The sequence below is a fragment of the Lotus japonicus genome, chromosome 3 (genome assembly GCF_012489685.1).
Source record: "Lotus japonicus ecotype B-129 chromosome 3, LjGifu_v1.2".
Classification (NCBI taxonomy): domain Eukaryota; kingdom Viridiplantae; phylum Streptophyta; class Magnoliopsida; order Fabales; family Fabaceae; genus Lotus; species Lotus japonicus.
This window is the reverse complement of record NC_080043.1, coordinates 24247605-24390394: the sequence shown is the minus strand read 5'-3', so window position 1 is coordinate 24390394 and position 142790 is coordinate 24247605. Positions and strand designations below refer to the sequence as shown.

General features: G+C 35.0%; 11 protein-coding genes and 3 long non-coding RNA genes across 36 annotated transcripts; 11 read left to right on the top strand and 3 right to left on the bottom strand.

The window, feature by feature from the left end:
• Positions 1-11653: 11653 nt before the first annotated feature.
• LOC130748805 (alcohol-forming fatty acyl-CoA reductase-like) lies at positions 11654-18846 on the top strand. Its single transcript, XM_057602048.1, has 10 exons — positions 11654-11846; positions 11950-12053; positions 12934-13136; positions 13863-13963; positions 14065-14257; positions 16916-17077; positions 17286-17367; positions 17466-17735; positions 18201-18328; positions 18423-18846. The coding sequence occupies exons 1-10, from the start codon at positions 11669-11671 to the stop codon at positions 18574-18576; spliced, it is 1575 nt and encodes a 524-aa protein (XP_057458031.1). The 5' UTR covers positions 11654-11668; the 3' UTR covers positions 18577-18846.
• Positions 18847-19032: 186 nt separating this feature from the next.
• On the bottom strand, positions 19033-21069 carry LOC130748806 (uncharacterized). Its single transcript, XR_009022780.1, has 3 exons — positions 20982-21069; positions 20799-20899; positions 19033-19823 (listed from the first exon to the last, which is right to left on the bottom strand). It is a non-coding gene; the product is annotated as an uncharacterized LOC130748806 (long non-coding RNA).
• A 16757-nt stretch (positions 21070-37826) lies between these two features.
• On the top strand, positions 37827-43480 carry LOC130748859 (fatty acyl-CoA reductase 3-like). Its single transcript, XM_057602102.1, has 10 exons — positions 37827-37997; positions 38097-38200; positions 38791-38993; positions 39111-39211; positions 40026-40218; positions 41570-41731; positions 41862-41943; positions 42045-42311; positions 42901-43028; positions 43121-43480. Exons 1-10 carry the CDS (start codon positions 37919-37921, stop codon positions 43275-43277), a joined length of 1476 nt encoding a protein of 491 aa, XP_057458085.1. The 5' UTR covers positions 37827-37918; the 3' UTR covers positions 43278-43480.
• A 3565-nt stretch (positions 43481-47045) lies between these two features.
• Positions 47046-52004, top strand: LOC130749137 (uncharacterized). Of its 2 annotated transcripts, none has more exons than XR_009022853.1 (3): positions 47046-47303; positions 47397-47668; positions 50127-52004. It is a non-coding gene; the product is annotated as an uncharacterized LOC130749137 (long non-coding RNA). The 2 variants fall into 2 exon arrangements; XR_009022852.1 differs by having other exon boundaries at positions 47387-47668.
• A 13743-nt stretch (positions 52005-65747) lies between these two features.
• On the top strand, positions 65748-67940 carry LOC130742510 (cytochrome P450 94C1-like). Its single transcript, XM_057594606.1, has one exon. The coding sequence runs from the start codon at positions 65896-65898 to the stop codon at positions 67402-67404; it is 1509 nt and encodes a 502-aa protein (XP_057450589.1). The 5' UTR covers positions 65748-65895; the 3' UTR covers positions 67405-67940.
• Positions 67941-74767: 6827 nt separating this feature from the next.
• LOC130749773 (uncharacterized) lies at positions 74768-79258 on the top strand. 9 transcript variants are annotated; one of them, XR_009023070.1, is made up of 12 exons: positions 74768-75173; positions 75260-75381; positions 75993-76325; positions 76412-76640; positions 76722-76788; positions 76903-76987; positions 77088-77177; positions 77262-77346; positions 77440-77577; positions 77664-77788; positions 77866-77938; positions 78036-79258. XR_009023070.1 is itself a non-coding variant. In XM_057603147.1 (7 exons), exons 3-7 carry the CDS (start codon positions 77293-77295, stop codon positions 78138-78140), a joined length of 495 nt encoding a protein of 164 aa, XP_057459130.1. In that variant the 5' UTR covers positions 76723-76987; positions 77088-77177; positions 77262-77292; the 3' UTR covers positions 78141-79258. The 9 variants fall into 9 exon arrangements, 1 of the variants encoding a protein (XP_057459130.1); XR_009023069.1 differs by having other exon boundaries at positions 75264-75381; positions 76722-76987; XR_009023073.1 differs by having other exon boundaries at positions 76452-76640; positions 76722-76987.
• Positions 76620-79646, bottom strand: LOC130749775 (uncharacterized). Its single transcript, XR_009023076.1, has 3 exons — positions 79570-79646; positions 79399-79486; positions 76620-76760 (listed from the first exon to the last, which is right to left on the bottom strand). It is a non-coding gene; the product is annotated as an uncharacterized LOC130749775 (long non-coding RNA).
• Positions 79647-82832: 3186 nt separating this feature from the next.
• Positions 82833-97393, top strand: LOC130748125 (histidine-containing phosphotransfer protein 1-like). Of its 11 annotated transcripts, none has more exons than XM_057601275.1 (13): positions 82833-83091; positions 83192-83298; positions 83405-83472; positions 84234-84305; positions 84425-84497; positions 85078-85248; positions 85820-85966; positions 89943-89994; positions 92735-92871; positions 92957-93025; positions 95691-95762; positions 96799-96871; positions 97099-97393. In XM_057601275.1, exons 7-13 carry the CDS (start codon positions 85857-85859, stop codon positions 97147-97149), a joined length of 564 nt encoding a protein of 187 aa, XP_057457258.1. In that variant the 5' UTR covers positions 82833-83091; positions 83192-83298; positions 83405-83472; positions 84234-84305; positions 84425-84497; positions 85078-85248; positions 85820-85856; the 3' UTR covers positions 97150-97393. The 11 variants fall into 11 exon arrangements, with proteins under 11 accessions (XP_057457258.1, XP_057457255.1, XP_057457260.1 ...); XM_057601272.1 differs by having other exon boundaries at positions 83192-83330; XM_057601277.1 differs by having other exon boundaries at positions 83174-83298.
• Positions 83032-84715, top strand: LOC130743806 (histidine-containing phosphotransfer protein 2-like). Its single transcript, XM_057596032.1, has 6 exons — positions 83032-83091; positions 83192-83281; positions 83405-83472; positions 84234-84305; positions 84425-84497; positions 84653-84715. The coding sequence occupies exons 1-6, from the start codon at positions 83032-83034 to the stop codon at positions 84713-84715; spliced, it is 426 nt and encodes a 141-aa protein (XP_057452015.1).
• An 804-nt stretch (positions 97394-98197) lies between the features above and the next one.
• LOC130748128 (uncharacterized) lies at positions 98198-111375 on the top strand. The gene is made up of 9 exons (XM_057601284.1): positions 98198-98959; positions 100345-100416; positions 100602-100666; positions 105528-105623; positions 106798-106937; positions 107023-107091; positions 109373-109444; positions 110826-110898; positions 111128-111375. Exons 4-9 carry the CDS (start codon positions 105558-105560, stop codon positions 111176-111178), a joined length of 471 nt encoding a protein of 156 aa, XP_057457267.1. The 5' UTR covers positions 98198-98959; positions 100345-100416; positions 100602-100666; positions 105528-105557; the 3' UTR covers positions 111179-111375.
• A 1627-nt stretch (positions 111376-113002) lies between these two features.
• On the top strand, positions 113003-117203 carry LOC130748628 (flagellar radial spoke protein 5). Of its 3 annotated transcripts, none has more exons than XM_057601860.1 (9): positions 113003-113330; positions 114786-114870; positions 115048-115164; positions 115442-115506; positions 115604-115692; positions 115776-115855; positions 116052-116163; positions 116582-116701; positions 116821-117203. In XM_057601860.1, exons 1-9 carry the CDS (start codon positions 113039-113041, stop codon positions 117004-117006), a joined length of 1146 nt encoding a protein of 381 aa, XP_057457843.1. In that variant the 5' UTR covers positions 113003-113038; the 3' UTR covers positions 117007-117203. The 3 variants fall into 3 exon arrangements, with proteins under 3 accessions (XP_057457843.1, XP_057457842.1, XP_057457844.1); XM_057601859.1 differs by lacking the exon at positions 113003-113330 and adding an exon at positions 113989-114345; XM_057601861.1 differs by lacking the exon at positions 113003-113330 and adding an exon at positions 113992-114345 and having other exon boundaries at positions 114786-114862.
• A 2070-nt stretch (positions 117204-119273) lies between these two features.
• LOC130749750 (60S acidic ribosomal protein P2B) lies at positions 119274-120763 on the top strand. Its single transcript, XM_057603123.1, has 4 exons — positions 119274-119431; positions 119536-119625; positions 120192-120415; positions 120506-120763. The coding sequence occupies exons 2-4, from the start codon at positions 119538-119540 to the stop codon at positions 120530-120532; spliced, it is 339 nt and encodes a 112-aa protein (XP_057459106.1). The 5' UTR covers positions 119274-119431; positions 119536-119537; the 3' UTR covers positions 120533-120763.
• A 2606-nt stretch (positions 120764-123369) lies between these two features.
• Positions 123370-130117, bottom strand: LOC130748188 (peptidyl-prolyl cis-trans isomerase CYP71). Of its 2 annotated transcripts, XM_057601352.1 has the most exons (13): positions 129877-130117; positions 129665-129750; positions 128900-128988; positions 128392-128631; positions 128140-128261; positions 127611-127686; positions 127375-127482; positions 127120-127296; positions 126740-126957; positions 125607-125739; positions 125063-125286; positions 124776-124929; positions 123370-124127 (listed from the first exon to the last, which is right to left on the bottom strand). In XM_057601352.1, exons 1-13 carry the CDS (start codon positions 130011-130013, stop codon positions 124041-124043), a joined length of 1851 nt encoding a protein of 616 aa, XP_057457335.1. In that variant the 5' UTR covers positions 130014-130117; the 3' UTR covers positions 123370-124040. The 2 variants fall into 2 exon arrangements, with proteins under 2 accessions (XP_057457335.1, XP_057457336.1); XM_057601353.1 differs by lacking the exons at positions 129665-129750; positions 129877-130117 and having other exon boundaries at positions 128392-128639.
• Positions 130118-133468: 3351 nt separating this feature from the next.
• Positions 133469-134723, top strand: LOC130743805 (NAC domain-containing protein 83-like). The gene is made up of 3 exons (XM_057596031.1): positions 133469-133649; positions 133968-134227; positions 134559-134723. Exons 1-3 carry the CDS (start codon positions 133469-133471, stop codon positions 134721-134723), a joined length of 606 nt encoding a protein of 201 aa, XP_057452014.1.
• The last annotated feature ends 8067 nt before the right edge of the window (positions 134724-142790 follow it).

Genomic DNA, 142790 nt, shown 5'->3' with positions numbered 1-142790 from the left:
GCGGTTTTCTCAATTGCATCCAATATACATTAATTGGTGGGGGCGAATGGAACCTAAAGGTTAGTGCGTATGCACGCTTTGAGTCTTCAAGTGCTTCCGTCATCAACATCTTCATCAATCCAAGTGTTGCAGCAGCTCCCCAACTAATTATTTACCAACAAAAATTTCAGTGATCAATTTTGAATCACCCCTATAAGTGAGTGACTAAAAAATATTTTACCCATATTTAAGTATAATTTTCTCTATGATAAAAATGTACTAATTTAATTTTTAAAAAAATCATGTACTAATTTGAAAACATATCATTTAATTATGTTGTTTCAAGAGAAAATATATCACGAAAGATCTTCGACCAATATCAAAATTGTATATGGACTAAATCAATTAACCATGTGATCTTGTTGGCTCTGAATACCGTCTGTCGTTTAAGCACTTAACAGTCTCTCATTTGTTAGAAATATAACCATTTATATGATATAACCTAATAACTTAAACTATTATGTCTCCTTTACTTAACACTATTAACAGTAAAAAAACTAGCAATTGAAATTTTAATTTAAAGAAGATGTAAACCGACGAAAAGCTTTTATAAGGACTAAAAGTAAGAAAATGAGTACATTATATGAGTAACAAACATATTTAACTAAGCATATTATAATAAACTTTAAAAGACAGTATTTTCACTATTTTGTACCCAAAAAAAGACAGTATTCAAAAAGAATCCTTAAAGAATTGCGAGGTGTCATTTGGTTGTTGTTTATGTTATCTCTTAAGTGTATGGTTGAAGATTTAAATTTTAACCATGAGAATGAAACACATTTGATGTCCATTGCAAAAATTTCAGAAAAGATGGACAAAACATTCTTTTACAAAAATTACTTAAAAAAATGTATGAAAAGTTTCATAACTCAATATTAAATATTTGAGAAGTCATATATTAATATTCGTGTACCAATGTACTTTAGAAAATAACACGCTTAAGGGATAAATCACCTACCTATATATATTTTTTCTTTCACCTACCTATATATATATATATATATATATATAGAAGACAAGTTTGATATCCCTAGCTAATAATTTCTTTTTGTGCGTTTTTATTTTTGACCTTCCTGTGCAGGCTACAACCCTATAGTAAACATCTATCGTTGTCCGAATTAATCCAATTAACTTGCTCAACCAGCTTCTTATCACCTACCCCTTTTAAAGGCACATGGATCAGGGATTTTATTTGGAGACAACACGAAAGCCAGGGTATTAACTTCTTCCAAAATATTTTATAAATAAAATACCTTAAATTTTCATTTATTGGTGATCAGAACAAAAATACTGTCGTGTGTTCAAACTCATTTCACTAAAAGGGTAAAAGAAGTTTTTGTCCTAAACATTTATTTCAGGCTTAAACAAAAAGGTACAACACCAAATTAAAATTAGTTATTATTAGCAGTACCTGACTTCTTCTAACAATCTTTTTCAAGATCATTTGCTTCTACAAAAATCTCTTCTCACAAGAGGAATAATAGAAAATTCTAAGCACAGAAACTATAAAGTATTGAATAAGATTTGACTCTGCGATATAGTTTGAGTTCTAGATCTAGAGAGAGTTTGATAAAAGTTTGACTCTTAGGAATTTCTCTCAGACGATGTTGAGACTTTTTTTTGTAGCTTGATTGATGAAGATTTCTTATTCAGAAGAGAGTTGATGCGTTGATTGAAAATATTATTCTTTCTTATGAAAATCTTCAAGTTCTTCTTTTATACTTCAAGTGCTTCTAGGGTTTGTTGATAGCCGTTGATTCTTTCTTCTGAAAATATTCTTGCTCTTATGAATTCCTATAGTTTTCGAGGAAAAGCACCTCCAACAGGCTAGGGCCATCTACTATAGCTACCGGGCCTCCACTTCCATGGAATGGATGACGACTCCCCAGGGCTTCCACCTTACGGTCGAAGAAGACAAAAGGCCTTGCTATACCATCTCCAGCGATCCACCATTAGTAGGAACAGATGACAGAGGTAAGCAGGAAAGCTACAACACAATTCGTACAATCTATACCAAACAAAGGAATTGATAAAGTTCTCCTTTTATACTTCAAGTGCTTCCAGGGTTTGTTGATAGCCGTTGGAGCGTGTGGTGCATTTAAATTAAAGTTCTAGCTAGCTGTTAGATCAAACAATCTTTTCGTCAGGTGCATTAAATGTCTTGTACCTTTTAACTGAGACTTGTTGCAACAAAATGTATCTTGTCAGCCAGTAGGTAGCACTTTGAGCTTTGTTCCAGTCCTTTTGTGAGAGAAAAATAAAACTTGATTTTGATAACGTTGTACTTGTTTCCTTGGTCAGAGTGCTTTGTAGAGTATCACGTAATTCTTTGCACTTGACTTTCACTTCATGAATGTTAGAGATATTTTTCCAATTTGAAGATACTGCTCATTCTCTAGACATTGCTTCCATTGGTCAGCTTTGAGATAGACAATGAATGTCTTCACTGAGTGTAGTCTTCACTTGTGTAGACGCTTTGACGTATTTGATTGTTCTTTGTTTGTCTTGTGTGGATTGTCTTATAGCATTGTCTTGCAATTAATTACCAAACTGTGGAAGATGTGAGACATAAGTGTTATTTCTTTAAATGAAATTTTTAACCATTACACTTATACTCTTGAAATAGTTATCAATTAAAATATGATAAACAATGTATCTAGCGTTTGAACTTAACAGATAACGGTCAAGCTTATACCTAGAAAATTTGAAAATAAGTCCATCAACTTTAATTATTTAAACTTTGGTCCCCAAAGAACTTAGTATTTGCAAAAAAGGTCTTTTATAAAAAACCATAATTAGAAACTAGTCTTCAAACTTTCACTTATTTATAGATAGGTCTTTATACTTTCATTATTTGAAAGTAAGTCCCGAACTTCTCAAACTTGCAGTTTCAGTCCCTACTTAAAAATTAGGGTTTGATAACCCTAAGAAAAGCTTTCAAAACAAACCAACCCCCCAAAAACCATGAATTGGTCTCGGCCTTATGTACCTAAAATGGGTAAATCCTTATTTTTCAAAAGATCATCATGGGTTCGACCACCCTCCTTGGGCCTTAAACAAGATTTACTTCCAAAACTATGTAGCACCATGGGATATCCTCATCCCAAATCAAAATGGTAAAAATCTTTTAGATCAACACAAAATAAGATTCTTTTCTCAAGGATATCAACTTTTCATAGGAAAATATTTTCAATTAGAAAATCGTTACAAACAAGCTTTTCCAAAAAGAAAAGAAAAAGGATGAAGAAGATCACAGAAAGAAACTCTAAGGGAAAAAACCCTAGCCTGCCTTGTGCTTTGAAGCAAGAAAAGAAGAGAAAATTATTTTCTTCATTAAGAGAGAGAAAGAGACGTTGAGTATGTGAGGGAGAGAGATAAAATTTCCTAAACTATTTTTCTAATCACTAGAGAGCTCTATTTATAAAGGTAGTAGAAAAAAGAACAAAATGAATACCCTATTACCTCTATGTTATGAGCGCCCCCTCATCATCAAGAAGTAAATCTTATGTTTGATAAGCAATTGTTATTTATCTTAATCCTTAATTTAAAAGATTATGTATCTAGTTTAGAATATGAGCAAAAGTTTTAGAACTAAATATAAATTCAAATCCTCCATGATTATCTAATTAAATAATATTTGAATTTTTTTTTGTTACAGGAGGAAAAGTAACAAAAAAAACACCAAGGCTAGCTAGCAGAATCCAAATACAAAGAAGCTAGTGCAAAGGGAGGTGAATCCCTCCATGCGTGCCAAGGAGAATTATCCTTCACCGCTTGACGAGCCAGACAATCCGGAGCATTATTGTGATCACGAGGGACATATACAAATTGAACCCGTGTAAGACTGTGAATGAGAAACTTGATTCTTAAAATGACCTCCATATCCCAATATGTCAAAACATCATCATTTCGTTGTAGTACATTCACAGCTCTAAAACAATATGAGGCACACTCAACACGCAATAGCCCAAGACTAAGAGCGTGGTTCAAGCCTAATTCAATAGCTAAGAGCTCTGCGAAAAAAGCGCTCGCTCCCTCATAACTCGACGACATACCTGCTAGCCAACCACCATGCGAAGTATGCAACACTGCCCCACATCCCATACGGTGCAGCCCACCGGACCAGCTCCCATCCGACCCCAGATAAACATTAGCTGCAGCTGCCTCTGTAACTACATTTGTGGCTGACATGCTCCCTAGCTGCAGACCCGCAAGATTGTGGTATTTGTTCCAGTTTGCTACATCACCCAGAAGCAGCCGTAACACTTGGTTCATATGCCACCTCTGCCCTCCAAATATTCCGTTGTTACGCCAACGTCAAGACTACCACAGTAATACGATACCAAGGGTTCTATGTTCATGTTGCAGCAATTATGTAAACCAAGATTCGAACTCCCTATTGACAGCCAACGGCGGTAAAATCGACGCAAAGCGAGCCTACAGGCAGCGCGACTCTGGGCAGCAGCAGAAGAGATGATCGACGTCTTCAACATCAGCATCGCAGCGCGAGCACGCTGCACTTTGTGCCAGATGACAACGGTGACGTTTAGCATTAGTGGGCAAAGCACCTTTCGCAATCAGCCAAAGGAAATACCTTATTTTTTCCGGTACCTTAGTCTTCCAAATTCTCCTCCAAAGGCTATTATCTCCCAGGTCTGCTTCTGTCACTAGATCATATGTTGAGTGGTTGGTATAGGACCTATCAAGGCTCGCTGTCCACCGTATGGCATCTTGCTTCCCAACTCTCAAGGGCCCCTGAATGCGCATAATCTCTTCCATAATGTGTTGCGATAGTATAGTATATAAGCCAACAAAGTTCCATGCTCCATTCACCTTCAAGTCACTAACCTTGAGTAAGCTATCTGTGATGTGTACAAATGGTATGCGATTACATAATTTACCCGAACCCAATCAATCATCGAACCAAACTGATGACGTACCATCACCAAGCATCGGTCGGTAGCCATCCCTAACAAGCTCCATTGCTCTTGTTATTCCTTTCCAAACATAGGAGTCCCCATTCTTATAACAGCCAGTAAGAATGGTATTTCCCTTCAAATAACGATGAGAAAGGGCTTGGACCCAAGGCTTATGCGGTTTGGTAAGAAACTGTCCACCAATTTTCCCAATAAGGCTACATTATTGTTCCTAGCACCACGCAAACTCAATCTACCTTGCGCCTTTGGAAGTGTCACGTCATGCCAAGGAACTAAACTCCAGCCCCGATCATGCCTTCCTTTAGCCCATAAACAACTTCGGACCCTCTTATCAATAACCTCACAAGCTGATTGTGCAACCAAAGTGTTTGCATCGTATACACAAGAAGGGCAGACAACACTGATTTAGCTAGACATAACTTCCCAACTCTATTTAACAAACGTGTTTTCAACGAGGCTAATCTGGTGGTGACTTTATCCACGAGAGGAGCAAAGACCTCTTTGGTAACTCTCCCCTTCAAGAGAGGAATGCCAAGGTATTTGCCGAGACTACTTGCTCTTTGTATGCCCACTATAGCTGATAGAGCTTGTTGATCATGAGACCCTACCGGTTTTTAGCAACACATATGTGACTTCTCCAAGTTAACTCTCATCCCTGAGGTTTGACAAAAGTCCTTCAACACCGTAGCCATAACTTGTGCTTGCTTCTTATTAGCCTGGCCAAAGAGCAAAACATCATCTGCGAAAAAGAGGTGAGACACTCCAATGCCGCCTTTCGAAACCTGAATAGGAGACCAAGATCCATCATCAACTAATCTTTGTATCTGGATGGCAAGCCGCTCCATGCAGAGGACAAAGAGATAGGGAGATAAATGGTCCCCTTGCCGGAGGCCTCTTTGTGGGGAAAATGGGGTCAGCTTAGAACCATTCCACAAGACGGAAATAGAGGCAGATTGAACACCCCACATAATCAACTCCACAGTAGCCAGAGGGAAACCAAAATCTTACAAAGTGGCACGGAGAAACTCCCAACTAACCCTGTTATAAGCTTTCTCTAAATCAATCTTCAAAGCCATTAAGCCTCCCTTCCTTTTGTAAGTGTGAATCTAATAGATTTTTTTTTTGATCAGCCAAATAATTAAATTAGAGAAAGTACTAGGTGTACTTCAAACCAAGAGAAACAATCTAAATCTCTCTAATTAAAATTAAATCCAACACCATCTTATCTCTTAATTTAAAATAAAAAATAATCCTATTTATTTCAAATAATAACACCATTAAATCAACCAATCATAGTTATAAAACTCGGACCGGACCGGCTGGTTCGACCGGTTGAACCGAGAACCGGACCCCTTACCGGTCCGAGTCATTAATCAAATCGGTCAAGCAATCAAACCGGTATAAACCGGTTTGGACCGGCCGGTTCAGGGGATAAACCGGCGACTAGGCCGGTTTTTTGATGGATCAGTCAATCTTTTTTTTTTCTTCTGATTTTGCTTTTTTTTTGTCAAAACTGTTTTTAATGGTCAAACTGTAATTAAATTACATTCAATGTTAATTATTTGGTCAAATGATATTCAATTGAGAGTTATTTAAAGAAATTGTCATAACTAGGACTTGAACACAGGACCTAGAGGGAGGAAAGCTAATCTAAATTTCCACTACACCACTTTGCTTCTTGTTAGGAAGAATGCATATTATTTTATATATATGATATACTAAGGTTATATTTTAAATTATTATAGTTTTTTAATATAAACCGAGTCAAGCAATCGAACCAATGACCCAGTGGTTGAACCATTGACTCATTGACCCAGTGCCTCGATCGAGAAGATCACCGGTCCGAGTCTGATAACACTGCAACTAATATCTCAAATTGGAAAATCAAAGGCTTAATTGCACTTTTGCTCCCTGATCTTTCACCTTTGTGCGATTTACCTCCCTCATCTTTAAAATGAGCGAATTCCCTCCCTCTTCTATTAATATGTGCGATTTAGGCCCTTCCGTTAGTTAGCCGTCCAATTACTAACGGCGGTTGCTATTTTCACCCTCACTTTTACTAACCACACCCCCATATCAGAAATAAAAATAAAAAAATAATAAAATGGAGGTAAATCGCACAAAGGTGAAAGATCAGGGGGCAAAAGTGCAATTAAGCCAAAAAATAAAAAAATAAATTAAATAAATTAAATAAATTAAATAAAATTAATAGAAAATAAAATAAAACTGAAAAAAATATTTTTATAAAAATCAAAGAAAAAATAATAAAATAAATGAAATAAGTTAAATACAAATAATAGAAAATCAAAAAACATTTTTATAAAATAAAAAAAAAACTGAAAAAAATATTTTTATAAGAATCAAAGAAAAAAATGTTTTTATAGAATCAAAGAAAATAAAATATTTTTTTTAATTGAAGATAGAAATTTAAAAATAAAATAAAATAATAATTATTTTTAATTTAGTGTAGGTGGTGCAAATAGAAACAAATTCTTCTTTTATTTTATTTTTAAATTTCTATCTTCAATTAAAAAAAATATGTTATTTTCTTTGATTTTATAAAAACATTTTTTTCTTTGATTTTTATAAAAAAAATTCAGTTTTTTCTTTGATTTTATAAAAATATTTTTTCATTTTCTATTAATTGTATTTAACTTATTTAATTTATTTTATTATTTTTTCTTTGATTTTTATAAAAATATTTTTTCAGTTTTTTTTAATTTATAATTTTTTTTATTTTCTATTAATTTTATTTAATTTATTTCGTTTATTTTTTATTTTTTTATTTTTATTTCTGATAAGGGGGTGTGGTTAGTAAAAGGGGGGGTGAAAATAGCAACCACCGTTAGCAATTGGACGGCTAACTAACGGAAGGGCCTAAATCACACATATTAATAGAAGAGGGAGGGAATTCGCTCATTTTAAAGATGAGGGAGGTAAATCGCACAAAGATGAAAGATCAGGGAGCAAAAGTGCAATTAAGCCAAAATCAAACAAATTTCTCCCTCCATGAAGATGATGTGTGCGCCGCACACCGTCCACAAAATTTTGTCACGTTGCAGAATCTTGCCACGTCACTTATACTGTATGATAATCTGCCTATATATATACACACACAGTGGCAGATTAATTTGCCTGGAGTCTTTGTAAGTCATTTCGGTGGATGCTCAAAGCCTGCAGAGGTGCGTTCCCTTTTGCTGGACAGTGGCAGATTTCTTGTCTTCATTTGGCTAGAATTGAGAAATTGAGCAATTGAAGATTGTAAAACTGTCATAGGCAGAGTCGTTTTGCTGTTGTTTTCATTGTATTTTTTAGCTGGGTGTGAATTAGATAGTGGCTTATCACTTTTACTTGTGTTGGGCTTTCTCTAGTTCATTTGCCTTTTTTTCTCTTGTACATTGGTTGGAGCAGCAGCACCCCTTGTGCACCCATTTTTAGGGCTGCACATGGGTTGGGTTGGATGGATTTTGATCAAAATAAAATTTGAACTGATCAATATTGTCTGGGTTGGGCTGGGTTGGATTTCACGAATTTCTTCTTCGGACCCGATCCGAACCAACCCGACGAAGTTTGGATTGAGTTAGATGGATTTATTGGGTCACTATATTAAAATAATAATATATCTGAAATATAAAAAAATCTTGCAAATTTTTTTATAAATTCATAAAAAGTTATAAAAAATACTAAATATGTGATAATACTAAATATCATGAAAAAGACACAAAAAGTTATAGAAATAATACCACATAAATGACAAATAGCCAAATATCATGAAAACATAAAACTTCATTACCAAATGACATGAAACAATCTAATATAAATAGTATCTAAACAGTGAAAAACAACATTAAATGTAATGTCATGACACTTAGAACTTAGATGTCTCCAACATGCCAAATAGTTATATATAAACATGTAACAAATAACTACGAACAAATACTCTAAGTTCAAATATGACAAATAACTACAAATACTTAAGTCTCAAAGTTTCAAAAAGTCATCACTCCGACACTAGCACTCTAAGTATGAGTAAAATTATAAAAATTATTATTATATGTATGGATTCTAGGTTGGGTTGGATGAATTTGAACTGAATCCGAAATCCGATCCGAACTTGGTTGGGTTGTAGTAAAATCCATCCGACTAACCCGACTGCCCGATCCAACCCGCATTTTTTCTATTGGATTGGATTGGGTTGGGCGGGTTCATTGGATTTACCCGGCTCATGTTCACCCCTACCCATTTCATTATTAATACATATATCAATTTGCTGATAAAAAAAAAATCTCAGAATTCCACGCACATTATCATTATAATAATGAAAAAAACTAATAATATATTAATAAAAATGTCTCCGAATGATAGCTCAAGTGGTAAGAGCTTGAGACATAAGGGTTGTGAGAGATTAAAGGTGACGAGTTCGAACCCTGAGGAAGACTAATTTACTAACATCACTAACAACTAACATTTGCATATATATATATATATGTGTGTGTGTATTAATAAAAATATTTATAAAATAATCGTGTCTTACACTTTGATAAAAAAGTATATAAATACAAATGATTTTTTTTGAAAGCAAAATATATATGATATATATGAAGTGTTGAGAAACACCCCTCTCAACAAGGGTACATAACCTAACCAACATTATAGCCCGACAAAACCCAACTATTATAGCAGAAAAACCTCATAAATAACCTCTAAAAGCCCCAAACGCACAAGAGTGTGCTACAATACCTAGCAAAAACTCAAGTGACTAACCCCTTAAGATGGATCTCATCTAAAATCGAAAAACGGATACAGGTTCAACCGACAACAGGACCTGTGTAACCGCTCGATACCTGCCATCAGAGACCCAAACAATATGAACATACCAAAACCCCACCAGAAAGGACCACCACTGCTATAGAGTTGGGACAAGCAACGACCAACGGCCACAACAACCAGCAACGTATATGCCTCAACATTTTAAAGATAACAACCTAGCTTATTTTATATATATGATTACAGTTCTCTCTAAATTTTGGGAGTTCATACAAGAATTCTTAACTTTAGGTCCCAAAATATGTGGTGAATGAAGATTCTTTATTTTGTTTGACCAAGTTCTCTTATAAAAGCTCGCTTTGCCCCTTGAGTTGCTAGAGAGCTCTAGTGGTTTATTGTCGATTGAGGATGCTATTAAAGGTGTCAGGATTTTATTTTTAAGGTAAAGGTGTCATGATTAGCTAATTAATTTTGGAACAACATTGTATCGTTTTATGTCTAATCCTCTGATGCTTTGAGGGTTGATTTTAATTTAGGGATTTGAGTATTGATTTTGATTTTGATTTTGGGGTTTATTTTAATTATTAGGGTGCTGATTTAGAATTAAGGGAATTAGTTGGATTTAATTTGTATAAATTTTCTTAAGTTTTTTGAATTAAAAAAATTAAACTCCACACATAATATCCAATTAATCCAGTCATCAGTCCACATCAGCTCCGGGGTGCCAGTCATCAAGCTCGTTGGAGCTCCTCCTTCTGACAAGGACTAGACACAAACATGATGCAATCGTAGGGACCATAAACACAATATTTTTCGGGGAGGGACCAATCTCAAACAGCCTTACAAAGACAGGGACCAATTTGATGATTAACCTAGCGTTTTATATACCCATGTTTTCATGGAAATATTATAGGTAATATATTATGGAAATTTTCTAGAATTTTGCGGGGGGCCATGACCCCCCCTTTATATCACTTCATAATTCCGTCACTAAATACAAGAGGTACTGCAACTCTTAATACATAAAAAAAAAATGCATGAAAAGAAGAAAATTAGCAAAAGTGGCAGGATTAAGCAGCGCCACATAAAAATACAGCAGATAAAAAATAGGAAAAGAAAAACAACCCCTCCCCAACAAAAACCAATCTACATGAGAAAAACAGTCCTTGACAACATAAATGCTCGTTGATAATGCAAATTAGGTGATGAGTTAGAGGCAGAGCTATTTAATTTGTCCGTTTCCTTACTCTGAGTTGGTGGGTACTATATCGTGTCGATAGAGCAGTACCCACATCGTGTTAGGCAGTCGTATGACTAATGCTCTCAAGACTCGAAATTCTCATTAAGTAAGTAGTCTTCTTCCAACAAATCTTTTCCTCTATATGCTACTTAATGATTGAACCCTCGGTTAAATATTTAAATGTCTCAACTATCTATCAATTGAGCCGAGATGAAATATTGTCAAATGCTTCCATGGCAAGAAAGAATTTACGTTCACCTTTCTTTGATTTATGTGATTCATCATTTACAATATCAAAATATTGAAATGGGAGATAGTAATAACTATTAATTACTCATGTAACTAAGATGTCGTACACGAATTAAATTGTTCCAAATATAAAAAAACTTGTTACTCCAAAAATATTTCAAAGATTTTTTTTACATTGACGTTGATATTTGCAATGATCTTAATTAAGTTAGATATTCATGGACCAGTAACGAACTTTACTTCACTTTATAATTTTACGGTTGTTGTTTCTGACTCGTGTAGGGTACAGTGTTTAGTGTGCTAGTGGGGTGAGTTGAATCACACCCTGCATGAGATCGAGGACCAAAATTACAATCACCATTCACCAACTTCTTCTTATATGCACACCTCATATCATAATTGCTCCATATTGCTTTGCTTCTCTGGTTATATATATATGAAATGGCTGGCATTTCAATATCCCACACATATATACCACTGTGCTTGTTTTGTCACTAGTAGATTTCTTTCTTCTAATAATACTTTTTCTCCAATGGAGGAGGTTGGAAGTGTACTCCACTTTCTTCAGGACAAGACCATTCTTCTTATTGGAGCCACTGGCTTTATTGCCAAAAGTATATATTCTCTCTCTCTCAATCAAGATCTCTCTCTTCAAAGATATGCTTCTTTTGTGATATGTTGGTCATGTCTTTGCCTCTTTGGTTGTATATTTTTCAGTTTTTCTGGAGAAGGTATTGAGAGTTCAACCAAATGTTAAGAAGGTTTATCTTCTTTTAAGAGCCTCAGATGAAAAATCAGCCATTCGTCGCTTGGACAATGAGGTAAATGCACAAAATATATTAGAATTTAGGTTACAATTAACTCTACACTAACAACTAGCTTAGAGATAAAAATTGCTCTCTTATTTTGCCATCTCTTTATTCAAAATGTAATCTCTAAAATAATTATCTTATGCGGGCTGGGGAACTCACTTACTTCAATAGTAAGTTAGTAACTCCTATACAACTAATCAATTTACTAAATTATTGAAAATATGAATTTGGTAAATCCAACCATTGTGTGATAATAACACAATGGTTATGTTCATCAAAATTTGGTTAAATCAAACACTCACATGTATGTAATCTTATAATGGATCCTGTATATCAGTATATGTACGTATATATTGAGGAGGGATCAAATCAATACAATAATTTCAGCATTGTGCAGAAAAGCCAATTCAATTATGTGCATTTTCAATCTTTCGCTTTCTCATTAATCTGTTTGGTACGAAATTAAAGATATCATGGATAAAGAGGTAAACTACAGTTTTCTGCCATTTATCCCTTTATAAGAATGGAAGTTACACTTTTTGAAGGGATTTTCCACTCATTCACATAATTATCCTATGATATTTTTAAAGGAGTTACGAGGAGTTTTAGTGTCATTTTAAACTGCTTCAGGGGAAAATGATTTCAGATCATATTTCAGTCAGTAAATGACTTTTTAAGGTCTTGGCTTTTTGAGTCTTGTATGAAAAAAAAGTGAAAAACTACTATTTGCTTGTTGATTACTCTAAGTAGAAATATGGTTTCCTTCCATCATTTTCAAGCTTCTCCTAATCATTAATGAAATTAACACACACTTTAAATTTTTTCACTATATATATGTCAAATAATTAAGCTAGTGACTAATACATGCTTATATATTTTTGGAACTCAGATATTAGGGAAGGACTTGTTTAATCTGCTTAAGGAAAAATTGGGTGCAAATTTTAAGTCCTTTATTTCAGAAAAGTTAACTTTGGTGCCTGGGGACATTTCTTATGAAGACTTGGGTTTGAAGGATTCCATTCTAAGGGAAGAGATTTGCAAACAAACAGATGTTATCATTAATTTGGCCGCAACTACTAACTTTGATGAAAGGTAAGATATTTACGTATCATATACTATACTTTTTCTTTTAACTAATTTAACATTTTTTTTTTGAAAAGCCAAAATTTTATATTCAAGAAGCATAAGGGGTGCTTCAACCCCTCAAAGTTGTACAAGGAAAAGAGTTAACATCTAGGATTCCTTAAATTGAATTTATGTAGGACTACCAGATCTTAAAATACAAGTTCTACTGCAAACCCATCAAGAACATATGGTTACACAAACATAAAAGCATAAGAGACCATATCAGATATGTCATTGCTGTATGTATCCAAAATCACATAGTTTCTGTCCTCACCACTACCATCCCCAAGTTGAGCCTTATTGTTACTTTAGACAGCTCATTTTTAAGCAATATCCAGGGTCCATCTCCCATTCATAATATATAAGAGGCTTTGAAGCCTTTTGCTCTAGCCTTTAACCACCACCATGAGCGCATTTTAATCAGATCGATCAATCACATTCGTCACATTAAGATCTCCACCTCTAAAGAGAACTGAATTCCTTAACAGCCATATGCTCCAAACATATTCCATAATTATATTAAATTTGAGCTTTTATAGACCAACATATAAAATATTGTAACATATTTAAAACATGCCATTTAGCTGAGGTTATTTTAACCTCCGCCACAAAGTATGTCAGAAATTTGTCACGATATCTTGTATGCCATGAATCATTTTTGTTTAAATTTACTTTTCCCCCTTGAAAATTCAGGTATGATATAGCGCTGGGTCTAAATACCTTTGGAGCAAAGCATGTCATGAATTTCTCCAAGCTATGTATTAAACTCAAAGTTCTTGTCCATGTATCCACAGGTTAGTATATCAAATAATGCCAATGTCAATTCAAAAGTTTAAGACAAAATAGCATTAATTAGTCTCACATTAATAGTTGTTGTGTCCTTAATTAATTTCAGCTTACGTGTGTGGTGAGAGAGGTGGGCTCATACAAGAGACCCCATATCACTTTGGTGATTCACTGAATGGTGTGCCTGGATTAGACATCGATGTAGAAAAGAAAATAGTGTGTGACCAATTGGATGAGCTCAGAGAGCACGGAGCCACAGAGCAAGAAATTAAAGTGGCCATGAAGGACTTAGCTATTAAAAGGTTTGTGAATAATGAATTTTAATTCATTCACACCAATATTTCTCTTTTATATTCTTATTTTTTTCTTATATCATATTACATCACTTATCATATTTTTTATTGATCTTTTTTTTCATTTCTCTTTCTTGGTGTAAGTGTGATGAACATTATATTGTTTATTAATCTCGTCATAATGGGACCAGTTGAACTGACTGGGAATCGAGACGTTAGCTGGTTCGGTTCGGTTATATAACCGGCCTGATAGAGAACCGGTCCAAAATCAGTATGAATTGTTTATATAATATGGTTATGACTCTATGTATGAAGAGCCATCTTATCATAGATACACCATGTTCTTAAGATTGAATGTTAAAAATCTATATATTAATTAAAAAATTAATTTCTTTGTTTATTGAACATTAAAAGTCTTATCTCGTGCGTAATTTTCATTATATATAATTATACACACATATATATATAAATATATATATATATTATTATTTAATTATTACCGATTTGATCATAATCCGGCCATTGAATATTAAACCGGTATCCAACCACTTCAATAATTGGTCCAATTCTAAAAATGTTAAGTTAATTAGCTTCTACATTTAGCATCTATGCTTAAATACATGAGCTAAGATAAGATGGTTCATTTAAGGATCACAACTTAATTACAAAATCCAACAAACTTTCTTGCTTTTCAAACATAGAGTAGCTTTAATTAATTAGTGGACCAATAGTTAACTGGAAATACATTGTACATGTATTTTTAGCCTTGTGGAACAGTCATGGTGATGCCGATATTCTAGTTGAGCAACTTAATTCGTTGCGTCTCAAACACAACATTGCTTTAATTAATGGCCCACTAGAAACACATGCACTTAATTTTCTTCAGCAAGGTCCAGTTTCTTCCACACCAAGCTCCATTTTCTGTTGACGTCAAAGATAGTGTAAGTCAATATATAGGACCCGGCCACAAACAAGTTGGAACTCAAGTAAGTATAAGAGCGTGTATCGTTTTTCAGATTCGATTATTGTAAACCAAGAAAAATTTAGTTCACACGATAAAAGAGTTTTTCTATAAATTAATTTTAAATAAAAAATATATAGTAAATAATATGTACTTATGACGTTTGAAGAGAACTGAGAATGCCCACGTATGTGAAGTGAATTATAGTGTTTATGTGAGAACTTAGAACGACAATTATATAGTGTTGTCTCTGCTACTCTGTTCTTGATAAGCACCAACATGCAGGGTAGTATTTGTTTCATATGAGGATAGAAAGTGAAACATAAAGAAGAGTGCAATCTCCTAACTAGAGGCCATTGGTGCTTGTTTGTTCAAGCTCAAGATCAAGCCTTGATTGGCCAATAAAAGAAATTATTTATATTTACCAAGTTAGGTTAGATTTTAAAGCTTGGTTCAGGTAGCAAGTGTATTTATATGGATGGAAGCATAAGAAATATTCATTGATTAGTGAGGCCAAGCATCAACTTCGGAATTTAAATCAATACTGTTGAAAGTTGAAACATTAATGGCTCTATTTTATTTTGAGATATGTAAGTAAAGATTTTAAAACTAAAAAAGGAAATATAATTAATTAATACAGAAAAAATATAAAATTCGTCTTTGGTGTGGTGTGGTGCCTTTAAAGAACCCATGCCACCATAACATCTGAAAGGGAAGGGACAACAGCTTTTTCAAATGTAGTCCTAACCTGTAGGGCATCGGATAATTAATAATTTAAGAAACTAAATATATTTAACATTTTCTTTTTTAATCCAACTTGTAAAACACTCAAATAGAATCGACACCCTAATTTCCTATGTAACAAAAAAAAATAGTATCGACATACACTTAATGTTTCTCTCTCTATATCTTTTCATATTACTAAGTATGTCATATATTATATTCATCGTTTCTCTTTATTTCTCTTCATGTTTCTAATATCATATTGAAAGTTAATGTCTATGAACCATTTTCTCTTTCATGCATTGTTTGTTATAAAAGGAAATGGAAAGAGAGTTATGAGTGATAGAGAGATACATGAGAGAGGCAAAGTTATCGCGTTTGGCTTGTGAAGAGTATGGTGAGAGAGAAAAGTCATGAGTGTGTATGAGAACACTTTTTACAATCTCTTCTTTTTTTGAACGTACTTTTTACAATCTCTTCAATTTGAAGGAAATAGAGCGCTTTTTTCCTTTTTTTTCTATTTTGCCCTTCTAGGTGTGTCCAACCACCCCAACATATTTTTGACCTCTAGAAATATAGTAGTTTCTAGATAAAAATGTCTTCTGACAAAAAAAAAATGGCATCCTGCTTTCTCATCTTTTATCATATTAAACAACTTACAAAGTCTACTTTATTTTTCATATTTTTCTCTCGACTCATCTTTTCACTTCTCTCTTTCTCTTCTCAACTAAACAATATCTCAAAGTAGACAGACCAATTTTCTTGGAAAGGGATGAGAAGTTTGATGAGCAATCCTGAATTGAAACTGAAAGCAAAGCGCCTTAATAACATTTTTACAGTTACAATATATTATGACATACTCATCATCATATTTCTATTATTTATGTCTTTATTATATTATAGATCGTATTGTAGGAAAAGTTATAATTAATAAACTGAACAAACTTCTCATAATAATTGTGTTTCATAACACTTGTGACCAGGGCAAATGTGTATGGATGGCCTAACACATACGTATTTACAAAGGCAGTTGCAGAGATGCTTGTGGAACAACTAAAAGGAGACTTGCCAGTGGTTATTTTGCGTCCTACCATCGTTACAAGTACATTCAAAGAACCTTTCCCTGGTTGGTCTGAGGGTGTAAGGTAAATCAAAATTTCACTTTATGATGTATCAAATATTTAATCTGATAAATATATTACCAGCTAAGGAATAAAGAAATTTTCCTCTGTAACCAAAAAAAAAAGCTAAGGAATAAAGTTTCATGATTGTCTCAGAACCATTGATTTTACTTTATGAGGGTGTAAGGTAAATAAATTTCAGTTTATGATTTTACTTTTATGTTTGCTGCAGAACCATTGACAGTTTAGCTGTTAATTATGGAAAGGGAAAACTAACATGCTTCCTTGGAGATCTCAATGGAGTTGTCGATGTGGTGAGTTATACTAAATGAAATTGAAATCAATTGCTGTCTTATTCTGTTATCTCTATTTCTGATCTAATCTCAATACATGAATCAATTGTAACAAGCAGATACCAGCTGATATGGTGGTGAATGCAATGCTAGTGGCCATGGTAGCTCATGCAAATCAACCAAGTGATCAGGCCACATATCATGTGGGTTCCTCTGTTAGAAATCCAGTTACATACCATAATCTCCAAGACTATGGATTAAGATATTTCACAGCAAAACCATGGATCAACAAGGATGGATCGAGCGTAAAGGTTGGCAGAGTAAATGTATTAACAGACATGGCTAGCTTCCGGAGATACATGTTCATTCGCTACCTGCTTCCATTAAAGGTTCTTATTTAGTCACTAACCCCATCATCACCATCATTCAAAGTTTAATTTCCAAGAGATTAATGTTAGTTATATTGGTCCGGATTTGGATTCAATGCAGTCAAAGTTAAGGGAATCTGACATTCACACATTCAAGCATTTGGGTTGTAAGATTAGACGACTCTCATTTTGAATTACTATTCTATGTTACTTAGTACAATGTAAAATTTGACAATTATCATATCTTAATCGGACGACTCAAAATGCTTGAATGCGTGAATATGAGAACCTCCTTACCGCCGGGCCCACCTATGATGGGTTATTTAACTCTTAGGCTTAGCACTTTAACTATATGTGTCCTTAAGCCCTATAATCACGCAAGACTAGCTCATTCTTTTTAGTTTAGACTAGAGTATACACTGTCGATAACCGTCATAGACATTTTAATAATGAAAGTTTCTGATGACAACTTTTGCATCTAATTAGGGACTTAAGCTGGCCAACACAACATTTTGCCAGTACTTTAAGGGGACATATCTAGAGCTCAACAGGAAGATCCAGGTTGTGATGCGACTTGTGGAACTTTACAGGCCTTACTTGTTCTTCAGTGGCGTGTAAGTATAATTAGAAAAAATCTTCACCATGTTTTAATTAGTCAAATGTTAAAACGTGTATATTACTTATGAGAATGTGAATTATTGCACACAGATTTGATGATATGAACACAGAGAAGTTGCGGATTGCAGCAAGACAAGGTGAGACAGAGAAAGACTTGTTTTACTTCGACCCCAAAGATATTGATTGGGATGATTACTTCATGAACACTCATATCCCTGGTATCGTCAAGTACATTTTCAAGTGATGTGATGCTATCTACAGTCTACATTCCAAGTGATTTGCAACATTGGTAATTTAATTCAGTTCAAATATGTGGTGGAGGGAGTACATTACAGTGGTGGTGTTATTTATTGATCAAGGGCTGTGTACTAATAATTGGTATTAGCTTGCTAGCTACCATTTAAAGTTTGAAATGTTTAGTAGTGTATCAAATAGTATCATATGATATTGCCTTTTCTTTCAATTTATGTTTCTTTCAGCATGATTTGTAAGATCTCATCATGTGTTACGGTTCTAGTTCTTTCTAATCAAAGCAGATAATAAATGAATATTCCTAACGTTGTACACTAGATAATAGCAAAAACAGAACAGCAACTGTGCCCACATCAGAAATATGATACAAGTCAGCACTGCTAAACCATTTAAGGACCACTTAGGCAACATTTGCAGTCTAGAAAGCTCATAACAGACAAATTGTCACACCTCTTTTTATTCCTTATTGCAAAAATGAATATCCTTAAACTGATGAAAATGCACCATCCAGTTATTGACCAACTGAAAGATATTCCAAACCATCTAAAACAGAACATCCATATACTTGAGAAAAGAACACTCAAAGAAACTGTGTGCAACAGATTCCTCTTTTGCAAAGGATGTTGGACAGATATTATGAGTAAATGCTCAATTTTATCCCTAAAAGTTTAAGCATCGGACAAGTTAGTCAGTAGAAAAAAAGAAATACTCCCGTGTTCCCTAATTCTGTTAAATGTCGGTCAAATTAGTCTCTATGATCAGATAAAACGTCAGTCAAGTTAATCCTTGTAGGGACTAACTTGACCGACATTTGACACAACCACGGACACCGTGGGTATTTCCTTCTTCTAAGGAGTAACTTGTCTGACGCTTACAAAATTGAGCATTCACTCAATATTATCATCATGAGAATTGAGAAATAATGGCTCTCCTGGCCAAACTATGTGTTACATGGTATGCCCTGTAATAGCAAAAACAGAACAGCAACTGTACCCACATCAGAAATGTAATACAAGTCAGTACTGCTTAACCATTCAAGGACCACGATTTAGCAGTCAACAAAGCACATAACATACTATTCGTCACACCACTTTTTATTCCTTATTGCAAAAAATGAATACCCTTTAACTGATGAAAATACACCATTATTGTCCAGTGCTGAAGATATTCCAACCATTTTCTCCCAAACTGAACTCCACCATCTAGAGATTTAATGACTCCACAAAAAGCTTCTCTTCTCTGCCACAAAGTCAGAAACAACTCTTTATCCTTAGTCTTCGAAACTAAGATCTTATACCAGATACTTTTTTCACTTTCAATCTCCATCTACATTTTCCTAGTAATGCCAGGTTAAATGCTCTTAAATCTTTTATCACCTCCCTCCTTATCCCAACATACATTTTCCCATGATACCCAGTGGATTCTTTCCCATGCAGTGGTGATATTCAATAATGCTCATGCCTATTGTGTTGGAAATTATAATTTAAGTGTGAGTGAATAAAGCCCCAAATTTTTTAACATTGATTTAATTAAAGACAACATAAGTGCGAAAACTCATATTGATAGTGCCACCACTATTAGAATTTAGGAGGCGAACTCTACCCTAAAAGCTAGCTCAAGGGATGAGTATTGTCTTCCCATATATAAGGACCATATCTCTAGTAAATGTGGGACTTCTCAACACCCTCCCCCTCTACGCTCAGGGTGAACATCTAGAGCGTGAAATATGCAGAAATGAACATTTATGAGTGGCCCATATACGGGATGTCTCAACTAAACGGATTTATGATAGATTCTGATACTATATCGATTATCCCAAAAGCTTAAGTTGTTGGGTAAATGTCACATAAATGGTTTTATTAGTATTATTTCTAACACTTCCCTCAGGCAATAGACTGTTTGAGCTTGAAGCATGGACAATGTGCAAGCCCACCAACCATATGCTGAAATTCAACTTTTTATTAGGAGAAATTAAGGGCGAATATTATATCACACAACCAATTAATCCAAAAATTTAAGTAGTTGAATGAAGGTCACATAAGTAATTTTATATTATTATCTTTAATAACTATCATCACTAAACACTTATGCAACCCAAAATCAAGGGAAGGCACAATGCATCCTATCATACAAAGATGTTGCTATGTTAATGGTCAAAACGAAAAGAACTGCACTAAGAAAGTGAAAGAGAAAAGAGTTCATGAAAAAGGTTACCTAAACGCAAAATCCAAGTGCAATTAGGTAGCAGCCGCCATTGTAAAAGCACAAACACCTCCGAGTATGATATGATTATGAAGACCACTTGTTGCAGTTTTCTGAAAAATAAAAGCAAAATCGAAATCAAGTAGAGCCATTAATCAAAGAGAAAGGAAGAGAAGAATTGGTTATGAGTCACACCTTTATTTGTACAAGGAAAGCTCCTGAGCCTCTTGAACACGAGCGACCCCGGCAAGAGTCTCTTCTTGGGTTCGCGACTTCAGCCTTGTTTTTCAGAATGTGGGCTCGTTAGGTACGCCTTATTATACATAATATAAGCTTATACAATACATTATTGACTTATTCATGGTTTAGTGCTCACATTGTATTGTATAAGTTTATACATCAAACTCATTTTATACATTAAAGTGATGAACTATTTAATCTACCCTATAAATGATGGATAATGCATGATAAGAGTGTGATGTATAAACTACTTGAAAATATTTTCAACCACACAACCCTCCACCACCGCCGCTGCCACCACTTCCGTCATTACCGCCACCACTGCCACTGCCACCATCGTTGATGTCGTCTTCATTATCGCCACTACTACCACCATCGCCACTGCCACCACCACCACCAACCCTCCATCACCATTGCCGCTACACTACTGCCATTACCGCCACCTCCATTACCACCATCATTGATACCGTCATTGTTATAGCCACTATCACCACCACGACCCTCCATCATCGCTGCCACCACCACCTCCATCATCGTTGATATCGTCATCGTTATCGCCACTACCACCATTGTCGCCACCGTCGCTACCATTGTCACCATCGCCGCTACTACTACTACTACCATCATTACCGCCGCCACCACCACATACCACTACTACTATCGCGAACAAATTATACAATGTATAACCAAACGTTGTATAGTATTAAAATTTTATCAGGCCTAATAAAATCAGGTTTATACTATTTAAGTCTTATACTATACAACATACTAAATGAGAATATTTGAAAATAATAGAGATTTATTGGCGGTTTGAACACCCAGAAAATGACAAAACCACTTCCGAGTATTTATAAAATATATCTTAAATTTCTCTAAATGAAAAATTAAATATTTAAAAGTTATTTTCTTGAAAGGAATATTTAAAATTCAAAATTATCATTTATATTTATCATGGTAAAAATATTTATTTTTTTGGTAAAAGAGATAATAATCTCAAATAAAAAATATTTATAAGATATATTAAACTTTCTATAATTTTCTAAAAAATATATTAAAAAAATAATCTCAAATTTATCTAGATAAAAAAATGAAATAACTAAAATTCATATTTATATTTATATTTAATGATGGTAAAAATATCTCTAAGATATATTAAGTTGTCTAAAATTTTGAAGAAAATATAAATAAATAAAAATAAATTCAAATAAATATAGAAAATATATTTCTACATATCTTAAAAATAATTATTTAATAATTTTCTAGATGAAAAAAATAACTAAACTTTATACTTATAATTCACTATTCTATTATTATGGTATTTTTAAGATATATTAACATGTCAATGATTTTGAAGAAAAATAATTGTTTTATTCATAAAATATTTTTTTCATATTTTAAATGATTTTTCTCTAGTTATATTATCTTTAAAATCATAGTCATGTTAATACATTTTAGAAATATTTTTACCATAATAAATATAAATAACAAACAGAAAATGGAGGTGATTAATTTGGTTGTTCCGGTGGTTAAAGCTCTTGCAATCAAGCTCGGTTTGTCTCTCGCCTTGGAGTTATGATATATACACACATCTCCACTTCTTTTCCACCTTCATTTCTATCTATTTCTCTTTTCTCTATTGATCAAATCATTTATCACATCTTTACTTTCTCTCTCCTTTCTTCCTATCTCTCTCTTCCTCCACCTCTCCACACCTCATTTTTGAGGTGTGAAGATATAATTATTCCTCGCCTTGAGTTTAGGGTTTTTAGATGTGAAGGTGGGGTCGCATTGTGAAATGGTGGTGAAGGCAATTTTCGAGAAGGAGTGGCACAACTCTTATTTGGGTCTTGTTTTAGGTAGTATTGCCAATTCGACAAATGATTTTGTTTCGGTTTCTTTTTCTCATGTTCGTAGTGAGGCCAATTATGCGGCTCATTATTTGGATAAACACTTTTTGCCTCATGAAGATGAAGTTTTGGACGGCTAATTTTCCTCCTTGTGTTCTTGCTCATTTCCAGAAATTCTGCCGTGCAAATATTTTCTAATATACATTTTCAATTTACCGTAAAAAAACATAAAGTTTCATGATTTTATTATTTATCTAGAGATGTTTAAGATATTTTATAAATATTCTAAATACTTATAAAATAAGAAAATATTTATTATGTAGTAAGAAGATATATTTTTTGTTATTTTATTTATTATGTTTATTTAAGTAAATTAATCTTAGGAATATTTTGTTAGCACTGTTTGAATGATGTTAAAGGAGATGCGTGAAATGTATAATTTAGAGAAAAATGTAGCTGAATGTTAGGTGAATGTATATTACTCATATATAATTAGACGATCACTTGGTTCAATAGTAAGAGTTTGGCACATTATCCTATTTGTTGGGGTGTTTGAATCTTCAAGATTTGAGAGTTTTACATTGCCACATCAACAACTTACGTGACATGCCACACATGACTAATCAATATCAATATATATTAGAAAAGAAGAACTCATATCAGGTTGATTTAGTGACGTGTCGTTCTCACGTTAATTCTTAGTAACGTGTCATTCCCACGTTAATTCTCATAAAAAAATTCCACGTGTCATTCTCAGGTTATTTCTCATAAAAAAATATATTTTTAAATTTTAGATTTGATTAAGATTTAGGTTGTGTATTCCTTGATTTTATCTTTATTTATTTTTTATTTATTTATAGAGTATTAATTAATTTTTATGGTATTTTTTATTGAATTTTCGGATTTTTAATTAATTTAGGATTTTATGAGTTTTTATTGTGATTTGCAAGATTTTGATAGTTTTTATCTATATTTATTTAGTACATTTTTAAATTTTAGATTTGATTAGGATTTAGGTTGTTTATTTCATGATTTTATCTTAATTTATCTTATTATTGATTTAAGTTGTTTATTTCTTGGTTTTATCTGTTGGTCTTTTATTTTATTTTTAGAGTATTAATTAATTTTTATGGTATTTTATTGAATTTTCAGATTTTTATTTAATTCATGATTTTATGAGTTTTTATTGTGATTTGCTAGATTTTGGTAGTTTTTATCTATCTTTAGTTAGTATCTTTTTTAATTTTAGATTTGATTAGGATTAAGGTGATTTATTTCTTGATTTTTTGTTGGTGTTTTCAAGTATCTTAGACTTTAATTACGGTAACAAAATTAGAATATATTTTTAAGAAAAATACAATGAGAAATAAATTCTATGATTCTGTCTACTAAGTTAAGACACAACCCCAAGTCCTAATTCTAAAAGAAGGAATTATCTATCACTCTAATATAATCCTCATGAAACAGGAATGGTCAGTCAGCCAATTATACATATTCCTTCATTACCAAGATAACTGCACTAGATACTTATGTTTTATCTATGTCAGCCTGCTACATGATGGCACCATTGTAAACATGAGGGGGCAAAATGATAAACTACACATATTACACTGATTAAGGCCATGAGATGGTATGAGAAAAATGATAATTTGATTTAAACGAGTAAAGTATAATTTTTACTCATTTAACTTATGATTAAGAAAAAGTAACCAAAACATAATGCAATAAGGGGAAGACAAGTATGGTAACATATATAGAGAAGAAAAAGAAATAAGTAGACAATCACAAGATCTCTATGGCGCAAGCGACAGGGACGCATACCACACTTCAAGTCTTCAACCCCGCCCCCAAAATCCTTCTCAAGGACATGCCCTCCGCCCCTGAAACCAACGCTGATTTGGGTTTTCACAAGTCGCATAGGATCATCGACAGGGAAGATGATTACCGCCAGAGGAGGCTCAACAGCATAATCTCCTTCTCTGAAGAAGGACCTCTACCTCTCGCTTTCCCACAATCCATCTCAACGACGATGGCAAAGAGGTAACTTAATTTTTTTCCCCTTTATTTTTTGTGTCTGATGAAATGCTTAGTAGAAGGGAAACTGAAATTTTATTTTGGTGATGGTTTTCAAAAGATGAATGATATATCAATTCCAATCTGTTTCTCTGGCTTAACAAAATAAAATAGCAAGAGTAGTAAAGCATTTCAGCAAGAACCTGTGTTTTGGTTTTCTTTCATTTTTTAATCTTATCCCCATTAACCTTGACATGTCTTTGAGCCGTCAAAAAAATTTGGAAATAAGAAGAGAAAATGATATCACTTTTCAGAACCATAAATCTAAAAAAAAGGGAAAAAGTAATAAATGATGAGAATCCATACATCAAATTTTCCATCATAGATCGTAGCACCAACCTTAGCCATATCGTAAGTCTCAAAGGTAATCACACCGCTCTGCCATGGGATTAACCCTGTCATTACGAATACTTTCTTCAACCTACAAATCAAGGAGAAAAAATCACACATGTTATTTAACCCCTGAAAATGCATAGAAGCCAAAGATGTATAAGGACTCTGTTGAATCTCTGTTAAGATTTAGTTTATTATTAATCTAACAAAGAGATAAAAAAAAACTAAATATATCTAAACCTATCTCTATTTAAATAGATATTATCTCTATTTAAAAAAATTCAATAAAAATACCATCAAATTAATTAATACTCTAAAAATAAATCAAAAATAAATTAAGATAAAATCAAGAAAAAAACAACTTAAATCCTAATCAAATCTAAATTTTAAAAATGTACTTTTTTATGAGAATTAACCTGAGAATGACACGTTGAATTTTTTTATGAGAATTAACGTGAGAATGACACGTCACTAAGAATTAATGTCCCTAACTTTTTTTTAAAAGAGTGAGTTTGAAAGCTATAACTTAAGTTAATTTGTTAATATATTACCAAAAAAATAATAATAATAATAATAATAATAATAATAATAATAATAATAACATATGTGTGCGGGTATGAGCCGGTTGGGTACTATAGTGCCCATACCCGCACTCATACCCACTACTTTTTGCGGGTAATTATCTATACCCAACCTCATACCCACTTAGCGATTTTTTACCCTACCCATAGTGAGTATTTTTTGCGGGTACCATATGGGTCCGAGACCCTATGGGTCCGAGACCCATTGCCATCCCTACATTTAGATTTTGGCAAAGTTGAAGAGCTTCCTGTAATGACATTGAATTGTCTAAAGGTGGAGAGCATCGAGTTGCTACCCACGCAAGTATGGGGACGGGAACAGGTAATTTTTTAAAACGCAGGTATGAGGATGGTTCTATAGTACCCTACCATTGTCATCCCTACTTAGTTGGAATAAACACAATAATGTCATACTTTATGATTTATCTTACACAATCCTAATTTGTGCTACTATCACATTTATTTTTTTAAAGATTAATTTGTTGCTAATTCCTTATATCTATGATTTGTGTTATTGTCTTCATATTCACGAAGAATGTAAAACGAGTTCATGTTGATCTCAACTAGGTTTATAAGAGAAGTCTTTATGTCAACTTTGTTTAGCATTTCTGAGTCTTCTATTTCATCCATTGTTTAATATATTTTTAATAATCAAGGTATTAATTGACGTATCAAATACAATAGACGTATTACCCGTGCAACGCGCGGGTAAAAAAACACTAGTTATTGTTGATGTGCCAACGGCCCACGTATATCTCTGTTAGCCATGTCATCTTTTTTTTAAGTCAATTGCAACGACTATAATCACGTATTTATTTGTAATTAAGGACTAAAATGGTAGAGCCAAAGAATAGAAATGCAGGAGGTCCAAAACAAAAGCACACATTTTATAGGGACCTTGAAGATATTTAAGCCTAATTTCTTTGACTTTCAAAAAGTGAAACACAAGAAAAATGGCTTTACTTGCGGCGTTAACAATAGGAAATACACTCCATGTAAAATCAATGCCAACAAGATACTAATGAAGAGTATTTGGATTTCTCTTTGAAATTTGACAAAAATCAATAGATAGGCATTTGCTCAAATCACGGTTCTGTGCTTTTATATGCTAATAGAAGTGCTACAAATGCTGGCATCACTAGCATGGAAATACCAGTTATGATGGTAATTTGGATCATCATATACAAATTTGAAAAATATTTCTCTGAAGAAAAACAAACAAACATGTCACTAATTAATATGTTGTGTGCCATATGATGACTTCTTATTCTAGACTCTGGGTCTGCTACATGAAATCAAAATAGGTGAACAAGAAAATTCTAACAGTTTTTTTTTTTTTGGTCAATAAAATTCTAACAGTTTGAAGTGAAGAAAAGAATCCAATCAATCAAAGAGTGGTTGGAGTTTAATTGTCAACGATATATATGGCCCAATCCAGCTTACCTATTTTTTTGAAAGGCAATCCAGCTTACCTAGTTGGTTACTTTGTTTTATTTATTTTATCGTTGATGAAAGCGTTACGTTTTTATACAGGCCCATCAATGTCTTTTTCATTTGATTACTTCATCACTATAAACTATAAAGGGAATTGACCGAAAGAAAAAAAAAACTATAAAGGGAAAGCCTAGGTTAATTGAATCTGGGGCAATTGCCTCTCTCATAGAAAAAAGATTTGCCACATAATATTTAAATTATTATATTTATCTTCTCAATTTTCCTCCTGTAACTAAAAAAAAAACTTCTCAGAATTCTTATATTATCTTTTTCAATTTTTTTTCAGTAACAGATGCTTAAAGAAATAATAAAAAGAAAATGAAAACATGCCTATTGACGAAGGTACTCCGTCTTTAAGCGATCTGAGAGCAACACCGCATCAATGTTTAATGCGAACGTAGAAGTAGCACCCCATTTGGCCATGAAATCTGCATCGGCATTGAAATTCTGACAGCTTCAGGACAAATGTTCTACGCGATGTCTAAGACATCTTGTACAACATGTTGCAATTAACAGTGTTTAGATATGCAAGTTAAAGAGCAGAAATAGGAAAATAAACACAAGAGATTGGTAACCCATATCGGTGCAATATCACCGACGTCTGGAGGATTTTCATCCGAGAAAGATAATCCACTATTATAGAGAATCAAGTACACAAAAGGTCTTAGATGAACAGCCTCTGTTCACAGTCCTTCCTACTTATTCCTGCATGTGGTTATTACTTAGTTCTCCTCCTAAGTATGAGAGTCTCTCTCACTTTCTCACACAATCACTACCCCAATGATCAATCTCTTACAATCAAGAGTAAAGACAAATCTCAAGATCAAACACAAACACAAACTACTCTCAGCTAAAACACAAGAGCATAAAGCTGCTGAGAAAGACACAGTGTGAACTCACAATAACAAAACCTAATCACACAACACGAAGCACACCTAACAACTAGATTTAGGTTTTCATAAATAGCATTCATTCAGGCTTTGTCTTCGATGGGCTTGAACGAACAAAGAGTCTACAACACAAACAGGAAGTCAATCTTTTAAAATCTGCAACAAATCTTATCTCATAAGATTTGAACAAATGATAGAATAAACTTCAAATCAAATCCTTTGAAATCAATTTGATCACACTTGATATATTCCTTGAACGGCGCACAAAAGCTTCTTCAACAACCCTAACTTGTTAATCACGAAATTAATCCAAAGCTTCTAGAATAAATCATCCAAACACACAACAGGCTCACATGGACAAATGTCACAAACACGATGTTACAACATCTGGTCTCACATCTTGTCACTGACAAAACTATCTTAGCTAAAATGTAGATAACCATGATCAAAGGCACAACATGCATTCCCCTCCCTCAGCAAATGCTGTCAAGCTACCTCCCAATCTTGTCAAAGCAACCACTTAACCCGACTAATAATCGCAGCATAGCATGATAAAAGGAATGAGCTCTCGTCACAAGACCCAAAGCTAACAGCGAATCACTTATCAAATCCACACGCCAAAAACCCCGCTGCCAGCAGATCTCTAAGCCATGCATGTAGAATAGCAAGTAACTCAGCATGGAGACCATCCGAGATTCCAATGCACCCAACATATCCAACTATCCACATCCCCTCCTCAGAACGAACTGTTCCCCCAAAGCACGACATCCTCGGATTCTCGAAAGAACTCTCATCCGTGTTCAGAGCATCAAATCTCTCTTGCGGAAATCGTCACTGCACCCAACGAGGAGGGTGATCTTGGGTCACTCGCGGATACACCTTGGAAATCACATTCCAAAGAGCATGCACCTCCCTCACTACGCGGTGCACAACCTGCAACTCCCCCGCGAATACAAATCTGCAGGGTTGCTTCCACTCCACCCAAGCGGTGGCCAATACAACAACCAGCCCGAAACCATGAAAAGAAGCCAGCCAAGCCCCAAACTCCACCGACACAAAGAGTTGGAAAGGTAAATCTATCTTTTTTAATTAGTCATTTAAGCTACTTACTTTGTTACAGAGAAAATATAAAAAAATGACTTAAGTAAAAATTTAAATGGGTTTTATTTTTAGTAGAGCCATCACCTCTACCTTCTACCACCACCACTTCTACGATCACCTCCACCACAACCTTCCACCACCACCATTGTTGCCACCGCCACGACCACAACCTCCATTGTCATCACCACCACCACCACCTTCGTTACAACTACTACCGTCACCATCCAACCTCCACCACCATCACCTCCACCATAGTCGTCCACCACCACCATCGTTGACACCTCCACGACCACCGTCACCACCACCACCACCGCCTCCAGAACCACCACCAATGCCATTGCCGCCAACTCTTCCTTCATAATCCCCATTATCATCGCCTCCACCATAACCACCACTGCCACCACCAGTAACAACCACCGCCACCACGATCACTGCTAATAGGTAACACTGACCTCCAACACCAATGCTTCCTGACCCTCCACCATCATGTCGCTTCAACCACCCATTGTTGTGAATTTACTAACTAACAAATAACTTTTATATTAAAAGTAGCTTTTAAGTTATAAAAAAAACTGATAATCAACTTTTACTTTTTTCTAAAAGCTCTTATTTTTCACTTTTACTTAAAAGTAACATTTAAGACAAAAAAAAGTCGAGTCAAACACTACCTCATACTATAATCTATATTTTTTAAGGGTTGTCTAAATGATCCATGATAAAATTTGGGTTAAATAACTCATCCTCCAATCACATTGGAGATAAGTGATCGAGTTAGAATTTCTATATTTTATTTATTAATTTATTTATATAAAAACTAATTGGTCAATTGGATTGTGGGTCAATAAGACAGTAACCCACATGAGTCATTTAGACAACTTTGTTTAAATGACAACTCTTCTAGGTGACACTCTTTCAACTTTTGTCATACTTATTTGACTTTACTTGTTTTTCATACTTCAATTAGTAACATGATGATGTTATATATAAATTTATGCATATTATTTATTTTTAATAATCAGTAACAAATATTTTGAAACATTATTTTGTTTAAAAATATTTTAAATTTTGAAAATGATGATAGTAAATTAATGTAATTACAAAATCATTGATATGAATTTTATTATTATAGAAACTTAATAAATTTTGTGCAAAACTTTATCATTACAATTATTAAGTTTCCTAACATCATTCAATCTCATTTATAAATTAAGACAATTTCAAAGATTTCTTTAACCATTATTGTTAATTATTGAATCGAATACACATTTCAAACGATAGTGAAAATTGTTTGGAAACGATAAGTTAGATATTCAAAACTGAATATATAGTCTAAGATCAATATCAAATTATCAATATTATTTTATTGCTTATACTTTTTGTAAGCAATTACGTAATTTCTTACTTTAAAGCATTTTGAATTGTGTGTTCAATTTATCTTTTTATTATAAATTCGCATTTATCATATATCAGTTGTGTATGACATGGGTTCAATATTAATACAGTAAACAACTAAACTTATATTTTTTTCCCTAATACAAATCCTCATTTCCATAGAGATAGTCCGGTTCAAGACAAAAACATTAACATTTTGTGGGTCTAAATTCTCTAAACGGAATTTTTTCCATTCACAAAATTCAAAAGTTAAACAAACAGCAAATGGGGATCTTGACTTGGGGTAGGAAGTAATTAAAGTGAAACTAGATTGAAGCTTTGTGATAAATTATAGAAAGGGATAACCTCAGTATTTTGAGCAAATATTTGTCTTTGAAAAAATAAGGATAAACTATGTACTATTCCACGATAAAGGAGCTCTGTTTTCAGTGACATTATGCGCAAATAGTGAAATTAACACGCTTTCTTGAGTATCAAGTGATAAAAAACAATAATTAAATACCAACAGCAAACATGTATCCTCCCTACAAGAAAAAATAATTGATGTAGTTTGTTTTGAAACTTCCAGTCCCTACAGCAGCTACAAAAAATGATGAGTTTCTTGTCGATAATTTAATTATTTGGTGTACATTTGAAAATTATTTTATAATTAATTTTAAAGGCACTATAATCAATTTTGAGAAATAAAAACTCACGTAAGAAGTTTTTTTCATTTTAGACCAGGTCGTCAGCACCGATAATAGTGGTTAATCTCTTCATTATGGATGCTCATACTATGCGATAAATTAGAGTTGTACATCGATTAAATTCAGGTTAAAATAGTCAATTTTGCTAGCTGAAAAACAACAAAACATGAAATCTGCCAATGGCTAATCAATGGTTACAGGTTATTCGGGTTCAATTTGTACGAGTTACGACTATTTTCACGTAGTATACAGGTTAATCAACAAGAAAATTCAAAAAAAGGAGAATTGTTAGAATATAATATTAAACCATTAATGTGACCTTTAACCAATAACTTAAGCTTTTGGGATAAATGGTTGCTTGACATGGTATCAAAACCTCTATGGCTGAGAAGTTTAGAGTTTGATCCTTGCTCCCTCACTTTCTAATTAAAGAGTAGAATTTATTAATTAAGCACATAATAGGTGGATCTGTGCATTTATCAACGCTTCAAGCCCAACGGGCTCTTGCGTGAGATGACGTGTTAGAATATAATATAAAACCATTAATGTGATCCTTAACTAGTAGTTTAAACTTTTGGGCAAAGTGGTTGCTTGACAAGAATGCGTACAAATATAAATATAGAGGTTGAGTGAATTGACTCATTTCACTCTTGCTCAACGTGCAATTGTTGCTATCGCTTGATGGTTGAAGATTAGAAGGCTTTGATGATGAAGATTTGCTATCCAAAAAGTTTAATTTGTGGGGTAAGATTTGCTATCCATTTAAGGGCCGGTTGGCCCTTACTAAAGTTCATGTTTAATTTCAAAAACACATTTTTGTTTGCTCTAGTACATAAAAAACATTTAAATATAAAAATAAATACAAAAAAGTCAGAAAAAAATTAGACGGTATTATAATGGTGTTATTAAATATTAAAGATAACTAGTACTAATACTGATATACTTGAAATTAAACCCGTGCGTTGCACGGGTTTGTTTTTAATTTGTATTTTTTAATTGTAATATTTAAATTTGCAGAAAGGTAAGAAAACTATTATTTAGAAGAATATTTAGAATATATGTATAATTAAATATAATTGAGTTATGATATTCTCACACTTTCTTTCTCTAATAAGGGAAAAAAGGATCAAACAGGTAGATTTTTTTTTTTTGCTTCATCGGAAGAAAAAATAGGTAGATTTCTATTGAGATTGAAATGAGAGTAGTTTTTTTTTTGATATAAAAGAAATTTAATTACTTAATTAGATTAGTATTGAAATGAACGTGGTAGTCTACTATTTTTTTTCTAATATTGATTTAGTCGTTGCAGTGATGTTATCAGTTGTGCTAATTTTTTTTATCAAGATTGATGTGGTTGTTTACCATTGCTGGTGGCATAGAAGTTCTTTTAAAATCACTTTCACGAACATAAAAATAGATTCTATCTAACTGCAGGATAGACGTCATTTGTTCCCTTTGAATGATTAAAGTTGCTATTTTTTTTCCATAATATGACAATATTGAGGAGTGAAAGATTCTTATTTCTTATCAAGAATATAGTGAGTACAACATTTTACACTTATCTTTCTAGTGCAGTATATAAATTTATGTGGCTCATACTTTGTTACTGATTTGTGTCATATAAATATAGAAATGATGATATATTTGTATGATTTCAATTGAATGAGAAGAATTGTTTAGTAAATTACCATATATGTGAAACTCACAGTTTTATTTTCCAATCATCTGCAACGGGGATATATCACTAAGTAATGTGTGTTTCTTGTTGTTGTTGTTGATGATCTTTCTCCTGCAATAAAGAAATAAGAATGAGAAATTTAAAAAAACAATTTTGAAATTAACTAAAATAATTAAAAATGACATACTTGTTGAAGTAGTTAGAGACAATTGTCATTTTTTTCTCACCAACAACTGAAGTCTAAGAAATATGAATAATTTGAGTTTGTGAGTTATTTCACCGGTTTGTTTATATAGAGATATAATAGATGCATGGTTCAATATAATACATTTCATTATTTATTTATTTAATGTAGATAGTTGAATATCCTCCTGACATTAACAATTTTATTCAGTTTTTGACACTGGTATTGCCATCATGCCACTATTTTTAATTTAATGTTAGTTTTTCTTCGGAGTTACTATGTTAAGGAATTCTAAAAATTTGTGAGTTTAAGAAAAATAGACATATATTCGTGCAGAAAATTGGACAGCAAACTAAGACCATTGCATATCAAGATTCATTTTTTATTGTTAATAGTTTTTTTTTCTTGGACTAAATTGATATTAGTTTAAAATTAACATTAAATTTGATTTTAATTTAAGGTACTATGTTAAAACCATTTGCAGATATAACTTTGTGGTCTGTTACACTTTTGGCATGGATGTTACTCTTTTGCTTATACATTTGATATTTATTAAGTTTAAAACTGAAATCATTAGTGCACAAGTTTCCACTACCCGTTCATTCACTCACTAAGTTATCTCATTAAAACACCAAATTTTTTTACTAATGTATGTAGGTTTTCACGTGTATTTGTACTTAATACTTAGCTCAAGTGAGCTTTACTAATATATATAGATAGATAGATATTTTTTTTGGGGAAAACCAAATATATATATATATATATAATTACTTTGGGAAATAAGAGTGTCAAGTACAATATAGATAGATATATATTGATAGAATTTTTTTTATTTTAAAAGTATTTTATCTAAATTATTTATTAATAAATATTATTATGATTTTTTAAATTTGTCAAATGCAAAGCTCAAGTCAATTTTAAGTCTGTGAATGTTGTTATTTAATATAAGTAGTTGAATAAGTTTTTATAATACAAATTTTTTTTCAGTTTTTAGTTTATTAAATTTTTTATTTTTTAATGTATTTAATGTATTTAATATAAAGGTATGTGAGCTTTTATGGTTTAATACATATGTGTATTTGTCTTTAATACTTAGCTCAAGTGAGCTTTACTAATATATATAGATAGATATTTTTTTTTTGGAAAAACCAAATATATATATAAATAATTACTTTGGGAAATAAGAGCCCCAAGTACAATATAGATAGAAATATATTGATAGAAATTTTTTTATTTTAAAAGTATTTTATCTAAATTATTTATTAATAAATATTATTTTGATTTTTTAAATTTGTCAAATGCAAAGCTCAAGTCAATTTTAAGTCTGTGAATGTTGTTATTTAATATAAGTAGTTGAATAGGTTTTTATAATACAATTTTTTTTTTCAGTTTTTAGTTTATTAAATTTTTTATTTTTTAATGTATTTAATATTAAGGTATGTGAGCTTTTATGGTTTAATACATATGTGTATTTGTCTTTTAATACTTAGCTCAAGTGAGCTTTACTAATATATATATAGATAGATATTTTTTTTGGAAAAACCAAATATATATATATATAAATAATTACTTTGGGAAATAAGAGCCCCAAGTACAATATAGATAGATATATATTGATAGAATTTTTTTTATTTTAAAAGTATTTTATCTAAATTATTTATTAATAAATATTATTTTTTTTATTTTGATTTTTTAAATTTATTAAATGCAAAGCTCAAGTCAATTTTAAGTCTATGAATGTTGTTATTTAATATAAGTAGTTGAATAGGTTTTTATAATACAAATTTTTTTCAGTTTTTAGTTTATTAATTTTTTTATTTTTGAATGTATTTAATATAAAGGTATGTGAGCTTTTATGGTTTAATACATTAATTGCATGCAAAAACACAAGTGTGCTTTACATATATATAGAAGATTATATATGTATGTATAATACATGTATGTATAAATTATACATATATATGTGCAAAGAATAAGAATCAGGTGGGGGAAAATGACCCAGTAGTGGTAATGTGGATCCGTCGTCTCTGCTTTGAAGCAACTACACCAGAGTCCAGAGCAGAGATCATGTCTGGTAATAATGAAAAGCAGAAAGACCAAGACATAGGAGTGTGACTGTGTTTTTTTTTTTATAGGGGCAAATGTTAGTGGTTAGTTGTTAGTAAATTAGAAAATTCCTTCAAATTTCTCTTCCATGATTCGAACCCTAGACCTTCCCCTCGCCAACCCTTATGTCTCTTAACTCTTATCACTTAAGGTAACCTTCGGGGACTCGAGAGTCAATACACATTTTGTATTTTGAAACAGAGTCAGTACATGGTGGATCATATTTAGTTGCTGTTTTATCACTGCTTTTGAAATAGTATGCATGGGACGCTGTGCGTATATCAGAGCAGTAAAAGGATGAAGTAAGTATCATAATTGATTTTAAGAAATTGAGCATGATCTAAACATGTATGTTAGATCTAATTTAGCTGCCCGTTCTTTTCTATAAGAACTAAATTATTATTTTACGTCTTTTAAAAGATGTAGTTAAAGTAGTTAGTATTATTGAATTTGTTTTAAAATTATATTAACTTTTTAAAATTACTCCAATTTATTTTTTTTTAATTTTATTCATCATCAATAAGTTGTACTCCCTCCGGTCATTTTTATAAGAAAAACTTGGACAAAATCACACAAACTAAGGAAACTAATATTTTTTATAAAATTAACTACTATGCTTAATTCCAATGATGTTTCTTTTACAAGAACAATCATGTTAATTATCATAAATGTTGATCATACCTATTGGGTGCTTGCAATTTCCCTCCATATTTTTGTATTGGGAATAAGTCCCTTTGCATTGGTATTGATTATTTGACTTAATTTTATAAGAGTGTTTCTTATAAAAAAGACCAAGAAAAATCTCCAAAGTGTTTCTTATAAAAAGGACCGGAGGGAGTAAAAAGAAAGAGAAAACTCAATTAAATGATGGTATTATTATCAAAAAATCGTTAATGCATCATAAAATTTAAGTTTTTATAAAAAGAACTGAGTTTCACCCTTAATTTAGTTCTTATAAAAAGTATGGAGGGAGTATATTTCACTGAAAAATATACATTATTGTTTACAGTGCCCACTAGGGTGGACCATTAATATTTTGATCCACTCGTGCACCTAAGTTTAACACCAATGGACCTGAAATCTAAGAATATTCTTTAGGATGAGTGGCAAAGATCCATTTAGTCATAAAAGGGTAAAAGCGTAAACATCATTCTAAAACAGAAGCATGTCCTTGGTTGTAGTAACCACCTCCACCGCTGTATCCACCTTCACGACAACCACCTTTGTATCCACCTTTATATATATATATAAATTTCTCTTTCAAGACTCTCTGTTGTTACGGGCGGGTGATGTTTCCATGTAAGGATTAAAGTGCATAAATGATTTATTCATGTAAAAAAAAAATGATTTATTCACACTCTATTTTCTTTTCATTTCATTTGTACTAATTCTTCTACTTATTTCTCCTGTATTTTCTTTCATATTACTTATTTCTTTCTTTTATTCTTATCTCAACTAAGTTTAAGTGAAACTTGTATGTGAACCAAGTATATGTTGTTCATTAAAGAGCCTATGCATAAAACAAAAAAGGAACCTGAAAAAAATAAACATAACCATTAAAAAAATTATCCTCGACATGAATCAATTGCTTCTAAAACTAAATCTTAACAAGGGATATACAAGACTTACAAATACAGAAAGTGATTTTTATTTTATTTTTGCTAGACCCCTTTATCACCACCCTGTTATTTCCTTCCTTTTGTTTATTAACTGATGCCGGCCTCTTAGTTAACCTTTAATATTTGCATATCCATAGATTATGGGTTATATATTAGCGGGGGTTAGGTTCAATTCGATGAATTCTTTGGAGATCTCTGTAGAAAACTATAGCACAATCACCGATTTTGACCTGTATAATTTGTCGACATGTGTAGAAAATGAAGAAAACAGGGTGCTTCCCATTCACTCTATAGGTAGACCAATGTTTTTGCCATAATAATTAAGCGGTTGCATTATCTTTTGGATATTTTCTTTTTCGCACATTTCTGCTCAACACCGAGAGATATAAAAATATAAACAAATAAATGAGTAATATGATATTTAATATAATAGAAATCGTAAAAAGTGATGAGAAAATGGAGCGGAAATGAATTGTAAGAGACTATAGAGTGTGTGTTAGAATATAATATAAAATTATTCATGTGATATTTATATGATAGTTTAAGCTTTTTGAGATAATTGACTGTCTGGACATAATATTAGAGTCTGTATAAAAAGTGGTACAGAGTTTGATTGTGCATTGTCCACGCTTCAAGTTCAAATGACTATTGCGTGAAAGAACGTATTAGAATATAATATAAAATTATTTATATAGCATATACTCAATAACTTAAGCTTTTGAGATAATCCGTTATCTTGACGGTGTGAACATATCACAACTTCTTTTCTTTACTTTCATAAATTTTTGTGTATAAATATAGACATGCGACATTAATTGCATTTCACCAACAGCGTTGTGTGTCCTTTTGTTTCATCTGAAGAACCACTTTCAAATTCATCTCCCTCTCATAATTCAATTTTCTCTCCAATGGAATTGGGAAGCATAATGCACTTCCTTGAGGACAAGACCATTTTGGTCACCGGTGCAACTGGCTTCCTCGCAAAAAGTAACTATCTCTAAGCATGTTTCTTGTGCGCTCCCTCATTGAGAGTTTGATATATAGATGTATCTAAGTTATGATGTGTTTGCTTGTATGGTTTTGCAGTTTTTGTTGAAAAGATACTCAGAGTTCAACCAAATGTTAAGAAACTTTATCTTCTTCTGAGAGCCACAGATGCTGAGTCTGCTACTCAACGCTTACACAATGAGGTGAATGTACAAACTAAATATTAGCAATCCTATGGCAGAACATGTTATAAAACTGATCAAGATCATGTGTCTTGAAATATGATGTTTCATTTCATGTCTCAAATATATGAATCATTTATAATCTGACAATTTGCGGTTTTTAATTAGTATGACATAATTTCATTAGTAGGGGTAAAGAATGAGACATTATTTTGTAACAGAGAATCTTGGTCCGTTGAAAACAAGTTCACCATGAATCATTTTTTTTTACATTTAACATTTAGTATATATCATTTACAATATACTTATTATGTGTAAATTAATTTTTCATTTTTTTAACTTTCTTCTTGTAACCAAAAAAAGAAATTATTTGAACTTGTGAACTGAATTTTTTTAACCCTTAAGTATTACAACTTCTTTTCATTTCTATCGTTATGAAAAGTTTAAAATATATCATAACCTTGTACCATTGAATGCAGATAATTTGAATCTTCTTATGTAACATGATGTTGTGATTAGAAGGATTTTGTCTATACTTTTCTTCATAATAAGTTTTTTCACCATAAATAAGTTCGTGTATGATACCTGAGAAATTATATTTTGACATGAAGATCATAGGGAAGGACTTGTTTAGATTGCTGAAGGAAAATCTGGGGTCAAAATTCAATTCCTTTGTCTCTGAAAAGATGACTTTGGTGCCTGGGGACATTTCTTATGAGGACTTGAATTTGAAGGACTACATTCTGAGGGAAAAGATTTGCAATGAAACAGATGTCATAGTTAATTTAGCTGCAACAACTAACTTTGATGAAAGGTAGGTATATTCTAGTTGATATATGATTTTAGAGCCATGTCATTGTCTTTCATACTCTATGGTTAAAATTAAAGTTTTAATTCTCTTTTGATCTCCTTCAATTGTTATTAAATGCAGATATGATGTTGCATTGGGTATAAATACATTAGGAGTTAAGCATGTTTTGAGCTTCGCCAAAAAATGTATTAAACTAAAGGTGCTTCTCCACGTATCAACAGGTGGGTAACTATGCATCACCATGACAGTATATTTTTCTTTTAGACCCGAAAGTCTCTATCAATTCAAAAACTATAGTTGTCTCTCTCAACCAATGACTTTTTCGAAATTTAAACTTATATTTTTATTTTTACGGAGTTTTTGTTTGTTTAGCACTAAACCAACATGATGTTGGTACCATAACAATATATAAAAGCTATGTCTGCATAGTAACAATATATAATTCAAATCTCACATTCAATCTTAATTCCACACGACACTCTTTCAAAATCAAATCTCCGTTCAAATGCATGTGTCAATTGTAAATGTCTTTTTGTCACATAGTTGTTGCAACAACTTAATTAGGATGGCGATTTCAAAAAAAAAAAAACTTAATTAGGATGGCGTAATCTGTCTTATATTATAGTACTTGCAAATTATACTCACAAAATTGGACAATTCTATCTCATGTTTAAAATTAGTCAATGAAGCATGATTTAACTAATAATTAACATTTAGTATATGTTATTTACGATATGTTTTTATAAGCTAAAATTCATTTGAAAAAAAATCATTTTAATTTGTGAAACAAATTTTTCTTGTGCACAGTAGAAAAAAATACAAAACCCACAACATATGAAAAAATTAACAATTTTCTCCTAGAAGTAAGCATATGTTAATTCAAGAATGATTTTCTAAACCACATCCCATTTTCATTATTTGTTTTTAAATCTCTACTCCATTTCCTTCACTTCTCTTTCACATCACTCATTTTCTCTTTTAATTAAATCTATTACTTTCTCTTTCGTACTAATTAATGATTGTGTGACCTTTCAGCATTTATATGTGGTGAGAGACGAGGGCTGATAGTAGAGGATCCACACCCGTATGGTGCGTCACTTAATGGAGTGCCAGGACTAGACATTGACACAGAAAAGAGACTGGTCCAGAAGACATTGAATCAGCTTCTAGAAGAGGGAGCCACAAAATATGAAATAGAAGTGGCTATGAAGAACTTGGGTATCAAAAGGTGTGTTAATTTTATGTCTACTCCTACCATTTTATGTACTAGAGACCAAGTTTTTTTCACCATTTATTAAGATCTAATTATAATTTCCTTTTTAGTTTTGGTCAACTAATTATAATTCCTAAAGGTCTCTACAAGAAAAAAACTTCACTGATCTGAGCTAAGATGTACTTTAAATTGCATTAGTTTGGACTACTTCTCAAACTTTGGCTTGAGTGTGGTATATTTAGGGGTGCACATGAGTCGGGTAGATCCAATGAACCCGCCCGATTCAACCCAATCCAATGGAAAAAAATGCGGGTTGGATTGGGTAAACGGGTCAATTGGACGGATTTTATTACAATCCAATCAACTTCAGATCGGATATCAGATTTAATAACAATCCACCCAACCCAACCCGAAATCCAAACATACAATAATAATATATTATTTGATATATATTTTTAATAATTTTACCTATACAACCTCAAAATTCTAATACCCTAATTTTATTTCACGGTTTCACTTTACACAGTCTTCACTCTCAGTTTTAATTTTATTTGGCATATCGGAGAATGAAATACATCTAAATTCTAACTATCTATGTCATTGTCGTATTGATTAATTTGATTTCATTGTCGTGGTTGTTTTTCATATATTTGACTATATGTCATTTACGTAATACTATTTCATGTTATTTAGTACAATGTTTTGTGTCCTTTTTATGCTATATGGTACTATAACAAATTTACTTTTTCTATTTTTTTTCAATATTCTAAATTTATTATTATTTTAATATGTCGAGTGTCGACCCAATTAACCCATCCGAACCAACCCAAAGATCGTCGGATTGGGTTGGATCGGGTCCGAAGGTAAAAATTCATGAAATCCAACCCAAACAATTTTGATCGGTTCGGATCTTAATTAGCCTAAAAATCCATCCAACCCAACTCATGTGCACCCCTAGGTCTATTAGCTTGATGTAGTCATTTTTCACAGTTGACTTTTATAAAATTTTAGTCTGAGCAAAATATTTAAAAATCTCTGTTGGATTATATTTTAAAGGGATAAATATGTTTAAGGTCTCTGTAAAATATGGGTAAATTGAATTTGGTTTATCTAAAAAAATTTCATATTTTAATGAGTTCCTATGGTCTTTTGTACCATTTAAACTGTCACTAACATATGAAAACTACCAAAAAATTGGACATTATGGACTTACTTCACACAAAATGTTTCGGTCTAAGCAATGAAATTTTGTTGGAGGAACCAAACCATATTCACCCCTATTTTACATAGATTAAAAACATATTTAACCTTACTTTAAAATTACCATAACTTGAATGTGTTTTGTTGTATCCTAATTAATTATCAGAGCAACTCTATATGGATGGCCAAACACTTATGTTTTTACCAAGGCAATGGGAGAAATGCTTGTAGAAACTTTGAAGGGAAACATGTCCGTTGTTATTGTACGTCCCACGATCGTTACTAGCACTTTCAAAGAACCTTTCCCTGGTTGGGTTGAAGGTTTAAGGTAAATCACTTAAATTTTGTTCACTTCATGCATATATACATTTTCAGTTACCCACCATTGTGTAAGAAAGGTGTATTTAGAAGTGTTAGCACATAACCCAAATTTTTCTTATCTTGTGAGTTTTCTACAGAACCATAGACAGCTTAATTGTTGCTTATGGTAAAGGAAAACTAACATGCTTCGCTGCGGATCTTAAGGCAGTTTTCGACGTGGTAAGTCACTAAATTTAATTTGTAAACTAGGTTCAATAATCCATTTTGCTTTTAGAACATGCAAAAATTAAAGATGTATTAATGCTTGGAATTTGAAGCAGATACCAGCTGACATGGTGGTTAATGCAATGCTTGTTGCAATGGTGGCTCATGCAAATCAACCAGATGATATCATATATCATGTGGGTTCCTCTGTTAGAAATCCAGTTAGATACGGAAATCTCCTTGACTACTGCTTAAGATATTTCACAGAAAAACCTTTACTAAACAAGGATGGAAATCCAGTCAAGGTTGGCAAAATTACCATGTTGGGCAACATGACTAGCTTCCACAGATACATGTTCATCCGTTACTTGCTTCCATTCAAGGTTACTTCAAACCTTTAATCCTCTACTCCAATTTCCTTCTGTTAATGCAATTACACTTCACTATTAGAAACATGATATGAAAACCATTGATGTTTCTTCCCTTAATAGCTTAAATTTTAACAATAGTTGGTTAATGACATGGTACGAGAGTCTTGATGACAAAATGGTCTAGAATTCGATTTGTATCGCCCCTATTATTGTACCTAATGGACTATTGCGTGAGTAGGTTTCTTTAAAACATTATACTAAAATCATTCGCTTGTCCTTGCCCAAATTACTTAGCTTTTGGGATAGTGGTTTCACCACAAATAAACCTCACCTAAATTACAATCATTGATTTCAACAAATTTTAGCAGCATTAACCATGAGGTGTGGCATGGTAGTTGCTCACTTTGTCTCATAACCATGAGGTCAAGGGTTCAACCCTCGCTCATGGGAAAGGAGCACATTTGGTGATAAGTCATTTACCACTTAGTGCTAGCACCCGCAGCAAGGAGAATAGTTACTACTATCGGCGGTGGATAACCTTGTCTTAACAATAAAAAAACCATTTTAGCAGCATTGTGCTAACAGAGTTTTCATATGATAGGGACTAGAGCTGGCCAATGCAGTGTTATGCAAGTATTTTCAAGAAATGTACCTTGACCTCAGCAGTAAGATCCGTACTGTAATGCGGTTGGCTGACCTGTACCAGCCTTACCTGTTCTTCCATGGCATGTAAGTTGATTGTTAGTGGCTAAAATATACCATCATTGCAGCACTTGTTCAACATTTCATCAGCTTAATCAAGTTCTATGTTTTGGACACAGATTTGATAATATGAATACAGAGAAGTTGCAATCAGCTGCAAGACAAGGAGGGGTAGAGATGGATGTGTTTTACTTTGACCCGAAAATGATTGATTGGGAGGACTACTTCATGAATATCCATTTTCCTGGTACCATCAAGTACGCCTTCAAGCGATGATATGTAATTACATAGTACCCTGCATTGGCCATTGGAGCTTTCTGTGTCTTATCAAGATTGAAGTTTATTTTCACTCAATTAAACTTGTTCTAGCTATTGATAAGTTGGTCTGTTACAAATTATCAATATTGTATTGGTGTTTTATGTATGTGTCAAACTCTTGATTTATTCAGTGATTCAAATATTTCATATTTTACTTTTAATCTTGCAAAGATTAATCAGACTTTTGTTCTGGCTATACATTATGACACCAACATAAATCTTGGCATGATTGTATTGACTTCTGCGGCTAAGACCCTTTTAGGAGAGCTTCTTTAAGCTTATCTTATAGCATAAGCGCGTGTGCAAGTGTTTGGAATAGCTTTGGTAAATAGCTTATTGCCTACCTGTAAGTTGTTTATGCTCAAATGGAACTGCCATGTGTACATGACATCAAGTTAAATCTAATATACTAAGATCTAAACCACTAATAATCTAATTGTTTCACTTCATTTCACAAACAAATCACATGCTGCTTTGTGAGAAAGAAATGGCAACACAACAATTAAACAATTGATCTTAATTCCTACAAATTTGGCATAGAAGATTTGTTACCTGCATATCCCTGCTCCAATCAACGGGGTCGCTAACTATGAATGCTGCATGAATCCTTTCAGAGAAGACATCATTGCTTGAAGCACACTCATTAAACTTTGCATTCTGAGTAGCAGCCAGCTTGGTCGTCCATTTCTTGTAGGGTCAGTGGATCAATATTTTGATCAAAGGATAATGCATCCATTGCAAGAACATTTCTGCAGATAAAAATCAACAAGAGCAAACTAGTAAGAAATGGGAGATGACTTTGGCTTTATTATTCAACAAAATCATGAAATATCAGACAAGCCAAATATATTAGGAGCAAGACATGCAGGATCCCTTTTTCCCACAGAAACAATGAGTTTATACTCTAATCTGAAAACTGAAAAATCTATAAGAAAAATAAAATGAACCAAACAGACTTGAAGACCCAGCAGTGCATGCTAGCCTTATGGATTTCAGCATGTAATATTCACATCCAACCAAATAAGAGAAGAAGCATGTGCATCCCTATTGACCAATTGTTTAAACTTTAAATGGTGAATGGCCCAGCAAAACATGCATCATGATTAATTTCAGAAGAGAATTCAGGGAAATCAAATGCACGCACCAAATAAACCAGAAAATTGAACCAAACGTGAATATATCATTACACATGGGAAGAGAAAGAATTGTCAGTTTCAGTAGATTAATGCAAAACAGCAACAACAACAACAACAACAACAGAAGTCTTATCCCACTAAGTGAGGTCAGCTACAGGGATCACACTACGACATTGTGCTTGATCAAAAACCAAACTATAAAGGATATTATTGATAATGTAATCATTTTTAACCTATATCTTCCCAAGTTCTTTTAAGCTTTGCTCTGCCTCTCTTCACATGACTAAATATCATGTTAACAACCATTCTCACCGGTGCCTCCAAAGGTCTTCTTTGTACATGTCAATACCACTTTAACTTATTTTCTGTCAGCTTCTCCACGATAGACGTCACCATAATATCTTCTTTTATCCGTTCATTGTGTATCTTATCCTTTCTAGTGTTACCACTCATCCATCTTAACATTCTCATTTCTACTACTCCAAGTTTGTTCTCATGTTGTCCCATTAAAGTCCAAAATCCGCTACATAGAGTATAACAGCCCTTATAGTGGTTTAGTAAAACTTCCCTATGAGCTTTTATAGGTACTTTGCGATCACAAATAACCTTAACCTTTAATGTTTCTATCATTTTAACTGGCATATTTCCAAAATGAATAACTCTAAATTCTCCTAATATCTAAATGAGTATTGGACGTTTTTTCGAAAAAATGAAGTAATGATGCAAAAAGCACAATAGAAAATGAGATGTTTGAGGAATCCAGAACCGTTTTTCTTCAGGTTGCTGAGAGAAATAGCGTGAAAGTAGAGAGGAAACGCGGTTCGGTTTCTCGCTTGGTGAAGATATGGAAGCTCATCGTTTCAGTGGCTTTCGCAACTTCAGAATGAACTAGCAGAGTAGAGTTTGTAACTTATTTTTTTCTTTTTCTGGGTCAAGAGACCAGTTAATTAATTTGGAATAAAAAAGTGATTTTCATAATGTTGGGCTTGGCCCATAAAAGTATAAGGTTAAATGGGACAACCCAGATTGATATTTGACAAAAAAAAACAGGTTATTTTGATCCTCTCCGGCCATTTATTCTCTCCAGCCCCTCCAGCACATTTTGAGCCACTAATTTTACAATTCAATGGTTATAATTAATTTAAGAAAAAACCGAGTGATAATTACATGTATATCCTCTCTCATTTTATACTTGCTGGATGGTGCAGCAGTAAGAGAGGATCTGAATTCGTTACAAGAGGAAAGTTAACAAATTAACAACTAATACTAGCTAACAGCATCCAGGTACAGAGATGCATAAACCGGTGAAGGAGGTCGCCTCTCGATATGCTTTTGAGCTCCTGATAAAATAGTCTGACGCGCCAAGCAATCCGTTGTAAAATTCTTCTCACGTTGTATATGGAAGAATCGCACCCGTAGGAACCTGTGCACCATATCTCTTATTCGTTATAGAACATATCTAGCCCAGAAGGTTCTGAAATCAGCATCTTTGGAGAGTAGCAACTACATTCAAACAATCAGATAAGCAAACAATACTTTGAAGGCCCAAATCAAGAGCATGCTGCAACCTAAGTTCTACAGCCAACGCTTCAGCCATGAAAGCACTACCATTGCCAAAACTCGTTGCCACCCCTGAAATCCATTCACTGTGCTTATCTCTAACCACTGTCGCACATCCCATACGACCAAGGACCGGGTTCCAACTACCACCAACCGCTCTCACCCCGTCCGTCCCACTGTTAGTGATACTCGAGTTTATGCCATCTGACGGAGGAGGGGTTGAATAGATGAAGGTTGAAGGTACCGTCTCCAAGCTATAACATCATGATGCACAAAGCGCAGCACATGGTTCAATTGCCTGACATTCTCGCCAAAAACTCGATGGTGGCGCCACCGCCAAGCCCACCACAACACGGCAACGACGAGGGTGCAGTGATGATGCTTCAAAAGCTCGTCGAACGAATCAGCAAATGACACATGAGGCATAAGAGAGGGGAGCACAACTCGCAAGGAATGCCAAACTCTGAGAGCATCAGGGCAGCCTCTGAAAATATGACCAATGTCCTCGTGGTCAGCCATACAGCGAGTGCAAGAAGCACTCAATGCTAAGTGGCAATGGTGTCTCCTCGCATTCGTAGGCAAGCTTCTAGTACCAATTAACCATAGAAAAAATCTAATCTTCTCTGGGACCTTACATTTCCAAATCCTCCTGCAAATGCCCGAGTTAACATCAACAGGACCGGCCAATTAGAACTGATAAGCCGAGGATGTTGTGTAGCTACCATCATGGGAAGGATGACAACGAATCGCATCATGCTCCAACGTATTCTAAGGCACCTGAATCATTGTTATTTCATGGAGAATATCGAGAGGGAGAATTGTACCAAGACTAGAAAAAGTCCACAAATCATTAACTCAAAGATTTGATACTATGAGAAGTGTGTTAGAAATATGAATAAAAGGCCCCAATCACAAAGTATTGATATAATATAACGATGATATAGTTTATTTATTTTTTACTTTGCAAACATTTTCGCTTTTGAAGTTGAAGTACCAACAATCTATAACTTACTAAAGCTAGAGGGTTTTGGGTACTGTTCATAAGAGGAAACCCGCAAGAGCCGGGTCACGTGTCGGTTTTTCTGGTGCTACACGGAAGATATGAAACATGGTAGCTACTAGGTACAGTACGACATATCTTCTCTGCCCATTTTCCTCCAAGAGCTACTCTGATGCACACAGCTGCCAAAAACATAGGTACGGATATCACAGCTGCAACAATCTTCCTACGCACAGTATATCTCTGGAAGATTATGAAGGACAATTGCTTGATCTCCTATTAGGATAGGTACCTTAATTGCCCCTCTATCTGAGCTTGATTTTCTCTAAATTGTTCATCATGGCTGCTATAAAAACTCATTTCGTGTTCAGTCATTGGCAGGGCCTGATATATCGATTACTCCTTCTGATAGTCTTCTGCAATTACTCATCTTATTGGTTGAATTCTGGGTCTGATGGCTTTGTTGAGTGGTAGTGTGAATTCTTCTTCGGGAAGCTTTTCTCTGGCGTTGCGGCGGCGAGGTTCACTTTGGGATTCACCTGTTCTTCGCCTTCATCTACCAGCCAACCGCGATGCTTTCTCCGGCATCGATGACGACAGTGTTTTCGTTGTCATTGTCTCACTCGCCAAACACTTTGTGTTGCATTTCCAAGGTAATTTTCTTCTTTACATCTCTATTGTGGCTTGGTTTAGGATTTCATATAATTGATTATAGAAAACAATCTATTAAGAACCTTAATTTGGATCTGTATTTTCCTTAATAATAAGGTTTTTCTCATTCAGTATGCACACTTGATGACTCTACTCACTATCTTTGTATCAGTTTTTCTATCAATTAGTGAGTGATATTATAGAAATTAACTTTCTCTATTTCTCTCCTATGGCCATTGTGGTTGTTTTATTGTCTCTAGCAAATACTGGAGCTTTCTGGCATAATAAAATTTGGGGTTTAGAGCATTCTTTATGAAAATGCTTAATTGCACTTTTGGTCCCCCAACTTTGGCCTTCCTGCGAAAATCGTCCCTAAACTTTAAAATTAGCAAAAAAAAACGTCCCTAACGTTTACACTCGGTTGTAAAATTGGTTTTCCGTCCAATTCCATCCAAAAACTAACGGAATATTCCTCAAAAAATTAATTAAAAAATTTAGTCTATTTTTTGAAAATTAAATTCTGTCAAATATGTTCATCTTTATCTTCACAACATTCTCCTCCCACTCTCCCACTCTTCCCCAGACTGCAAGATCAGAAATCAATCTCTCCTACACGTGAACCACCAACAAAGTTCAGTCCAAGGAAATAAAATCAAAAACAAAGAGATGAGATGAAACGGAGAGATGGTGTAACTGAGAAGAAGAAGAGATCAAGCAGTCGTCGCTTCAGATTGACCCGCCGTCGTTACAGATCAACCGTTGTCGCTTCAGATTGAGCCGCCATCTCTCCAGATCGAATAGTTCTCTCTCTCGCTCACTGACCCTCTCCCTCTCTTTCAAAGCCACGACTCGGGACGAAGACCACCGCCACTCCAAGTTGCAAACCCTCTGGTGTGGTGGCGTGGAGAGAGGTGGTGGTGACTGTGGTGGGTGGGTTCTGGGTTGGTGGTTTCTGACCTCTGGGTTGAGGGTGGGTTCTGGATTGGGGGTGGCTTTTGGGTTGGGGGTGGGTTCTGGGTTCTCTTTTTTGAAATCCTCTTCTATGAATCCCTTCCAGATCAAACAGGGAGTTCATAATTTGAAATTTATTTGATTAGGATGCAAAATTTACTATAATTTTTCAATATCTTTGGTATGGTTGGAAGGAATGATGAAGCGAGAGATCTTGGTGTTTGGGTATAAATTGTTGTTGGAAGCCTTGAATCAGTCCCCGTACAGTTACACAGATGAGGGAATTCACTTTTGTGTTGTTTTGCCAAGAAGGTGAAGTTGCGGCCTCCGGTACAGGGATTCTAGGGAGGGACTTCAATTGATGGTTGATTTGAGATCTGAAATTGATGTTTGGGGTGGGGTTGATGATTTTTTTGGTTTGCTTCTGGGTTTTCTAGAGAAGAATATGAAGAAGATGATGAAGGTTCTTTGAAGAAGATGAACATTCATCAATTTCTAGGTTTTTGTTTTATTTTCTTATTTTTTTTAATTTTTATCCCAGAATTCGTTAAATATTGGATGGAATTGGACGGAAAACCAATTTTGCAACTGAGTGTAAACGTTAGGGACGTTTTTTGCTAATTTTAAAGTTTGGGGACGATTTTCGCAGGAAGACCAAAGTTGGGGGACCAAAAGTGAAATTAAGCCTTATGAAAATTAAGTTTCAGAAATTGAATTGTAAGTTAGTTCTAGAAGAACTTTTTTATATTAGGAAAGTGCTTCCCTGGTGAAATTCAAAAACCCAATGAAAGACATGATCCAACTTGAGCTGCAAGAAAAAGTACTATGTTGTATAATTCTTTTTATCAAATGTGTTGGTAGGTTAGATTCCTCTGTGAATTATGATTGATATTTATGTGCATTTGACTTTAATACATTTTGTATCCTATTATGCTTATGAGTTATGACTTCTCAGCTGAAAACTTTTGACTATGTCACTTGGATTTCTAGCAAGCAAATAGAACTGGTAACGCCCTTCTTCTTTGCTTTATCCTTCTTGAACTGGTATCTTTTTTCATGTTAACTCTAATAATTGTCGTTGTCATCAACTCTTAAACTTTTTCTTTGACTTTCAATTCTCCTTCAGACAGAGTATGTATAAGAATTAAATCAGGAGAAAGAGAAATAATAGCTGATTGTTCATTTCAATTATTTGTCACTACTTGATTCTTTATTGCAACAGGATGGAAAATCATGGATTATATATTGTTGTTCACATATACAATACAATTGGTATATGTAGGCGTGTGATTTCTCTAACATGATTTGCATCTTAGAAGAGAAAAAATAGGCATTGAGACTTCATTATTGACTGGCCTAAATATTTTGAGATTTAGCTATGTGATGAATCAACAAACAGTTGTATTGTATAAGCCCACAGGGTTTTAAGGATCATGCGTGCATTCTGCAGAAGTGAAACATGATACCTTAATCGTGCACTGAATACCTTATTTTTCATCAAACTTGCAGGAGTTGTGGGTTATCTTGGTTTGAATTTGTTTGTGAGGAGGATCTACAAAAACATCAAGTGTGACTAAGGCAATTGTTCAAGTCGAAACTAGAGCAATTTCATATGATGGTTACGAGAGACAATAAATTGTTGGAGGAAGCCTCTGGTCATATGTGGAGGACCAAACCAGCTTCTTTCAACATCAAAACGTTCAAATGGCAACTCAATGCCTTCTCTGTTGCTTTCCATCTTGAACTCAATCTTTTATTATTTTTTCAATGGATCTCGTTCAGTATTAATTTTGTTCCTCTTGGACTTTGAATTTCTCTCTCACCCATCAAAGCTATGCTCTCATTTCCCAAATCAAAAGTCATGATTTTTCCTGCCATGAACTTCATTCCCCTCTTTTTCTCCTTATCAATTATGCTAATTAGCAGAACACACTTTTTTTCTTCATCCATTTATTTACAACTTCGAAAGTAGTTTCTTATTTAGTGATTTAGGCCATTTTTTAAGACCTACCACCAGGTGATATTTGAGATGTTGTATGACTTTGTGTGTGTTCTATGATATTTCTTTATTACGGGGGTTGTGGTAATTCTTTTTAAGACCTACCTTAATTGCTATTTGTATATTTGGTCTGTTATTGCAGCAGTGATCAAGTCGGAGGTTCAAATGCTTGGGAAGAGAAATAAATTGCATTGGGTATAACTTTAACTCAACTTGGGTTAAGAAAAATACTTTAACACATTGTCGCTCTTTTAGTGGGTGATGTTCCAGTTTATCAATTAAGTCTCTTGCTGCTTTCAGAAAGTCAGTTACAAATTGAAGGTGAGGGAAGTTTAAATAGAAAAAAAAGAGTAGTTTAATTAAGTAGTGTTTTTGTATCTTTACTTGGACTTATTTATGCATCTACTTTATTGTGTTATATGGTATGTTTTTGGATTCTCATAAGTAAGGATCATTTGATGGTAATGGTTAAGAGCTTGCTCTGAAATCTAATATGTTTCTGGTACAAGAAGAGTTGCAGGTGTCGAATTAGCAAAAGTTATTTGCATGTTTCTTTTTTCTGCCTCATTCTTCTATTTGTTGACTTCTTTTGGGTACTCAATCTTAAACAATCTTTATCATTTCTGTAAGTAGAATGGTAAAGGATAAAAGTATAGTCATTGGGACCATCTTCTGTGTGTTACTTTTCAATAAAATTTAGGATGCATATAATTAAAACTGTTTGATATCCTGTTAATAATATTATGAGAACAGTGACTTTGTTGAACAAGATTTATGCTGAGCATATTAATCAAATGAGTTCAGTTAGTTATTAGTTTTCAATATATTGCTTTTGTGATGATTGAAGGTGATAATTTGATACTAAATTATTCTTTTAGTGGCAATGGAAGAGTGTTATTAGTTTTATTTTCATCTATACATTATACTTTTATGATCAGCATATTTTCTTCCTTTTGTGACTTCTATAACCAACAATGGTGATGGTTTCACTCTTGCTCCAGCTCATTGTCTTTTTGGGCAGCCTTCGGGTTCTATCTGTTGAAAATTAACTGACACCGAGTGAATGATTTTATCGGTTTTCTTCTAAGAAAGATTCAATACTCCTTCTGTTGTAATGCTCACTGACTTGATATTAGTATTAGTTCAAGTGTGTGGCAATTTGCTTCTGTTTAGTTTGGATGTGGAAATCTTCCTGGAACGTGATGGATCAAGCGGAGAAGCAACAGAGCAGCTACACATAGGCATACATGTCTGGACAACAGAGAACTGAAAAACTTGCAGGAGCTATGGCGGTGAGAGGATACAATGTTAATTTACATAGTTTAGGTTTTATTATTAATTTTTCAAATTACATTGATTCATGATATGATACTTTGTACTTTTGAGTTTTTGGTCGAGATTTGAGAATCAATTGCACTTTATATTATGTACATATCAAACAGTTTGTGTAACACCCCGAATTTCGGGGGTCACCATAGTAACCTGATAAAATAAATATGCAATGTTTTCCAAAAGGATTTATAAACATGAGTATATTTTTTTCTTTTCAAAGTGTTTCTAAAACATGTCATGCATACTCTCATCTACATATAGATTTACATCAAGCCTTGAATAAGGCAAGTACCCGAAGGTAAACACGAAAGCACCCAACCTACAAAACTTAACTAATAGAAACAACTCAACGAAGAATCTATAATGCAAGGACGCCATAAATCCGATATACTTCCTATGGTCTCCGCATCGGGGAACCGCAGGAAAGCAAAGCATCGGAATCTACCCGGAAATTCAAACATAAGTTCCTAAAAATCATTAGGTGAGCTTAAACCAATAACAGTAAGCTCTCTAAACCAAGGCTCTAGCCTTTAACCCGACTCTACTCTTTAGGTCCTTCACTAATCTTCAAGTCATCATCTTCGGCTCGTACTGAGGTCAAGCTCCATCGAGGGTTCTCCGTTGCCTAATAGCGTTAAGCGCCCAAACAACAAGTAGCAAATAGAAAGGGTTAACGCCATGCAATTACCACGTATAAAAGGGAAAAGCGTGTTATTAAAGTTTAAGTGCATAACATGGCACATAAGCTAGCAACTTAATTTCATATAGATGACAGCATATATCCAACAACATAAAATCAAATCAGATATCAACAACGTAATAACATATTTAAATCAGATAACAATAACCTCAACGATATAACATCAATTCAGATATCAACTTAACAGCATATAACAGCTCAGATATCCACAACCTCCACAGTATAGAATCAAATCATATGACAATAATCTCAACAATATAACATCAAATCAAATAACAGTAAAACCAACACTATGGGTTAATCAATGACATCTCGTAAGATGGGACAATGATAGGACCACACCTCCTCATCGCCACTTATTGCGCCACACAAGGCGGGACAACCAGGTGAACACAATCACCTGACCGCCACTTATACGTCACACAAGACGGGACAGTCACGTGGAACGAAAACCACTGATCTACCACTTAATAACGCCACGAAGGCCACACAGTATGCCACGAAGGCCACACAGTCCGCCATGAAGGCCACACAGTCGGTCAAATCAAAAGCGTCTCGCAAGACGGGACAGTCACATGGAACGAAAACCACTGATCTGCCACTTAATAACGCCACGAAGGCCACACAGTACAATCCAACAACGCATATGCACAAATATCAACAATTTCAAATCCAATAATCAAGACAGAGTAACCCTATGTTACTCTTAATATCAACAAGCATACGTCAATTCAGTTCCATATCAGCACAAACACATCAAGCTCTATTGAGCGATGATTGAATAATTCAGTGCTGTAAAACATAACCCTGTCATATCCACTAGAAAACAGTAATGACAGAAACCAGTAAACGGTCGAAGCCTCTCAGAAAACGGAGACACACGTCTCAATAAGTTCACTCGGCCGAAGCCTCCATAAAACATTTTCCCAGTTCAACACAACAGTCATAATCAAATGCCAATCAATTTAAACACCTTCATCTCAAACGCATGCAGTGCGATAAAAGCATGCAAGACTCAAGACGCGCTAAAACTGAGTTACCCTTACCTTTTTATTTCTCCCTCCTAGCTCAACGTCACAGTCCAATCCAAAATATAGCTCTCGAACTCAGCAAAGTCCCCAGGCGTCCTCCTCAGTTGTGAAACCTCACTGCTTTTTCCAAAGACCCTTTCCTCAGCTCAACTCATTCCAAACCTTAAGCAAAATATCATTTCTTAGTCACTAAGGAACAATATAAACTAATGACACTAATCAAAACCGGAAAAGAAGCTTTCGAGGCTTCGGAGTTCGACATTTAGGCACGTATAGACAACAGGACCTCTGTTCGCTAAAATGTGCGTAACTCGAGCTACAGAACTCGGAATGACACGAAACCAAAGCCAAAATTTCGACAATCGAAAGAGCTACGCCATAGCTCAGACCATACAGACCCAAAAATTATTTTTGGACACGGTCCAATTCCTTCAAGTTTCGGCCACTTCCAAAAATAGGGTTTCCTAAACTTTTTCTTTGATCTAATTTAATTCCTAGGTATTCTTAGGCGATATCTAGGCCAAAGAAACTCTCAGAATAATTATCGGGTCGAAAACTAACACAGGGGTATTTTGGTCAGTGTTTTTAGCTCGGAAATTCAAAGTTGGAATTTCGAAAAATAAATTTGATAAGCTTGATCCTAACGATATTTATAACAACTAATCCTACTGGCGCTAAGCTCAGGCGAGAGCTTTCGAACCAAAAAGCGAAGCTTTCTCATAAAAAAGGGTGTTTCCACATAATTGGATCTCTGCGGCGATTCGGCGAGATTCAGCAGAAAGTAACTGGATATTCATGTTCTTGGGCATGTAGGGAATAAGTTTAGGCAGAGAAATCAAGTTATTTGGACACTTTTACAAAAAGCTCAAAACTTTGAGCACAGAAAGATATAGAAAAAAGCGACAGAATTTACGATCAGAGGTAAGGAATAACATCAGTACCTCGAGGTCTACGCGTAGCAACGAACGGCACGTCGAACCGTCAAGAAATGGCAAAAAGCTCTCCTCCCCTTCTTCCTCTCAAACCCACGGCCATCTAGGGTGGAAAATGTGATTTTTTTTGTTTTTTCTTCTATTTATAGGAGATGGAAAACGCGGGAAAATGAAAATTTCGCGATTCCGATTTTTCCTGCACATTTCTCTGTGAATTATAAGATAGAATCCGACGACAGAATTCTAGAACTCATAACTGATTTCTTGGAATTTAAACAAACGATCCAATAACGGTATTAATCGATTTAACCCGAAAAATTACTTTTTGCAATTGATATCGGAAGAGAAAACTTCCTTCTGAAGAAAGATTGGAAACATCGAAAGAAATGGGTGAACGCGTGTGGAATCTTCGTTTTTGCAATTGTCAGGAACTTAGTTTTGGCAAACTTTTGAGAAATGAAATCTATCGTGTGTACAGTCCAGGGTTTCGTATCGAAACACTTGTCATGAAAAGGAGTGAGAGAATCCTGGGTCTTACAGTTTGGAATGTGGTCAAGTATGTAGAAGACTTTTTAATGTTATGAGAACTTTTTTTTATGATTGTCAATGTTAATTTATGAAGTTCGAAGAAACTTCACATGAATACTACATAACTATTTTAATACTACATTTTATCTGTTCCCTTACACTAATTCCATATTTCTAGATCATTCTTCCTCTTTTTCTATTTTGATAGAAGTTTTTCCATACAAATTTTGTGAAGCTTTATAATGGTCTGTGAAGCTGTCAATGGTCCTAATGTTACCCTATGAATACTCCTGATCTTGGTTTAACAAAAATTATAAGTGATTGTCGACAAAAATTATAAGAAAACTATAGGAAACTAGCTAGGACCTAATGGTGTCCATACCTCAAGTGACCCAATGATTCTGAGGATTCACAATGTCTTTTAATGGTAATCAATAGTGTTAGAGTCTCACATTGGCTAGAGATGTGGCTAAGCAATTGCTTATATATGGTTGTGCAAACCTTAACTCTTGAGCTAGCTTTTGGGTTAAGTTACGCCTTCTTCATGGTATCAGAGCCAATGGTTGTTTGACCATGGGCCTGGGCCCCTATCCTAGATCCATTTGTTGTGGAGACCTCCCATATTTGGGCCACCCGTTTCATTCCACGCTCCAGATGTTCTACACTGGGCGAGAGGAGGTGTGTTAGAGTCCCACATTGGCTAGAGATGTGGCCAAGCAATTGTTTATATATGGTTGTGCAAACCTTAACTCTTGAGCTAGCTTTTGGGTTAAGTTAGACCTCCTTCAAATAGTACTGATATAAATGTCAGTGGTTATTGTATTACTTCTAGACTAAACTATATGTGTGAATGAGATTACTAGCAATGATCCCATTGAAGTGTAAATGAGATTTTACTATATCCGACTTCTAAAAGTGTAAGATAGCAGGAAAGTTCTTATAATGCTTTTCTTACTCTTAATTTTTTTTTGAAGTGTACTCTTAGCTACTGTTTGGTTCAAAGGAGGGGAGGAGAGGGAAGGGATTTTAATGGAGGGGAGGGGAGGGGAGGGGAGGGGAAGAGAGGGGAGGGATTCTAATACTTATTACATTTGGTTCATAGGAGGGAAGGGAAGAGAAAATAACTTATTTTTATTTGGTTCATGAGGGGAGGTAAAAGATTTTATAATTAAAATTACTTTTATACCTATCATCAACAAAACTGCAAGAAATATTACCAGTAATAATGTCAACTATTTCATCAAGTTAAACAAAACATGGGAAAAGAAAAAGAAAGAAAGGAAGTATGGTTTTATGTCAATTACTTTTATGTGTTTTGTTTCGGCTGTATGGTTTTTACAAACGCCCTTAGTTTAGTTTATATTTGTCTACTTTTCTTCTGTTTGTATGGCATTTATTTTGCCCAGTACCATCCTTATTAATAGATTGATTTGATTCTGAAAAAAAAAAGAAAAAGAAAGAAAGGAACATGGGACGTGGAAACAGCAAGAAAAACGCAGAGGAACACCGCCTACTGCTAGGACTGTTCATGGTTCTCCGAGAACCGAAGCTAACCAAGAACCGAACCGAAAACCGAACCGTTTAAGAACCGAACCTTTAAGAACCGAACCGAACTCGAACCTAAATTGAAAAACCGGTTCGGTAACCGAACCAAAATATCAACTACCAATTCAGGTTCGGTTCGGTTCGAACCATAGTATATCGGTTCGGTTCGGTTCGAACCATCTATAAATATGCATATTTTACCGAACTGGTTAACCAAAATTTGTAACCGGTTCGGTTCGGTTCGAACCATACTATATCGGTTCGGTTCGGTTCTCTCGAACCAAAATTTTGGTTCAGGTTCGGTTCGGTTCGGTTCAAGCAAAGAACCGAACCATGAACAGTCCTACCTACTGCTGCCCCACGAATCCAGAAAACAAAGACAAACAGCAGCACAAAATGAGAACCAATCACCATCGCGGAAGAAACACCCTGATCAATCAACTGCATGCAGCGCCGGCGGCGGAGAGAGACCGAAGAGGGGGGCAGCAATGCTTGGTTTGAAGAAGGAAGAAAATAACGTGAAATGAAGAAATTAAAGGAAACTCTAGGATAAAAAATTGGAATTTTTAAATTTGTGCAAGGTTATTTTTGTTCGAAATTTATTTCCTCTCCCAATTCCCCCACTTTTGGAGGGATCAAAAAATTGAGGTTGGAGAGATTTTGCTCCCCTCCATTTCCATCTCCTCCCCTCCTAAAGTTTGAACCAAACAAAATCAAATTTTAAAAATCTCTCCCCTCCCCTCCCCTCCCCTCCCCTCCCCTCTCCTCCAACCAAACAATGAAACTAAAGTAGAGCTAAAAATTGAATAAGTTAATAATGGTAAGCATATAAGTTACTCTCCAATGAGAATATTATGTTATTTTTTTAATTTCCATCACACACCCATCCAGAGTAAGCTCATTTGTTTAGGGATTATAATCTTAAAGTAAGCTCATTTGTTTAGGGATTATAATCTTAAGGTTGAAAATGTCATATTCAATCATTTTTAATTGATGTGTCACAATTTCAATGGATAAGATAAGGAAATGAGACACTATTTAGAAATAAATGATATTGATCAATTTGAACGATTATGATTTTTGGTAATACATATATTATTCTCATTAAGTAGTAACTTATTTTCACTTTCAAAAAAAAACTTATTTTCAGTCCTCCTACTAACGTACTTTTTTACATTATCATAATTAAAATAAGATATTAAATTGTGAAACTTATTATCATCGTGTATTGATGTTAAATTATATTTTTCATCCACATATCCCCCGTATTGATGTTAAATTATATTTTCATCCACATATCCTACTAAGCGTTATATGACCGTGTAACACCCCCTTTTTTCCCATTGTTTTATTTAAAAACGTTTATCAGAGTTTGAAAACATATCAAGGGAGTATTACACTTCTTCACGAAAACTCATTAAAATTAACACTGATTGTGTTTGAAAATTTATAAGTTCATATGCTTTCCAAAGAATGAATTATTCCTGCCAATAAAATTTCTAAACCAGCCAGATAATCCTAAGATGCATAAAATCACTTATCTAAATAGGTTTATCTTCCATGATATTCCAATAAAATTCATCATACTCAAAACTGAATTTCATAGGCACTTCAGCCATCAACAGTACGACATCGCCATAATTTAGAAAATCATTCAACAACTTCCATAAGGAGAGGTTATAAAATCCTCTCAACAGAAGTGTAAAAGTAACGTAAAATATCTACCCAGTGTTACATTACAGAGCAAGACACTTATTTTATAATAATAATAATAATAATAATAATAATAATAATAATAACAACATAAGCTAAGACTCTCCGAAGCTACTCCTCATGAGACACATCTCTACCTCCAGTACCTGAGCGATGTCGCATAGAACATCATTCCAACAGAAGGGTAAGAACTTACATTGTATAAAATATAGCATAACAAAGAGCAAGTAAACAATTCAGATCCTGCTTTATAAACTCTTCACATTGTCTTTAAAATCTGAGTGATTATAATATTTTCTCTCAAGACAGTTTCACAATTCTTATTAATGTTTCGGAAAATTATAAGCTTAAAGAAGAATAATAATTCGACTTTACCACAACAGCAAAATAATTCACCAACAAATCACCAAACACATAAAACCACTGAAAACGTGAAACTTAGTGTGTGAGACTCTAATGTATGCATGTGGTACCAATTGTTAACCTTAGCGGTATCACCGCGTCCACTCCAGACAGTTAACCACCAATGAAGTCCACTCCAGACTTCCAGAACCACGCCAGTTCTGGGACAAACCTCAGTTTTCCGATGAAAACCGACACGTTGCCTCTTGACTAAATGAAGTGTATTTCGTGCAAAAACTCATAAATTAAAACATGCAATTTGAGACCACTCCAGCCCCAAATATATAACATATTTTCTCACCAAATTCCATAACGGAAATCACACCAAAATTGCACAAAATAACACTTCAATATAATTATCAAATCATTCACTATTCCACTGACAAAATAGCAACACAAAATCATCAAATGTCTCATCAATTACTAGAACCAGTTCCAGAATCAATCACAGAAATAAGCAGAAACATAGCAAACTTGCAGATAATTCTGGTACTAAACGAGCACTCCAAAAATTATTAAAATTTTACCAAACATAGCCTTATACGTTAGCTTTCATACAAAATTGGTTTCACCCAATTTGGAATTCTGTAGAGAGAGTTATGCTCTCTACAGCACAGGCTGTTAGGGTGTCTGCGAGCAAAACAGAGTGAACTTGCAGATAATTCTGGTATTGAACCAGCAATCCAAAAATTATGAAAATATTACCCAATATAACCCTATGAGTTAGCTTTCATACAAAATTAGTTTCACTCAATTCGGAATTCTTTACAGAGAGTTATGCTCTCTACAACACAGGCTGCTAGGGTGTCTGCGGGCAGAAACAGAATGAACTTGCAAATGATTCTGGTATTGAACCAGCAATCGAAAAATTATGAAAATATTACCCAACATATCCCTATGAGTTAGCTTTCATACAAAATTGGTTTCACTCAATTCGGAATTCTGTAGAGAGAGTTATGCTCTCTACAACACAGACTGTTAGGGTATCTGCGGGCAGAACAGAACAGAACCCAATTTTCCCCAGAACCTCAATTTCGCTCAAAATCAATTTTGCTCACCACATGTTAACACTCAACACAGTCTCACAGTTCTGAATTTTCAAAGAAGATGGGGGTTCCTTCATGTTAAACTCAACCTCTGTTATTCTCCAATTATACAAGGTAAATTCAAACCCTTACCTTCTATGACACCGGTACAAAGCCTCCTTGACCCTTTTCTTCTTGAAGATCAAATTCTAGGTTTTCTCCACCTTTTCTCCTCTCCTTCACCTTTCACGTGTTTCTCTGTTCTGCTGCTTCTCTAATCCTAATTTTCTGATTTCTCTCTTTTTAATTCTCTCATAACCCTTAAATAATCTTACAATGGGCCCCACTCCCAACTACTCACTTAAAACATAAAACCCTTATTTATCTATATCACATAATAACTTAATTATCTAATAAAATCACTTAATGACCTTATCATCTAATTAAATCACATAATCATATAATCCTCTAATTAAATCACATAAATTATCAAATTACCATATAGAATAATAATAATTAAAATAAAATAATAAATAACCTAATAACGAAAAGTGGGGTGTTACAGACCGTGCAATAATGGATTCATCAACAATAAATCATCCTGTACAACATTAACACAAGTAACCTTCGTGCATCGCGCGACTTTATTTCCAGTTCGTGTACTCAGTTTTGACCACCTAGAGCTGGTTTTGCGTCTCCTTTGGACCTCTTTTCCCGAATTTAAATATTAATTTAATTTAATTTTAAATTATATTGTTATAAATATTAATTAAATATTTTTTATTGGAGCATTGATTTAAATTTAAATTTAAATTTAAAAAATAAATAATATAAATATATGTGGTCTGGTGGATCCGAGTAATAATAAAATAAGTAAATAATGGTTGTATTAATTTAATCGTAATTTTTTCAACGAAATCAATAATTTAGAACCCGTGCATCGCACGGGTATAATCACTAGTATAATTCACAAGAAAAAATTTACAGTTTCACACGTCCCAAGTTTCGATTATTTTTTACTTCTAAATTTCAGAAGTATAATTTTTTTGCTAATGATAGTTCATGTTTTGAAAGTTTAATTCATGGAAAAGAAAAAATGACAGTTTTAGAATTTCAACTTCTGGAAAAAATAAAATTCAAAACTTGAAATCTCAAATATCTGTAAATGTAAGGTGTGAATAAAATATGTAACTAATGTTTTTAATGTAAGGGTATTTATGAATTAATAAATAAAAAAATACATTAGGTGTGTAAAATATAATTTTAAGGTGATAATTTGGAGACCATAGTGACAGTCCATCTTGATAGAAGATCTATTAAAAACTTGGGCTAAAGAGTATTATACCCTCCCATTTTTAATGGTACCGAAGCGATGCCTACAAATTAATCTCCTCAACTAATTTATATATATTTTTGCAATAGATCAGTTTCGCGAACATATCATGTGAGATGTAATTTTTAATATAGATCACTCGTGTATGGTTTACATTCCTAATTTAATGTTTTCATCTCTTTTAATAAAATCTTTCCTCACTTGATGTCTCATGTGGACCTCATCCGATCCCTTATGAAATAATTGATTTTGTTGTTTTTTTTTATCAGGATATTCACAGCTGATATTAATGATGATTGGTGACTAATCCTTTCATTGGGGTAGATGAAACTGAGGATATATAAACAAAACCAAAACTACTGGTTTGGATCTTCCAAATAGCCTTGTTTTTCATTCTTACAAGATCAACCGGCATGGATACTCGTTATTCATGCATCTAAAAGAAATTGTTTATTAATTTGAGACATATAGTAGTGGGTAATCAACTAAACAATGTTACCTTACTGTTTAATTAAGAGGGTCATGAGTTACGTCACTTGCATCGTTGTAGTTGTGAAGATCTGCATCAGAAAAGTCATTTTGCATACATATCATATTGTAGGCGAGGGCAAGTCATATTGAAGTAGAAAAATTGCGTGGTGTGTGTATTTGAGCATGACGTATGGATCATCGTTATCATATACAAATATACTCATCATAGTCATCGAAACTCGTCATAATATCTATGAACTCAATTTAAATGTTAAAAAATATTCGTGTACCACCACCTTTTCAAGACATCCAAATACCTATAATTATGATGCACTAACGTGCGGGTGTAAAAAAAATTACAAAACTATCCAATTAGAATTTATTATTTGTCATCTCATAAGCAATTTTAAATTTAAAATGGAAAATGCAAAAGATATAATAATTTTTTTTGAAAAGTCAAAAGATATAATAATTGAATGTATGTGTAAACTTTTTACACGTTCGGTGAATGTAAAAAAATAGTGTACTTTTGTTGGTTTTAATTTTTGAATTCTCTTTACTTTTACCATTTTTTTGTTATTTTTTATTTTATTCATTATCACCTAATCTTAAAATTCAGACCAAGGAGCATTATTTTATCATTTGGCACCCTAATTCTTCAATTCAAAACTTACAAAAGACCAAACCTTTCTATACATCCCTAAATTAAAATAGCATATATGAAATAAGAACTCAACGTCCCTGTTCATCTCTACTTACATTTGTGCGCGCATGATTAATTTATTTTTTGTAAGCACTCGAATAAAATTACATAATAATTAATTTACATAAATTAATAAGGGGGTAATATCTTTTCTGTCAACCACTTAAGTCGATCAAGACATATCAAGCTTAATCTGCAAGCTAGCCAAGATCGTGTGTGGATAGAGATGGGGACTTCACCTTTGTGGTTTTCTCGGCGCCCTCAACTTGATGGCGTTCTGATCCTGCAGGTTGGGCTGGCTGCATGTGGTGGTATCTTGGATTGATGCTGGTTTCTTTGGATACTTTGAATTGGACAAATCAAATCAGATTCCAAGTCCAAATTGCTTGCTAATTGCTATTTTACATGATCTTACTTCTTGCTTAAACAACAAGTGGAGCTTCTAAGTTGCGTGGTACTAATAAGGTATTAGTCTAGTGGTAGATAAGTTAGATTCTTGTAAGTATGAAATCATAAAATTGAACTTTGAAAAGTCATTTATTGAGATGAACTATCATCATATCCCAAACAAAACAAAAAACAAGTTGCAAGGTGATAACGTATGTGACTCAAAAAATGTTGCATCACTCTAGATATATGTTTAAGTCACTTTCACACTTTCAAGGGGAAAAATAGTGTGTTTTTTCCTTAACGAGTAAGCGAAATAAGCTCACGCAGTGTTGTGATTTGTTGCGAGCAGCCAAAATAAGAGCTGAAGAATGCCGACACGAGTTTCAATCACCACTTGGTGACAACATGGACACAAGAGCCTGGTTTGGAAAAAAATAAAGAGGAAAAAAAATAGGATAATAATAAATGTAATATAGGTAATTAGCTAATGTAATTTAAAATAGTTTTTTTTAAGAATGATACAATGGAGTGAAAACACCTCCAAACTACCGGGTAGGGTGCCTATGACATGCTTGGGAGGTCAGCAGAGGTTCACTCATTGAAAGAAGCGTAAAGGGATCACCTAAGGAGAGTTGTCCATCAACTAGGATTTTACGTAGGGGATTCGAACTCTCAACCTATGGAGAGGTGAGAGTTAAACATAAACTTATGGTCTGTTGTGCCAACTCAATAACGCATTTCAAATGGTTGCGGTGTATTAAGCTTATTTGTTGAAGTGTGATAGAGCCTGATAAGATTGTGATGTATAAACTACTTGAAAATATTTAATCCATAGCTACGACCACCATCCTCCCCCACCATCATCACTTCGGCCTCCTTCGTATGAGCCACCCTATTTCTCCACGAATCTCGATACTTTTCTCTGAAACACTTCTCTCTATTCTCCTTCTCTTCTACGAGTTCCTCTTCTCTGCTCCATCGCAATCTGCAAATTTTCCCAAATCAGAGATCTAGGTTGAGAAGCTTGAACCTATTTGTAAGGTTTGAACCTTTTCGTAAAGCTTGAAACCCCGAATCAAAAAGTTTGAACCTCTCCCTCCATTAACATAAATGGGCGGCTATGGAAGCTTCGGTTGTACCATGGTGAAAGCTCTTTCCCTTTTCTTTGCATGTTCCGGGGTTTAATTTAATGTCCATTGGCTTTGCTGGAGTGTGGAAGATGGGTTTTTCCCGTAACCTTGGCAGTATGAATATATCAAATGCTTTCCTGGTTGAGCTCCTTGCGGTGCAGCATGCAATGGACTTTGTTATTAGCTTGTCCCTTCCTCACGTGATCATTGAGTGCGATGCTCTAGAGGTAGTGAATTTATTGAATAGCAGGGACTTTTCTTCACACCAGTATGGGCAAATTGCTCATTCCATTATGCAGCTGGCATCAGTGCATGGGTCGACTACTATCTGCCATGCTCCTAAAGACTTGAATGGCTTGGCTGATTATCTCGCGAAGGTGGGGTTATCCCTACCGTTTGGATCTCATACGTTTGATTCTCCCTTTGGCGAGTGTCATTCGCTTCTGCAACGGGACTTAGATCCTGATTTGTCTCCGCTCGCTGGGTTTAGACCCCTTAGTTTTTTGCTTTCTTGTTTTGGGGCTTTGCCTCCCTCTTGAAACCAAAAAAAATATTTGAAGAAAATGAAGAACGAATGAACAAGTCTAAGCTTTTACAAATATTTTAATTAATTTTTTAAGCCACAATTGTTAGTTTTTAGACGAAGTATGGATGGAAGTCCAAAACTGCAAACAACAGTAAATGAGGGACAAAATTAGAATTTTCAAAGTTCAAGAACCTCATTTCCACAATCACATTAATTCACATGCAATTGAGCCAACTAGCTACCAGGTATAAAGTCACGTGCATGGAAATGGTTCAAAGGCCAAACCAATGTGCCGTGACGTTGGCAGACAGTAGAGTGTTGTTATTTTGCGCACGCATTATTCATGCACAATTCTGTGCTCTGTCGACACTGCGTGTGTCATGTGTCATATGTCAATTTCAATTTCACACAACTTTATTTTCTGCTCTGTCTTGCCCATGTACATTAAACTAAAGAAAAATAAACCGTGAAACTGAATATGGCTAATTTTTAAAAGATTTAAGAGTTCCTAACTACCACTTTAAGGTTTTTTTTTTAATTGAAAATAGAAAGATAAATTGCACCCGCCAGAAATTGATTTCTGAACATCCTCTACATAACTCATATGTCTTCAGCTTCTACCACTTAAACTATCATACATACACATCCCACTTTAAAGTTTAAACACTCACTTTTGTGGCCACAAAGTGAAATGCTAAATTCATTTTTACTACTCTCTATCCTATGTTATTAGTCACTTTTACCTAATTCTCTAAAATTAAGAAAAGTGATTATTTTTAATAAATTTGTCAAAAAAAATTATTTACTTTCTTAAATTACCCATTAATTTCTCTCTCCAATTGAAGATTTCTTCAAAATCACACTCTTTTTCATATTAAATATGAGGGTAAGTTTGGAAAAAATATTAAATGTTTCATTGGTATTGTAAAGTGACTTATTTTTTGGGGGAAAAAAACTCTCAAAATATGACTTATAAATAGGGAAAGAGTGAGTACTATTTATTTTGTGACGGTAAAAAATATCACAAAATAATTGTCTAAAGTGATTTGACACGGTTGAGTGGTGTATGAATCGCTACTAATTAGACTTATAAATGGAGACAGAAGGAGTACTATTCATTTTGTGATGGTAAAAAATATCACAAAAATAATTGTCTAAAGTGATTTGACACGGTTGAGTGGTGTAGAGTGGTGTATGAATCGCTACTAATTATTTTAAGGTGTAATGTTTGTTTTCACACTCACTTTCTTATACCCAATCATTATGGTTTTAAACAATCCGCCAACATTACCACCACGTCTTGGACACTCTTTCTCTGCTTCTATCACATGTACTATTTGTCTATAATATTGCGTTTTCCCTCTTCTACACCATCTACCGATCATTTTCCAAAAGCAAATCATCCCATTATATATACGCCTGGTATTCCAAAGCTCGGACAGATAGTGCACCCATCCTCAACTCCCACTTCCTTCTTCCCCTTTACTCTCTTACATTACATTTGAAACATCAACCAACATGGGTTCTGAAGCTCCACTATCATGTTCACAATCCATGCCAACCACCACGGCCTTCTTGTTTTTCTCCTTCACCATCGTCTTCTCTGCATTCTCCTTCCTCATCTTCATCTCCAGGATCAAGCCATGGTGTAACTGCGACACCTGCACCACCTTCATGACTGCGATTTGGTCTTCCAAGTTCACCAACCTTTGCGACTGGTACACTCACCTCCTCCGTGACTCACCCACCGGAACCATCCACGTGCACGTGCTCAACAACACCATCACGTGCAACCCCCACAACGTGGAGCACATGCTAAAGACCAACTTCCACAACTACCCCAAGGGAAAACCCTTCTCTGCCATCCTCGGCGACCTCCTCGGCCGCGGAATATTCAATGTTGATGGTCACGAATGGAGCTTCCAGCGTAAAATGGCCAGCCTCGAGCTCGGAAGTGTGGCAATTCGCTCCCACGCGCTGGAGATAGTCAATGAGGAGATTCACACAAGGCTCGTTCCTTTCATGGTCGCCTCAATTGGAGTCGTTGACTTGCAAGACATCCTGCGACGGTTCTCCTTCGACAACATCTGCAAATTCTCATTTGGATGGGACCCACACTGTCTCCAAATGTCACTACCAGTGTCGGACCTTGCTGTCGCATTCGACACCGCCTCAAAGCTCTCAGCAGAGCGCGCCATGACATCATCGCCTGTAATATGGAAGATCAAGCGATTCCTCAATTTAGGGTCTGAAAAGAAGCTAAAGAAAGCTATCAATGTGGTGAATGAGCTAGCGAAAGACATGATCAACAACCGAAGAGAAATGGGGTTCTCCACGCGAAGAGACCTTCTCTCGAGGTTCATGGGTTCGGTCAATGACGACGACAAGTATCTCAGAGACATTGTTGTAAGTTTCCTCTTAGCAGGCCGTGACACGGTGGCCTCAGGGTTGACATGTTTCTTCTGGTTACTATCAAATCACCCCAAGGTGGAAGCTTTGATTCGAGAGGAGGTGGATCGTGTTATGATTCCGAAACAAAACTCGGTTCAGGGGTTCGCTAGCTTTGAACAGCTTCGTGAAATGCAATATCTAAATGCGGCGATTTACGAAAGCATGAGGTTGTACCCTCCAGTTCAATTTGACTCAAAATTCGCACATGAGGATGATGTGTTACCGGATGGGACATTTGTACGGAAGGGAACGAGGGTCACGTACCATCCTTATGCTATGGGTCGAATGGAGCGGGTATGGGGCCTCGATTGCCTTGAGTTCAGGCCCGAGAGATGGTTAAAGGATGGTGTGTTTGTGCCAGAGAATCCGTTTAAGTACCCAGTTTTTCAAGCTGGTGTTAGGGTGTGTTTGGGAAAAGAGTTGGCTTTGGTGGAAATGAAGGCGGTTGTGGCTGCCTTGGTTGGAAGGTTTGATATTCGGGTAGTGGGGTTGCATTCGGAGCCACAGTTTGCCCCGGGACTTACTGCCACATTGCGGGGTGGGTTACCAGTTCAAGTTTCTGAAAGATGTAGTTGATGTTGTTGTAATAAACAGTTTATAGCTTAGTTCATGTTAAGCAAGTTATTCCATATATGAGTACACTGTAACACTCTTAGACCCAAAAAACAAAGTACTATATATAACACTAGGATTCTCTGATTTTAAAATTTTAGATCATGTAAATAATCTCGCAGTAGAATTGGACGTCTTTTTCTTCTACTTGGCTACTAGTTTTGGACAAAGTACGGAAACATGCAAGTGCTTTTATGATTATATCAGTACAATCTGAATTCTTGAATTACCGAGTTTAGTTCTTTGTCTCTTGTGTCACATGATCGCATCTATCAGTTTCCTCCTGTAACCAAAGCCTGCAAACTTGGAAATTGAAGTTTTCAAATATGTAATTAGGATGTTGAAGTTACTATATATATGACACTATCATTTGACCTCTGTACAGGTGGACAAGGCATCCTCTGATCTGAAGAATACCAATGTTAGACTTAATTAAAGAATCTCAAGAATACAAATTTTAGACTTAATTAAAGACAGTGACCTAGGTTACTTAACTGCAACTTTTTCAATCTTAGATTTCCACCAATTTTCTGGGTGCATATATTTCCTGTTGAACCTTTTATGATTTTTGGTTTTCCTCGGGCTTCGATCCAGTCGAAATTTCTGTATTGATATCGTTTTGTTGATTATAATTTGGAGAATTACAGCCTATCTGTACCTGTAAGGCTTCTTTCTTTTCAAAAAATGTGCCAAGCACTTCTTATTTCTTGTGGATTTCAAGCCATGTTCATATTCTAGTCCTGCGTTGTGTTCCTGATCTTGTTTACTTAATATGGGAAATTTGTGTGTTTATGATTCAAAAAACATCAAATTTTATTTGCTGACTTTAAGCTGCATCTTATGTTAAAAGTTAGGCTAGCTTGTGGTTTCTTAATGCAAGATTGAAAGAATTCATCACAGATTCCTGTTATGGCAATGCAGCCTTTGCTGCAGAAATTAATCACATTATGTTCCCTTGCTAGTATTAGTTTCTGAAATGCAAAGCTCATTATCTTTTTTTCTTTGTCATGCATATCAATGACTCAATGTATCCTAACAATTAACGCAGTCTGACTCAGACAGTATTGAAGCCATGACTCAAAAGATAATGAGCTTAGATTTGGTGTGAGGAAACAATGTTCCCACAAGAAAAAAGATGGCTCAATTGCTTCTTGTAGCATAGAGGGTGGTTTGTAAGTTTTGGGTTGAATGTGGTAGAAAAGTTGGATAAGGTGTGATGTGAGGAAACAATATTCCTACAAGGAAAAAGATGGGTCAATTTGCTTCTAGTAGGTTTACTTGTTGCAAAGAAGGCTTGCAATCAGGGCCGGTCCTGACATTTTGGAGGCCCTGGGCAAATAATGAAAATGGACCTTTAATAATTTTTTTTAAGAAACATTATCTATTTAAATTATTTAGCAAAGTAGGGTAGTTTTTGGAGAAAAGGCAACGGATGTGTGCCCCAGTCAAAAAACCGTGGCCAAAAGTCTAAAAAGGCAACGGTTTCTAAGCTGTTGCATAAATACTTTAGGCCACACTTTAGGAAGCAACTCAAGACAAAGCTGGAGAATCAGGCTATAAGGTGCATCTTCTTCGGGTTTGATCAGCAGAGGAAAAGGCAACGGTTTTTAAACTGTTGCATAAACACTTTAGGCCACACTTTAGAAACCGTAGCATTTGAGAATTTTTTTTGAGGCCCCTTCTTTTTTGGAGGCCCTGGGCTGTGGGCCTGCTTGCACAGGCCCAGGGCCGGCCCTGCTTGCAATGTACAAATTGGACTAAATCTCTCTATTCTCTTCTTATCACTTTGCAAAAATGAAAACATTGTCTTTCTATTTGTTTGAGTACCAAGGAACCTTTCATAAAGTTGTTTGTGGCTTCCATAATTAACTTCATCAAGTAAATCAACATCCTTGGATCTTATGAGAGCTTTATGTACATTTAACAACCATCCATCATGGAAAAAAAAAACTACTTACACCACCAATCAACTGATATACTAGCATATTACTAAGAGCAAAGATTAAGTTATGTGGAAAATTGACATAGCAGCAACTTGAGAGCACAGATTAAAAAAAACAAAAAGTTACAGCAAATTGACATAGCAAAGACTAAGCTCAGGTTCTGACAAAATTGACATAGCAACAAACTGAGAAGCTTCCATAGAAAATTGTCAAATGGGTTACCTGTGACTGTGACCTTGCTGCTTCTCAAGCGGTGCGGTAGTGATGGCGCCGTTGTGAATTGATCTGTGGAGTGCATGGTCCCGCGACTCAACTACGAGGATGAGGATGAGGAATGAGGGAGAGAGCGGAGGAGAGGGATTGAGGGAGGATTAGCCCCCTTCGTACGGAGGCATTGCGACGGTGGCCGGACTCCGAGTACGGCGCGGTACGACAGAGGAAATCTGAATGGTGATGTCGGATGTGGGAGAGGTTGAGACGGCGTCGTTTTTTTCTTTATTAGGTTAATTATTTTGGACCGCAAGATTAATCTAATGGCTGAAAACAGTTCCACAGCTCGCAGCTAATTTCAGTTGCTAATTATTAGATAGCTATTTCACTGCTAAAGATGTTTGCTTCGCAGCTAATTGATCCCTAGACCTCCCTTTACCCAACATATATGTTTCTCAGTTCCTATTACTTGAGTTATCCTACGGATACTAGCTAGCTCATTCGTAGTTATTTTGAAAGCTATTTTACTGATTTAATGCCAATTTCGCAGCTAATTTCCTACAAATAGCACACATAATGTTCTCATTCCTAGTTATTTTGACAGCTATTTCGCTGATTACGAAGCCAACTTCACGCATCATTTTCTATTTATATTCTTTTCGCTTATATTTCACTCATTTTCATCTCTGCAGCTAAATAGAACATAAAGTTGAAGCGTCTGCGACAATGGAAGAGGAATAGCAACGTAGGAAGAGGGTGAAGGTTATAGGGGAAAAAACTAAAGGGAAAGACAAAACATCATTGGAGTGATGAGGTGTTGTTGCAAGATGAAACTCGGTGGCAATATGTGTTGTGGCTATTGCCCAAGTACATAGCAGATAAGGAATTGAGTGTAGCGATTTTTGTATGGTAGCTAATTTGGAGAAGAGTTTGTCAGAAGGGGAGAAACAAGGGGGACAAGGTTCCAAGGATGGAGGTGATTAGAAAAATGCCCAAGTGTCAAGGAAATACAAAAAGATCATTAGAGAATCACAACCAGCGTCATTGTCAGAAGTTTGCTTGCATGGAGGATAGCGAGATGGAGGATGGTGTGGGAATGAAACTTTATTCTTACTCAACCTCGTCGATAACCATGAAAATCTTATCTTTGAAGTGTCTAGGGCTTGGGAACCTTCATGTAGTTCAAGCTCTGTAGAGCTCATAAAACACCAAGTTTTCTAGGTTGCCTTCTTGATGGAGATTGGGAGAAAGGATCATGAGTTGTACCGGTTTAGAGGTCTTGAGGGTTTGAACAACTTAATCTTTGTCAATTGTGGAGGTAGTAGTAGGAATTGAAGTGGTAGTTTGGCGTGTTTATGGGGGGTTGGCATTTATGGCACTTTGTTGTCTTCTTCCTTAAACCATATGGATATGGTGTTTTCTATGGATGATGGGGCCAAGCAGTTTAGTGTGGAAGGTGTCTATGGGTATCCAAAACAACATAGGAAGCGCCTTACCTGCGACCTTATTGTTCAACTTTCTATATCTTCTTCGACTGCAGAGTGACTTGTATTTGGTAACTTAAATCTAGTGGTGTCAGTTGCTGAAAAGTGTGGGGGTGTGCCTCCTTATGACGATTCAATGCAGTAATTTAAGGATGTTCTCCATGGTTGTGGCATCCATGACTTGGGCGGGTAGCATGTTTACTTGGTGTAACCGTCAAGAAGGAACTAGTGCTTTTATTATGGCTCGCTTGGATAGGTTCTTGGCCATGATAGACTGTGAGTCTTTGTTAGAGCAAACTATAGTTTCTCATATCTCCAAGTTTAGTTTTGATCATATAATTATTCTTCTTGATCTAGAGCTGAGATTGCATAGAAACCAAAAGGAAGGAGGGTGCAGAGGTTTGATGAGTGTTGGCTCTGGGATGAGGATTGTGATGAGGTTCTTCGTAGTTTATGTGGACATACATGTGATGGTCCTTATGATAAGGTTAACTCTTGCCCGTTGGAGTGATCTAGGTGGGCTAAGCTGCGATTTGGTGATGTTTCGAAGGGGTGATAGCAGATGTTATGGCTCAGATCTACTCAAATTTGTTTTATTCTTCCTTTCCTGCAAATGTTGTGGATACATGTAGTGTGGTGAGAGTTAGAGTGACGGAGGAGATGAAGGAGGTATTTGAGGCTGATTTTACTTGGCATGAGGTTTAGGTAGCATTGAAACATATGACACCCTCTGATACGCTAGTCCGGATGGACTACCAACTTTATTTTATCAAAGGTATTGGTTGGTTTCTTTGTCTCATCCCCAAGGTGAAGAAGTCAGTCCATACTGGTGAACTTAGCCCTACTTCTCTTTGTAATGTCTTCTATAAGATTACTACAAAGACTTGCGAATAAGATTAAGTTTGTGCTACCTCAGATTGTCATGTCATTTCAGCGTGCTATCGTTCCTGTTACACTGATAACGAACAATGCACTCATTGTCTTTGCTACTCTTCATTTAAAGCGTAAGAGGACAACATGTAAGCATGGAGTAATGGGTTTAAAGCTAGAATGAGGGTTCTTGCAAACGGTCTTGTATTTTATGGGTTTTCCTGTGAGGACGATTGACTTGATTATGAGTTGTGTTTCGTCTCCTACCTTCTTTGTATTACTAAATGGTTGCCCTTGGGAGGTGTTTATGCATTTATAGGCTTGAGGCAGAGAAATCCTCTTTCTCATAATTTATTTATTTGTGTGTTAAAGTTTTTTTCAGGCTAATTAAGCAAGCACAGGCAAGGAAGACTATCCACAATGCTAGGATTACTAGGCTAGCACGTGAGATTTCCCATCTTTTCTTTGTTGATAATAATGTCATGTTCTTTAGAGATATTATGCAGGAAGCGAATGCAATACACTACATCCCGGTGGAATATTAGCAAATTTCAGGTCAACTCATTAATTTGAATAAGTATGAGCTCTTTTTTGGTCGAAATGTTCCAGAAGATATGAAACATACCCTTTTCAGGGTCGATTGTAGATTAAAGAAGTGGAGAGTCACTCTAAATATCTTAGGCTACCAACTTTTTTGGGAAGATCGAAGCAACAAGTTTAATTACTTAATAAATTTGTTAATCGATATGATAAGTTATATAATGTATGACCAAACACCTGTTAATATTAGAATTTTACCAAATCTTATTCTATCAGGTTTAATACTATCATACCTTATACAACCAGGCTTGATACTACGCAACATATAAAAATACCCTTTTACTTTTATCTACTAAACAAGAGATATAAATTCACTTAGTCGCTTTTTGACACATTTAATGAATCATTGCATTAAAGTCAAACAATACATTTTTTATAGGCAGTCAAACAATACATATATGTTCTCAATAAGTTAGATATAAAATAAAGGGGAGAATGAGTTTTGTCATCTAGAGACGGTGTTTTATTATTTTTTAATAAACAAATGTTAGTTGTTAATTGTTAGTAAATTAGTTTCTTCATCAAGGTTTGAGACGGTGGTTCGTGATTGTCATTTATTGCTTTCTAATTTTGATGTTTTTTATTTTAGTTTTGTTCGTCGAACTAGTAATAGAGCAGTTGACCCTCTTGCAAAACTTACGTTTCATTTTAGTTTTATAATTTGGATTGAAGAGGGCATGAGGTTTTCTCCATCATCTAGGATGATGTACTTGTCTCTATAGCTTCTTCATTCAATGAAATTGATTTTTTTTTAAGTTAGATATAAAATATATGAGCTGAGACTATTTGGACCATCCCTCTTTACTATCCACACCATCCCCTTTTGAGCGAAAATACATTTATACCCCCAATATTAAAAAAAACTGAACCATTCTAAAAAAAAACCTACTCCCCCCCCACCATCTCCCGCCCTCATCTTTCACGGTTCCATCTTCCTCTTTCTCTCAACTCTCTCAAATCAAAAAAAAAAAACCTAGCCAAAAACCTAACTCTTAACCCTTTGCATCACTTTGTATTTCTGAACAAAGAGAAAGGAAGAGGGAAGAAGGTGCAGGAAGAAGAAGAAAGGAGGAAGAAGAAGCATATGAAGAAGAAAGGAGAAAGAAGAAGAACAACCCTTACCATTTTCCTTGTCAAGTTTTCGTATTCATTTTCGTTTGCATTTATTGAAGGCTTTTGTTGAATCTAGTATTTGTTGGTTTAAAAACCCATTTCACGATGTCTGGTTTGAACCACAATTTAAATTGCGGTAGGTTAATCTTCATGCAATTTAAAATGCTACAACTACCGATCTGATATTTGTTCGTTGAAAAATCTATGATCGCGATGTCTGGTTCGATCCGCAATTTAAATTGTGATAACTACAACAATTTAAATTGCGGTACGAACCAGTACATAGAAATTAACGAAAAACGGAAATTTTTTCAAAATCACACCTTATTTGAGCTTCTATTCTTCTCTTGATCTCTCCCACTGTCGTTAAGACCTAAACAAAGTGCGATGTGTTGATTTAGAAAGAGGAGGAAGAAGAGATATGTGAGAGTGGAACAGGAAGAAGGAAGAAGGGATGGGGTTGGGAAAGTTTTTTTTTAGTATTTTATGTTTTTTATTTTAAGGGTATTTTTAGAATTAAAAAGTTTGGGGATGGTGTGGATAGTAAAGGGGATGGTCCAAATAGTCTCAGCCAAATATACGGTAGACATATGAGTGTTTGATCATTAAACAGATTGGATTTGTGAGATTTGTTACTGCAATGGAGTCAACTGCACCAAATCCATATCCACTAAACAACCTACAAATTTCACATCTCTTCACATTATCACTTTGTCTCTCTACTCATATTGTCTCTTCTAATTTTCTCCCGTAAACCAAATAAAATCACAAAAGAGAGACGAATCCATCCTTATTGTCTTCCATCATATAGGGAAAGACAAAAAAAGAAGTATGGGTTATTGTTGGCAATATAAAGGAAATTGTTCTAGTGCGTTAGTGACTTAGGTGGTGCACATGCACCACCTCTTACACAACAAGTTCTAGCCACAATTAAATAGGGAAAAAATAAATTTTAAGTCTAAAAAAATTGCGTGGCCATAAATTATCCCAGTAAGTTACCATTTTATCCTGTCAAAAAATTAAAGTTACATTTTGTATCCCTCCCCCATATTACCATTATATCCCATTCTTTTTTGTCTCTCTCCTAACATTACCATTTTACCCCCCCCCTTCTTTACCCTCTCTTCCGTCTGACTCTCAGGTTCTCCGATTCTCCGATGGCCATGCCAATGCCATGGCCTCCGATGACCATGGTGGGCTCCGGTAAAGTGCTCCGCCTACTGCATCACTGTAGAAGAAGAAGCAGCTGAGGGTGCTTGTGGCGGGTGAAGGCATCGGTGGGTTGGGTTTTGCTTTGGCTGCAAAGAGAAAGGGGTTTGAGGTTTTGGTGTTTGAGAAGGATTTGAGTGCTTGTGAGAGGGGAAGGACAGTACAGGGGTCCAATTCAGATACAAAGTAATGCTTTGGCTGCTCTGAAAGCTATTGATTCGGATGTTGCTGATGAAGTTATGAGGCTTGGTTGCATCACTGGTGATAGAATCAATGGGCTTGTGGATGGAGTTTCTGGTTCTTGGTAAATTAAATATTCATAATCATCTGTATTTAAGTGTGTTTATTATCTTCTTGTTCTCTTTACTGACTGGTTTGATTTATGTGAAGTCAGAAATGTGAACATTTATAGCACATTGTAAAACTTATCGGCTACTGCATTGAAGATGATCAGCGACTTCTTGTTTATGAGTTTATGACCCGTGGAAGTCTAGAAAATCATCTATTCAGAAGTGAGTTCTTCCTTGACTTATGGAATTTCATATGTAGAGTTTATGTGACAATGATTTCTAGGTTTCTAGTAAAAATCATTTCTTGTTGCTTGAAGAATAAACCAAAACATACAAATTGCTACCAAGTGATATGGTTTGGTTAATCTTTAACTTTATACAACAATCATTGTAGGATTCTTTCTTCATCCATATATGTTTTGTGTTGCTTTTACCCCCCTCAATGAATTATTCATTGGAGCAATTGATGATTGCATGTTGAATTCACAATGGAAGTTGGTAAGCTTGCAAGTTTCACCAGAACATCCACATGACTCAAATTTCTTGTAATATCCTTGCTTTAACTAAGCAATCAGTTTTTATATGATTTTTTAGCAATATAAGTACACTGGAGTTGTTTTAGATCATTAATGATGCACACTTTTGGTCTTCTTTGGTATTATTCACGAAGTACTTGCAATATCCAGGGTTTAACTATAAAATCAGTTTTTATATGGTATTGTTAGCTGTAGAAGTACAATGGAGTTGTTTTAGATCAATAAATGATGCACACTTTTGGTGTTTCAACCAGTTGGCAAATTGGGGCAACTAATTTGAGTTTTCATGTTTTGTAGAAAGTAGAAAGTGGAAAGATGGATTCAATGCATGTAGGCATAAATTGCATGGAGATAATGTTGCAGCACATGGAATTCGTGCTTCAGGCTGTTCTGAACCGGGTTGGTGAACTTGACCAAGCATCAAAAGTCATGATGGACAAGTTCACAAAAGTTATTTCAGGAATCAAATCATGCAAGGAAGACATTGAACCTCTGAAGGGTAAATCAAGTGCAGCATATACATATGCGAGCAACACTTTCGACACAAAATCACCAAACACTATTAGGAAACGGCTAAAAGGGAAACAAGTATCTAACAACTATGCAATGCCAGAGCTGCCTACAACAAATGTATGGCCTACTGCCCCCGAAAAATCTGAATTTTAAGTTATTTATCTAATTCTAAGCTTTCGTTAATGCCTTTTTTTTTCAAATAGTTTGGATCACTTACAGCTACTGCGCTAAAATTAATGTTAGAAAAGCAAGGCAAGAAATCCCATCAAGTTCTTGAAAAAGGATGACAATGATACCTCTACTAAACAAATCCTTCCTTTAAATAAGAGAAAATGGACAGAAGGACAACCTTACAATGGGGAATCAATTTCAGATGTTGATGATAGTGATCTGAATGAGCCACTACCCAGCTTTGGTTTTATATTACCACTGGTAAGGTGATTCTAACTTATTTTTATTTTTTATCTATCTATGATTGGTGAAAGTTGAAACTGTTTTCTCCTTTTTGCGTAGTCCATTTTGTCCAACTTTAGACCGACGAGGGAGATGAATCTGTCACAAGATGAAGTGAAGATTAGCTGTAATATATTTCATCCGGAAAGGAGTGATATGTCCATTACATTCTAAAAAATCTCAAATAATATTGGATCTTCAATGTTTTCCCATGATCATTAAGTGTATATGATATTTGCAGTGAGATCATGTTAAAGATTGGGAATCAACAGGCAACTCGAGAAGTGTTTCACTGCCTTTGTCCAGGGAAAATGGTCACATCCGAGGTAATGTTTGTATTTACATGCACATTTGTTGACTTTACAAGATTAATCTGAACATGCTCCATATATTCTCTATCTCAACTCTGTCAAATTATACATATAGATGATAAGGTTGCTTGCATGGAAAGCAACCTGGTGGCAGAATAATTCAACCCCTGCTAAGGGATTTTGGACCTTCCCTCCATCATTTGTGGTATGATAAATTACTTTAGTTGAGTTGTTGTTGGACATAAGAGGGAAATCGTTTGAAGTTTGAAATTTGTTGCATGCAATAAAGTGAAGTAATCAAAGGAACACCCTTTCCGGACATGAAACAAAGCTATGGGCAAGATTGGATGCCAAACCTGAAGAACTTAGAAATTGTATGAATCATAATCTCTTTATTATGTTTAACATTGCTTTGATCAGATTTCATACAATAAGTTTATCAGTAATGATTTTTTTTTGTCAAATAGATTTATATACCAATCCAGGAGAGCGATGGCCATTGGTATCTAGCAGTTATATCTTTTAAAGCCAGAGTTATATACCACGTAGACACCCAGCTGGATTTCAAGTGTACGGAGGATAAACAGAAGACTATAGGCTTAGCGGTAAATTTTGATCGTAATTTCTCACATGAGCGCTACTATCATTTTTTTGACACTGATTATTAATCATGTTCATGTCATTCAATTAGTGTGAGGTGTTAACTCAGATGGTTGCAACCCTCCTTGAATTAGACCAACAAATCAAAACTAACACGGTAGGGCTATGTGAATGGCAAATTGAATATGCTAGAGGCATACCAAATTTGAGATCCAGGTCGGTGTAATTCGTGATACAATTTTTGATGTGCTTGTCAGTAAATAATTCTCATACTTGTGCATTATATTTTCCAGTCTAAATTCGGCTGTGTGGATCATGAAATGGATTTCGAAGGAACAACGCTTCAAACCTATACTGTCTGGTGATGTGAGTTCCTCATGAGATAATTACAATGGCTTATATATATATAATTTTTACAAAAATACGTATATTAATGCAATGAATGTTGCAATTCAACGAAAAGGTAGTTCAGATGGATGTCGCCACAAGATTGATCATTGGAGATCATAACAAGTGCCTGCCCCATATACAAGAGGAGGCACATAGCTTCTGGAAAAAACTGACCTGAAACTGATCATTCTGAAGTAGCATCACAAAAGGATTATTCTTTTTGGTTCCACGAAGTGACTTGCATTTTCATCAATTTAAGACAATGTGATGGTAATTTTTTTTGGCTATGTGATGGTCAGCCATGACATCATTGTAAGGCTGTTTGCAATTGTGATGAAAAACCCTCACTGAGGTACTATTTGACAATGCCTCACAATCAAAGAAAATGAGATGGTATATCTGGTATATTTGTGATGGAAATACCCTCACAAATGTAGCATTTGGCATATAGTTGCAAATCATATTTTGGTGTTATGTTATTGCCAAACAATGAGGTAGGTGTTATGTTATTGCCAAATTCTGTGGAATGAAATCTGATATCAGAAAATTTGTGGAAGAATGTGACATTTGCCAAAGGAGGGCTACCTAGGGTCAAGGGTAAGGACACCATTTTGGTGGTGGTGGATAGGTTGTCCAAGTTTCCTCATTTTTATGCCTTAGACCACCCATTTTCAGCTAAGGATGTGGCTTTAGTATTCATCAAGGAAGTGGTAAAACTCCATGGTTTTCCTACAACCATTGTTTTTTATAGAGACCCACTTTTCCTTAGCCAATTCTGGAAGGAGATGTTTAGGCTGGCTGGAGCTCAACTGAAGTTAAGCACTTCTTATCATCCACAAACAGATGGACAAACAAAGGTTGTTAACAGGTGTTTGGAGACCTACCTCAGATGCTTTGTTGGTCCTAAGCCTAAACAATGGTTATAATGGCTTTCTTGGGCTGAGTTTTGGTTTAACACCAACTACAATAGTTCTGCATGGATGTCACCTTTCAAGACTTTGTATGGAAGAGACCCCCCTTATTCTGTTGAAGGTTGGAGCTATTCCCTCAAGGGTGGAGGAAGTTAATCAGATGTTTCTCCATCGAGATGCAGTGCTGGAAGAGTTAAAAGTGAATCTGGCCAAAGCTCATAACCGGATGAAAGTCCAAGCAGATTCACCCTAGTTTCCATTGTTCTTCCCCTTTTCCCAATTTCCCTGAAATTCCCCAATTCCCTGGTTCAATTCTCAAATTGATTTCCAGGTTGTAACCTCAGTTTCAGTTCAATAATATTCATCAGATTTACCAGTGTTATCATCTACTTATCCAGAACCTTATTCAAGCATCAAGATAAATATGACCAGATAACCAATATCCAATTTCCAATCAGAAATCATGAGAGTTTGACTTGCAGCCCCCTTAAAATATATAATAAAGAAGAGGGCATAAAAACTAACCATGCGGCACATCTCCCTTATCTGCATGGTCAAATTCAGAAAGCGGCATCGCTATAGACTGCAACTTCACTTTCCCACCCTGTTTGTTCTGCAAACAAAAAATTGCAGCAACATCGACAATTAGAATCAGAATTCTACATAATAGAATAGGATTAAAAAGAAGTATACTACCAAACCAAGTAAGTGTTCAGTTAATCTTATTAAAACTCTTCTGAATTTGATTTTTCAATAAGTTCATCAAACAAGCTTAAAGCATATATGACACTAGGCTTGCTTTTTTTAGCTATTAAATCAATTACCCTATGTAAATCTCCAAATGATATTGCAGAGGTAGTGGGCAGAGGAAAAATATTAGAATTCAAATATCTTTTTATTCCTACTACTACCAAAAGTTAAATCTTTATACCACTTAAATAGAATTCAAATCAATTCAAACTAACTAAACTCCTAAAACCCTGCAACTCATGACTGACACCTCAACAAAAACATATTTTGGTTGCTACAAACCAGGACCATTACTAACATGATTTCCTAACTAGCTGCATACTAACAAACACCAACAAATCAGTAAAATTGAGAAAGAGGTCAGTTTGTAATGTAGAAGAACAAAAGCATGAGATTGTAATGGGAACAAAAGATTTTATTACCTCAAGTGGGTGAGTTTCCCCTGCCAACTCGACCATGACAGGTGCATTCATGCTGCTCAAACAGAAATGCAACAACTGGTGTTATAGCATGACAAACAATCAACAAACAGAATCTTAGACTCTAAAAAAGTTGAGAAGAAAACCTGATTTGAAGAGCACTAGTACCCAAAATCTTGTCTCTCTCACCCGAGTAAGTACTCAAAAGGTTCTCCATTTTCCTCCTCCTCGTTCTTGTTCTCCAAATCCTGCTCAATCCAGTGATCCACTAATAACCCCCACCGGTTCATTCAATGCTAAGTTGCATAAACATAAATTTACAAGAGAAAGAATTCAATACCTCAATCTCAGGCTCTACTGGATCATTTTCCCCCTGAGAAACCATTCACACCGCCCCTGCGAGTTAAGAGAGGGTGTGAGAGAGGGAGGCGAAAGGGGGAGCGTCCGCCAGAGAGGAAGCGAGCGAGTTAAGTGAGAGAAGAAGCAGAACCCACTGCGGAGTGGTCGGCGCCGGCGAGAGAGGGAGAGATGCAGTGGAAGGGTATAATGGTAATGATGCAAAAAATAAAAAAATACTAAGGGATATAATGGTAAAATGGGAGGAGGGATAAAATAGTAACTTACCCTAACTTATTTACAGCCACTCATTATTTATGGGATCTAAGTCCTTTTACTTGAACTAGAAGTCTCAACCACATGCATGCCCTTCACAAAGCCACCTTGCCTTGTGTTGAAAGATTTTTCTACACTAATACTACTTTCAAAATCCTCAAGATTCAATTGTAGTATAGCATAGGGTTTTGTCGTATCCGCAGGGAATTGCTAACACAAATGCCGTTCTTTAGTAAAATTACCCAAGCAATAGATTTTCAAAAGGCTGATAATTGTTTCGGTGACCAAAACACATTCAAATTAAACAAAGCGAGAGTAAAAGGATTGATATCAAGAGAGAAAGCTGTTGGAATTGGAGTTCACCGTTTAACTATTAGTGTCCTATGATTCTATATGAATATTCATTCCTATCCATGATTCATCTACACCATTTCTACCCTACTTCATTGATTCCTCACATGAGTGGATATCTATAACTTACTTTCCTAAACATTGATTCCTCACATGCATAGAAAAGCTAAGATATCTTTAAGCTCAGATGTTTAAGGGACTAACAAACCTAACTCTATTCCTAGCAATTAGATTTATTAGATGATTAACTCTAGGTCGGACTCTAGACGACATAGCTTCCGCTCTTACGCCGAATCAATCGATATGTTCTAGGTGCGCAAACTAAAACATAGCATTAAGAACAAGAGAAAACCATTGAATCATGTAATAGAAACGATATTTTCATATAGAAATCAAGAAGAACAAATCATAGTTAAAGGCTACATCCAAATCCAACAAAGAAACTTAGCAACCCATATCCATGGATTGCTTACAAAGCTTACAAGAGGAAACTAAGGTGAAAGCGGTGACCCGTGTCGTCCTTGGTGTGTCTCCAGCACGATGGATGGTGGATCAAAGCTCCCAAAGTTCCTTTCCTTCTTCTCTATGCAATCTTCTCTCTAAGAGGTCCAAAATATGTCAAGAAATGCCTCAATTCTGATCTGGTCGAGCCTTTTATAAAACAGGGCAACAGTTTCGCTTAAGCTGATAAAGGTGTCGCTTAAGCGAGCAGGTTTCTTCACCTTCAGGTAAGGTCTTTGGCTTAAGCGAGACCAATTCTCGCTTAAGCCGAATTGTCTTCCAGAACCACTGCTACTGCCATGTAATTTGGCTTAAGCGAGGAAACATTTGGCTTAAGCGAAGTTCAATATATCTGCCACTGCTACTGCCATGTAGTTTGGCTTAAGCGAGCCAACTTTTGGCTTAAGCGAACTTCAATATTTTTATCCCATTTTGATCTTCAAATGGTTGGATCTTCTTGACTTTTCTCCTACAATAAAAATCAAAGAGTCTAAATGATAAAACTAACATATCTTACATTTATCTATATAAAAACTATCTACTTACTAAATTAACCTTATTGAGGGATAATTTGAAAGATAACGTACACATTTAGAACAGATAAGTACCGAAATTAATATAGAAAATCAGGTAAATTTGGCACTTATCACCTTGGCCTTACATTCTGCTGTTTTCGTTGAGCATCAGCACGGAAAGGCCTGGGCTCTGTCCTCTCCAATTGACGTTTCCCAAACTTTGGAAAGTTAACATGCATCTTAGTTCTTCCTATCACAATACAATCCAGCTCCTGTTCAAGTTTTTGAGGATTCTTTACGCCAGCCAACCGAACAAACCCAAACCTCCTCCCACTTTTATCCCTCTTTGGAGATATGAAAACATCCCACACCCTCTCATATCTCTGAAAAACCTGCCACAACTGCTTCTCTCCCCACTGATCAGGGAAGTTCGTGAAAAAGTAGGGTGTCAAGTCACTAGGAGAGCCATTTTGTCTCACCCAGCCACCATCACCCAGCCACCTTGCCCGCCCACTCTCTCTCCCACTCTCTCTCCCTCTCTCTCTCCCTCTCTCTCTCCCTCTCATTTTTGTGCTTCCTTTGTGTGTATTAATAATATGTGCTTTCCCTTTTACACGGACGGGTTCGGGCTTTGATGGATTGATATTTTCTCAACCGAGCCCGCCCGAATTTACCCACACTTAACCGTTTTCTTTCACCCGTTGACCCACCTAAACCCGCCCGCATGCACATGTTTGACTCCGGTTTCCTCAGGTTCCGGTGGGACCGGATATTATGCCCACCCCTATAACCCACCATGACATTCACCCAATAGAAACGAAGTCATGCAAAGAAGGATCCAAGTGGGAAAATGTGGAGTCGTCCCTTCCGACGCCCTGCTCTGCCACCTGCCCCTGGCCGTTGGCCACAAAGGGACACACTACACCACCACACCCTCTCCTCTTTCCACTCTCACTCTTCTTCTTCTTCTTCTTCTTCTTCTTCTTCTTCTTCTTCTCTCAACAACTCCAATGGCTCTCACTGCTCACAAAAATCGCCTTCAATGCTTCATCCAATCCATGTACGACGAGGTATCTCTATAAATTACCCCTTCCTTCTTCACCCACTTCACAGTTTCGCATTTTCATCTCAGAATAGAAAGTGGCTAGTTAGTTATTGTTATTCTCGCAGGGGATTGTGAATGAACAGTTCTTTCAACTCCAATCCATGAAGGAAGCTATTCGGCCAGATTTCGTTGTCAGAGCAGTCACTAGCTTCTGCGTTTGTTGCATTCGATTGTTCTCTAATCTCACCGATCTCATTTAACAATGTCACACCATTAACTTTCAATCTTCTTCACTTTCTAATTTTAGGTTAATTCTGACCCGGTGTTCTCATCTGCAGCTAAAACAAGAGGTGAATTTTCCAAAGGTTCATGTTCTGGCTCGTGAACTATATGCAAGAACCACCGGGTAACATATAACTCCATTTCCTTTTTTTTTTCGGGTGTTGTTAGAAGTCCCGCATTGGCTAGAGATATGACATAGATAGTCTTTATAAAGGGTAGAGCAATCCTCGACTTTTGTTGAACTAGCTTTTGGGTTGAGTTAGGCCTCCCAAATTCTATTAGGTATAATGAAGGCGATGAGGTTTTAACTTATGGCGCTTTATGCAAACTAACCAAATCCTGGTTCAACAACCGGGTAATTTTTTTTCATTTTCTTTTTGAGGTGTATAGTGAAGGCAATGACTTTAAAATTGAAATGTATGAACCAAGTGGGTTGGCGTAGTGCTTCAACACTTCGTCCCTTAAGAAAGTGGTTGGAGGTTCAAAACTTATTGGTTAGTCCCTACTGCTTAGTGCGCTGACCGTGGGGCGAGGGAAATATATAACTTTAATTCCTTTTTTTCGGGTGTTGACATAAATAGTCTTTGTAAAGGGTAGAACAACCCACGACTTTTGTTGAGCTAGCTTTTGGGTTTGAGTTAGGCCTCCCAAATTCTAATAGGTGTATAATGAAGGCAATGAGGTTTTAACTTATGGCTTTATGCAAACTAACCAAATCCTGGTTCAATCCTAGTGGCTTATGTAACTTTTTTTTTTCTGTCAACAGTAAATTATTATTATTCAAAATGGAAATTTATGAAACTTACTGGATATTCTGTACAAAATAATTTGAGATTAACTGTATGTATGATTTAAAAACATTATGCTTTTCACTGGTTGTTGCAGTGTTGGTGCAGAGAATGTTAAGCGTGAATGTGCTGAACTTCTTTATGCTTCCGAGATGAAAGATAAGAATCAGTAAGAAAACTGTTATGCAACTTTCGTAAAATTGTTCATAGGCATCTTGGCAACATTATTCTACAAGTTGGTCTTGCCACATGGATCAATCGATAATGTCTTTTCTTCTGATGTTTCAGTTGCTATCAGGCACTTTATCGAATCAAGAATGAATTTTCTTATTTGAGGAGAAAACTTGAAACCCTGGTCCAGGTAAATCATAATCACTTCTGGTCCGTGTAGCTTAGGCATTCATGGAACATCTGGTTCTTCTTCTTAGCAAACAATGAACCATTTTCTTAAGTTTGTGTTTCCATTATAAGTTGGTTAATTCAATACTAAAATATCAATATGTATTGAATTCTTAGGTAACTGTTGCTACTTGCTACATGATTTTCTCTGCACAGCTGTCATACACTCATATTATGTAAGGAAAAAAAAATCATGTTAATGGGTACATATTGATTGGTCTTGTAAATGATTTACTTTTTCTGAATTGAGAAGCCTGGAAATTGAGAATTCAAATTGAAAAAATAGCTAAAATACTTAATCAACATTAATGTTCTCTAGAAATATCAGATGGTTGTGATGTTGTGTTCTGTATTACTCAAATAAATTGAAAGCATTTTCTTTAAATTTAGTTTAGATCTTTAAGACAGAGAGAAGAAGGAAAAGTATTGTGGCTGTGAGTGTTCTGCCTTTTCCATTCTTTGGTTAATTTGGCTTGACTAAAATGCCTAGATAAGGGAAAATCTTCACCCCACTTTGATGTTCAATACATGGCTTCTTTCAGAGAATCCCATTTGTGTAGATGCACAAGAAGTGGAGAGCACTTCTGTTTGAATTTCTTGTATTTGCTGTCTTCTTTGATTGCTCTGGGTCAGCACTCAGCAGGATGTATCTTTTTGGCCTCTTCTCTTTGTAGTTTGTACCCATTCCCTCTTTGGCACTAGTTCTTTCAAAGGTAAAGGGAATTTTTTGTTGTTGCTCTCTATTCAATACTAATAGCTTGTGTTTAGAATAGAGAGAAGGCAGATCGTATAGTTTGATCTGAGTGGAAAGTGATTTCATTGATTAAGAAAGAGTAGAAGAGAATACTCTTATATAGAGTTCACAACTAATCAGAAACTATAATAGAACCTAACTTTTGTTACAACAGAACCTAACTATAGTTACAACAGAAAGATAACTATGGTTGAAACTTGAAACAGAAAACTAACTATGATTGCAACGCATAACATGCGCTGGGCTATAATATCTCAATAGTTTGAGAAATTATCAACTCTTAGGGATTGATGTGTAAATTTCAGATCTTATGGTCTTGTTCCTTGATATCGCACACTTCTTGCGTTTTCCTTGTGATGTAAAAAATGCAGATTGATCTGGAAGCTACTAAATTTAATTTCATGTTGTCTTTCTGAGAATAGATTCAATATATGTTTGTTTTAAGAAATTATAAATCAGGATTGTAGTAAGAATTCATAGATTCATATTTTCTTATTCTCTCCCCCGCCCTTTATTTCTTACATGTGCAGATGGAGAGGCGAATTATTGATCTTGATTCTTGAGAAGATGCAGTCAAAGAATGAATCACTTATTATAGCAACAACTGCAGAAATCTGGTTTGAATTTCATATATGCTCTGCTGACTTCAGTTGTTGGTTGATCTGCTGTAGCCTCAGGTTTGGTTGGTTGAGGAGTGTGATAATTCAGTTTAGTTACAAACATGTTTATCCTTACTCAATTCAAACTCTTATTTTACTGTATTGTTACCTATAAAAGTAAATCAGAATGTCTTACTAGTGACATACATATATGAATGGTTTCAACTTGAATATTTCAAATTTTATTTTATTGAGAGAAGTCCTCGGGTTTCTCTAAATTTGAAATTCAACTAATTTAAGCAGCAAAATTTTCTCATCATTTCATCCAAAATATTGATTTAAGCTTAGTCCTTTGGAATTGATTTAGGCTTAGATCAGATTCAAGAACTATCATCTCATCCAAAATATTGGATTTTATGATCACCGTTGTTAAATTTAGGGTTCTCATCATTTCTGATTTTGGAGTGGGAAGAAAGAGAAAATCAGATTTTCTTTGTACCATGCTATCATTTTTCTTATTTGTTGGAATTTAGGCTCCCTTTGGACAGCTGCATTAGTTAATGCTTCCATTGCTGTTTGAGTTTAACGTTGACAAGCTGAGAAGATGCTTGGACGTATAACTCTAATAACAAGTTCGAGGACTGTTCACCACAACTTAGTTTATAGAGCTATCTGTGTTATTTTTGGTATGGAAAAATTTGAGAGATTGATTTCATCTTGGAGAATTCATGGAGAGAGGGAAACTAAGACACACAACAATGATTTTGTACTAGACCACTTTTTTCCAATACGTGGCCTAATAACAAAGTTACTTCTAAACCTGAAAACCTGAGTTTCTGTCATTTTTATTTAACTTTTTTTTTTGTATAATTGGAAGTTTATAAAGTAAGTTTGCTCTTAACATGGTACCAAAGCCTCTTTGGCTTTATGATCAAATGCAAATTTCTTTCATAGGGCGCGGGGTGGAGGAAATTGGGGTAGTTAATCTCCAAATATAATGGCCCTTTTATCCAGTGTTATAAAACTGGCTTGATTGGGGACCGATCATATGACTGGTCCAAGCCGTTAATCTGATTAGAAATGCACTTAAATGAATAGAAACCGATAGAATTAAAAAGAAATGAAATGAGTAAAACCCAAAACACCATCAACCATCCGAGAAGACAATACACAGAAGAGGCGACACAACAAAGGAAATGGCAGTGGGAAAAAGCGAGAGAGAGATAGACATGTTCTGCTGTATAGCTCCAAGGTGAACAATGTGATAAGAACCTTGGGAGAACCGTACCGCCAAATCTAGATATTGTAGTTGGAAAGCCCAGGGCCTGATAAACCCACATTAGAATTCCATACCTTGCAATTGGGTCTTAACATCCCACCGTTGGTGTCGACCTGTTTGTGATATTGGAAACAATTAACTTCCAGCACATTGTCTCAACTTATATTCCCATCTTATTGTACATTTCCTTAGAGACTTGAATGTATGCGTTGCCAAAAAAATATGAGGAGAAAGACTGTGGATCCCATACTTAAACACGCGCCGTTTAGACTTTGAATCGGATGCTTATTTATAATCTGCTGCATTTTAGATTGGAATGAACTTGTGAAACCTGTTTGAATAATTTATTAATCACCTATTCACCTGTATTACTTAATTGCACAATTAAAACCTTGGGGGCTTCATAAGGTGTTGATAGTTATCTATAAAGGATTGGTTTTGGTCATATGCTTGATATAATCTGTTTTTGAACTGAACTTGTAAAACTTTATGGAGTAATTTTCTGTTCATGTTCATAATTTATTTGGCTTAGTTCCACAAGGTTAACCTTAGGGTTAATATACTAATAATCATTTAGGAATGGTTCTAATATCAGACTAAAAGTACGTCATAATGAACTTAGTGTTCCAGTATTCATTTCAATCATTTGGTTATTTTTGTATTATATATATATATATATATATATATATATATATATATATATATATGATCTTTCAATTACCTCAACAAATTATTCTTTTGCCCAAAAAGAATAATGCTTTAGTGTTGAAGATAGGAAATTTTAATGCACGTCTATAAGACCGGCAATGTTGTAGAAAATTGAATGCTAGGCAGTAAGGAACCATCAACAAAATGAGAATGTTACGTCGTGGTCACAAAAGACAAAATAGGATTAGCAATGGAAGCATTAGAGAAATAGTTAAAGTAGCACTTACTGTAAAGAAGATGGCAGAATTTCATCTTAGATGATTTAGGCATGTGTAAAGGAAACCTGTAGAAACACCACCAATAAGGAGAGGAGTCTAGATGGAAGATAGTCCACTAGTTAGAGGTAGAGGAAGATCAAGAATAACTATAGGTCAAACCATTAAGAGGGATTTGGAATTAAATGGCATGTCATTAGACATTTCATCATTCATGATAGGATGTTATGGCGTCTTTGATCTATGCAGCCGACCTCACCTCTTGAAAAGAAGGTTTTGGTTGTTGTATCGGGCTCAATAATGTAAGAGGACAAGGTTTGTTTTGGTGGATAAGATAAGATATGTGATCGAAAACTTCCTTTTCACTATGTCTCTGATTTTACTAAATTCCAAAATTAATAGATGTGCAAGAAAATTTAATTTTAAAAGCATGATCTATCAAGAAATTTTACTTTCCTTTCTAAGATTTTGCTCGTTTTGTCGAATTATGTGCTTGTTCCCTCGTACGCTACCACATATGCATGTAATTTTTGTGTGATCATCTGCATTGGGTTTGAAATCACTGCTATGAAAGTGATAAATATGCCTTTCTTCATCAAACTTATTACTTTTGTGCATGTGGTGTCAACCAAGTTACTAGAGTAACAAAAAAAAGGATTTTGGAATTCGGATATATTTGATTTATTGTGTCAATGTTAGTTGCTGACTGGATTGTATACCTTAGTCATATTGCCTTCTGTTTCTATCTCAGTTGCTACATTTCATGCAAAGAATGTTTACTTGGATATTAGTGCGATAGTCTTTTCCTTTTCTTTTCCTATCCCTGTTTTGTTCTCACTTGTTGCTATATTGTACTACATGTCAGATATGTGGAAGTGTTATTGTCAAACAACCACTTAATCCCAAAAGCTTAAGCTGTTGGGTAAGGGCCACTTTAATGGTTTTATATTATATTCTAACACGCCCCCTCACGCAAGAGCCCTTTGGGCTTGAAGCGTGGATAAATGCACAGGCCCACCTACCATGTGCTTAATTAAATTCCACTATTTTAATTAGAAAGTGAGGGGAGCAAGGATCGAACTCTAGACCTCTCGGTCATAGAGGCTCTGATACCATATTAGAAATTTGGAGGCCTATACTCAACCACAAAAGCTAGCTCAAGAGTTAAGGTTTGCACTATCCTTATAAAGGCTATCTATGCTCTATCTCTAGCCAATGTGGGACTTCTAACAATATTAGAAATTTGGAGGCCTATACTCAACCACAAAAGCTAGCTCAAGAGTTAAGGTTTGCACTATCCTTATAAAGGCTATCTATGCTCTATCTCTAGCCAATGTGGGACTTCTAACACACCCCCTCACGTCCAGGACTGAACAACCTGGAACGTGGGATCAACAACAACGGGTGGCCCAATAATGGGAGGTCTCCACAACAAACAACAAATGGATCTAGGATAGGCTCTGATACCATGTCAAACAACCACTTAATCCCAAAAGCTTAAGCTGTTGGGTAAGGGCCACTTTAATGGTTTTATATTATATTCTAACAGTTATATTGTGGTGGCCAGTTTTAGTGCAGTTGGAGGGTGGTCAAAGAAGACTATTTTGGATGGTAGTATTTTAATTCAAAATTGTCATATTTAAAAAAAATTAACTAGTAATTGAATTAATTAAAGTTTCTGTGATGGTTTGTGATTACAATAGTATAGTTTAAGTTTGATGTGTAATGAATTTATGTGAGTAGATCGATATGTCTGCAGATAGATTGTTTTTTCAATGATGAATATTTTTTTTCTTATTGCAATGATAATTCATTTTACATACTGTTGAAGTTTGAGCTTAATACTTGACAGGGCATTACGGTGTTGTATGATCCATGTAGCCGACTCTACCAAGTGGGAAAAGGTTTGGTTGTTGTATTGAAGTTCGAGTTATTTCTTATTTTGCAAGCTTCAAGAAATTATAGAGATTTCTGGGAATACATCAATACGGTATACAGTATTACAGTGGCGGATCTTTGAAGGGACTAAGGGGGGCCATGGCCCCCCAAGTTTATCTATATATATATATAAAGAGCAATATATTTACATATATATATAAGGGATGTATGAAGTGAGAACTGATGTTTATTGTGAGAAATGAGAACTAATAATAATAGCAGTTGCATTAAAATGGGTGGTTAAGATTAAGTTTCTTATTAAAAAATTACGTGACCTCTGCTCCAGAACTTCCCTCTTTTCATTGTCACTTTTTTCTGTTCTCTCTATAGTTCGAAATCATAAACACAGGGCGCACCGGAAGAATTGTTCGCAGTGCTTCACAGTTCACAGTACTCTGCTTTTCTCTCATCCCCAGCACTCTGTTATTCATTAAGCCTTATGTAGAATTGAATTGATCTGTTGGGATCTATTAAACCATTCCCTCGTATTTCCCCTTTTTTTCTGTCTATTTCGATCTCTCACTTCCACTCGCTGCACTGTCCTGTTTCCACTAGCCCCACGAAGAATAATTGTGGAGAACACTCAATTGCACCTTTGCCTTTGGGTCATATGTATATGTGTGTGTGTGCACGTATATGTATTGTCTATTATGGATCAAGAAAAATATGGTTCACAAGTTAAAATAGTTTACTTGATGAGGGACCCATAAGAAGTATGTTGTAAATAACATATACTAAATGTTACCTTTTATAACTAGTGAAGAGATGATTCATGTGAACTAATTTTTAACTTAGTCCACTATAGAACTGCTCATATATAGCATTATGTACCTATATAAAGAAAAAAGTTATATTGACACCTCAAATTCTCACATCTAGAAAGAGATTAGAATATAAGGGAGAGAAATGAATGATATGATTGGTAATGCGTTAGAAAAGAAGAGGGAGACAGAAATAGAATGTGAGTGAAAATTGGACGGAAGAGAAAGTGAGGTGTGAATGTATCAAAACTATAATAAAATCTGTAATGTTCAAGGAAAAGTTTCCAACTTTTTTACATTTGTCTCTTAGAATGGCATGAATGTTAATTTTCAAATTTTAGTGGCTAATTTCATAATCATTAATGCTTTAACTCATTATTACTTACAGATTAATTAATGCTTAATTAATGATTAATTCACATTGACAGTTTCTATCTCCATTCTCCTCATTCTGCTCATTTATTTCAGAGCTTTTGTTTGTTTCTATGCATTTGGGTTTTGAACAAAGGAAACTTCCCCTTCCTCTCTGACAATGGCATGAATATTAATTTGCAAATTAGTGTTTCATGAGAATTTCTGCTGAATTTAGTTAGGGCATGTGACAGCCAGTTTCATATATTTGAGAGTTTTTTTTTTTGTCTATGTCTATGCATTTGGGTTTCATATCTGGAATTAAAAAAAGTACATCCTCTCAATGCTAGATAGTCTCTTCCAACCAAAGCGCTAATAATCCTTATGTTTTTGCTACTCAGAGGGAGCTATATTATGCTTTTAACGAAAAATGACAAACTGGGTTCTAAAAGGATTCTTGCATGGACATCTGTTTTGAATGTTTGATGAGGTAAAATAATTCCTTTGTAGGTGATTTAATTTTCATTCGTGTTTAACTATTTTCCAGGGATAATTCTAGTGTTCCCATCCTTCCTCTTCAAAATTCTGCCTTTCTCCCCTAATTTTCTTTTGTGAGATTGACCTTAAGAGCTCGTTGTAGATGCAGTAATTTACAGCTTGTCTCTGATAATGGCATGAATGTTATTTTGCAAATTTCAGTGGCTTATTTCATAAAAATTCATGCTGAATTCAGGGTAACTGACAGACAGTTTCTATCTCTACTCGTTCTGCTCATTTTGTGTGCTTTTGTTGCTGTCAATGCATTTGGGCCTTAAGTTAAGGAAACTTCTCCCTTTACGTTTGTCTCTGAAAATGACATGTGTGTTAATTTACAAATTTTAGGGGCTAATTTAATAAAAATTCATGCTGAATCCAGGGTAACCGACAGAAAATTTCTATCTCTACTCATTCTGCTCATCTATTTTAGAGCTTTTGTTGTCTCTGTGCATTTGGGTTTTAAATCTGGAATCAAAGGTACCACTTCTCATGCAAAATAGACTCGTCCAACTGAAGCGCTAATCTTCCTTTTAGTTTTGCTTCTCTACGGAGCTACATTCCTGCTTTTTATAAACAATGGCTATGCCTATTCTGAAAGGACTCTTGCAAGAATACCTGATTTCATTGCTTGAGGAGGTAAAAACATTCTAGGTGATTTAGTTTTTATCCATGTTTAAGTGTTTGCCAGGGATCTCTCAAGTGTTCTCATCCTTCCTCTTCAAAATTCTGCCTTTGTTCCCTAATTTTCTTTTGTGAGGACTGAGGATGACCTAAAGTGCTCGTTGTAGATGGAGTGACTTACTGCTTTTCTCAGTATTTGAAAATTCAAATTACATTTTAATTCCCTTCCTTTGAATTGTTTCAATATATTTTTTTCTTTCTAAAACTGGGATCAACTTCCAATGCAGAAAGTCAAGTGATTTAACTCTGTTTTGCATTTCAGGTGTACATGAATATAATCTTGTTCTGGTCTAGCACTTTTCTCCTGATTTTAAATCACTGTTTTGAAAGAATGTTCATATGTTTGACTGTGTTCTTTTCTTTCCATTACTTGCAGGGGGTAGTTAATAGTCAGTTTAATGCAATCTTGTGTCCGATAAACAACAGGGACCGAGCTCGAGATCATGCCGTGCAGCTAATAGAAACTTATTTGGCCGATGTTGATATGATCCTTTCTGAACTTTCTCTCCATGTGTAATGCTTCTGCTCATTTCATAGTTTTCTATTTTCAAGCTGATTATCTAACTAATTTTTCTTACTAGCCTTTTTATATTTACAGTGATAATTCACAAGTTGACCTCTATATGTTGGCTACCCTAGCTCATGAAATACAGGATAAGAGCACCAGGTATATTGCAATTTCTATCTTACAGATATGCTGGGTCTTAAAACAGGCATCCTATTCAGACACTATGCATCTTGATAATTTTGACTGTGACAGTGAATGCCTGAACAAGGTAGATGTTTGTGAAACATTCATTTCTTTTGATAAAGGAAATATTGATGAAACACAATATCATCCTCTTGTCTTTAACTAAAGATGTTTTATTCTTTTTCATTTTTTTCCCTGTTAGATAGTCATGGTAAATTTGTCAAAAGAAATCTTGACCTACAAGCTTGAGCTGTTGAACAATGGGTTCGGAATTTTTTCATAGCCCTAAAAAGGATTTTTTTTATACAAAGTTAAATCAGGCAGAAGTACAACACTGGTTGTGACATTTACTTGCCAGTTCCTGGCTGTGGATGAAAAGGACCCCTCTCCCTCCTCGGGCTCCCTATTATGAATCCCTTAGGCACCATCTAGTAGTGGGGCCTCCCGTAGGCCCTAGCACCGAAAGGAAAAAAAGAAGACTGCTGGAGTAGATAGAGCTAATGATCCCTTTCTATCAGTAAATCCACTGATTAGCTACAGCTAATGATCCATATCCATCTGGCAAAACAACTCTTTTCAACTGCCATTTTTGTGTCTCTATTTGCTACCTATCCGCCCCACCCTGTGTCTATTTGCTTAGAGATTATCTGAGATCTTTTTGCTGGTTAGTTTAATATGCTCTAGTAATTGATTGCATTGTGTATAGTCCTGTAGTCCTCTCCCTCGTGCTTTCAACCAGTGAACAAACAAGATATCTTTTTATGCTTATTCATTTCCGAGCACATGATAAACCGTTGCATGTTCTCATAAACGGGAATGTAATATTAACTTAATTCATTATATTTTCCAGGAATGCAAAACAGAAACTTAAATACACTAGAAATTTAAAATTGCAGCTTGTTATATACTTTCGTGCAATTCTTTATGGTTACTTATTATCAAGTTCGTGTGAGATGCCTTTTTAATGTTATGGGAAATATTTTTAAAGGCAACCTGATGCTTTAAAGCTTCCTTCATGGTTGGAAGGGTTGGACCTATTGTGGGTCTACTGTAAGTAGTTTTACCTTGTATTTTTCAGAGGCTGATTCCACAACTCAAAATCTGTGATTTCTTAGTCGTATGGCCGCAAATGCAGTCAACACACTGAGACTCCTCTTCTAATGAGAAATATGTTTATCATGCTTCTAATGAGGCTGCCCTTCTGTTGGGCTAATAAGCATGTGAAATGAACACTTGTGTATTGAGTGTCCTTTTGTCTAAATAAATACATGAGAGGTCATGTCTTGTATGGATTATAAAGAAATTTCTGTAATCTCTTATATCTTCATAACATACTGGTGCTCCTCGGTCTAAATGTTCAGAGACATAGTTATAGGTTTGGATTTGTTTCTCCGTTGGCACTAGTTGTTGACATTAAAATGCTGCACTTCTGAATTTATTTATTACAAATGCACAATTTTAGTGGTGCTTGAAATATATTACACTAGTTACTTTCTAATTTATATAGTTTTCTATGGTATTTATTGCATTTAATTATCCATAACTCTGCTCTTTTATTCAGTTCCCATCTGGTATTAATAACATTAAAACTTGACTTACCTTACACCACTCGTATGATTTTGGTAAAAACTTTTCTTACCTTAAACCACTTGTATGATTTTGTGTAAGATAACCTATTTGGTGAGGTCAATCCCTGTGCATAAGCACTTGTGCACAGACACACAGGTTTGCATATCCTTGTTTGAAAATTTCCTGGTTTGATCGCAGAATTTTAGAACTAACTTATTAACAAACAAGCAAAAGTTTCAAGATTAAATTGCTTTTTTCTTTCTTAGAATACAAGCTATCTTCACTATAACAGTATATCATTGCTTTTATCTGTGTGTTAGAATGCCTGTTTGTCAGTATTAGCGATAAAATGTTCTAAAAACTTAAGCTATTAGGTGAAGGTGCCATGTAAGAGTCTTATGGAAAAACTCCATTTTATTTATAAAGTGAAGGTGTCAGAGATGAAACTCTTGACATATTGGTCATAAAAACTTTTATACCATGTTAAGGACTGACTGTACTGAAAGTTTAAGCTATTAGATGATGGACCCTGAATGGTTCTTATTTCCAATCTAACATATGCAAGAGTCTTTTGTCTTAAAGTGTGGACAATGCATAGATATTTTTTTTATCATATTCTGAAGATCAACTTCAGTTAGAGGAATGATTGAACTTTTGATCCCTAAATCATCAAACCTCTGATATCGTGTCAGAGACTAACTATCCTAAAAGTTTAATTTGTTAGGTAAAGCTTTGTGGATGGTTTTTATTTCTAATGTGGGAATAATCTTGAAGCTTGAAATTGTCTGTCTTTATTTCCTTACTGACATGTTTTCATCTACTCAATATGATACAGTACTGGAAAGCAATGTAAATGCCACTTTTTTGTTTTATGAGGATGTTTGCCGCAGCAACTCTTAAGAGGAAGCTTGTGGTTGTTTAGAAACTTCTGATGATAACTTGAGATGTGCCTATGATGCTAAAGTATTATATAGTTATATTGCTTATTTTTCTTATAGATTAGAGTTCAAACTTGATATTACATCTTTCATTATTTCAAGTTATATCTTATTATTTGTAGTTGATGTTACAGCATTGGTGCAGAGCATATGACTGTTGCATGTTTTGATGTCATTAAAGCTTGTGAGGAGCGGCGCAAAAAAAGGTACCCTGTCTTCTCTTCATTGTCCTGTTTTTGAACTTTTGTCTCTGTACAAATATAAAGGACAATCTACATATGTAATTTCTACATATATAATTATATATGTATGTATATATGGATGGCTAACTAGTCACTATAGGAGTTTGGTTTCTTGGTCTCCTTATATGAGCTTCTACTTAGAGAAAAATATAACGGATACCTATTCTTCAGTTCTTGCTCTTCATTCCAACTAAAATAACAACGTAGATTGACAGTCTCCAGGTGCCAAGTATGCTTTTCTTGAGTCCAATTTGGTCAAATAAATGCATAGATTGTCTCCAATGCTCCAGTTCCATCTCCCATCCATAGACGCCTTATGTTCCCTGTTTTGACCCTAGATCAATCTGATCCTCTCTAATCCTAAATGCTGTCAGTGTCTACCACCACCAGCCATATTTGACTTTGCACGCTTTTGTGGTCTGAATTACAAACTCAAATTCTTTCCCTCCACACCCTCTTGAGTTTAAGGGGGCTTTTAGAGTAACTATTATAGCTAGGTATTTAATATATATTTAGTGTAATCAGCGTGTTATCTATATTTAATTATCTTTCCCAAACTCCTATATTGATTAATGATCTTTCCTTATTGTCAATATTTACCACTATATATTCTCTTGTATTCTATAAGAATTGCAAATAATATCTCTATATTCCTTCCATATAATTTTAACAAGGTCGTCCTATGTGTTTTGAAGTCAGTTCTTTCCTTTTTGTTCTGTAATTGTATCTTGATGTTGCCACATTCTCTTATTTTAATACCACAGTGCTTTGTTACATGCAAAAGCAAAACCTATTATTGTTTTTCTATTAGAGCATAGACTAAATAGTTGTTTTACAATGTAAACATTTTTTGCTACTTGATTGACTCACTTGCACTTAAATTCAGAACTTCATTCGTGAAATGCTTATACATTTTCTATCGGGAAGCCATGATGTTATTGTCTTATGTTATGTTGATGTAGTTCCAATCTAATTTTTGTTTCTGTACTTTATTGTTCAGATTTTCTCAAACCCTGACCTGGCTTAAACATGAGTTTGATAACACCAAGAACAAGTTGAGCTCCCTTGTTCAGGTATACTACATCACTTATTTTTTTGGATGACTTGTTATTTTGCATCTCAGTTGCAAAATCTACCCTAAAGAACATAACTGCATAAACTAGTACTTAAAAATGCACTTGGGGTGCTGACTGCAAGAAAAAAAGAAACAAAATAAGGAGGAAAGTTTTCCTTTTGTTACTTGAATTTTCAAAGTTCCCATTGTATACTAATATGTTTGATTATGCTAATTAATTTACAGATGGAGAAGAGGATCGTCAGACTTGAGGAGAGTTCACAACCACCTAACTAGGGTCCATGTGCTGTTGACTCCTCCTTTTGCCGGATCTGATAAATTCTGCTTTCCAATGTGTTTGTTTCGAAATTCTAAGTAGTTGCTGCACATGTATCTCGTTTGCCTTTAAAAAGGATGCTCCTAGAAACATCATGCCTTTTTTAGTTCTCTGTTTTCCTTGGATGCGCTTTTGCCAACTTTCAGATTTTATAATACTTCTCCATTGGCCGACTCTATTGATAATTTACTTGAGGTTCGTCTATCCTGTGTTGTGTTTTTCTTTTAGGTTTCCATTAGCTGAAGTTCGTGCTAAAATCAGTGTTGTTAGTGGCAAATGGTGGAGAGCCAAAAACTTGTCATATTTGATAAATAATGATGTCGGATGACGGATTATGACGGGATATCCGCCATGGCGAAAAGCCAAAAACACGCCATGAGATTCCACCATGGCGCCGCCATGACCGATATTTGATAACAATGGCTAAGACTCAAGTCATAGTACATCCAAATGTGATTCCGCTTTTGCTTATCACAACTTTTAGTAACTCGCATAGGGGAGGTCTTTAGTAGTCTAGCATAGATTGTAAAAGAGTTTACGAACACTGCCATGACCGATATTTGATAACAATGGCAAAGACTCAGTCATAGTGCATCCATATGTGATTCTGCTTTTGCTTATCACAACTTTTAGTAACTCACGTAGGGGAGGTCTTTAGTAGTCTAACATAGATTGTAAAAGAGTTTACGAACACAAAAGTGAACCATAAGTTCATAAAATGAGGTTGTTTGAAAAATTTATGAATATAAATCACCTTTTCTTAACGGTTTTTTATTTTCCTCTCTCAATACGTCATGAACATTATGCATGCGAATCAATCTCAGCTCGAGAACATTGGTTTGTTTAAATACTTTTTCATTTTCTTTAAATCTATTTGCTCCAAGCTTCACACACATGAAAAATGAGAATCTAATTATATTGTATCAACAATGAATTGCAAGTTGTGGGTTGGTGTATTCAAAGGGGCACAAAAACCGGTATAACCAGCCGCAACCCAACCCATAACGAGCAACAATCGAATCAGCAAATCACCAAAGAAGAATGAAAGGTCCTCAAAACCAACGAGCAAACACCCAAAGCACAAGGAACACCACAAAAGCTCACAATGACCCCCAAATACTAACCAAACACTAAAAGTTCTACTTGTGCTAACCTAAGAAGATTTGCGCGCATTGATCTTAGTTGCAATATGATAGAAGGCAGTAGTGTCTGTGCAATCATACTTTATTCCTGAGTGTTTACCCATCAAAATGACACTATGCGCCCTAGTCAAGATTTCATAAGGCTCCAATAGCTCGCCACGCAACACCATCAACTCCCACCCTTTCAGCTTTGCAACATCATCAACATCATCCACTACTGCAGTCTCATTGAAGCTCGCAACAGGATCATGCTTCTTTCCTCCTCCTTTCACAACTTAATCCCCTATCAGTATCAGCAGCCAGGTCTACTTCCATCCTAACTAGTCATAAACTAAAATCAAAACTTACTCCTGAGAACACACAACATAATAAGCCCACCCAATATTTTGTTTCTCACCACTTCATTCCAAACAAATCACTTGTCTTCCAAGTGGGAAAATGTGGGAAAACCATTCGTCCCTTCCGTACCCTGCTCTGCCGCCAGGCCCACAAAGGGACACACTACACCACCACACCCTTTCCTCTTTCCACTCTCACTCTTCTTCTTCTTCTTCTCTCAACAACTCCAATGGCTCTCACTGCTTACAAAAATCGCCTTCAATGCTTCATCCAATCCATGTACGACGAGGTATCTCCATAAATCACCCCTTCACTCTTCACCACTCACTTCACAATTTCGCATTTTCATCTCACAATAGAAACTGGGTAGTTAGTTATTGTTGTTGTTCATGTTGTTCTCGCATGTGGGTTGGCGTAGTGGTTCAACACTTCGTCCTTTTAGCAAGTGGTTGGGGATTCGAAAAAACTCATTGGTCAGCCCTTACCGCTTAGTGCGTTGATAATGGGGCGAGAGATTAGCCTCAAGACTTACTGAATTTTGTGTACAAAATAATTTGATGAGAATTAACTGTTTATATGTTTTCAAACATTGTATATTTGTATACTGACATGTGTTAATGGACATTGCATTTTGGGATGGTTGCATCTCTTATGGGTATGCTGTCATTCACAATATTTGGCATGGGCATTTCTTTTTTCTTTTATCTTGTTTAATGCCTGATCCTGCAACTTCTGTATTTATCTCCACTTTTTGATTTCAACATGTTTTTGTTAAAACAAACTTCTCATTCTTTTACTATCTGCAGCCAACCTTGAAATGCAGATAGTTTAAAAATTCCAGTAGCTTAAAATTATATCCAGTTCAAGGTGAAAATTTTGTTTTATATATGGACTTTGCTTTAAAAGCAGAAGATGCATTTCCCAACTATTGATTTGAAAAATGAAAATGTGACTTGTATTTGACCTTTTGTTAACGTTTACTCCAATATATTAGTTGTGCAAACGTGATCTTAGTTAGAATTTCTTTCAACTGATGATTCACCCTACATGAAATTTAAGTTTCAATGATATCTTAATGCCATGAAATATCTACTTTTTTTTGTCTCCATGACAACACTGTTTTGATAATAATGCAATTTTTTCAGGGCTTGTATTGAGTTGTTTGGATTTGTTAATTATTGAAGTATATGGATAAAATATTCTTCTAATATATTGTAAAGAGGCAATCCAACGCACCCGCCCCACACCCGGGCGTTGGAAGATTTCTTGTGGTTGAAATTGTGTGACATCAAATTTTATGCTTAACCTTTCTAGCATTTTACATTTCCAGAACTCAATTTTCTTGTGTGCCAAGGAATCCTCTGTGCAAGGGGTCAAAAGAAATGTCGTATTTGTCTGGCGTTCTTTTGTTCCCTTTGTATTCTTGCCATGATTACAACCTCCATGCTAAAGTTATATCCAAAATAATGTTATATTCATGGTTGGAGTCACTTTTTCATGAAAATGTGGATTGTTTCTTTACAAAATTGAAAAATATGTTACTATTGATATGCTTTTTTATATCACATTGGTCATCATGAGATAACTGGTAAATTTATGACTCTTAATTTTTTATTTTTACTTTAAAATATTTTCTGACCGATAGCATGTTATGCTTTTCACTGGTTGTTGCAGTGTTGGTGCAGAGAATGTCAAGCGTGAACATGATGAACTTCTTTTTGCTTCTGAGATGAAAGATAAGAATCAGTAAGAAAACTGTCATGTAACTTTCTTAAATTTATTCATAGGCATCTTAGCAACATTGGCCAAGGCAGCCTTATCCTACAAGATGGTGTTGCCACATGGATCAATCAACACCATTGTTGATATTTGTTAAAATCTGGTTTTTATAACGATAATGTCTTTTCTTCTGATGTTTCTGTTGCTATCAGGCCCGTGTTATCAAATCGAGAATGGATTTTCTTATTTGGGGAGAAAACTTCAAACCCTTGTCCAGGTAAATCATAATCACTTCTGTCCGTCTAGCTTAGGCATTCATTGAACATCTGGTTCTTCTTCTTAGCAAACAATTTCTTATATTCAAGAAAGCTTTTAATGAACCATTTTCTTAAGTTTGTGTTTCAAATTTCAATTATAAGTTGGTCACTTAAAATTAAATAATGCATTGTATTCTTAGGTAACTGGTACTACTTGCTACATAATTTGCTTTGCGCAGCTGTTATACTCTTATATCTAAGGAAAAGATTATCTTAATGGGTACTTATGATTGGTCTTGTAAATGATTTACTTTTGCTGAATTGATAAGCCTGGAAATGTTCTATTGTTCTCTAGAAATAACAGATGGTTTTGATGTTGTGTTTTGAAGTATTGGAATTGTAAAGGGGTTTTCCCTTGGAAGGGTTTCACCCTTGGAAAGAAGGTTCTCCTTCTTGTGAATCCATTAGGATTTAGTTTCGTCTATCTCTCTTCTTTCTTCTCTCTTTTACAGTATGCTGTTAGGATAATTTAAATTCTAGCACATTGTTGGTTTCATGCCTTACAAATTGGTCACCAGATGGTGTGAAATTAGGTTCCTTATAGTGATCTTTGTACAATTAGTATTTATCTTTATGTTTTTTTAGTATAAAGGATGACTCTTATGCTCAATATGTGATAGGACATTATGTGTTGAGTGATCTGTGTATAATACATGCTTAAAACTGTTAGAATATGAAAAAGATAATTATAATATCTTGATCTTATCTTAGAGTAATTGAAGGTAATTTAGATTATTCATTAGATCAGTTTCTTAATTTTATTGAATTATTCCTTATTTAATTAGGAGTATGAGTTTTTATTAGTTTCCTTATTTAACTAGAATTAGAAGTTTACCTATTATTGTAAATGTGGGTAATTACTTTGTCTTTTGCAAGATAACACCCAATATAATATATTAATATTCATGCATTACTTTTTCCTCTTTCTATATCTTAAAGGCCAAACCCTATAATTTCAACATAGTGAAATGTTTGTCCAATTAGCATTTATCTTTATTCTTTTTAGTATAAAGGATGACTCTTATGCTGCTTAATATGTATTAGAGTTAGAGAAAACTAACTATAACAGAATTTTGAAATCCTGAAATATATATAGAACTACACGATAGTCTTAGAGAAGACTTGCTATGTAAGCTAAATCACTAACATACTGACTCCAATACCCCCACCGCAAGCTCAAGTGGGTGATTAGAAACAACCTCACACACCTTGAGCTTGATTCTAAGAAACAGGTATTAAGTGAGAGAAAGGGACTTCGTCATGATGTTACCAAATTGGAACTGAGCAGGAACGAGCAACACCCATAACTCCTTGTTGAGAACCCTTTCCTGTACAAAATAAAGATCTGCCCAAGATGTGTCCAAGCATGCAGAAAGGGGTTGTGTGCAAGAGCAAGAGCATTCTGAATGTCGCAGTAGAGTAGATAGTAGGTGCAACATATGAAAGATGCAACTCAGTAAACAAAGACTGGATCCACAGTAGCTCAGTAGTGATAAGGGCAATACTTCGATGTTCAGCTTCAGTACTAGACCAGAGACCACTGGCTACTTGTGAGACCACCACGGGATTACGTTTCTGCCAAAAATAGACACATGCGGTGGAGAAGAAATCACCAGGGTCAGAACCCTAGTCAGCGTCGCAATAGCCATGAAGGGTGAAAGGTATCTGAGTGGATAATGGTTGCAAGCGAAGACCAACAGAGACAAAACCCTTTAGGTATCGAAGTATACGTTTAACTGCAGTCCAATGGGTCTCAGGTGTCTGGAACATAAACTGGCAAACACGATTAATCGAATAACTAAGTTCGGAGCAAGTAGTTGTGAGGTATTGTAGAGCACCCACAATGGACCTGTACAGTGTTGGATTCTCAAAGTAATATTAGCCATGCTTAGAAAGTTTACAGCCAGTGAGCACGGGAGAAGAAATAGGCTTTGCTTCAGTCATGCCTGCCTTGAGCATGAGATCGAGTATATTAATATACTTGGACTGTGAGATGTAAGGAGCCATCAGGTAAGTGATGAACTTCCACTCTAAGCTGCTTCAGAGAAAATATAGAATTAAGCTTTGTTATGAGACCCTGAACTAAGGCTGAATCATTGCCGGTAATAATTATGTCATCGGCATAAACAAGCAAATAGGCTGTTCGTTTGTTATCCTTGTAGATGAACAAAGAGGAGTCACATTTGCTCCCAGTAGATCTAAAAGAAAGAAGTGCGGCTCTCAACCTATCAAACCAGGCTTGCAGTGCCTACTTTAAGCCATAGATCGCTTTGTGCAGCCTTTAAACAAGGGTCCTATCAGCATCCTCACACCCAGGGGGGGCTGCACCATGTATACCTCTTCATCCAGAAGTCCATTCAGAAACGCATTATTAACGCCAGCAAAAGGACAATGCCAAGGAGAGAACAACCCAAATGGTGACAGGCTCTGACTACAAGAGAGAACATCTCTGAAAGTCAAAGCCAAGAATTTGATGAAAGCCCTTTTGGCGTCAAGCCGCGCCTTATACCTGTTAATGGAGCAATCCAAGTTTTCCTTAATGTAAAAACCCATTTACACCTAATTGGGTCCCTGTTGGTAGGAAGGGAACAAGAGACCAGGTGGTATTCCGTGTAAGAGCACTGAATTTATATTAGAATTCATAAGTTACAACCACACATCACCACAAAACCTTAAGCTTATGGCAATGTGTCCCTTTTGAGAAGTAGAGTATCCAAGGAATGCACATTCCTGAGAGCGATAGTTGAACTTTTGTTGATTATAAGGACAAAGTAAGGGAAAGCAAGCACAGCCAAAGATACAAAGAAAGGAGTAATCAGGCTTCTGACTAAATAGTACCTCAAAAGGAACAACAAATTGAAGAGAGGATGTTGGGAGACGGTTGATGAGATAAACAAAGGTAAGAAAGGCATGGCCCGAGTTTTAAAGGAAGTTGGGCTTGTGCTAGGAGAGTGAGGCCTAAGTCAACCATATGCCTATGTTTGCGCTCAACTAAACCATTTTGATGGTGAGTATGAGGGCAAATAATATGGCGAGTAATCCCATGGTTTTTAAGTAGGAAGTGAATGAACGAAACTCACCCCCCCCCCCAATCGGTTTGGATTGCCTAAATAGTTTATTAAATTGATGATCAACCATTTACGTAAATTGTTGGAACACAGTTAAAGCTTCGGATTTAATATTTAGCAAATAAAGCCAAGTGAGGCGAGAATGAGAGTCAACAAAAGTAATATTTAATAGGTAAAACTAGAGGAAGAAATGCAGGACCCTACAAATCATGAGCCAGTTTATATAAATAGGAGTATCCTCCTTAGGTTAGAGTTATGGAATTGATTATTGAGTTGTGAAAGGTTTCTACCTTTGTATCTTGTAAGGGTTTTCCCTTGTAAAAGAAGGTTTTCCATCTTTGGGTTTCTATTTTAATAATAGATTCAGTTTCCAGTTATAAATAATCAAAAACATACCAAAAAAGCTATCGTTATAATATTAACAAGTGTTCAATATTATATAAGTTAAAGGGCACACACACCCATTGCCTTAAGTGGCTTAAGGTTTTGTGGTGTGTAGATTGTAACTTATATTTCTAACATGGTATCAGAGTCCATTGCCTAACGGCTCCTGATAAAAAATAATGAAAAAAAAAACTATAAAAAATTGAAAAAAATGGATAGTCATAAAGGCCTCTGAGACTCAGGAACATAAGCTTGACACCTAATGACGTTCAGCAGGAATAGTAGCCCAGACAAAGCAGGTCTTACCCCCTTTAAGACTCAGGAACAATAGTCGCACGCCTAATGGCATTTCGTTGGAGTACAAGCTCAAGCAAAAAAGAAGAAAAAAGTAAGTGGTAAGGCCTCTAAGACTCAAACAGATGAGTACAAGACCAGGCAAGAAGGAAGAAGATAATGGAGTCCCACTTTAAGGGGGAGTATTAGAGAATAATAAGTAAGACTAAAAGAAGCCCCACATTGTGTAGATTAACAAGTGCATAATAGTATATAAGTAAAAGGGCACACACACCATTGCTTTAAGTGGCTTAAGGTTTTGTGGTGTGTGGGTGTAACTTAAGATATACTAAATGTTACCTTTATAACTAGAGAAGAAATGGTTCAGAGGTGAACTAATTTTAAACATGGTCCACTATAGAACTGCTCATTTATGATATTATAAACTTATTATAATAAAGAAAAAATTTATGTTGCCACCTCAAATTCCCACATCTAGAAAGAGATAAGAATAAAAGAGAGAAATAAATGATATGATTGGTGATGTGTTAGAAAGAAGAGAGATAGAAAGAAAATGTGAGTGAAAATTGGATGGAAGAGAAAGTGATGTGTGAATGCATCAAAGAACTTAAATAAAATCTGCAATGTTCAAGGAAAAGTTTCCAACTTCTTTACATTTGTCTCTGACAATGGCATGAATGTTAATTTCATAATCATTAATGCTTTAACTCAGGATTACTTACTGATTAATTAATGTTTAATTAATGCCTATTTAATGATTAATTCACATTGACAGTTTCTATCTCCTCATTCTGCTCATCAATTGGAGAGCTTTTGTTTGTCTCTATGCATTTGGGTTTTAAACAACGGAAACTTCCCCTTCTCTTGACAATGGCATGATTGTTAATTTGCAAAATTTTAGTGTCTAATTTCATAAGAATTTGTGCTGAATTTTGGGCAAGTGACAGCCAGTTTCATCTATTTGAGAGCTTTTGTTTGTCTCTCTCCATATGGAATTAAAAAAAGTACCTCCTCTCAGTGCTAGATAGTCTCTTCCAAATGAAGCCCTAATCTTCCTTATATTTTTGCTACTCAGAGGGAGCTACATTTCTGCTTTTAAAGAAAAATGTCAATGCGGTTGCGGATTCGGCAAGGACTCTTGCAAGGACATCTGAATCGAATGTTTGATGAGGTAAAAGAATTCCTTTCTGGGAGATATAATTTTCATTTTTGTTTAAATATTTGCCAGGGATAATTCTCGTGTTTCTGTTAGATTGTTAGGGATTTAGTTTATTTTAATAAAAGAGGAAAACCAACCCTAACAGCTCCCTTCCTTCCTCTTCAAAATTCTGCCTTTCTTCCCTAATTTTCTTTTGTGAGGGTGACCTTAAGAGCTCATTGTAGATGGAGTGACTAAGAGCTTGTCTCTGACAATGGCATGAATGTTATTTTGCAAATTTTAGTGGCTAATTTCATAAAAATTCATGCTGAATTCATGGTCACTGACAGAACGTTTCTATCTCTACTCATTCTGCTCATTTTGTGTGCTTTTGTGGTTGTCTATGCATTTGGATCTTCAACTAAGGAACCGGCTCCCTTTCCGTTTGTCTCTAGCAATGACATGGGTGTTAGTTTACAAATTTAGTGGCTAATTTCATAAAAATTCATGCTGAGTCCAGGGTGACTGGCAGGAAGTTTCTGTCTCTACTCATTCTGCCCATCTATTTAGAGCTTTTGTTCAACTCTGGGCATTTGGGTTTTAAATCTAGAATTAAAGGTACCACCTCTCGTGCAAGATAGACTCTTCCAACTGAAGTGCTATCTTCCTTTTAGTTTTGCTTCTCTACAGAGCTACATTTCTGCTTTTTGTAAATGATACTATGCCTATTCTGAAAGGACTCTTGCAAGGATAATTGATTTCATTGCTTGAGGAGCTAAAAAATTCCTTTCTAGGTGATAGTTTTTATCCATGTTTAACTGTTTGCCAGGGATCTCTCTAATGTCCACATCCTTCCTCTTCAAAATTCTGCCTTTGTTCCCTAATTTTCTTTTGTAAGGACTGAGGATGACCTTAAGTGCTCGTTGTAGATGGAGTGGCTCACTGCTTTTCTCAGTATCTGAATATTCAATTACATTTTAATTCGATTCCTTTGAATTGTTTCAATATATTTTTTCTTTGCAAAACTGGGATCAATATCCAATGCAGAATTTCAAGTGATTTAACTCTGTTTTGCATTTCATATAGGTGTATATGAATTATGAATATACTCTTGTTCTAGTCTAGCCGTTTTCTCCTGATTTTAAAGCACTGTTTTGAAAGAATGTTCAGATGTTTGACTGTTTTCTTTTCTTTCCATTACTTGCAGGAGGTAGTTAATAGTCAGTTTAGTACAATCTTGTGGTGTCCAAGAAACAACAGGGATCGAGCTCGAGATCATGCTGTACAGCTGATAGAAAGTTATTTGGCTGATGTTGATGTGATCCTTTCTGAACTTGCTCGCCATGTGTAATGCTTCTGCTCATTTCATCGTTTTCTATTTTCAAGCTGGTTATCTAACTAGTTTTTCTTACTAGCATTTTTATATCTACAGTGATAATTCGCAAGTTGACTTCTCTATGTTGGCTTCCCTAGCTCGTGAAGTACATGATAAGAGCACAAGGTAGTTTGCAATGTCTATCTTACAGATATGCTGGGTATTAAAACATGCATCCTTATTCAAACACTATACATCTTGATAATTTTGACTGTAACAGTGAATGCTTAAACACAATATTCTCTTGTCTCTTTAACGATAGATGTTTTATTCTTTTTCATTTTCTCGCTTTTAGATAGTCCTGATAATTTTGTCAAAAGAAATCTTGACCTAAAAGCTTGAGCTGTTGAACAATGGCCTGAGAGTTGTTTTCATAGCCCTAAAAAGAATTTTTTTAATACAAAGTTAAATTATGCAAAAGTAGAACACTGGTTGTGACATTTACTTGAAAGTTTCTGGCTGTAGATGGAAAGGACCCTCTCCCTCCTCGGCTCCCTATTGTGAAACCCGGAGGCACTACTCTAGTGGGCCTCCCCTAGGCCCTAGCAGGGTCTAGTAATTGAAAGGAAAAAAATACTGTGTTGGAGTAGATACAAGTCTACAACTAATGATCCCTGTCTATCCAGTAAATCAACTGATTAGCAACAGCTAATGATTCATGTCCATCTGGCAAAGCAACCCTTTTCCATTGCCATTTTTCTATCAGTTAATCTGCATTTTTGTGTCTTTCTATGCTACCTATCCACCCCACACTGTCTATTTGCTTAGAGATTATCTCATATCTTTTCACTGTTTAGTTTAATATGCTCATTAATGATTATTGATTGCATTGTGAATATGTATAGAGTTGTAGTCCTCTCCTCATGCTTTGGACCTGCTAACAAACAAGATATCTTTTTATGCTTTTTCATTTCCAAACACATTATAAACCATTGCATTGTCGTGGGTCTACTGTAAGTCGTTTTACCGTGTTCTTTTCAGAGGCTGATTCCACAACTCAAATCTGTTATTTCTTAGTCACATGGCAGCAAATCCAGTCAACACACCAAAACTCCCCTTCTAATGAGAAATATGTTTATCATGCTTTTAATGAGGCTCCCCTTCTGTTGGGCTAATAAGCATGTGAAATGAACACTTGTGTATTGAGTGTCTTTTTTTCCAAATAATTAAATGAGAGGCCATGTCTTGGATTTCTGTGATCTTTTATATCTTCATTACTGACTGATGCTTCTCAGTCTAAATCTGCGCAGAGACAAAGTAATAGGTTTGGATTTGTTTCTCATTTGGCTCTAGTTGTTGACATTAAAATGCTGCACTTCTGAATTTATTTGTTATAAATGCACAAGTTTTGTGGTGCTTGAACACTAGTTACTTTCTAGTTTTCTATGGTATTTATTGCGTTTAATTATCCATAATTCCCTTCTGTTATTTAGTTCCCCTCGGTATTATTAACATTAAAAACTTGACTTACCTTAAACCACTTGTATGATTTTTGTGTAAGATAACCTATTTGATGAGGTCAGTCCCCATGCTAAGCACTCGTGCATAGACACACAAGTTCGCATATCCTAGTTTGAAATTTTTTTGATCGCAGGGTTTTAGAACTAGGTTATTTGCAAGCAAAATTTCAAGATTAAATTGCTTTTTTCTTTCTTTCTATGAATACAAGCAATCTTCACTCTATGATTGCTTTTACCTGTATGTCAGAATGCTTGTTTGTCAATACTCTGTGTAAGAATCTTTTCGAAAAATTAAGTTTTTTTTAAAGAATGAAGGTGACAGAGATAAAACTCTTGTCACAAAAACTTTTATATCATGTCAAGGACTGAGTATCCTGAAAGTTTAAGCTATTAGATGATGGACCCTGAATAGTTCTTTTATCAAGTCTGACATATGCAAGATTCTTTTGTAAGTGTGGACAATGCATAGATAATTTTTTATCATGTGCTGAAACTCAACTTCCAGTTAGAAGAATGATTGAACTTTTGATCCCTCAATCATAAAGCCTCTGGTATTGTGTCAGATACTAATTATCCTAAAAGTTTAATTTGTCAGGTAAAGCTTTGCGGATGGTTTTTATATCTAATGTGGGAATAATTTTGAAGCTCGAAATTGTCTGTCTTTATATCCTTACATGACATGTTTTCATCTACTTAATATGATGCAGTACTGGAAAGCCAATGTAAATGTCTCTTTTTTCAGTTTTATGAGGATGTTTGTAGTAGAAACCCTTAAGAAGAAGCTTGAGTTAGTTTAGAAACTTCTAATGATGACTTGTGAAGTGCCGATGATGCTTAAGTCTTGTATAGCTATATTGCTTATTTTTCTTATCGACAAGAGTTTTAGCTTGATATTACACCTTTTATTATTTCAAGTTATATCTTATTATTTGTAGTTGATGTTACAGCATTGGCACAGAGCACATGAGGCTTGCAAGTTTGGATGTCATTACAGCTTGTGATGACAGGCGCAAATTAAGGTACCCTGTCTTAATTGTCCTGTATTTGTGCTTTTGTCTCTGCACGATTCATTTCTGCTATCTCTTACAAAATTTAAAGGATCACTAGGAGTTTGGTTTCGTGGTCTCCAATATATGAGCTTCTACATTGAAAAATATAACGGTGATCTCCTGGTACTTACTTCAAGTTGACCAATTCTTCAGTTCTAGCTCTTTATTCCAACTAAAATAAGAACATGGATGGACAGAGTCTGTGGGTGCCGAGTATGCCTTTCTTGAATCTTGAGCCAAATATTGTCAAATAAGTGCGTCTGTGCGTAAATTGGCTCCAATGTTCCATCTCCAATCCATAGATACATTATGGTCCCCTTCTTGACCCTAGATCAATCTGATCCTGTCATCCTTAATGCTGTCTTTCTACCACCACCAGCCATAGGATTTTCAACTCAAGTTCTTTCCCTCTACACTCTCTTAAGTTTAAGGGGGCTGTTAGAGTACTTATACTTATTATAGCTAACTATTTATAGTGTAATGAGCATGTTATCTATATTTAATTATCTTTCACAAACTCCTATATTGATTAATTATTATTTTTTGTATTTACCTGTTAGGATCCAAGAGAATGGGCGTCATTATTAATTATATCTTCTTGTATTCTATAAGAACTGCAAATGATATTTCCTTCCATATAATTCCAACAAGGTCGTCCTATGTGTCTATTATTTTAATACCACGATGCCTTGTTACATGCAAAAGCAAAACTTATTATTGTTTATCTATTAGAGCATAGACTAAAGAGTTGTTTTACAATGTAAGTATCTTTTGCTACATCACTGTTAGGTACCAGATTCAATCAAGTAAATCAACAAAAGGATTCTGTATTATTTCGTAGGATTCTGATGGAAACCAGAATCATTAGCAGGAAATACAAAGGAAAGAAATGTCAACAGAGACAAATTCGAGAGTGTCTCGATCTCTCCCAGCCCAAGCCTAAGGAAATAACTGCCTACCTCTCCCCTTCCCACATTTCCCTTCTTATAACCCTCTATACACTCTTTCCAGCTCTACCCACATGAATCCCACGCCCTTGCCACCTCAGCAGATGGTTATTCCTCTCACAGGGAGTGATCTGGTGCATACTGCATAACACCTATTCCTACTGCTTTCATTAACAGGGTCCGCATCAATCACATCAACTGATCTTTTTATTTCTTGTTTATAGCATTCCTTATCCCTCTATTCTTTGTTGTATCATCAAAAGCTATCCTAGGGTCTGCTTGATCGACACACTTGCACTTAAATTCCAAACTTCATATATTTGTGAAATGCTTATAAAAGCCATGATGTGTCTATGTTTTATATAGTTCTAATCTAATTTCTGTTTGTCTACTTTGCTGTTCAGATTTGATCACACCCTGCCCCTTCTGAACAGTGAGTTTGAATACACTAGGAGGCAGTTGAGCTACTTTGTTCGGGTATATACTTCATTACTTTTTTTTCTGAAGGCATGTTCAGTGCATCTTGTTAATTTGCGGCTCTGTAGTAAAAACATAGCTGCATTAACTTGTTCTTAAAATTGCACTTGGGGTGCTGACTGCATGAAAAGGGAAAAAAAAATTAGTAGGAAAGTTTGCTTTTCATTACTTGAATTTTCAAAGTTCGCATTGTATACTAATATGTTTGATTATGCTAATTAATTTACAGCTGGAGAGGGATGTTATCAGACTTGAGGAGAATTCTCAACCACCGAACTAGAGTGAAGTCCCTGTGCTGTTGACTCCTCTTGCTTTCTAATGTGTTTGTTTCGAACTTCTAAGTTGTTGCTGAACATGTACCTCATTCACCTTTAAAAAGGATGCTCTCTTAAAAACATCATCAGTTTGCCCTTTTTTCCTTGGATGCGCTTTTGCCAACTTTCAGATTTTATAATACTTCTCCTTTGGTTGACGCTATTGATAATGTACTTGAGGTTCGTCTATCCTGTATTATGGTTTTTTATGTTTCCATAAGCTGAAGTTCGTAACCAATGTTGTTTATGGCGGAGAGTCAAATACCCACCATATTTTTACAAATAATGATGTCAGGTGGCAGATTATCGTGGGATATTGGCTATGGTGGAGAGCCAAAAACCTTCCATGACATTCCGCCATGGCCGATGTTTGATAACACTAGCTAAAACTCAAGTCGTAGTGCATCCATATGCGATTCCGCACTGCTAAACCGCTTTTAGTAACTCGCGTAGGGGAGGTGTTTAGTAGTGTAGCATAAATTTCAAACGAGTCTATGAACACAATCATAATTTCATTAAATTATTTTAAACAAATCTATGAAGACAATCATAATTTCACAAAATGAGGCTGTTTGAAAAATTTACAAATGTCATCCATCACCTTTTCTTCACAATCTTCTTTTCTCTCGTTATATCATGAACACCAATGTGAGTGAATCTCAGCTCCAGAATATTGATTTATCTAAATCATTTTTCATTATCTTTCAATAAATCTATCTACTAGCTCCAGGCTATACACACGAAAAATAGGAGCATCGATTTATAGCTAGTTAACACTGTAGCTAAATGTGAGTTGATATTTCAGGGCTCACTCAATATATACATGTTGCTTTGTAAGGAATTTTTCATGCATGTCATGTTTTGTTTCAATTCATGAGTTTAACATTTCATTTTCTTCCTTAATCTATTGTAATAATCTTTTATCACTTCAATTATTCCATTGAATGAGTTAAATGCTTTGGTTCTTTTTAATGACTCAAATAAGTAAGCACAATATACACATTTTCATCTCTCATTTCATAATATTCTCACCATCTTGAATCTATATAGTTGTAAATGAGAAATTTTACTTGCTAAGTTATAAATTATATAATCATAAATTCATAATCATTCATTTTCTTAGAAGATTTCAAGGAACTGCATGTCTCACATGTGTATATTTAGTTACATTATAATTTTATAACCGCACATAAATAGTTAAGATTAAGAGCATTAGTTTTCAATATATGACGCGGATTCATTTATTGCAGAAGTTATACTTACTCTGACTTTTTGACTGATTGAGCAGACGGTGACGTCCAATCTAGTAGAACGATTCTTTTAATTTTTTCACCTTACTCGTCATTGTTGCAGTAGCAATGACATCAATGTAAATTGTGCTTTAAATATAATATTTAGGTGTTTTTGTAATAAAAAACTAATATTTTCATTACAACTTTTCAAGAAAATCGTAGTTGATATAATGCATGTGTTGAACTTCCGTTGAACTCAATATGAATTCAAGTTGTATACAAATTAATTTTGCTTTTTTAATCCACGTTAAACTCAGTAAGAAATTTTTATCTTCTCTATTAATGCATTGAGATATGTGAAATCAGGTTCACGTTGCTTCGACAAAAAATGCACATAATTCATGCATGAGGTTACACACAAGTCAAATAGTATTACTTTCCCTAGTTGGTAAACCTACGTCCTACGGGCTCAATTTGGGCTTTTGGTAAATACATTTGGGCTCTTGAGTTTTGAACCAGTGGCATTATCGTCATTTCACCTTCCTTATCTTCTTCTTCTTCTTCTCTCACACTGAGTCACAGAGTCCACGAGAAATGGCAGCAGTAGTGAGTCACAACCATCTATTCACGCGGTTCAACTCATCCATATCCACCAGGAGAAGAGTTACCGGCACGACCTCGATTCGGTGCTCCGATGTGAAGACAAGCACTGAGAATCGGCAGGTGACGGTGAGTAACGGCAACGATTCACTTTCTATCTGCCGTGTCCTGAACGGAATGTGGCAAGCTAGCGGCGGATGGGGCCGAATCGACCGAGACGACGCCGTTGAGGCCATGCTCCGGTACGCCGACTCCGGCCTAACCACCTTCGACATGGCCGATCACTGTACGTAATCCCCTCATCTTCTCTCCCTCTCCCTCTCCCTCTCGCGCTTCCTTCTTTGATGACGTGGACTTTTCGGATTCACGTTTTTTTTTTTCCTTCATTTTCACCGCTTGTGATTGAGTATTTGATTAACTAATGATATAAAAATAAAAATCATTTTATCAAAAATAAAAACACATCATATAACATATGCATAGTTTAAAAATGCTATTCTTTTTTATTGAATATTTGTTCTTTAAAATTTAACTACTTAATAACATAAAACATTGGCCTAAATTTTAATATGTTTGGACTTTGGATAGTAGTGTTTGATAAGATATTGACTAGTTTTAGGTTGGGCCGGGGGTTGTCCAGGCCTAACACAACCGTCATCCTTTATCGGGTTTAGACCGGCTATACTTATAGGCGGAGTTAGAGTATTCACAGTGGATAGTCGTGAGACTAATTATCGCTTTACACTCGGTGTACTAAGCAATGAGTCTATATAATAATAATAATAATAATAATAATAATAATAATAATAATAATAATAATAATAATAAGGATCCCTAATAATAATAATAATAAGATATTTAGAAAAAGAAAGAAAAAATGCGACCTCATAAAATAAAAATGAAAAATTATATGGTGGAGAGCAACGGTATGCCAATATAGGATAGACCATTGATGCTGCTACTGCTAGAGAGCTATTATAGACACTTGAGGGGTTTAGAAATGTCGGAGTTACTGCGGCATTCATTGAGCAAATTCACTTTCACTCCAAACGGAACACCAACTAGGAGAGGAACTGCAACAAGAAGATACAAGCATCTGAGACCATGTCAGTGTGTGGCGACGCAGGATAACCGCCTCATTGTGGTTAAGAATGGCAATGATTCGTTGGATATATGTCGGGTTGTGAATGGGATGTGGCAGACGAGTGGTGGATGGGGCAGAATTGATAGGAATGCTGCTTCTGATGCTATGCTTAAATATGCTGATGCTGGACTCACCACTTTTGATATGGCTGATATATGTATGCAACTTCCAACATGTTTGGTTTCATGTTAAAAACTTTCAGAATCACTTATAACATGTTTGAATTAGTTTGTTTTTATTCAGAATCAATTCTGCCACCAGAAGCTACTCCGAGAAGCTTCTTCTCATAAATGATAGAAGTACTTGTCAAAATATTTCCATACATGCACTTATCCCTTCACAAAAGCTACCAGGAGTAGCTGCCTCCGGTTGCTTTCTGTTTGAAACCATGAACCTGCTTCCCCAGAAAGCAAAATTATTGCCTTCACTTGTGTACTAATAATGTTATCCGCTAGAGGAATAGAGATTGTTCAAATTTGAGTGTGGGATATGATATTTAGATGTTATAGATGTGGATTCTTCTTTTTTAAGTTTTGCATGAAGGGTCATAACTTGTGAAAATTGTGTTCTCATTGTTGTGTTCTTTGGGTTTTGCAGATGGCCCTGCTGAAGATCTGTATGGGATTTTCATCAATCGAGTTCGTCGTGAGCGTCCACCAGAGTTATTGGAACAGGTCAGAGGGTGAGTTGATTATGTGACTGGATATTTTTTTTTCTTAACTCTTTTTTTTGCTTGATGAAAATACAGCAACTTTAGACTTGTATTGGCTATTCAATATCCTATTAGACACTTTTAAATTGTTAGGAAAGAGATAGAGCAAACTATTGTCTTAGCTGTTGTTTCAATTGATTGATGCAGTCTCACTAAGTGGGTGCCACCCCCAGTTAAGATGACAAGTAGCTATGTAAGAGACAGCATTAATGTTTCAAGGAAGAGAATGGATGTGGATTCCTTGGACATGCTTCAGTTCCATTGGTATTTAATCTCTCTCTCGCTTTCGCTCTCTTGTCATTTGATGTTCTGAAATGGTCAAGAATTACAGTTCTTGCCTAACATTTTAAGTTTTCTGGGAGAATTAAACCATCAACATTATCCATGATGTGAAACCCATTCATTTTGCTTGCTAGTGCATTACTGAAATAAATGAAGAATTGATTTTCATCATCTAGTTGAACTACTATTGAAGATAACTCTGATTTCACTGAAGTTTAAAATTCTTCTGATAAGTTTCCTCTATCTATAATGGATTTAGGTGGGATTATTCAAATACAGGTTACATTGATGCACTTAAACACCTTACAGACTTAAAAAACGAAGGTTAGTTTTGTTCCTGAGTAACAGTTGATAATCACATGAAAATTCCCATTTCTTGATTTGAAGATGATATCAACCTACTTCAGTTGGCTCTGTACAGGTAAAATCAAGACTGTGGCTCTAACAAACTTTGATACAGAGAGACTACAAATCATTCTTGAAAATGAGATTCCTGTTGTAAGCAATCAGGTAAATCCAAGTGCTTTAATTTCTCTCTCAACTCTTATTAATTAATGATGGTCCTTGATTCGTATTAGTACCTTCACTTTCAGGTACAACATTCAATTGTTGACATGCGTCCCCAACAGAGAATGGCAGAGCTTTGTCAGCTTACAGGAGTCAAACTTATAACGTGCCTCTCTCTCTCTCTCTCTCTCTCTCTCTCTCTCTCTCACACACACACACACACACACACACACACACCCCAACACACAGCAAGAAAACAAGTTATTTAAACCGCAGAAAATAGTTCTCGCGAATGAGATGAAAGAAAGTGAAGTAAAAGAAAAATTAAAATTGTTCTCTTAAGATATCAGTTTGTGATGCAGGTATGGGACAGTAATGGGTGGTCTATTGTCTGAAAAGTTCCTTGACACCAACATAAATATTCCTTTTGCTGGTCCCGCAATAAACACTCCTTCCCTCCAGAAGTACAAAAGGGTATGATATCATGAACTGTTGACCACCATTCTAGTGATAGTTTGAGAAACTTTCATAGAAAGTTTGTATCCCCTCTGGTTTCATTATATTGGAAAACTGGTTTAGGTAAGACAAAAGAGACTGATGGTGGATGCTTAGGAAGGGTGGAGTTTGTTATATTCATTTGACATAGGCTTTGTTATGACATAAGTTGTTTTGAACTTATTTCCATAAACTGCTCAGATTAACTTCTAAATAAGCGTTTATACCTACTACCTGGTTATAATCTGTTTTGAGTTCATTTCATTAAGGTTATCAAGTTAGTTTATGAATAAGGGCTCATGCGAGTTAATTGTTATAAGCGCCTAAATAAGTTGTTCACCCAAACTCATCCATAGTTACATTCATGTTTTTTGCTATATTTTGGATGGTGTGGCAGATGGTAGATGCTTGGGGAGGATGGGGTTTGTTCCAGGGACTACTTCGGACTCTTAAACAAGTAGCTACTAAACATGGTGTTTCGATCTCAACTGTTGCTGTGAAGTATGTGCTAGATCAGGTGAAGTTGATTTCTACTCACTTACAAAAATTTGCTATTCTAATGGATTAAAATCTCATATTACATTGGACAAGCCCTGGTGGATATTCCTTTTATTTTGGTTCTGGTCAAACTTGCAGTCTGCAGTAGCAGGATCTATGGTTGGTGTAAGACTGGGCTTGTCGGACCATATTCGAGACACGAATGCTATCTTTTCACTTGTTCTTGATGAAGAGGATGTGAACAGCATAAAAGAAGCTGCAGGGAAAGGAAAGGATCTGCTTAAAGTGATTGGTGACTGTGGAGATGAGTATAGGCGTGCATGAGTCATGCTATTGCTTGCGTATCAACATGGTGATTACTTTAGTTTTTACAGGACAAGGGGATGAAAAAAGAGGAAATTGTTCACGCCCAATTTTGTTTCAGCAGAAGAACTTGTGATACTTTCATATATTCATATATTACTCAATACTGTAAAAAAAAAACAAAAGCAAAGAGGAAATAATTTATTTTGTATTATGTATCTGGTTAATGTCATATTACGCCAACTCGCAGTAATCGTTCCCAGACAAGCCAGAGAAACCAAATGTATAGGGACTAATGAAGTCCAATGCTTACCAAACCAAGAAAAACCGACTGAAGAGGTTCAAGAAATGTGGAAGCATATATAGGAGTTATGACTATGAATTTAGGCTATGTTTGGTTTTGTGTTGGCATCCTTCAAAGTACTTTCAAATTGCATAGAACTCTGCACCCACTTGTTTGGCTATTTTTTCTCTCAGTTAACTCAACTTAGTTTGGGCTCCAAACGTGGGTTTGATGGAAGTAGAGAACTGGTAACTTCTCTGTTGATTGAAAGTTGGTTGAGGTTCTTTCATAGTAATTTTACACATTCAAAGTACTTTTAATCAATATTATCCAAATAATATTCATTTCTCAAACTTACTTTTGAAACAAAAATATCTAAACATAAATCACATTACAATAAACTCACTTTTAACCAAACTCTACTTTGCAAACCCATATTCACTCAAACTCTGTTTTGCAAACTGAAATCCAAACACACACTTAGTCGTTCTGACCACCGAACCACCTTGAAGTTCACTGGAATGGCCATTTAGGTCGCGACCTAAACAAAAAGTTTATAATTTGGATATATTAAATATTTTTCTCATTTTTAATATAATACAAAACGTCTTCCTATAAAGAACTAAACAACTTTTTAGGTTCATCTTGTTGGGGAGAGCCACGGCGAGGACCCATGGGGTAAGGTCGAGGGGAAACACCAAGGAGATCTTGGACACCACATCTTAACCCAAAACCTTAAGACATTAGGTTTATGGGTCACATCTCTTATAAACTCTCCTTCTCACCTTGACTTCTCCGATTTGGGACTTGACTCCAACAATCTTCCCCTCAAGTGTGAGTCCTTCAACCACATCACCCATGGTCCTCCCTCTGCGGAAGCTATCCACCTTGCACCGTCGTTCGCTGCCAACGGAACCCGCCGCCTAGCCACACTGCTAGGAAGACTTTCGACACAAGGAGTCGTCATGGTTCCACGAACCATCGGCTCTGATACCACTTGTTGGGGAGAGTCACGGCGAGAACCCATAGGCCAAGGCCGAGAGGAGACACCAAGGAGATCTTGGACACCACATCTTAACCCAAAACCTTAAGGCATTAGGTTTATGGGTCACATCTCATATAAACTCTCCTTCTCCGATGTGTGACTTGACTCCAACACTTGATTCCAACACATCTAAAAAAATAACTTTTTAGGAATTCATCTCTCATGGATATGATATAACATTTGAAGTTTATTAAGAATAGAAACAGAAAAATCTCACAACAATAGGATTAAAAGGCACCTATCAGACAAAAATGAATAGAAATGTAGATTAAATTTTTTGTGAGATTCAAAGTCATATTATTTGATTAAAGAGTATTTAATTTTTAAATTTAATTTAATACAATTTTTTACATACATATTACTATAATATAAAAAGTAATTTTAGTATCATAAATTTTTAAATATGGGCCTCAAACTTTTAAATTCCCATTTTTAAAGTTTAACATTTGAGTTGGATTGTGGAGGGATGATTTTGCTACTACTTTCATGGGGGTCTTTTGGTTTTCTTTTTTTTTTCTGTGTTTCATATTTGGTTTGCTTTGTTTAGTTTGTTTATATGTTTTTTGCTCGTTCTTGTTATCTTGAACCTCTATTGATTGTATTAAGGGTTGAGTACCCTTGTACTCTCATTAATGTAGTTCTTTGCTTATAAAAAAGTCCATTGCATTTTTAAATCATTTTAATGGTCATTTTTTCTGTGTTTCAAGTGTTTTTAGTTATATTTACTTTGTCCTATCGTATTTTTTTCTTGGTATAAGATAAGTGTCTTTTTTCAGAGACAGTCATGTTTGAGCTGGGAACATCCACACCATAGTGGGGTTAACTTTTCTAATGAAAGTTTTTTCCATCTACAAGACTCGAACTCGAGACCTTGCTTAAGGGGAATCAAACATGTATCACTTGAACCAACCACCCGTTGCAATATGATATTTTAGATAAATAGAATAATTAATTACATAAAGGATTATTTGTTTACCCTAGAACCTGAACCAAATTCACCCGGTAAGGCCCAAACATGGAAAAACCCTAGTTATATATCACTCCCCCATACTCACCACCATTCTCAATTCGCCTCTCTCTGCTGCAACAACAACATCGAGTTCAATCCCTTCCTGCAAGTATGCTTTCGTTTCGTTCTCTCAGATGACAATCACAACCAAAATTTGATTTGCACATTTTGTTGATTCATGTTACTAACCATTCTGATTTTTTTTTTATTCAGACATGAAGGTCATCGCTGCTTATTTGCTTGCCGTTTTGGGAGGGAATTCATCCCCTTCAGCTCTTGATCTCAAGAACATTCTTGGCTCTGGTGCGTCTTCCTCCTATTTCTGCTTATTATTTTCGTAATCTATAATTTTTGAAATTTTTTATTATATTTTTCATGCATTTTTTATTTCTGGGTCAATATTTAGTACCTTGGAGATTGTGTTAGTTTTCTGCATTAGGTTTCTGAATTGGGTTTGTAATGTAATTGCAAAGTTTCTGTTTGTTATAATGTTAGTATTAGTTTAGGGTTTGTTGAATTTGACTGTCAGATGAATGTAAATCAAACAATGTAGATATGTAATTTAATTATATGTTTATTTTTTCTGTGTAGTTTGATAATGTCAACACTGAAATTGTTATTACTTAAGTTAAATGAGGTTTGGTTGCATTTTTAGATTTTTCTGTTTAATCTGTTTTTGTTGTTCATCTGTCTGCTGTTTCCTCCTGTTGTATGAGGAACAATTTTTTTAATGAAGTTTTGTTACAATTATAGGAAATAGTCCATGATGAAGCTAGTAAAATATTGAATTTTGATGTACCCCGAAAGGGAGAAGAACAACAAATTTTGATCTGACTGGAGTGAATTCTTTTGTTGTTTATGATTTATAGTTGGGGTTGATGCTGAGGAAGATTTGATTCAGTTGCTCCTAACCGAAGTCAAGGGAAAAGATTTTGCCGAGATAATTGCTAGTGGGAGAGAAAAGTTGTCTGCAGTGCCTTCTGGTGGTGGTGCTGTCGCCGTTGCGGCTGCACCTGCTGCGGAAGCTGGTGGTGCTGCACCTGCAGAAGCAAAGGAGGAGAAGAAGGAGGAAGCAAAGGATGAGTCGGATGATGTAAGTGTCAAAGTTGTAGCACTATTGATTGTTATTTAATTGATTGTTTAATCACTCTGCTAATTTTTGTTTATCATTTTTGTTCTGCAGGATTTGGGTTTCAGTTTATTTGACTGAAAAGTCCGAGTACTTTACATGTCACCATTTGCAGTTCAATTAGAGTTTTAGCCTAATGACAAGGTTTTTGTTTCTTGAGTTACATATTGTGTTAGATTTTCAGATTTGCTTTTTCAATTGAGACAATGTGTTATCAATGGCATCAATTTGCCTGATATAATTTAGAATGTTTTAAAATTAATTTGCCTGGTATCGTATTTAATTATAAGCATTTATCCTTCAACAGTACAAGTCTAGACTTCGTTATTTGCTATTTGCAAGTTAACATTGCGCTCATAACTAATTAGTTCTATTTGCCATCATCTAATTGCGAGTTTTAGTTTCAAGTTGTGTCTAACAGTTGAGTCATGAGTGCAAAGTCAATCCCTTGTTGTGAACTGATGTTAACTTCCATTTGCACTGATGTCAACAGATATATAAGCATAGCCTAAGTCATTGCATGTCGGATAACTCTTTGATATGGCTCCTTCTCTTATGGTATTCAGAATACTCTTTGTCCATTCTTGTATAATCAAAATGTTAGAAATACTCATAATACTTGTTTGGTTTGTCCCATGGTTGTAAAAACTGGACTGGACCAGCCGGTTCAACCGGATCGACCGGGAACCGGTGTCTTAAGTGGTCCAAATCAACCATAAAACCGGAGCAGTTAATAACCGGTCAAAACCGGATAACCCGGTCAAAAACCGGTGAACCGTGTGAAAGCCGGCCGGTTCAACGGTTGGCAAAGTCATTTGGAAATCAATTGTGAACCTCACATCACCTTTAGAGATGGAACAGATTGCAAGTGGAAAATGAAAACAAAATGCAAGTGGAGAATGGAAAGCTCATAGAAGCATCAAAGCACTCATGCACACTCCACCATGAATGGATCTGGTTTGTTTTGAAAGGAAACGCATGAGGGAGTGGGGAGCTGTCAAATGTTGTGGCTGCTGAAACTAGAGGAGATAACGTGAAGGCTGAATGGAGGCATCTAACTATACTAGGGTTTTGTTTTATTGTGGGCTTATTATTTACTTGTCTGGCATCATTTTTGTAGTTACAAAGTCAATTTAGAAAAATTTGGGCCCAAACTTATGATAATGTGCGGATCAAGTTGCTGGCCGTGTAAAAAACAACTGGGCATAATAATTACCTATTAATCACTATTTTATATTAAACTAAAGTTTTTCTAGTAGTATGAGTTGAACAAAAATAAAAAATTTGTATAAGTATGTTTAGACAAAAACAGAGTAGAAAGCATACAATTTTGATCTACTATTTGTTATGTAATTCTGACTATTTTGTGTAATTTTTATTTATGAGGTTATGGACATTTTTTCAATGTACCTTATATATTATATATTTAAAATTATATTATTTAATTTATAGCGGCTATACTGGTTGGACCATGGTTCAACTACGGTCGAACCAATGAACCTTGAATCAGTGCCTTCACCGGTTTGATCACCGGTCCGGTTTTAAAAACCTTGGACTTTGTCCATACCTGGTTTTAAATCTAATGAACAAAACCTTTTTATTCAACGATTTTGGAGTCTAAAGGGAAAATATTTATCATTTGACCTAGAAGGGTGGAATGAAAAGTGACTATAATCACTCATGAGAAAGGATTGATGTCTGCTGTCTACACATGATTTTATTAGTATGTAGAAGGAAAAAATGATTATGTGAAGTGTAATTGAATTTTTTTTGGGGTGTTCTAAAAGAATACATAATTTTTTTTTTGTTAAATTGTTCTTGCAATTTCAAGCTGATGGAACAACTTTTGGTTTAAATAATGTACAATGTTGAATAAGAAAAAAAATGTTATAAAATTAGTAAAATGCACGTGTTAATAAATTTTAAAGAATATAAGTCTATAATCTCCTAATAATAAATTGATAAGTATGCACGTTCAATTATTTTTCTTTAAGATACATCAAAATTACATAAGATTAAAATGTTTTCCGAAGTAATAAAAAAACTCTTGATGAAAATTTGCATCCAATATTGAGTTATTATATTATTTTCTAGAGGAATGGAAGTCATTCTATAAGATGAATTGAATATTTTGTGCATTAAATTCTTTTTCTAAAAATTAGACCAGAATTGTATGAGCATTAGTAAAATTTTGATGAAAGTTTATATCTCACAGAGCTTCTCAGGGAACATGATGATAGACAATGAGGTGACAAAGTCTAACTAATCATCCATAGGGAGTGTGAGTTGAATTTGGCACCAAAACACCGTGTTTTCGCCATTGCCGCTAGGCTAAGCCCTTCTTCCCACCCCCGCCTCCTTTGGCACCCTTCACCCTTCCCCTTCTCCACCCTCCCCTCTTCTCTCCCTCACCTCCTTATCTTACCCTTCCCCACTTCTCCCCCACCTCCCTCCCCACCCTTCCCCCATCACTCGTCCTCCCTTGTATGAGTAGCCTTTTCCCTTCTTCAAAGCCAAATTGGGCGAGGAACCCAAGTCCCATTCTCATTGGAAGAGAAATAACACAGATTCTCCTCACTTCCAGCATTATCAAATTGTAGCAACATTTCATGATTAGAGGCCTACGTCGACGTTACCTCAGTTTTTGGTGTCGTGTCTGAAATGGAAGCAGCTACAAATAGAAGATAGTGCGATGGCGAGGCTCAACAATGGTTGTAGGTGGATTCAATAATGGTTGTAGGTGGATTCGGTTTTTAAGCAATGGAGCTTCAACAAATGATTAAGGATTAGTGAAAATGAAAGAAGAATTTAGTATTCACAATTTTAATGATAAATTTACATGTCTCCACCAAAACCACCACGGTAAGTTTATATCTAACATAACACAATTTACCCGCGAAAAATGAAATGAGACACTATTTGAAGAACGATGTTCCCTCTTTAGGTATCTTTCCTTCGACAAAACTACTCGATACTCAATAGTTCACGGGTGGCTCCATCCCCCAAAACCCTGTCTGAGTCATCTGATATGTGCTTCATGAATTAAAAACCGCACTTAACAACAAACTTCTGTTGTTTTTTTAGTCAATACCAACCTCAGGTTACGAGTAGTACTAAGGGGAAATAAGTACATGAAGGTGTTGCGGGTAAAGAGTGGAAAAAGTTGCCCGCTCAAATACAATAAACGAAGGTTATAGAAACCAACTTTTCAACAAAACAATTGGAGCCACGTTTAAAGCAGGAATATCATACAACAGATACTTCTGAGACCTATCATTTGAAAAGTTATAGGTCAGGATGTGATATTGCTACACAGCAATCCTTTGGCATGCTTACATTACATCAGCCAAGCAGGTGACAGCATCAGTGAGTTTGAACCACCAAGTCAGATAAAGGAAGAGGGGACTGTAACGGAAGAGCGTAAGCCATCTCCAATTAGGGTTGTAAGCCATCTCCAATTAGGGTTGTACGCGAAGAACAATAGCCCTTGTTCACAGGATAGAGGATGAACCAAATTCAGTTAAGACTTCTTCAGCATCCTATCGTAAGTATAGATGACTGACTGCATCAATCAGATAAACCAAGACCTTCAAGACTTTGGTACAGTGACATTTAGAATTTTAACATCATGATATGGCTTCTGTGTTGACTTGTCGACCTTCACATTTTCTATACCCTGCCAACATCAAAGTTATCAACAGTTAGTTTTTTTCAGATTCCAGAAAAAGATTTACTATATTATAGATGAAAACTTAAAGAGAGAAAAGTTCATCAAAGTTCCATGGAATGAAAAGAAATCAAGGAAAGGACTAATTTGAAAAATAAATGTGATCAGGTGATACCAAAGCTCACATCATATGCATGGAAATTATTTGGCGAGTAAATCTGTATGAGCAGAGGCACTCAAATCCAAAAGGTACAAGTGTGTTTGAATACCGGTTTAGTGTACGAAATTCTTGGGATGAAAGTCAAAAAAGTGCTTATCCAGGTCAGAAACTGTACATGTACTGAGTGAGTGCTTGTACACTTTCATCCCATTCTGAGTGCCTGTGCACTTTTTGTCTCGGAGTTTGAACGGACTTTCATCCCAAATGGGATCAATAAATGTGATCAGGTGATACCAAAGCTCACACCATATGCATGAAAATTATTTGGCAAGTAAATCTGTATAAGCAAAGGCACTCAAATCTGAACAGGCTTTCATCCCAATTCATAGCAAGAATTTCGTTCATTTTTCTGTCTCAAAGTGAGTATCAGTGTCTGTTTGCACTTGTACCAACGAATATTTAAACATATGGTCATGCAAGAATAGAAGCCAATTTACCAGTACAACATCCATTCCCTTCACAACTCTACCAAATACAGTGTGCTTGTTGTCCAACCACGGAGTAGCCACTGTGGTGATAAAGAACTGAGAACCGTTTGTATTCGGGCCTGCATTCGCCATTGACACTGTGAAAGGCCTATCATGCCTTAGACTGCAAGAAAAAAAATTATTTGCTTAAACAATACTAGGAAGTTCCCCATATGCCATCCACATACAGACACACACACAAGCCAGCAAATAATTACTTGGGAGTAAGGAAATGTCATCATTGTTTCAGTAATTACCTTTTGTGAAATTCATCCTCAAATTCCCTCCCCCAAATGGATTGCCCACCAGTACCATCTCCCAAAGGATCTCCTGTTTGAATCATGAAACCTCTGATGACCCTGTGAAAGATAAGATTATCATAATAGCCATTTCGGCAGTGAGTTGTGAAGTTCTCCACAGTTTTTGGACATTCCTCTGGGTATAGTTTCATGTGAACATCGCCCATAGTGGTGCGTAGAATCTGCAAAAGAAGAATTGGCATTGAAAACTCTTTTATTGGGGGAACAGAGAAGTAACTATGTGATTTGAAAAGGAAAACATGAATACCTACTCAGTTGAAAAAATGAAAGGAAATATCTTTCTTCCCTGCTATTGGATAATAGCTTAAATAGTAGAATATAGTGGTAAGAAAATGAAATCGTTTCCAGTTATGAGGCAAGTTATCTCTATAAAGCTTTACTTTTTGGGTGAGAGACATTAGTTGAAGTGAAAGAACTCTGGAATTTCGTTGTCAGTCACAAACACAGTAACATATTTTAAAACCCAATCAAGATAACTCACCACATTCTCAGGAAGTGATGTTGTAACTGACTTTCCAATATCTGAAACTGCCAAAAGTTCATCAGCAGGAGGCTTTTCATTGAATACATCTCTCCCCTTAGTTGCATCTTCAGGCTCCTCCGGTTCTCTTCGGCTGATACATGACAAACACCTAAGCTTAGATGCAATTTGGATTTATACATTGCATGTCATACAATACAACCGATGGCAAACATAATGTACACTTGGACAACCTAAATGTACTAAACATGGTTATCAAATTGAGACATGTATCGTGATTCGTGTATTGGAAGACCCTAATTTGTGAATCGTGAATTGTATCGTAAGATACAGATAAAAAAATTAAGTCATAAATTGAATAACTGATATATCATATAAATATACTTCAAAACAATTAAAGAGCCAAAGCTGTAAGAAGAAAAATAATAGATGGTTACACAAAGTTTAAGAGTCCAACAAAAAAATATCAATAAAATGACAATGCAAATTACTTTGCTAAACCAAATAACCAAACTGTACCAAATGAGAATAAGAAATAGAAGGGAAAAAATTATTGCTGTGCACATTAGGGACTTCAAGGGACCACCAAGGTGTGATAAACAAGAGAGGATGGTGGCCGAACACTGAAAAAAATAGTGGGGTCCCCGACTTTTCCTGCGCATGTAAGAGACTTTAGGAGGAGTGTTGTAGGGTTTTTTAATGGTTAGTAGGGCCAAAGTGTTTAGAAATATAATTTAGGAGTATCTGAATAGGTTTTAAAAGAAAAATTGCAAAAAGAAACTTAAAGAGGCCAAAACGTAAACCGGGTCGCATGGCCCGACGCGGAATTTGGCTGCTCCATGTAGCTGCTCGAATCGGACGATACACCCAGGCGAAAACTTTTGACGCGATTCAGGCGATACGGTGTGCGACTCAGACACAGAAAGATACAGATGCACGAATCACATGGAGCTGGGTTGATTCCGCATCATACTGTGATGTGTATCGCACTATATATGCGATACTAATTACATTACAAAAGAAAAATGCTACCAGACAAAATTCCCACGCATGATATCATCAGATAACAAGACTGCATAACTGTGGAGTTCAAAGCAGAGGTACAATGACCAGTAGAGTTTTTAATTTGATACCTGAATAGATATATCCTGTGCTTTTTGAAAGCACAACATAGGAGAGTAGGATCTGTCAAAGGCTCCTTGCTCTCATTGGCATTTGCAGCTGCTGTAGGAATCTTTCTTACCTTTTTGCTACTTCGATCACCTTGGTATAAAGCTATTTTTAAGAACCTATCGTTATTCTCCACCTTTCCAAGGATTCGAGCAACTGTATTCGTGTGCATATTAACAATCTATAAAAATACAGATGTAAAACACGTTAGGAAATGAACTCCCACCCAGTTGCTACATTGAGTTAGCAGGTGAAGAAAAAGTTATAGATATGAGAAAATTGTATAATTGAAGGAAGTAAAGTGATTTTGACCTAGCTAGGTAAGGGAAAAAAAAAAACTCACTTTAATCCCAAGCAAGGTTGCATATATAAGAAAATTAGAACTTTCATCAAAAACTGCATTCGGCTGTGGTGCACTTTCGGTCTTCTCTAATTCCTTCTCAACGGCCATCCTCCGGCCAAAGTCAATGGCTTCCAACCGGTATAATGGAGCATCACTTCTTTGGAGATCTTGAGCAACCTATCAATAAAGCAATTCATTTACCACCAAATGTCCGAAAAGCAATGAAAGAGAGTGAAGTTCAGCTAAAACTATTACCTCCAGGGATTCATCATAAACCCGCCTTAGTTTACCCGTCCTAAACCAAAACACGCGTATCCTACGGTCAGGTGATGTAATGGAAAATTGTTTGCCATCTGGGCTGACCTAAAGTTCGAAACACAGTTAATAAAAACGTTCTACGTCAAACAACAGGTACCTACCTTTCATAACCCACCTAAATATATTAAGTTATCAACCATAAATTTGGAAGTATGTCTAGACAACTGAGGTACCTCAATAGTCGAAACGGAAGTCTTGCATTTTACGATTTCAAAGAGGTTAGTATCACTTTTCAGTTTGAAATTGACCCTACAAACACCAAAGGAAAGGATTAAAATGCATTCATAACTAATAACTAAAATTAATGCAACTAAGAAATTGCAGAATTGTCACATACAAACAAAAAAATACTAGGTAAATTGTGAAACAGCCATACAATGTTCTCAAATATTTGGCATTTCATGGCATGGCATTGCTGATTAAAATACTTATTCATGCAGTTCAGGCTGTCTACTGGCAGCTTATTGCTGGCCCAACCCAAAGGCCAAGTTGTTAAAGGAGCCAGTCATAGCTGTTCTATTCAGAAGTGGCATTTTTTCAAAACTTATGTGTGATTTTGTGTTATAGCCTCCTGACAGGCACCTTTGACAACTTGGCTACTGATCAGCATTTGTGGACAGGAAGCCATGAGTATTTGAACTTCAAGAGTATGCAATATAAAATGGATGGAGGCAGTAAAATAAGACAAAAGTAAAAACATACTCATCCTCTGGGAATTGAAGTGTAGTAGGACTCCAGTATTCGATGATCCCTTTTGTATCAGCTGAAATTACAGTATCATATACAGGATTGTACTTCATAACTTTAATAGGACACATGTGTATCTGAGCAAAAGAGCAAGGAATGACACAATTATGTAACTAAATACATCGTTGAAACAATAAAAAAGGAAATACAAAAAACCTAATAGATAATGAAAAGTCAGTTATATTAGGGTCAGTTTAGATTTGGCACCTCTTTGGAGATGATAGGATCATTTGAACCAGCTCGTGCATCATATATTTGCACGGAAGACGAGTTCTTGTCACTAATAGCAAGTCTAGCTTTGACATCCCCTTGATTGTAAACCCAGGTAACAGCACCAGGGACATATGGCAAGCGAATCATGACCATCATGTCAAAGTTGACAACGTCATATACTTTCACAGAACGGTCATTTGATATTGTACAGCACAGCAGACCATCAAGGCTAACCTGCATAGCTGAAATAAGTCACGGTTGATGACAAATATAACAAGAAGATTTTCAAAGAAATAAAAAATGCAACAAGAGAAATTTTTCAGCACAAAAAGATATCACTGGCATAGTTTCATTTGCAGAAAATCAGAATTATATACATTCATAATATCATATTTCAGAGAATGGAAGCAACAATCAATTAAATCATAAAATTTTAAATGCAAAAGGAGTGTGTTCATAAAATTTTAAATGCAAAAGGAGTGTGTAAGGTTAAGGAACATACAGCTAGATCTTCAATTGGACCAAGATGAGATCTGAAGTGTTTGGCAAACTCAATACCAAGAGGTCTTTTCTTCCAAAACTTCAAATGCCCTGACAAAAAGAAATAAGCAACCAAAGAGAGATAAGGCCCAGTCTTATTCACAGGCGGAGCTTAGTGGTGACGGGTGGGAGCCACGCCCCCTCCACCCCCCCCCCCCCCCCAAAAAAAAGAGAGATAAAAAGACTAGCAACAGCAAATGAAGATAAAATAGATATGTTTAAATGATAAGATTAACTATACCATATACCTATATTTTGTATCTTATTGATATTAAAATAACTTTAACCTGTAGATTTTTTCTTTGGATAATGTGGTGGTGAATTTGATAATGTGTCTAGTAATTAAACTCATCGCAATCTTTATCCAGTCGAGCTCTCACGAAATTAGGCTAATTTTACCAAGTTCCATAAAAAGCTCCATTATGTATCAAGCATTTTTTTGGCTATAGCAATTATTCTAAAGACATAGTAGCTAAGTTAAATATGATCCACGTGCTCACACACACAACACTAGCATGTCTAGATCCACTATTAATTCTTCCAGAATCCCTTCTACTCCCGGTAGCTTCGGTCGAAATCACTTCCCCCAAAAACATGAAAACCAACCAGGTTTCCAAACACACACACTAAGTAACTAACTAACTAACAACAGTACCAGCTAATAAGATCACTACAGCTACTAAACAGACAAAGATTTGCAGAAATGACAAATGAGATGATACTTTACCATCGGCACTTCCAGTAATGAAAAAATCAGCATCGGAAACAGCGACATGAGTGACCACATCACGATGCATATAACTCTTCTCGTACCTGTAAAACCAAACAATGCATAATTTCCATCATTCACACGCACTAACAGAGACGTTGATTCAAGTTTTCAACCCTAATTCAAAAACTAGGGTGCAAAATGAAGAGAAGTTCAGGGAAGTAACTGACATGTTAGCGGAGGGTAAAGCGTCGAGGTACGCGTGCTCGAACTGGAGCGGTCGCTTGGGTCGAGCGCGTGGTGCCGGAGCGGGACCTGGCAACGGTTCATCGTCGATTGCGTTTGCGCCATTCTCGTGCTCCTCCATTTTCAACTTCACCAGATTGACGAGTGAAGAAGAAGAAGAAGAAGAAGAAGAAGCTGAGTGATAGTGAAAATTCTGCTAAACCCTAAAGCGGTATGTCGTTTTGATTAGTTAGTTTGTGTCAACTGTAAATCTGCAAATGACAATGGATATTGGGTTGGGTCGTACATAAATGCCAAGCCTGTTTCTTCTGCAAACCCAGTCCAAACTTCAAACAATGTTATGGCTTTGTAGATTGGGAAAAAAAAAAGCCTTTAATTACCATTAGAATTAGAATATTTAATTTTTTTTACATCGGAAAGATAAATTAACACCTTCATCGCTGAATTTCTCACTTTCTTTAATGTAGTAAAATACTGAAGTGTCCTCACTTACGTTCACTACTAAGTTCTAAAAATCCAGAATGTGGGGTAAGTTAATGTTCCGGCCTTTCGGGACATGAAATTTGGAACATAACTCGTTTCATTTGCTTTCGTGATCTAAACAAAATGTATTTCCTTGATTTATGTTACGGGAGGTCTAATTCCCAGCATACAAAGTAACGTGTTTTGGGATCTTGAAAACTTGAAATTATTAAGCATGTGATGTGTTCCGGGTTCTAAAATTCCCGAAAGACAAACTTCAATTTTATCCCCGGTTATTGCTTAGGCTATGAGGTTTTGTAGAGCTTGGCTTTGGTTTCGGAGCTTGGGTTTTGATCGGTATTCTTCGAGACAGCCTTCAACTCTTTCAATGGTGGAAGAAGCCTTCTGGTGGTGGCTCTTATCTAGATGTTGTTGTTAGGGGTTGTTGTTTGTTTATATCTTTTTTTGAGTATGTTGATCTATCTTTTGTTCGTAAGACTTTTACCTCTGATTTCTTGGCTAGAAACACTTCCACTTATGCTAATTCAGTTTGGGTGGAAGAGGTTCTTTAGGAGGTTTTATCTTCTGTGAACGCTTTTGTATTGGTCGATAAAGTCATGTAAGCGCTCACTAGATACATGAGCACTTCACTTGAGCTCAAATTCAAACCGGAACTAAAACCAATATTTTCTATAATCACATGGACCAAAATGAAATTTCTTTAGTAAGGGACCAAAATCAAACAACTCTATATTTACAAGGATCAAAATGACAACTCTTTGGCGCTGTAGTTTTGTTGTTCTTTTTTCCCAATTCACAAAAAAAAATATTACATATAATTAATATGTTTTCATTGATTAATTATTAAAAAATATTTAGTATTTAAATTTTCTGACCAGTTTTATAATTTTATATTTTGATTTAAGATTTATATATCTAATAATTTTAAAAAAATATAGCATTCAAGTTATAACAAATAATTAAGAGGACATAAAATGTTAAAAGCTTTATTAAATATATTTAAAATATATTTCCTCAATTAATAACTAATAAATAGAATAAAATTGTGATTATTTATTTAAAATTTAATTTCAATAATGATAATATTATTAATTTACTATCATATATAGAATTCTAAAATTAATAGTTAATCATTAACTGCAGTTTGACCATTTTAAATATTTTTCTCAAGTCATTGTTATTCCTTTCGTTATGCAAATTTATTAGAGGGGAATGCTCTTGCGGACTTCCTGGCTCATGTTGTACCAGAGTGCCTATTTGGTACGCATTACCTTGAGCATCCAATTGGGGAATGTCGTAGTCTTATGTTGACTGACTCGTCTGAGGCTTCTCCCTCTAATTCAACGTTTGTGTAGTCTTTTTGTTTTGTCCAGTGCCTAGACCCTCATTTTAAAATAGTTTATTTAAATAATTAAAAGTATAAATAATATTAAATGCTTAATTAAGTTTTAAGTAATTAATTTTAATTAAATATGTATTTAAAGCTTCCCAAATATATTTATATTATTTAAATAAGTTAAGGATTAATTTAAATAGATAAAAATTAAATATTAAATAAATTCACATATATAAGCCAACTATCTTACAAAGATGAGAATTTCACCAAAAATACATAGATAATTATAAAATTAAATATAGATCAAATCTGATTTTCATATGAAATGTTATATAATTTATTCATAATAATGAGCATTAAAATATTTTTAGTTTTAATAACACTAAAAAATAATTAGTTTAGTAAATTTTTATTTTTAGTCAAACATTTTGTTTTAAATTTATTCTATGAAGTAATTATTTATTTATTTTTGATGGAAGTAATTATTTATTCTATAATAGGAAATTTTAATATTTAATATGGAATTAGTTACTAATATATTCTATAGTATAAAATAATATGGTTTAGTATTGTTTTAAATTATTTAAATTTTCAATATTAGATAAATTTAGTATAATTATTAATTTTTTATCATATATATAAAATTATAAATATTAAGAAATTAACCTCAGTTTTTGTGTGAAGTAGTTAAGTTACGTCTAATTATTAACATTCAAATAACTTAATACCTTAAAACATTAAAATTCATTAATCATATTGCTATCGTACTAATTAACTTAATTTTACTATTATATATATCTTCTGATGGATAATTAATATGTTGTCATCGACCAATTGTTTCAAAACTATAAACTTTTTTTGAAATGTTCAAAACTATAATTTTTATTTAATACATTTGACTAATTTGTGACTTTATATTATTAAGTAATATTTTACCAATATTTTATATAAAATATATTATAGCATCATCAATTATTTTAAAGTTATGATAAATTATTAAGAGGACATAACATATTAAAAATATCATTAAATATATTTCCTCAATTAATAAATAAATATATGTAAATTAATCCGAATAACTGTTTCAAAAAAAATATCAAGAACAATAATATTAGTAATTTATTATTATATATAGAAGTTTAATAATTAATAGTTAAAATTTTGACTATGTTTCAAGTATTATTATTCTGTTTCAAAACAAAAGAAGGTAAATATTATATATTATGTTTTGACTTTTTTTCAGTTATTTTCCTCAAGTTATTGTTATTTTTTGTTTATGTTTCCTTATTGTTATTGTTTGCCAAATAGCCCTCGTAATTTAGAAGGTAAAATTTTGAAAACATTCGTTAGCATGAAATCATGAATTGCAATAAACTATGAATTGTAGGTTCTTTTTTATGAATGGCAATATGTTCGATGACATTGTTAAAAGTGGTTGTTTGAATGTTTTGGTCGAAAGTTCAATCCTAATTATGAATTGTGCTTTTAGGAAGATATCAGTACAGAAAGAAATAAAATAGATTTTCTACTCATATAAGAGTTATGATTATTCTTCTTTTTTCAATGCTTCATCCTTTCTCTCTCTACCTCACGTCCCTCACTCTCTCCATCCCCCTCTCTTTGCATCTAACACTCTCGCTAACCTACAAAATGGATGACAATTCATGTCTTGTAGCTATAAATTGATGTCATAACCACATGAATATACAAAGTGGTCGAGAATTCAAACAAACTCTTTTGAGATGGAGGACCTAATCATGACTTATGAGGACCAAGACGGGAATGTTAGGTTGCTACCTGGGTACAAGTTTGATCCTACGGATGAGGTTCTTGTGTATTTCTACCTGAAGAAGAAGGCCTTTGCTCAACCTCTTCCTTTCCAAATCATCCCATATTTTGATGTGTTTCAAACTGAGCCTTGGGGTCTTCCAGGAGGAGGTTTGGTGAAACTTTTTTTTAGATAAAAAAAACTATTTTTCATTGTTCCATGAGCCGATGCACTTACTTTGACATTATTTTCAACACTCTCACTTTTTTTTGTTTAAATCATGTGTGCCTCACTAAATTTGAAGTATGATACATATATTTCACTGTAACATGAGTCATTTAGTCTTTTATGCCATTGTGTTGACCTAGTGAATGAGGATTGTGTCCTCTCACAACAACAAAAAATTCCATGCCTCATGAACGACTATATGTTGTTTTCTAGTGAGAATTGATACAAGATGATGTTTTGAACTTATTTTGTGTTTGCAGATGGAAAGATTTTCAATGAGCGCAAGTGCTTCTTCTACAATACCATGGGTCGTGACCTTGAAAACTTGGACATCAGAGTTGCTGGGAGTGGCGAGTGGAGAGTTATAGAAAAAGGCAAAGATGTTCTTATTCCTCGAAACAATCAGGTGATTGGGAAGAGGAACACCCTAAATTTCTGGGAAGTGCAAGAAGCATGTACAAGGAGGACTAAATGGGTGATGCACGAGTTCCGCCTTGCATTAATAGCTAACCCGTCTAAGGTAAACAATAGAATAGTGAATTACATATTGTTAGGTTCCACTTTAGTTATAGATACAATAAAATATGTCCTTATAAAAGGTAGAGCAATCGTCACATCTAAGCTATCTTTTAGGGTAGAGTTAGGCCTTACTTGAATTCTGAGACGAACCTTTTTTATTATCATCAAAATTGAGAGAGTAATTACTTTGAATTCTCACGAGAATGGTTAGTTCATAGGTAGGGTCATTGTGAAATTTGTTTCATTTTGTCTTATTAATCATTAGTATTTGATCACTAAATTTGTTATTCAAAATACAGATGGCAAATTGGATTGTATACCGTGTCTTTTAGAATAAAGATGCAAAGAAGGTGAAGAATGCAAGATTGTCTAATGAGGAGAGCTCCAACAGTGGTAGAAATGCTAGGAGTGCTACAACCATTGATTTCAACGTTGAGAGTGACAATTTCACAAGCCCACTCCTCGTGACTCATTCCTTAAGTAATGAGTACCCCTAAACAAAAACTTTTATATGCCCTCTTTATAATACATTTCAAAATTATAATTTTAGTCATTAACTAGAAAATGAAGCAGAACTATGTAATTGATAGAAGGCATGATAAAGCTATTATATATGCCTAATCAAAATACATGGCTACAATGTTATCCCCAAACACTTTGAATCAAATATCGATTACAATACTAAAAATATATATGTCAAAGAGATTTTTAATTTTTGTAGTAATACATACTGATACATTTAGTTTCAGTTAACCCAAAGTCCTCTTATAAAAATTTCATCAAACATATAATTCAGTATTTAAGAGATGATAATATTGAAATTAGACAAATTTTAACTTAATAAGAGACTATTCTAAAAAAACATGTTAAATTTTATGGATATTCGTCATTAGTAAGAATAAATTTCAACTAAATCCAGTTTTGTACATAGATTTTGTTTTATCATAAAAAAGTTAAACATAATGTGATTGAAAATGTGATGTTCAAACCACTTTGAATAGTCTAATATTAATTTGTTAAATGAGTATTGCAACATACTCTCTTTTTTAACGGTTAAAACATAATTTATAAAAAAAAATATTATTAACTAAGTCAAAATTATACACACACGTGTATATATTCTTCTAGTTTGAGATATTATAACTCTTTTTGTTTTGCAGTAATCTATGTACATGATTTGTTACTTTTATCGCATCGTAATAATAGTTTTTTTTTTTTTGGCTTTTACCAAAGTGTTCCCACAATCAATAGCCGTGAGATAAATCTCTCACCTTATGGTTAACGAACTATATAATTTATATACTTATTAGAAATTGGGAGGCTTATACCCAACCACAAAAGCTAGCTCAAGAGTTGAGGTTTGCGCAACCCTTATAAAGGTTATCTAGGCTCTATCTCTAGCTAATGTGAGACTTCTAACACACCCCCTCATGTCCAGGACTGAACAACCTGGAACGTGGGAACAACAACAACGTGTGCCCCAAATATGAGAAGTCTCCACAACAAACAACAAATGGATCTAGGATAGGCTTTGATACCATATTAGAAATTGGGAGACCTATACTCAACCACAAAAGCTAGCTCAAGAGTTGAGGTTTGCACAACCCTTATAAATGCTATCTATGCTCTATCTCTAGCCAATGTGAGACTTCTAACAATACTTAATATATATAAAAATTATTTTAGTAAAATTACCTTGAGAGAGCATTGATGGTTTTATCCAAAGATAATTCATATGACCGAATATATTGGTTATTAAATATTAAGATTACCTTATAATAAGATCAAACATTAATAATTACTTTAGAAAATAAATTCAAAAATAATTATATGAATAAAAAATAATTAATTGTAATAATTTTTTAATTTATTTAATATTTTAATAAACTATACATTTTACAATTATTAGGCACTAAAATTATTTAAATGCTAATGGTTATCAATAAATAAAATATTTCATATAAAAATCCGATTAAGTATTTATTTATTTTTTATAATCATCTATGTATGATAATTAACTTATATCTCTTAATAATCCTTAACCTCATTAAGTAACATAAAATGTATTTAAGGAAGCTATAATTACAATTTTAATTTATCATTACTTAAGTAAACCAAATTATAAATTTAACGTTATTTTATATTAATAAAAATTTCATTTAAATACTATAGTACTTATCGTAACAAAAATAATATTAAAGTAATTATATATAATGACATATTAAATCATAAAATTACATGATTAAAAATACCAATAACTTGAGTAAATTATTTGGACAATAGTCAAATCACAATATATAATATTGAATGGTAAATAATTGGGGATAGTAAAAATATTAATTATTAATTAAAAAATTTCTATATATAATAATAATAACTTAATAATATTACCTTCAAGAAAAGTTAAATATATTATAATAACTTAATAATATTATCATTATTGAGATTAGATTTTAAATATATTTAATTATACTTTTACTCTATATACTAGTCATTAATAATTATGTTTTCAGTTGCTCTTTGCTTGTTTTTGTTGTTACTTTTGTTGCATTGTATTGCTGAACTTTGTTTAACCCACTTGGGAGGGTCTTATTCCCAAGAATTGATCCTTATAAGCTATTATATTTTGTTTTCAAAAAAGAAATTGAGAAAAAAATATTTAAACATATTTTTTTGACCGCAAAAAGAGATATATTAATAGAGATAAACTTGAGAACAAACTCCTCAAGTAAAGGGAAGAAAGAAGACAGAACCCCAACCATAAAGAAGAAAAGCACCAAAACAAACCCCAACTAAATCCCATAAAACTACACCCACAACATAAGGTTCAAAACTCTCTAATAACCACCAGAGATAAGAGAAAAAATATCAGCCAAAAGAGAACCAAACACCAACAAAAGATGAACAAAAAGACCCTGAGTAGAATGTTCGCTAAGTATCCATTGCAGAACGATGCTCTGAAATTTGTTTCGCAATGCCTTCAATGACTAAAATGTTTGAACCATCAATAACAACATCTAAACTCTTACCCGTTAGCCATAGTCTCCTTGCACAAGCACACAACTCAGGAGAAATAACATCCACCGACAAGCGTCATAATATAAGTATATTTAACAGTTAAGTATTTCTAGATCCTTCACATAATGGTCAAATTTAAATAGGCCTCTAGATTTTTTATGACTTTTGGTCATTAACAATATTTTTTAATTTAAATGAGAATAAATTATATACGTCACAATGTTTACATTTTTGGTCCACGTGGACTTTTGACATCACTTTTGGTTACTCTGGAATCTTTTTAATAACTTTCATCCTTTTATGTATAATGAAATATTAAATAATATAATTACATGATTAAAACAATAAAAATAACTTGAGAAAAATATTTTCAAATAAAAAATATATGATGTTGAATATTAATACTTTGGAAATAGTTAAATTATTAACTATTATCTTAAATATTCAAATTTAAGATAAATACTTACGAAGAGATTCAAGATATAAGATCAATAATTTTATAAATGTGGGCTCTTATGACAATAGTTTTAGTTGCAGCGGGTTTAAAGTTTTTGGGATGTTTGATTAGTTTGTCAAAATTTATGTAACTCATGGTTTTGTCTTTGGTTGCCTGCTTCAGGTTATGTACTCTTTTTTCTTCACTAGAATTTTTTCCTACTGGATTTTTCTTAGGAAGGTTTTAATGAGACACATTCCTTTAGTTTGGCATCAAGGCAGTGGTGTTTGTCTGATTTTCCCTATTTCAATGAAGGGAGGTTCTTATTTAATGCAGTTTCTCATTAATAATATACTCATCTTTTCTTTCAGAAAAAATAAGATCAATAATAATTTTTTAAGACAAATATACTAATATATATTAGGGATTACGCACGTGCAATGCACAATTTTGTTTTATATTTTTTATTACTGAAAATTTACAATAGATAAATTGCTTTTTTTAAGAAAAAGAAGAAAAAGAAAAAGAAAAAAAAATTTCTTTTTGAAGACAAAAATTATGTAAAAATTATTAATTTTAATATATAAATAATATTTTTAGAAATATAATTTATTAATTATGAAGTATAATTAAATTAAATGTAATCATATTGATATATTTTATTAAATAAGTTATGGTTAAAAAACATTAGTTTATTTTATGCATTTTTGGTTATATTAAACATTAAGAATTATCAATTATTTGGTAAATATATTATAAAATTTAATTAAATAGATATTAATATGCTAAAAAATTCGATGCTTTAATGAAATACTATATTTTTACAATAACTTGTGATCTGAATATTCAAAATGGAAATATACAAACCGGCAAAGAGTAACTTAAGAAAGTCAATGGCAATGCGCATGGATACATCAGATTGGAGGATTTGGGGGCTCATCGTACTTATTAGTACTGAGAATCGATTATTTGCAGGCTGCGACGATGGCGCTTCTTGAAGCGGTGTTTGGGTCTCTTACTAGTAGAGCTGTCAATATAGGTTGCAACCCGCGAGCCAGCCCAACGGGTTGGTTAAATGAGCCGGGTTGGGTTGACTAAATTTCAACTCGGATATAATATGGGTCAGTGCAACCCAACCCATATAACCCGCGGGTTAAACGAGCCGGCCCGCGAGTCAAGCGAGCCAGCCCGCGGGTCAGAGTAATTTTTTATTTTTATTTTTAAATTGTTCTGGAGAGTGAGCACATTGACATATTTGTTTAAAAACCTTATTTGTTAGTATTATTATTAAAATATGTTGAACTATGGTAGATTTGGACCGGTTGAGTTGATATCGTTACTAATTACTATTGTAAAACTATGTTAGATTTGAAGTTTGAACTTAAATTTAGATATGCATAGAGTGAATGATGTTATATTGTTTACTTATAATCTTAGATTGATGAACTTTTTTTTTTGAGAGCAAAGGTGTTAGTGCTTTTATTAGAACTGAAAAAAAAAGGCTCTATGAGAACAACCCTCTTATAGTAGGATATAACGAACTAATAAATAAACGGGGACTAAAAATGGGGTGATAACATTATCTTATGGTTAGGCCTCGTTAAAACCTCCCTTGGAAAAACCCAGTGGGAAAAACCCAAGGAGAGGAAAAAGAGTACCTAACCACAAGCCTATACCCACACAAGAAGCAAAGTCCCCTGTTTAAGCAATATGCAACTAGAATACAACCACAGTGCAACATAAGAGAAAAATTTAAGCATCAATGGTTGTGTTCAGATAGAAAAGAGGTCTTTCATACGCTGCTCCACGCTTCGCTAAAGCATCCGCTTCAGTATTAGCCTCACGATAAATATGTCGAACCTCCAAGCAATTGACCACTGGTATGAGCTCATCAATCTTGTTCAGGATGCTTATAATTTTCCATGGCCTGTTCTTTTTGGTGTTCACCCACCCAACAACAATAGAAGAATCACATTCTAATATAATATTATAAATCGATTGTTGGTGACACAGAGATAATGCCTCATGAATAGCCATCGTTTCTGCTTCAAAAGCAAAGCACCTCCCCACATTCTTAGAGAAAAATCCTTTCACTTCATTTCTTGCATTTTTCAAGATCCCACCTATCCCACTTGGCCCAGGACTTCCCCTTGAGGCACCATCAACATTTACCTTCCACACTCCCAATGCTGGCGGCATCCATGAAGTATTTCGTTTCTTTTTTACTTGCGGTTCCAACCTGATGTTTTGAAAGTCCCTTGAAAATTGGTCCAAGTTGTAAGGACATCTTGTGCTCAAGGATTTGATCCACCAGCCAATGCGCATCACATGCATCTCCCATATCTGATCAAGATTCGCAACTTTATTGTTGAAACATGCTGCATTTCGCTCTAACCATACAGACCAGATCATCGAATATGGAATGAGACTCCATAGAACGCTATCAGAAATTTTTGTGAGAAACTCCCACTCCACTAGCAGTGAATTCAACGACTTGGGAATCACCCACGAGAATCCTTCTCGCAGGACAATAGAAGCCCACAACTGCCATACAGAACTACATTGCATAAAAAGATGCTCAGTTGTTTCATGTACCTGATTGCAAATCACACATAGGTCCTGCCGATCCAAATTCATTCCTCGTGCAATTAGGTTCGCCTTGGTGGCTACTTTGTTTCTTTGGGCCTGCCACACAAATAGTCCTACCTTCGGGGGAATCAATTTGTTAATTGGGTTCGGGACTTGCCAATCTTTCTGAAATACTTGGTCTTCCACCCATCTGCATGCATCCTTCACATTAAAAAACCCACTCTGATTTAAACACCACACAATGGAGTCATGGCCATCTACTGCTGGTGTAATTTCGTTTATTGATCTTCTGAAATTCTCAAAGATTGCCACTTCCCAATCGAAAAACCGCCTTCTGAAGGGGATGTTCCAGTGCCATCTACCATCATAATATACGCCGAAATCCTTTACTGATGCTTCCTTGTTTTCACAGATAGCATACATCCTAGGAAAAGCAATACTCAGTGCCACATTTGTGACCCAGGGATCATTCCAAAAACTTGTGAGTTTTCCATCCCCAATAATCACCAGTAAACTATTCCTGAAACTCATAGAGATTAAATCATCATCATTTAACACTTTCAGAATATCTCCCATAACCTTTGACCATCCTCCAACCGGTGTATGAGCTTTATGAAGAAATAGGCTTTCATCTCCTAGCTTGTATTTTTCAATGATAACCCTTCGCCAAAGACTCTGAATTTCCGTACCGAATTTCCAAGCCCATTTTAACAGTAGTGCTTTATTTCTCCATTCCATAAAACCCAGCCCGAGTCCACCGGCTTCCTTATTTTTGCATACTTGGTCCCAACCGATCCAACTGATCTTGCTCCTCCCGCTCTCCCTTCCCCAAAGGAAAGCACGCAAGAGCTTTTCTATTTCCATGATCACCCCTTTAGGGGCTTTGAACACAGCCATATGAAATATTGGTATGGAGCATATAATTGATTTTAGAATTACCAATCTCCCGCTAAGAGAGATAAATTTAGAGTTCCAATTCCTCGATCTCGATCTGAGTTTATCAACTGTGGGTCTCCAAAAGTTCACTTTCCTTGGATTGCCGCCGAGAGGAGCCCCCAAATAATTAATCGGTAATGTTCCAACACTCCATCCAAATTGATCCGCCAGTCTTCTTACTTCCTCATCTGGTATGTTACAACCTATCAACATGGATTTGGCATAGTTCACCTTCAGACCGGATGCGAACAAAAATGATACCAATAGGTTGCATAAATTCTCCAACTGCTGTTCATTATTTTCACAGAAAAGAATGGTATCATCTGCAAATTGCAGATGGTTCAAGGCAAAGTTCTGACTTATTCTTATGCCACTAAAATTTTCTCCGTTCAGGAATTGATTAAGCAAACATGAGAGCCCGTTTGCACACAAATTGAATAGCAAAGGAGACAATGGGTCTCCTTGTCTTAGGCCTTTTTCTATGGCGAAGAAGTATGTTGGCGAACCATTAACAAGCACTGCGAGTGATGCCGTTGAAATGCAGTTTTTCATCCATGTGATCCATTTGAGCCCAAACTGCATCTCATGGAGGATATCAATCAGAAACTCCCAATCAACTTGATCGTACGCTTTAGAAAAATCGATCTTTAATATCACTCCTCCCTCCCTTCTTTTTGTTAGCCAATCAGTAATTTCATTGGCAATTGCAATACAATCCACAATTTGTCTTCCGGGCACAAACGCGAATTGATTCCATGAGATCAGCTTCGGCATGACTTTTTGTAATCTAGCTGCCAGAACTTTTGCTATAAGCTTGTATGTGCTTCCAATTAAACTGATGGGGCGAAAATCAGATAAGTTATTACCTTCACCCTGTTTTGGTATCAGTGTTATGAATGCTGCATTTATCCCTCGCGCCACTTTTCCAGATTTATGAAAATCAGCAAAGAGAGCACTTACATCATTTTTTATGAGAGACCAGAATTCCTTGAAGAATTGGAAGTTAAAGCCGTCAGGCCCAGGGGCTTTACTTCCATCGGTATCCCTGATTACTGCCCAAATTTCTTCCATAGAAATTTCTTCCTCTAGCTCCCTTCTCTCTCTTTCATTTAATTTAGGTAACAGAGGACATGACAATGTAGGCCTTGTTTTTGCTCTTCTTGTAAAAAATGACTTGAAATGGTTAAACACTGCAGTTTTAATTTCTCTTGCATCCTCAATTACATGATCTCCCATTGACAGCTTGGAAATATTTTGTTTTGTCTTCCTCACTTTGTGAATCCTGTGAAAAAATGCAGAATTCCTATCTCCTTCTCTTATCCACCTGATTCGTGCTTTTTGGATCCATCTGATTTCCTCTTCCCTATAAGCCTGCCACAAATTTCCCAACGTTTCCCTTCTTTTTTTCACGAAGCGAGGTTGAAGCACCATCATTCTCTATTTGCTCCATCACTTCCTGTAACTCTTTCTCAAGACTGATAATTTTGTCACCCGCTGCCTGTGCCTGACTTCCCTTCCAGTTTCTTATTTTTTGCTTCAGAGCCTTCAATTTATATTGCAAGGCTGCGCCTGACCATCCGGCCAC

Excerpts from the sequence above, each read along its gene's own strand:
- LOC130748628 (XM_057601859.1), top strand. The coding sequence starts at position 113,997 with ATGCTGCTACTGCTAGAGAGCTATTATAGACACTTGAGGGGTTTAGAA. Across the intron at positions 114,871-115,047 it reads TTATTGGAACAGGTCAGAGG|TCTCACTAAGTGGGTGCCAC; the intron begins GTGAGTTGATTA and ends TGATTGATGCAG. Across the intron at positions 115,856-116,051 it reads ACAGGAGTCAAACTTATAAC|GTATGGGACAGTAATGGGTG; the intron begins GTGCCTCTCTCT and ends TTTGTGATGCAG.
- LOC130742510 (XM_057594606.1), top strand. The coding sequence starts at position 65,896 with ATGGGTTCTGAAGCTCCACTATCATGTTCACAATCCATGCCAACCACC.
- LOC130748859 (XM_057602102.1), top strand. The coding sequence starts at position 37,919 with ATGGAATTGGGAAGCATAATGCACTTCCTTGAGGACAAGACCATTTTG. Across the intron at positions 37,998-38,096 it reads AACTGGCTTCCTCGCAAAAA|TTTTTGTTGAAAAGATACTC; the intron begins GTAACTATCTCT and ends ATGGTTTTGCAG. Across the intron at positions 38,201-38,790 it reads CTCAACGCTTACACAATGAG|ATCATAGGGAAGGACTTGTT; the intron begins GTGAATGTACAA and ends TTTGACATGAAG.
- LOC130748188 (XM_057601352.1), bottom strand. The coding sequence starts at position 130,013 with ATGGAGGAGCACGAGAATGGCGCAAACGCAATCGACGATGAACCGTTG. Across the intron at positions 129,751-129,876 it reads GCTTTACCCTCCGCTAACAT|GTACGAGAAGAGTTATATGC; the intron begins GTCAGTTACTTC and ends TTGGTTTTACAG. Across the intron at positions 125,287-125,606 it reads CATCACTTCCTGAGAATGTG|ATTCTACGCACCACTATGGG; the intron begins GTGAGTTATCTT and ends CTTCTTTTGCAG.
- LOC130749750 (XM_057603123.1), top strand. The coding sequence starts at position 119,538 with ATGAAGGTCATCGCTGCTTATTTGCTTGCCGTTTTGGGAGGGAATTCA. Across the intron at positions 119,626-120,191 it reads CAAGAACATTCTTGGCTCTG|TTGGGGTTGATGCTGAGGAA; the intron begins GTGCGTCTTCCT and ends TATGATTTATAG. Across the intron at positions 120,416-120,505 it reads CAAAGGATGAGTCGGATGAT|GATTTGGGTTTCAGTTTATT; the intron begins GTAAGTGTCAAA and ends TTTGTTCTGCAG.
- LOC130748805 (XM_057602048.1), top strand. The coding sequence starts at position 11,669 with ATGAAATGGCTGGCATTTCAATATCCCACACATATATACCACTGTGCT. Across the intron at positions 12,054-12,933 it reads TTCGTCGCTTGGACAATGAG|ATATTAGGGAAGGACTTGTT; the intron begins GTAAATGCACAA and ends TTTGGAACTCAG. Across the intron at positions 17,736-18,200 it reads GCTACCTGCTTCCATTAAAG|GGACTTAAGCTGGCCAACAC; the intron begins GTTCTTATTTAG and ends GCATCTAATTAG.
- LOC130743805 (XM_057596031.1), top strand. The coding sequence starts at position 133,469 with ATGACTTATGAGGACCAAGACGGGAATGTTAGGTTGCTACCTGGGTAC. Across the intron at positions 133,650-133,967 it reads TTGGGGTCTTCCAGGAGGAG|ATGGAAAGATTTTCAATGAG; the intron begins GTTTGGTGAAAC and ends TTGTGTTTGCAG. Across the intron at positions 134,228-134,558 it reads TAATAGCTAACCCGTCTAAG|AATAAAGATGCAAAGAAGGT; the intron begins GTAAACAATAGA and ends CGTGTCTTTTAG.
- LOC130748128 (XM_057601284.1), top strand. The coding sequence starts at position 105,558 with ATGTCAATGCGGTTGCGGATTCGGCAAGGACTCTTGCAAGGACATCTG. Across the intron at positions 105,624-106,797 it reads TGAATCGAATGTTTGATGAG|GAGGTAGTTAATAGTCAGTT; the intron begins GTAAAAGAATTC and ends CATTACTTGCAG. Across the intron at positions 107,092-109,372 it reads GTACATGATAAGAGCACAAG|CATTGGCACAGAGCACATGA; the intron begins GTAGTTTGCAAT and ends TTGATGTTACAG.
- LOC130743806 (XM_057596032.1), top strand. The coding sequence starts at position 83,032 with ATGGCTCTCACTGCTCACAAAAATCGCCTTCAATGCTTCATCCAATCC. Across the intron at positions 83,092-83,191 it reads TCCAATCCATGTACGACGAG|GGGATTGTGAATGAACAGTT; the intron begins GTATCTCTATAA and ends TTATTCTCGCAG. Across the intron at positions 83,282-83,404 it reads GAGCAGTCACTAGCTTCTGC|CTAAAACAAGAGGTGAATTT; the intron begins GTTTGTTGCATT and ends TCTCATCTGCAG.
- LOC130749773 (XM_057603147.1), top strand. The coding sequence starts at position 77,293 with ATGAAACAAAGCTATGGGCAAGATTGGATGCCAAACCTGAAGAACTTA. Across the intron at positions 77,578-77,663 it reads AGAAGACTATAGGCTTAGCG|TGTGAGGTGTTAACTCAGAT; the intron begins GTAAATTTTGAT and ends TCATTCAATTAG. Across the intron at positions 77,939-78,035 it reads AACCTATACTGTCTGGTGAT|GTAGTTCAGATGGATGTCGC; the intron begins GTGAGTTCCTCA and ends TTCAACGAAAAG.
- LOC130748125 (XM_057601276.1), top strand. The coding sequence starts at position 85,857 with ATGCAGTCAAAGAATGAATCACTTATTATAGCAACAACTGCAGAAATC. Across the intron at positions 85,967-89,942 it reads TTGATCTGCTGTAGCCTCAG|GGCATTACGGTGTTGTATGA; the intron begins GTTTGGTTGGTT and ends AATACTTGACAG. Across the intron at positions 92,872-92,956 it reads TCTGAACTTTCTCTCCATGT|TGATAATTCACAAGTTGACC; the intron begins GTAATGCTTCTG and ends TTATATTTACAG.